Source organism: Maylandia zebra, linkage group LG5 (assembly GCF_041146795.1).
Source record: "Maylandia zebra isolate NMK-2024a linkage group LG5, Mzebra_GT3a, whole genome shotgun sequence".
In the NCBI taxonomy this organism is placed as follows: Eukaryota; Metazoa; Chordata; class Actinopteri; order Cichliformes; family Cichlidae; genus Maylandia; species Maylandia zebra.
The window spans coordinates 26,017,365-26,154,451 of NC_135171.1; the positions used below are offsets into that span (position 1 = coordinate 26,017,365).

A 137,087-nucleotide genomic window follows, 5' to 3' on the forward strand; every position below is an offset into this window, starting at 1 on the left:
CCACTCTAGCCTCATTTTCGTCCGCGTTTTGATACTGGTGCAAATTTGACTCATTTCTTACAACAACTCCAGTGTCTACATTTTATATTTTAAAGGCGTATTGCTTTATGGGTAAGACATATGGGTAAGTTTACATCTTACCCATATGTCTTCCTTTTATAACCTTACCAATTTCTTTGTATTTGCTACAAAGTTTGGTCACAGCTGACTGGGAACAACAACATGTTTTACCACAGAGTTACAGAGTTACATGTTCCCTTTCATTATTTCAGCTGACAGCCCTTTTGTTGGAGCCTCGCTCCTTTTCAATCAGCAACAGCTGGTTAAGCAATGCAGATCCTCCCTTTTAACTACACACCTTGTTGGATATTTAGATATCTGCAATTATATGTTTTATAAGTGGGAATAACAAAACGCTTCTATATTTTTATCGATAAAATTAAAAATGGGCCATTAATTTTAAACCATTTGGTTCGTTCAAGGTATGTTTAATGAAGACAGTGTGTTCGACTACCAAACAAAACTTGTTTTGCAATCTATCTATGATTTGTTTATTTGTTACAAACTGCAAGATCATTTTTCTTGCCGTGGGTTTTAAAGCCAAATTGCTTTGAAGCTATTTTGGTGACAAGTTGCTCCAACATGTTACCAAGATGCCTTTCCTTCCTCTAAAGTCATCACCTACTTTTAGCTTTGACTATATTGAACAGTACAGCTGCACAGAAACAAGATGCTAACACTTGTTAGCAGCCTGCACTTGTTATGAGTCATGCCACATTAAAGCTGGTGGAATGCAAGACTTACCGTTAGACTACACAAGGTGATTCTGATAGTTTGAGGCGAAATTCCTGGTGATAAATATTCAACTAGCACTAGTTTGGTTTCTGCAAAGCTACACTGCTTTATAAAAAGATGGAAGGTTCAGAATTTAAGAATCAAAGACGTGATATCAATAACAGCTTAATTAATTTACCAGTTATGTCATTTGGGGTTTCTTGTAAGGACATATATAATGTGGCACTAATTAAGGCATACTCCCTTCAAACCATAACTTTAAAAGTAAGTTTTAGATATTTCTGTCATTCTTATTTATTGCTTGGCTGTACTGTACATCCCCAAAACTGCATGTTAAGCTCACCTGCTTTTCCCATGCTTGGCTCTTTCCACAAAACAGTCATCTGATTTTTTTTTCTCTTTGTAATAGTCCACTTAAATAGGACAACTGCTTTTATGCATCCTGGGATTTATTTTGTAACACTACAGACAAACTCTTAAGACTTGACAGGAAATTCCTCATTGGTCACAAGGATGAAACAACTTTTCAGACCACCTTTAGAAAACTATTATGCAAAAAGAATACCTGAACTCACTACATTAGATGTCATACTAAAGGTATCTGCAGAGCAAAACATGTGAGCTCATTGGCATCTTCCCACCTTATCAAGAAACTGATAAGGTCTGCCTTTTTTCAATGGAAACACTTAACAGTGACAATAATCAGGCTGGGGTTCCTACTAATCTGCTGCACAAAATGAAACATCAATAAAACTCAAAGTCTCGTTTCGAGTCTAAACATCAGCAAGATGAGAAACGACATGTTTTCAAATTCTGTGAAGGAGGAAAAACATTCTGCTTGTGGCCTCATGTGACTCACGCCGGGCCTCTCCCTCCTCTGGCAGTTCCAGTTCTTATTCCAGTTTATGCTGATCCCAAAAAGCACACACGCTAACAACTTGTATATCCTGTTTTGTGACATCATGTTATGCAACATAATTTTGTGATTAGGGCGAGGAGATAAAGATTATGAACGATCTTATCTTCCAAAGGTAGTTTAACTTAATTTTTCCTCCTCATGCTAACTCATTAAATATGTAATATATGTTCCATTCACTGTTCATGTTGTTGCTGTAATAAAACAATATAAAAACGCTTAAATACACCATTGCAAATATGTTCTGCCACAGTTCATTTTAAAATCTACTAATGTGCTTCTGCCCTGTTTCTGCTCAAAAGCAGCAATGTGATGACATGCTTCCTGGAGAACTAATAACACCGGTTTCAAAGACACCAGTCCTCCTTAAATAGTGTAAAACGTAGTGTTGGATTCCAGTGGTCAAAGTTTGTCGGTCTCGTAAGTGTCAAGAGGGTTGAAAAATATCTTGAAACCAGTGTACAAACTATTTTTGGATGAGGCAGAGCCACTTCTATTAGTGCTAACAGAGTCCTATAGAAGAGATAAGAAGCCATTATCTGTGGAGTCTTGCTGGTCAGATTTGCCTCCTCGAGAGCTTTTGCTGGGGTTTGGAGTGGTTGAATACTTTGGGGGGTATCTGATGAACAGACGGTCCTCCTCCTTTTTAATCCATCTTAGAAGCTTAGTGATAGCAGTAATGGCACAGGCCTTTGTCACCAGGGGGCTGAAGCAGGTGTACAGCTCAAATTTACTTGTGACCTTGAGTAAAGAAGAAAACAATCAAGAGAAGACTGTGAAATACATTTAGGAATAAGAAATAGAGCTATTACATTTCTTGCTATGTTAGATGAGAAGATCAATGATGCTTCAGTTAGGAGCTGGTTATCTTAGCTAAGGAAAATACCTGGAAGCAAGCTAACAGCTTTTTTTCAACGCCTTCTGAAAAAAGCTTCCCAATGAATGGACTATTAAGCCCCAGTTCCAAGGCTTTGTGCTAAGCTAAGCTGCCACTTACTGGCAACTGTCTTTCTTTTTTCTTTCTTTTTAAAGGTATCCCGTTCAACTGCTCTTTAATGCAATTATCTAATCAGCCAATCACATGTCAACAGTTCAATGCATTTAGGCATGTAGAGATGGTTGCATTTTCTGCTGAAATGATTTGAGTGACGCAAAGTGTGAGCATTTCAGAAACTGCTGATCCCCCCCCCCCGAATGATCTGAACATTGAAGCAGATGGGCTTCTGGCTTCTGTGAGCGAAACACAGGCTCAACTGAGGACTGTGCCATGAAAAATTAAGGAAGTTCTGAAAGCAAGAGAGGGTCCAACCAGGTACTAGCCAGGTGTACCTAATAAAGTGGTCGTTGACTGTTTTGAGTGTAGTGTCGATCTTTTGGAAGAATCATTTCAAAGTTGGACAAACACAGTAAGAAAGAATACAACCACAAACTAATGTACGTACCCAGGCTAGCAGAGTTTCCCTCTCAGCAACATGGTAGATAAGCTTAAGGGGTCGTGAGGTGCTGTGGATGCGGCCGTGCATATAACGATAAAGATCCAGCAGTCTCATTTTCTCCTCTTCACTGCTGTATGGTGCCTCCATCTCTGGGCTACATACAGAAAAGCATCATAGGACACAAGTTACACACAAAAAACACACAAAACATGTTCAATAACACTGTAGTGGAAAGAGAAACACACAATGCTTGATTTGTAAACTATTAAAACTCCATTTCTAACACAGACAGGACAATGTTGCCTAAAAGCCTAAAAATATCTTAGTGGGCACTTTTGTACTTCTCACACATGATTATTATCATTAGCAGCAAAAGGTTTTTAAACTTCTACACAGCTAGAAGATAATAAAATGTTATGCAAGACAAATATCACTAACTAACATGCAGCGCAAACACTCGGCATGTTTGCATTTTTAAACTCTAGTTTAGGCTCATATCAGCCTTATGCAACTGCAAGGACAGCAAGCATACACAAACAAACACACACCTGGTGAACTGAGTGAGCTGGCGGTAGTTGTCTGGCACATCAAAGGGCTTGTACATGAAGTGTCTGAGGTCTGAGACGCCCACCTGGCTCACACTGTACGTCTGAGCTTTGGCAATGAGGCTCAGGGAGTTCTGAGCCATCATAGCCTCCTCTATCTTTCTCTTGCACTCAGCTACAGAGTAAAAAGCCTCTTTGTCTGTCGAGAGCAGCAGCAAACAAACAGTGCATTCTGGAGGGTCCAGGTAAGAAATGTATGCATAAAAGTAACAGTCAGGATTAAAGAGCGGGAGGCAAATGGGGGTCCAGATCTCGCCAGCCTGAAAGGCAGAGGAAGCTCCAATGAGGTTAAGCAGAAGGTGAACATCAGCAGGCTCCAGCCGCGAGTCCTCAATGACTGTCTTTTCTTGGACGATGGTTAGAAGCTGGTTCTTGGCGATGAGGATGGAGAAAACGAGATTGGGTGTGATAGCTTTCTGCAGGATCTGGCTGAGAGAGTCCCTGAGAGAGGAGGCTAGAGGCAAGCAGTGCACTGCCGATAGCAGGAAGCTGGGGTCAGAATCCACCAAGTTGAGGAGACCATCCAGGATCTTTTCTGAGCCCGCTAGGAGTCTCCTCAGGTCGTAGTTTTTCTTGTGTTCAAAGATGCGGGATATACTGGCCTGAGTGAGCATGCTGATGATCTGATAGTAGACATAGAGGAGCTCTCCCCGCAGCTGCTGCTCAGACTGATGACTGCTGGAGACGCACACCAGAACTAGGGGCCCTTTCTGCAGGAACACTACGGTGTGCTCGTCTGAGGGAAGGGGGAAAAAACATGAGCAAATGTCAGAAAAAAAACAACACAAAAAAACAATCAATGAAAACTAAAACTGCTCCTAAGGATACCACCGATCCCCTAAACTCACTGTTCTCAAAATAAAACAATACAGGGAATGCACTGCTTATTATATTTCAGATACTGTTCTCTATGGTCCAGGAGCTTTTTGACAAGCTGGCAACAATTTTGCCCTGTACAGTGAGTCAGAGCCACACTTGCTCTTGTTGGTGTGTTTAAAAAAAGTCAGATTTCCTTTTAACGTAGTGAATATGAACATGAAAGTGGCTGGAAAAAACCATCATAGATAAAAATCTCTCAAATTTGCATTTTGGCCGACGCCCAACATTCTTACCTGAGTAGACTGAGCGAATGATATTATCTCCACTTTGGACAAAAGACACCAGCGCCATCATCACTCCCATTGTTGATGAAAGAGCCTCTTCGCTGCCATATCGGGAATAAATGGGCTTACCGGCTTCGCTTAGCACAAAAACATGTTTCCTGTGCTGCCGCCAGCTGTCAGCTGTAACATCCTCATCGCGATGAGATGTAAATGACGAAGATTCCAGTGTGCCTGCCTCCAACAGCGGGGACGACCTCCCCTTCACACCTATACCTTGTTCTTCAAGCTTGGCCTTGGCCAGCATTGTTACAACAAATTCCCCAGAGTCGTTCTGGTCATTGTCAGTGGCATCATCTTCAGTTGTTCCATCAGTTGGCTGCGTGGACGCGTTGTTTTGGCACTCGGTTTCTGTCTCTTCGGGCTCTAGCTTCATCACTTGGTCAGAAGGAGGCTTCTCATCCAAACCGAGATGCTCTGCCGAAACATCTGGTGGGTGCGAATTCAAAGGCTCGATTCTGCTAACAGCGGCGCTCCCATTACTCTCTACTGAATCAGGAAACATGTGATTCTCCAAAAGGGAGAAGGAGGCTGCCAATGAGTCAGCTACAATGAAAACAAAAACCAACGTGTGATGTAAGTGATGAAGATTAAAATTAGACAAGCTTCAAAGAGTGATTACGTAGCTTATTTACCAGGTTGATTACTCTCTAAAGGGCTATCACCAATCTTCACTGCCGCCGCCTCTCCTTCTTGATGATTGGCTGTTTCCATGATACCATCCCAGTCTCTGGAAAGAATAAAGACAGAGAGGAATAAGCTGCTTTATAAATCATGCATTGTAGTTTTTGCAGATAAAAATCAGAGATCCCATGCATCTCCAGTCTGTTATGAATAGAAGCACTCATACTGGACCAGTGGTCAGGTCACATGATTACAGAGGAGAGTTACTCCAACTCCAAGTTACTAACACTGTGGAATTTAAACCTGATTACAGCTAGCAGTCTGTCTAATGTTACACTACATATCAACACGGAGAAACGGGACTAAGTGGCTGGTAGATTAAGAGCGCTAACGTCCGCATGATAACAACTTATCTACACATGCACGATAAATTTCAGACGTCCTGTAATGCTTACCTTTCTAATAAGTAACTAATAAATGAACGCTGACTGTAGTTACACGGCTAACACTGGGTGCTAGCAAGCGACACATACAGATCAATTTCATGGCCTTGGCTTAACAGTGCTCATGCAGCCAACCGTGGCTATCTAAAATTAGCCAGATAAACAGAGAAAGAGTGAAACTTACGGTTTTGTACCGTTGACGACTTGGACTGAATGCCTAATGTCAACACTGACTTTTATCAGCAGCCCCACTGCAAACAAGCTGTCAAGAATGAGAAGCAGAAAACAAATTTTCCCCTTACCGAAGCCGACATCCGGAATCTCTGATGACAACTTCAGCTGACCAATCAGCGCGCTCGCTGGCGTCGGTTAGTCCCGCCCCTCCCCACTCTCTGGTTGTGGGCTCGTAACAGAAACTTGAAGAGACAAATCTCAGATAAACGTGCAGCACATGTATGGGTGCTGCTGTAGCAGATATAATACAGCGAAACGCTTTCTGTGACAAAGAAAGAACGGAGAACTTAAACCCCCCCAATGTGAATTAAAACAAAAATGTTTTTACGTCTATATTGACCAATAAAATGTTTTTTTCTGGATTAAACTAATACTTAAATCCAGTATTTTCCATTTTCCGTATTACACTGGTGGCTAATACTAAAGCTAGCATGTACTCCCGTCCCCAACTTGAACCTTCTGACATCTGTCGTTCCTATAGCACACCTCATTACCGTCTTGCTGTCCTCATACATGCCTTTAACCAGGGTCCCTCCTGACCGCCTTCTCATACAGTTCCTCTCCTGGCAACCAATCATCTTCTTCAAATACACAAACACACAGTGCAGGTAACTCTGACCTTCTCTATACTTCTCCGTCAACACTCACTGCTCACTGATAGTCACCTCTCTTTAAACGAGCTTCAACGACTCTTTCCCATATCTTCATGGCACACATGAATCGGATTGACGGTTTAGCTGAGGTTTAAAAAAAAAGGGGGGGGGGGGGGGCATAACACAACCTGGACAAATGATGTCGAAATATATATTTTTATCCACGCATATTTGTTTAACTTCACTGTGTTGGTGCTGAAAGGCTCTGTTGTGTACGTGATGAAGTAGTCGTCCTGCGTACCACGTCACGTCCGATTGCCTCTCCTCTCCGTACGTAAACATCATAACGGTAGAAATGGGGAATATGACATCTCCAAACCAGAGTGCTGATTTATAAATCACTAAAACAGACACCGCAGCCCAGTCACTTAATTTGACACCAGTTGAATAAACGGACGCCATGGAGGAGCCGTGGGACTTTGAGTTTCTGTCCCGCATTGCTGACAGCTGCCTGTCGTTTCTCTCTGAGTTTGTAGACGACTGGCTCGCCAACGACATGAGAGTGTCCATATTCAAAATACTCCTCAGCTGGTTAATTTTTAGTCTAATCGCCATTCACTTCGCGTGGAAAGTCTATGGGAATACAGTGAACGATATGTATTACAGACAAGGTGAGTTTTTCCTCCTGCTTACCGGTGCGCTGCCTGCTAAGTGAGCGCTAACACGCTAGCTTGATCTGTGTGTGTTGATTTTCAGGGACCGGACAGAACGGAGGCACACCTGATACAGCTGCACACACGAGTGGATGGTAGGTGGCCGATTTCGGGGTCAGGTTTGCATTGCACAAGTGATTAATAAGAAATCGTGTTCATTATCACCGCACCATCACCAGTCACTTTATTAGGTAAACCTTGCTAGCACCCAGTTTGACACTCTTTTTGCCTTCAGCGTTGCCTTAATTTTCCATGGCTTAGATTCAACAAGTTGCAAGTTGAGATAATAGCATCGCACATTTGCTGCAGCTGTGTTTTGGCTGTACAGCCATTAGATGATGAGTACACTGTGATCACAAAGAGATGAACATGGTCAGCAACAATACTCGGGTAGGCTGTGATCCTCAGGCCCAGAACTTGACAAGAAAATATGCCCACACGTTTACAGCACCAACATGAGTGAGCCCATGTGAATTGTAGCCTCAGTTTCTGTGCTGTACTAAACTAAAGGGAGTGTCACGTGGTGTGGTCTTCTGCTGCTGTGGCCCATCACCTTCAATGCCCTACATGTTGTGCATTCAGAGATGCTCTTCTGCATAGCCCAATTCTGATGGTTGGGTATTCGAGGCACTGCCATCTTCCTTTCAGCTCGAAGCAGTCTGGCAATTCTCTGACCTCTTTTTGGGCACTTTGGTCCAAAATGCTATAGCTTACTTGACATTTTCTCCTTTTCGGACCAGTGTCTCAAAATCCTAGACATGCTTGTGTGAAAAAATCCCAGTAGATCAGCAGTTTCTTAAATACTCAGACCAGCTCGTCTAGCACTTGTGCCATGCAGTAAGTTGCTGCCACAGTTGACTGGACAGAGGTACCTAACAAAGTGACTGGCAAGTGCATGTTTCACCACACTTAAATGGTTTATTAGATTTTGTTATCTTTGCAGGGAAGGTAAAGCAGGGGATGGTCCAAAGATTCATCGGGATTAATGGGAGCTTGATCGCTGGACTTTACCCAAGTGAAAGCTGTCCCACAGAGACACAAAATGCACACCAGTTTTTGGTTTTTTTATTCATTAACAAAGCATTACCTTCCATGGATTAAAGATGGTGTTGAGACAGCTTCACCTTCTGCGAATCACTCAAACAGTGTTAGAGTGATGGCCACTATTCATACAATGTTTAATTTGACCTCTTGATACTGCTCACTAAGCAGGACCTTATTGTGCATAAAGAACTAAAAGGACGTGTTTAACTGGTCACTTGGTGATACGTGATCAAGACTGTACTTGAATGGTGCATGAAAGGAAAACAAATCATCATTTTCCAAGTAATGACACAGGATCACATGTATAGTTTTTGCAATATATATACATATATAATACGCTGATTTGAGTATTGCATTGACTTGTGTATGTGAATATTTATGATCCAAATAATTTGCAGTGAACTGTGTGATTTTGTTTTTGATTTTTTTTTAATCTTTGCTGTATTATAAACGGTCATCTATGGTCATTTTAAAATCAGACACAATAAAAGCAGATCATGTTTTATATCTTCAGTCTTTATTTTAACAGGCATTTTGCATTTAGTTCATTTGAAATCTACATTAAGTAATATTTTGGCAAACAGTCAAAACATTAAAAAATAAATAAATAAATGAAGCACAAAAACTTGAGGGGTATTGAAACAATACATTTTTCACCAAGGCCACTTTTAATGTTATTCTGTTTACCTCTGGAAAGATTAGCTGAAGTATACAAGAGAGGACTTTTAATTGTCACTGAGATTGTTGATTGTAACGACAATGTGATGTGTAATCTTTTCTCATATGTGCAGTAGTTACCAAGGGGGAAGATGCCGTATCTGAGCTACACTCAACAGAACCCCAATAGCTTACCATGAAGCTTAATGGCACAATGTGTAAAGCAAGCTGCCTTTTGCAAGAAAAAGCCAAAGGTGCCAGATTACGTCAGTTTGTTTCTTTATGATAATATTTGTCTGTTAATGGTTCAAAATCGAGCTTATTACAAACTAAAAACTAGAGCTGGGTGCCTTTTTTGTTTTTTTGTTTTTAGTTAATTAAAATAAAAATACAAACTCGATTTTTTTGAGAAAAAAATAAACCGACACAATTTTTGGAACCTGGAAAAAAAACTGAAATAAATTAAAAATCTACAGGAAATATCTTCGGTTTTAAAATTAATTACTTTAGTTTTTACCACAACTTGCCTGATGAGGCTTTGATGAACATATTAGGACGTGTAAAAGACTTTGAGTTAAGTCAAAAAGTTATTGTTTTTATTTTAATACCATTACTAAATCATGCCTTAATAATTAAAGAAATGACTTCAAACTAATACTGAAACTGGTCAAAACTAAACATATTCAAACTGTAACTAAAATGAGTAAAACCACTCAGGCAACTATAATAAATTAAAAATAACAACAAAAAAAATAAAGAAAAAAATAAAAAAATAGAACAACTGTAACCAAACATCCAAAAACATCTAATTAAAACTACTGAAGGATGGTGGAGATTTTTAAACTGTACAAGTGTTTTTATTACTATTATAATGGCAGTGTGTATTTCCAGAAATTTAAATTATGTACTCAGTCCTTGTAAGATGTGGGAGGGAGCTGGAGTACCCACAGAGAACCCAAGAAGACACTGGGAGAACCAACAGACTCCATAAAGAAACCCGGGAGCTTTTTTTGTTGTGAGACGTCAGTACTAACCCCCACCCTCACACTTCTTCATTTACTGTTTGCGTTGTAATGCTTTTACATATATATGTCTGTTTTTTTCCAATTACATCTTTATTTACCAATACCAACAATCCTTCATTTAGATTCATAAATATGGTGCAAAAATGTCTTCATAGTTTCCTTTAATTTTTTTGTGTTTTGGGATTATCTGATGATAATAGGAATAGCTGGAATCAGTAGCATGTGCACATCCATTACATTCGTGCAAGTTAGGCCGGGTACGAGTAATTGCTGCCCACCAGAAAGACGAGAAAAAAACGTGTAAGAATCATTGTTGATAAGGAAGTTGTCGATGTCCAGGCCCTGAGCTTTCGCTTCATCGTACAAACCACCATCAGTAATCGCCCCTGCTGCCTCAGTGGGTCCATCCTGACCATCAGTGCCCCCACTCAGAAAGACTGGCCCTTTAGGCGAAAGCCCTAAGCTTCTCAGTTCCAGCCCCACTCGCATAGCCAGCTCCTGGTTCCGACCACCTCGGCCTTTGCCTGTTAGCTCCACAGTGGGTTCGCCTCCAGCTAACAGACATGTGGCACCCCATCCCTCTGTACGCCCTTTTTCTAAAACCTGCATTGTACGGCAGAGGTCCCAGCTCTCCACACCAACTTCAGGGCCCAGCTTCAGCACCTCAGTGGCAATGTCAGGAGGAGGTTCCTCTCGAGAACAGGCAAAGCGGGCCAGCAGGCCGTAGAGTCTAGACACAGACCGCACATCTCCACACACACTTGGCGAAAGGACTACAGGGAGGAAGCCCAGCTCTCGAGCACGGAGACCAGCGTGTTTAAGGGCAACACCGTTGGAGCCAATCACAGCATTGAGAACATGTCCCGATGTATCAGATTCCTCCTTATTCTCTTTCCACCTAGAATTCGGTTTGTCAAGGACTTCCTTTACTGATGTCGGAAGCAAGTTTAACAGCTTGTAACGCTCAAGGATTGACAAAACTTCCTCAGGCCACACCCGACTCATCACTGTGGGGCCACTAGCTATCATGTCAATAGGATCCCCGATCACATCAGATAGTATCAGTGCAACAACCTGTGAAGACGTTATAAGAGTGATATTTGACATACAAATTACAATACTGAGAATTTTAAACTCTGTTTAAAAGAAGGCTAAAAAAACTGTCTGTTACCTGTGCAGGGTGAGCATGATGTGCAAGCCCTCCACCCTTTAACAACGAAAGGGCACGACGTATGGTGTTCAGCTCCTGAATAGTCGCACCAGCACCTGCAAGTCTGCAGGTAACATCTAGCTTTTCTTGCAAGGTGATTGGCGGGATGGGTGCAGGTAGCAATGCAGAGCCCCCACCTAAACAATGATGAAAACCAGCATGCGTTACAGATATCTTGGAGTCGTTTATGACCAGGATATGTCCACCAGTGTGTATATTAAACAAATATTTTCACTGCTTTTTTGCATTTGTGGAATTTCTCTAAAATTAGAAACTTCTAATTTTAGAAATTGTTATTTTATTTATTTATAAATTTCTTCTAGGCTGTACTACTGTAGTTCATTATTATCGTGAACTAAATTCCCTGAAAAGCCTTTAGCCAATCTAAAATGCTGCAGAGTACTGACAGGGTCTAGAAAGACAAAGCATATTTCTCCCATATCGTCTTCTCTTCAGTGGCTCCCTGTTAAGTCCAGAATCAATTTTTAAAATCCTTCTCTTCACATACAAAGTCTTGGATCATCAGGCACAATCTTATCTTAAATACCTCAGGGTACTGTAACACCACAATAGAGCGCTATACTCTCAGACAGCGGGTTGACTTGTGGTTCCTAGTATTTTAAAAGTTGAATGGAAGGCAAAACCTTCAGCTTTTCAGACACCCTCTCTACTTTTAACATTAGGCTTAAAATTTCTTCTGACTGTTGGGGCTTTCTTTGTATTATTGAAGGGTCTTCATTTTACACTATAAAGTGTCTTGAGGTGACTGTTGTTGTGAATTGGTGCTATATAAACAAAACTGAATTTAAATTAATATTTTTAATGATATCTGTGAAACGATTATTGTTTTATTATTTTTAACAATAACCAAGAAGTGCCATTCGTACCTGAAATCAGTACAATAAGCAAGTCTTTCTCTGTCAGCTCACTGGCTAAATGCTTGATCTCCTCAGCTGCCTTCTGGGCATCCGGATCAGGCAAGTTGTGTTTAGCTCCCTCTATTACTTTGATGCGGCTGTTTTCTTTCAGCAGCAGATGGCTGTGATGGAAAAATAAATATTATTAACTTTACTGAGTTAACACTTTAAGTTGCTTTTACCTCTAAATGCATTTGCTTACTCTTTCCCATGCTGCTGTAATGTCTGCTGAATCCCATGTGGCACACTTATGACTCCTTTCACTAAATGATCACCCACAATCCTCTCTACCTCAGCGGCCATTCCCAGCACAGCTTTTCCAAAGCCCACCAAGTGCAGGTTGTGTTTGAGCGTGAATGTGCGACCATCAATAACAACAGAGTCCTCCTTGCGCTCAATACTTTGACAGACCACAGTATCTGGCTGCACGGCTTCCACTGCAGCTGCAAACACTTCACGTGCCCGCGTGTCCATTGACATTTTGCAGAACGTGGGTTTTCTCCTCGCCACAAGATGCAGAAAAGGCTGAGACCGGAACAATGAAAGAACACGGGCCATTGATAATTCAGTGGATCTGAGCAGAAATGTCCTAAGGGATATAGAAGAATTGAACAGATTTTTAAAGAGAGCACAATTTAAACAAACCATAAATAACCTGCAAAGGAAAAGGAAATAGTCATGTAGAAGTCATGAAGCAATTATAATTAGAGCTTTTTCTTAAATTTACTTTGTGTGCCTCAAATTCACCTTTTTTAAGAGCTTGTTTTGTGTTGTTCAGTCATCACACTTCTTGTAAGTCTTGTTTATGGTCAAGTCTGATGACTGCAGGAATACAGAGGAATACGTTTTGCTTAAATGTTCTGAAAACAAAAAGAACACCTTTTTATTCTTATACTAGCTAAAGCTATACTTACATAAATGCATTTAGGTTTGTGTTTCAGTAGAGTCACGAGGCTGCCTACCCGAGAAGGTTGCAAATGTCATATGAAGCTGGTGTTTCCCTGTGGAAGCCTGCTGCGTTTGGACTCCAGCTCAGAGGTTAGGCAGTGTGGCAACAATCTGGCCAGACACTGGCTGGAGTTGTGTACCTTTGGTGTAATGATTGACTTCAGAGGATAACATGCCACATGAAAGTGCTGACACTGCAGCTGCGCATTAAGTCGTTTTTGTTGTAATTTGATTTTTTTCTGCCACAGATTGCATTAAACTCAGTGATACCCATACTTTGTTCATTGCTGTTAAACAAAGCAGCCTCTTGTGTAGCCACACCCGTCTTTAAGCCCTGTAGACATAATTTTAATTTATTTATTTAGTAGGGACAATGCAGTTTAACATAGTTCTGATGTGGAGCATGAAACTGATGTGGTGCAAATAGAGTTTATAGCTATTGCTAAATTCCAACCCTTGTTGGGCTTCTTCATTCACGATGCAAAAACAAAAATTACAACATTCAGTTACAGAAAACCATAATACACCATGAATACAAAACTACAAGAAATACACAGTAAAATAAAGTAAAATATAGTATAAAAAACAGAGAGAGATAGGTTGTGCATCTGGTTTTTAGGTAGTTTGCTTGTTTTCTTTTTCTTCTTTTTTTTTACAAATGAAAGCTGAGCCACTGGGATTGTGGTATTTTAATGTGATTAGATGTACATGCTAGAAATCCAGACAATAATGACAATGTTATATGATGAGATTTTAGATTTGTTAAATTTGTAAAAAAAAAACAAACAAACAAACAAAGAAACAAATCAAAGAAACAAAATAAAACCCCTCAGAAACACTTACAGGTCGTTTTGTTAGGCACACCTCTGTAATACCACATTCTACCTCTTTCTTGCCTTCAGAACGACCTTAATTCTTCATGGCACAAATTCAAAAAGGTGCTGGAAACACCCTGGTGCACCACAGTTGCTGCTGATTTGTCAGCTTCACATGCATATCTCCTATATCACCACATCCACAAATTGCTCTACTAAGATCTGGCAACTGTGGAGGCCATTTGAATTCAATGAAATTATTGACATGTTCAAGAAACTAGTCTGACAAGATCTGAGCTTTATGACATGGTGAGTTATCCTGCTGGAAGCAGCCATCAAAAGATGGGCAATTTTTGGTCATAAAGGGATGGAGTGTCTCAACATTGCAGCAAAAATCAAGACTTGTGAGATCTGGAAACGTTCATGACAATTTTGGTGAGCCTGTATGAATTGTAGCGTGAGTTTTCTGTTCTTAGCCGATAGGAGTGGCACACACTGTGGGCTTCTGTTGCTGTAGCCCATCTGCCTATTCTGCTCACCTGGTTATAACCAGTGTTCTTTATGTAGTGTGACCATTCTCCCTGGAGTGTTTTTTTTTCTACAGATGGTTGATGGTTGGGAAAGTCCCAGAAGTCAGTTTCTGAAATACTCATACGAGCTCGTCTTGGCACCAGCGACCATGCCACCTAACTATATTTGCCTTAACAAGTAGCAAAACAGGTGTACCTAACAAAGTGACCGGTGTGGATAACTTAAATATCATGCTACTTTTTATCTCAGTAAATCAAACGCCTATTGGCAAATTATTTTTAATTTACCCCTGCATGAAATGCATTGGCATTTAGTAAAGCAAAATTCTTCCTCTACAACCAAACTTTAGAGATTTCCATTAAAAAATATCCAAAAAAAAAAAAAAAAAAAAAAGCACAAGCGGCAAACAGAACATTTCACTTAATTAATCGTACCATGGACTTGTCTTTCTGTGAGGACAAAACTGTCGTTGGTACTTTCTTCTTCACTTCTGCGTCCATCCTGCAAATCTAGAGGCTGCCAGATAACTGGACCCAACTGATAAACACACAAGGCTAACGGTGACAGCCAGAAAGTGCTAATGCGAATGCAAGAAGGCTTTGCTTTTTAAAAACAGACATTCTAAAACAAACTCGACTACAGTAGAGCTTTTTAAAAAAAGACAATAAGCTTTTAACTCCTAAACTGCATTTGGTAAGCAAACTGTGTAAATAACGACGCTGTTGCTGGTACAATGCAGCTATCGCGATAACATCTTGCAATATCGCGTGGTTTCCTAGGCCCGAGTTTGTCAGGTGACGAATATATATGCGCGTCACTGACGTGGCGAAAGCGGCGCTTTTCCCTCCTCCTCCTCTCCGCCGAGGACAGAGAAGTATCCCAGGCGGGATTTGTCGCTGTGTTTGAAAGATCCTTCTTTTAGGAAAAAAGACCCCTTTCACATCTCCGCAGCTCATATATTTGTAAAGATTACACAAGTGACACTAGTGATTCGATTTAAATCAAAACGAGGGCGCGCTTACCCTCAGACACAGACAGGCCATCATGAAGCTAACGGACAATGTGCTGCGGAGCTTCAGGGTTGCTAAAGTGTTTCGCGAAAACACAGACAAAATTAATTGCTTCGACTTCAGCTCGAATGGTGAAACGATTATTTCCAGCAGCGACGATGACTCGCTAGTCTTGTATGACTGCCAGGAGGGAAAGTAAGAGCGAGTTCTCCGTATTTTTTTTTTTTTTGTTACTTTGCTGTTTTTTGACGTTAGCTATTTGCTATGCTAACTAGCGAGGCCTGTGCTGCACTGCGTTAATGCTCAGCGTAAAATTGTCCGAGTGCAAGCAACATCAAATTAACAATAAATCTGTTAGATTTAGTGTCTGCAGTTATGCACTATATTAGCAAATAAATATATAGTCACATTGCTCGAACCAAACCCTTAACGTTGAAAGGACTGTTCTCAGTATGTGTGTGTTTTTGATGGGTTTGTGTTGATGATCTCTGGTAGGATTTGCAGGGTCCGCTTATGTAAATATAATCACCGATAAATGTAAAAGCTCATGACTGAATGACAGAGAAATCCTTCATTGCTAGGAACCGTGTGCCCTTTTGCTGCGTTGTCTTTCTTTTTGTTGGTGGTGTTTTTTGGGAGGGTTTCGTGCAGCAGCTGCTTCATCCCATATTTCCCCTACGGGAGACAGTAAAGTTATTTTGTCTTAAACTGATGCATTACATAAACACTTAAGATAAAGAGCACAATGCTCAGTTTTAATGAAATGTTTTTGGTGTGTTTCTTCACTGACAAAGGGGTTATTTTAAAAGTCCATATGGTTGTTTGTTTGCAGACCCAAGAGGACTCTCTACAGTAAAAAGTATGGCGTGGATCTGATCAGGTACACACATGCTGCAAACACTGTGGTCTACAGTTCCAACAAAATCGATGGTATGTTGATGCACAAGTGTTTTTTTTTTTTTTGTTGGTTTTTTTTTTGTAGTTTTTGCTTGGTAGTGTAGTAGGCTTGAGGTTTTTTTTTATGTAATAAGATGTCTCACATGGTCAAAATAATAACAACAGCAGTGTAGGAGTAAACAAGGAGGCATGTTTGTTGTGCATTTAACATTGAAGTTATCACATTTAAGGTAAGATGATATGTGTTTCGATGGTTGGCGTGGACGGGCTGCTGCATGCCAGTTGATGACTGCTGGACTGACTGCTCACTTTGGTCTGAGGTAGTTGTTTGTACAGTTTGAGGGTCTGTGATTCTGCCCAATACAGGAGCTAACTGTACAAGTGACTGCCTTGCCCAAGGTTGAGTCTCCTCATCAGATCGACCTGTAATAAACTTCACGCGTGGAAGACAACATGTTTTGGGTTTTGCTCTTGCTGTCTTGTTTAATGTATAACTTGGCTGTGGGCTTCTCCTCCTTTTTTGATTATGTTTGTCTTTTTCTCCAAGACACTATTCGGTACTTGTCCCTTCATGACAACAAATACATCCGCTACTTTCCGGGGCATAACAAAAGGTGAGAACTGGATTTTATTTTGGTTTGAATTGCAGTGTTACATTCAAGGTTACCCTGTTGTAATTTTTTTTTCTTTTTTGTTTGTTTTGTGACCAGAGTGACATCTCTCTCCATGTCTCCTGTGGATGACACATTTATTTCTGGCTCATTAGATAAAACAATCAGACTGTGGGATCTGCGATCACCCAACTGTCAGGTGAGTATATTTGGTTGTAGTTAGGTGAGCTCCAAATGTTGTTATACCTGTATGCAACCTATTGTTTAATATTGGAGAAGAGCTGTATAACTGACACCGGCTTTATCATGTCACCTTGAAATTTCAGGGTCTGATGCACCTGCAGGGAAAGCCAGTTTGCTCATTTGACCCAGAGGGTCTGATTTTTGCTGCTGGAATAAATTCAGAAATGGTTAAACTTTATGATTTGCGGTCGTTTGATAAGGTAAGAGGCATTAATTCATTAGAGACTTTTTTTTTTTTTTTTTTTGTTTCGTTTTTTATTGGGGGGAAAAGTACTGAGTGGTCACCTATCGTCCACAGGGTCCATTTGCAACCTTTAAGCTTCAGTATGATCGAACATGTGAGTGGACAGGACTGAAGTTTAGCAATGATGGAAAGCTCATTCTTCTCTCTACTAATGGTGGAGCTCTGCGCATCTTAGATGCTTTTAAGGGTGCTGTGCTTCACTCCTTTGGGGTAAGAGACAAGTTATTACAACACAAAAAATTACTGGATAAAATAAAGCTCAAGTGTTTAAATATGAAAAATAAAAACCAATCCAGTAAAATGGATTCAACATGTATAACTGAATATACTGTTCATGTACACTCAGGGTTACAACAACAGTAAAGGTGTAACACTGGAGGCTTCATTCACTCCTGATTCTCAGTTTGTTATGATAGGTAAGTTAAGATGACCGCTTCTGTCTTGCCTTAATGTTTAGAATAAAATCTTTTATTGCATATATTTGTTAGTTTGATTTATATGTAAGTAGCATGTAAATAAGCAAATTAACAGATGTACAGAAACGTACCCCTGAAGTCTGTTAACGATACATGGCGCACATTCTGCATTTTGAAGACCAGATTTACTAACAGGTTGCACCAGTGCAAACTTGATTTTTTTTTTCTTTTCTTATTGTCAGTACTTTTAGTATTAACGTTTTTTTAACCTTATTGCATATGTATTTGTAGAATTAGTAGAATACTGAATTGCGTAAACCAATCGAATAATGTTTTCGACATGCAGTTTACCACTCATTGCCTTGAATACTTAACACCATAATAAAAGCTTGTTTGTTTTTGTTTTTATGCAGCTGGAATTATTATTACAAATAGATGGGGCAACTTATTTTTAATAGAGAGACACCTGTGTACAAAAAACATATATAACACATTTTATTTAATAGTGCCTTTATTACTGTAGTAATCCACTCTTTTATAACTGGGGAAAAAATCCTTGATGTCATAATGACACTATCGCAATATCAGCACACACCCAAAGCTGACTCTGCATTCTATTTACCTTGAAAGTCAGATGTCATAGCTGGGAGTGATTTCACTCTCGAGATTCTAGGAAAAGTGAGGAAAAGCAGGTTTTGTGCCCTGGCAAGGTAGAGCCATTCATGCATGACAAGCAGCACTGCACAGTGCGTGGTGTATTTCCACTTAAAAATACCACCACAGCACTTTCATGGATGGTGTCCAGTCGGTGGTTTGCAGATAGCTTATTTAGCGAGTCACAAATACACAACAGTGACAGTTAAGATCACAAGTTTTACATTTTTACTTCTTGCATTCACTGTTGCTGAGTCAGGTTGGTGATTGATCTGCTTGCTCTGACATTGAGTTTAATCATAAAAAAATTTAAAAAGTAATTATTGTCAACTTTAGAGGACACAGGTATCGTGGGGATCACAGGAAAGACAAGAGTTTATTGTTTCAAACAGGACCTTAGAATTTTTCTTATATGAAGAAATAAGATTAGGAAAATATTCCAGCCAAAGTTTTCTTAGGTGGAGCCTGTGAACCTCGAGGTTAGTGGATTTCCACAGCCGTTCTACCTTACGACAGTTTCTTTTGGATTTACGAATTGATTCATTTATCCATGAAGTGAGTTTTGTTAGTGGTATGAAGGCAGGTTTTATTGGTGCTGCTATTTTAAGAATAACTGAGCAATGATTATTAAAACATGTAGCAACATCAGGGCAATCCCTCAGCAAAGATGGATTAAACAAATGAGAGAACTTCTGAGCAACATCCTGAGTAATAACTGGCTTTACGATTCTACATTTAACTGGTGTTGGGTCCAAAGGAAAACTAAGGTTTAAAAAATGCACAGCAATAAACAATCAAATGAATATCATTAACACATAAATTACTGATATTAAGGCCAAGAGAGAAAACAACATCCAAGGTGTGACCTTTTGTATGTGGGGGACCAGAGACATGTTGAATGAAATTAAGTATTAGTAATGGATAGAGTTAGAACACACTTGGACTTAAAACATTAATATATAATATACAGCATCATGAGTTTGTGTGTGTCTGATATCAATTGCTAATGAGGATCATCATGAAAGATTAATTGATCAGGAAAGAAATAATTACCTGTGATATTTACAATCAACAGACTTCAAGGTGGTGGTTGTGGGGCACACGTATAAACACTAACACCATAACCAAAAGTGTAGGTTCTATACTGATCTCACTCAGGACTAGCAGAACAGAAATGAGATTTGATTTTGCACTAAAATCCACCTTAAATGAAATTAAGACAATTGTTAAAACAGTGTGAGATCATAGGAGACAGGCTGAACATTTATCACATTTCTGCACACCTGTTTCAGGCTCCGAGGACGGAAAGATCCACGTGTGGAACGCCGAGAGTGGAATGAAGGTGGCTTTGTTAGACGGGAAGCACACGGGCCCGATTACCTGCCTGCAGTTCAATCCGAAGTTCATGACGTTTGCAAGCGCATGCTCTAACATGGTCAGTGGAAGCAGCAATGTGGGCTTAGTTGAAAAGACAACAGCCCAGAGAATGTAGCTCTGCTTGGTCTTAATTTTTATGCTGGGGTTGAACTGTGGGATAGTTACCAGTATCCATTTATTTAAAAGAAATAAAAAAATAAATAAAAGCCTGTTTATTCTTTTGTACTGCTGGCATGCAAACGGCTTCATATTGATGAAATGTAACCAGAATTGTTCATATTTAATCTTTCAGGCATTCTGGCTCCCCACCATTGATGAATGATGACGGGAAGCAGAGTAACCAGCAGGGGTCATCGCAGTCAGCTCCGTATGGACCTGTGTGAAAAATGAGATGAAATTTGTAAATAATGACTTTACAGAAATGATCAGTTGTGCATTCTTTTTTTTATAAATGTTTTTCTATTTAACATTAAAGAGTTTCTAAGAAGTTTGTTTTTGGTTTTTGTGTCTGTGATTTTGAAATGAGTTGGATTTTTAGAATGGGAGGGTTCCTCAATCACTGCCTACTTTATTAGGTAGTACCAGGTTGGAGCCCCTTATTGCCTTCAGAGCAACCTTAACTCTTTATTGCATCAATTCAACAAGGTGCTGAAAACAGTATCAGTAGAGATTTGGGTTCATATTACAAAGACGGCGTCACACAGTTGGAGCACATTTGTCTGCACCACATCCTAAAGGTGTGGAGGCCAGTTTAAACCAGTTTGAGATGATCTGAGCTTTGTGACACAGTGTGTTCTAATCATGGAGGCAGCTATCATAAGATGTGGTCACAAAGGGGTTGGCATTGTGTAGCAGCAATACTTAATCGGGCTGTGGTGGAGGGGCACTACCAGGAGCCTTAAGCACCAGGAAACATTTCGTAGTCTTTACACAGATGGCTGTAGGCCATCTGCTTCAAGGTTTGAAGGTGATGTGTTCAGACATGCTCTTCTGCATACCTTGGTTGTATTGAGTTACTGTTGGCCGTCCTGCCAGCTGAAATCATTCTGGTCCTTCACCTCAAGTATCTATGAGGCCTATTGTCGTTTTTGTTTGTTTTGTATTAGAGATGGCTGTGTGGGAAAACCAGCCTGTCTGCCACCAACAACAACAAAACTACAATCAGTCTCTTAAAATCACGTTTCTTATGCATTCTGATGCTCACTGTAATCTGCATCAGGTCGTCCTCACCAAGTCTATGTGCCTAAATGCATTGACTGGCTCATTAGAAAGTTTTGTAAATGATCATTTGAGCAGGTGTACCAGTCATGGCTGGATGAGTGTATTAAGATATATATTTACAAAAGTATGACTTTAAACTCAGTTAACGAGGGTTTTCTTTGACGTGTTTGTCCAGAAGGACAGTTCAAATAGACACAAGGAAAATTAGTTGAATTTGATCGTTTTCAATCACAATATATTTTATGAGGTGTTTTATGATGTTTGCACACCGTACTGACAGAATTTGAGCTAGTGCGGGGCTGGGTTTTTATTTTTGTTTCAACTTTGAATTGAGATTGACTTTCAGGTGTAACGTGATGTAGCACAAACAGCTGGAGATATTTTTAGCCTCGACTTGTCAGATTTAAAATATGTTTCTCAGACTAGGAGAGTGCTGTTGGCGTGACCAGGTATTTAGAGCTACAAAAACATCTTTCACAATCTGAGACATTAATGGGCAGTTTTTCACACCGTAACTCAAATTGTTTATAATATTTTGTTGTTTTTGTGTTAAATTCTACTAATAGGTATAGCATTGGTATGGTTCAGTCCCACATGTGTTAATGGTAAAACAACAGCATCCTACACAGTCCTGCGTTGTGACCGATAATTTGCCCGCAGCAGTAAATATTTACCTTTTTCTTTGTAAAGATAACTTCTTCAGTCATTCAGAAGTTGGTAATCAGGTCTGGAGGTCATGCTCTCTTGCTCCACTGCTTGGTCTTGGTGTGTGGTGGGCTGTTCACAGGCCGTAGCTACTCAGTGGGAGCTAAATTTAGGAGAGGTGATCAGGTTCTCTCTCTCTCTGTGCACATGATACTGTCCTAGTTACTTGAGCAATGTCCCTTCTCATACTGTCGCACACTTTCAACAAACCCAGACGCACAGTGATCCTCTTCTTCAGGAGCTCTGTCCTCGTACTCATCGATCAAGCGAAGGACGCGTACACGCCGGACTTTGGTTGGACTTGAATAATTTCGGCCTGGCCCTGTGGAGCTTTCACTTCTGTCTCCTGCTTCTGTGTCTTCATCCTACAGCCAGCCCCTGGCGGGAGAAAAACACAGCTGACCCGCCATGTTTCTTGCACTTGTGGTGACACCAGAATTGAGGCAGTTCTTGGCCAGGGCAAGAGGTGGAACAGTGCGCCTCATCAAGGTGCGCATCCAAGACGGTGAGTGACCAAGGACAGTGTAGAATGGAGATGCCGAAAATAAAAACCTCAAGAGGACCGACATTTTATCATTTTAAACCAAGCATCGTGTTTGTTTTTGTGTCTCTTTGAACACACCAAAACTCTTCTTCTGTCTCCTTTGAAACTGAGCTACAGACGCAACTAAGATTTCTTCTTCTTTCATAAACAAATTGTTAGTTCTATTTAATGTTTAAAAATGTAAATCGCAGTATTCTGAAGCCTGAGGTGATGCTTTTAGCTGCTCTGGTTTGTCTGAAAACCAGCTAAACTGAGATGAAGCACAGGATGATTTTAGTTGGAGAAAGTCATGGAAAGAAAAATGTAAGCAGTTGATCATTTGTCTTATTGCTAGAGGGCTAGATCATTGACGTCCGTTTGTGACCACTAATCATAAGTTATCTCCCTGATCATATATGAACAGCTACACTTTGTTTCCTGTAAAGGACTCCCTTTTTTTTTCTTAGAGGCCAGGAGGGTCGACGAGCCTGAAAACATTTGAGCAGGACTTTTAGAATTACCCTGAAATCGGCAGTAAATGTGTTCCTAACAACCTTCTGGGTTTTTCATAGCTGATGATGGTTTCTCAGATCTTCAAGTCATCTGTGGATGAAAGCAAAAAACAAAGTTGGGAATTGCAACACTCCGTGTCTGACGTCTAGGAAAAGCAGACTGTTGGCAGCTGTTGTGTGACAGCAGTCACTCAGCGTGTCAGCTGAGCAGCTTGTGGAAACAGTCAGTTTGGCAATAGGTGTCCGGGTGGCTGATTATGGAGGCAGACAGAAATGTTCATGATGTGTTTACGCCTTGTTTTTGGTATCTGATCAATGCCACGCTGTAATTTGATTCAAGGTGAATGCATTCTGGGCCTTTTTTTTCAGGGGGGGGGGGGCTATCTTTGTGGACTGTGCCTATCACGTTGAATATTTGGAAGGACACAGATGGACAGACTCAGCAGAAGGGCGTCAGGCCTGTTTTACTTCCCGACTAAAGCGTTTGGATGACTCCGTGTGCTATTTTGGAGTGACGTGACACGGTTGCACACTGCTGCAGTAACCATGTCACTGGTCTCCTCTCGTGTTTGTTCCAATGTCAAAAAGAGAAACACGATCATTCAAGCTGATTTCATCACTGCTGCCTCAGGAGGGCACACGGTCGTGTCCTCTGTAGTAGTGGTGGAGTCTAACCAGTGACTAGAAAAGACGAGGCCCTCCACCTACGAGTGGATAGTTTAAATGCAGTTTTATACTAATATGGATCTGGGGAGATGGGAGAGACTGGCTGATGGAAAATATGTGCGTGCAGAGCTGGAATGCTTTACAGCTCAGAATAGCAGCATGCCCCCAGAGACAGTCAGGAAATCCCCCTGCACCCCTGAGAAACATCAGACTTTGGGTTAATGTGTGCGTTTCAGAGTGTTTGTCACTGCTACGGACAGATTTAACCCGCTATCGTTGTGTCAGTCAGAAATGAAGCCAGAGATATTTTTAGCACGCCGTTGCTCTTCTCGTTCTTTCTCCATAGCAGTTGGGGCTCTCAGAATCACAATAGTCATGTGGCTTTATATAGGATGAAGTTATTTAGTCCGCATTATTCCCACATCCAAGTTTTGTATCGGAAATTGCTGCTTTTCTGTAATATGACCATTCTAACCATCTTAGGAAGGAAATAATGAGCGTGTTTCTCACGGTTTTCTCTTTCTGATGATAGTGGATGGCTTCAGAGAGCACATTTCTGAAATTTTACAGACCAAACCATTAATCTTTTCAGTTTAAGTTCTGTCTTTCTTCACATGCTTTAGTTGTTTATAAAAAAAAAAAAGCGCTCTAGCTCTTTGAAAATGAGAGAGACGTGATTGGAAATGTAAGAAGCTATTCATCTCTAAGAAATTTTATAGCAATTGTTACACAGACCTGAAAATGAGTTGTGTTTCAGAAATGTTGGAAAGTAGCGAAAGAGTACACATTTGGTCAGATGTAACGTTTCTCATGTACTATAAATAGAGAGGCACCTTCTGCTGTAGCATGCTGCTGAATAATTAGCCAGCAACAAGTGAGGTCAACTTCACCCTCTTGCTTTATAATCACAAACAAGAATCCTTCGTGTAAATTTACTGTGAGTGTGGACTACAGCGTCTGAATGTGCTGTGTGAAGGCCGTGCTGAGGTATGTGATGAGTAGTGGTCGGATTTTCAGAGCAGCTGGTGCTGGGGGCCTACAGAGAGCCAGAGAAGAGCTGGGACCAGGATTATGATCGCTTTCTGCTTCCTCTCCTCGATGACCAGGAGCCCTGCTACATCCTGTACCGCCTAGACTCCCAGAATGCACTGGGCTACGAGTGGGTCTTTATTTCGTGGTCTCCAGACCAGTCTCCAGTAAGAAATACCAGTTTTCTTTATTCTGTGCCAAAAAAATAAGCCACGTGAACACAGAGTTGCTGAGCTTTTATGAGAGGATGTATTGCTCCGGGTAGAGGGTAGTGACAGACTGAAGCAGAGGTCACAACATCCTTTTAACTTAAATTTTGATATTGATCCGATACCATGCATCAATTCTATCATGCTAGTATCAATACCAGCACTGGTATCAATACTGTTGATATTTGGATCTATTCCGCCACCTCTAAAAATGAACCCCAATGACCTGAATAATTCCATATAGACATTTGAAGCATACTATTAGGCCTTTATTAAACATGAAACACAGCTAAGTTTAATAAAGTGAAACACAATTTTAAAAAACTTTATTTACAAAAAAAGATGCCTAATTTGTGAAAGGCTATCTCAGTGCTAGGAGATCCTAGCAATAAATGAATAGATCCTCATCTCCATTAAACTAACTCTGCACTGTCTGTGATCATTCTTGCTTATTTATGTGGGCCCACCACTTTAACATAAACTCCACACTTTCAGATTTTAAAGCTGGCACATTCATTTCCCTCTCTGACGGCTGCAGGTGAAACAAAAGATGTTATATGCTGCCACGCGGGCCACAGTGAAGAAGGAGTTTGGCGGTGGCCACATCAAATACGAGCTATTTGGCACAACCGAAGTGAGGACCAGCTAAATTTATACCTTTCCGATGACATGTTTTGGCAGCTTCCTGTAAAAGACTTGCTTGTTGTGCTTTCAACACTAGGAGGACATCTGCTTGCTGGGCTACCAGCACCACGTGTCATCCTGCTCAGCTCCTGCCCCGCTCACATTAGCTGAGCAGGAGCTCCAGAGGATCAAAATTACAGAGGTAAAAGGTCAACAAGCTTTCAGGCGTACTGTCGTTATTGCAACACAGCTTTGCATGTGAGCTGCTTCTTCTGAAACATGAGCTACAGACTGGTTGTTTCATACATTGAACTTATAACTGTTGTGGTTGTCTTTTCAGGGCCGGGTTAAACAGGTATGTGGATGAACTCTGCTGTAATACTGAATGAATGTGATCCAGTGGTCATACCAACTTATCCTTTTTGCAAAAGTCCTGCAGCCACAGAAAGTGTTGCTATTGAACATATTGAACACTTTGAGAATTTTGTTTTCCAGAAGCTTGAAAACACAGATGCCCCTCTGCTTGCTGCCCTCTGCAGGTGACGACAGAGATCAGCGTTGAGAGTAAGCACCAGACTCTTCAGGGCCTCGCGTTTCCCTTACAGGATGCAGCCAAAAGAGCCCTACAGCAGCTCGCCCAAAAACGCATCAACTACGTGCAGCTGGTGAGCCAACTTTAGCTCATATTTCAGAGTTCCTTAAAAACTAATATGAGGAGTGGTCTTTTAGCGTGCATTTGTCCGCTGTGTTTCAGAGGCTGGATGTAGAGAAGGAGACAATTGAGCTGGTCCACTCTAACCCGACAGAAACTCGAGATTTGCCCTGCAGAGTTCCCAGAGACACTCCCAGATACCACTTCTTCCTTTACAAACACTCCCATGAAGGGGACTACCTGGAATCTGTCGGTATGATACTGATCCTTGCACTCTGATAATCCTCCTGCATTTTGTTTCTGTGGAAAGACAGCTGTACACTCACTGGCACTGACACCACATTTATTGTGGATATTTATTGAAAGCTTTTGATATTACGATTTAAAACAAAGCTACACTGTGTACAAAGACTGTGAGCAGTGCGACCAAATACCGATTCTATTTGTGGAGGCTATACACTTTAATGAATCTTAAATGTGTATTTATTAACTCTCATAATGTTTCCCTGTCTCCAGTGTTCATATATTCCATGCCAGGCTACAGCTGCAGCATTAAGGAGCGGATGCTGTACTCCAGCTGCAAGAGCAGACTATTAGAGGAAGTGGAGAAAGATTACCATTTGGAAATCGCTAAAAAGGTATAACAGATGGATAGATATGGGTCTGGTGGGTTGGTATATTAGATAACATTGTTTCATAATGGGTTGTAGCTACTGCTAAGATCATGTCATCGTGATCATTGTTTTTGAGTCTGGTGGTTTTAGATGCAGCGTGTTTACTTCATTTTAAATCTTACTGGTACACATACATGCAGGATTTAGGATTTATTCAGCTGAATTATCTCATAACTGTTAAAAAATAAAGTATACTGAAGCAGTAATTTTCTTTAAGATGACAAGACTTTACCACCTCTGGGGCCTCTGAAGTCCTGACTACAGTATTGATGGAATTTCTAAGACTTCAAGCTGAAATATCTTTAATGAACTTCTGAATACAGCCCGTTTTTGGGGGGTGGGGCTATTTTTTGCAGTTGGAGATCGACGATGGAGATGAACTGACGGCCGACTTTCTGTACGATGAGGTCCATCCTAAGCAGCACACCCACAAACAGGCTTTTGCTAAGCCCCGAGGCCCTGCAGGAAAAAGGGGACACAAGCGGCTTATTAAGGGGACAGAAGAGGCCGTGCAGGACAGCTAGTTCTGTCTGCAGATCCTGGACTTCCCCTCTCTTCCTCCAGACCCATTAACACCTCATTAGGACACAGTGATGCCTTTCCTCTACCGTCTGTGCGTTGAAACAATTGTGATACACAGAAAATTTGTTTTTAGTGGAAATGTTCTGATGAATTATCTTGACTGTGCCTCTCTGGATCAGTTTACTACAGACAAAGAGCATTCAGAAAGATAGATAGTGATTTTATTTTTATTTTTAAAGCAAATCTGTTCTTGAATAATATGAAATAACTCTGCCGTTTACAATATGATACAAAAGGACTGAATTAGAAATGCATGGGGAAATGTTTCAGACGTCATCTTGCCTCCAGTACAAGTTTTGTATCAACCGTGTTTGTAAGAACAGTCATAATTAAAAAGAGGAAAAAAAAAGTGACATGAAAAGAAATTCAAAATAAAATTTTGTTTATACTGTGCTATTGTTTACACTTCAGGGTATTTCCACTCAGCACTTTTCATTGAAGAGAAGTCAAGCTCCGGCTTTTGAAAGACCTCACTGTGTCGCGTTAACTAGATAAAAATCAGTTCAGCCTGAGCGCTGGCCTGTGGATTCATACCATACAAATCTGCATCCAAGGCCCGCCGTGAACAGTTTCTTCATAATCCTCTTCCGCTGTGTCTTCCACACGATTCCACAAAACACAATGTTACTTTATCCCATTTACTACATTGTTTATATTGTTACATTGTTACTCCTGAGTGGAATGGCTATTCTAATATAGGTCAAGTTTTCTAGTAACAGAATTTACCCTAATGAGTAGATGTAGTGCCTTTGATCATACTTTCACTACTATGAGCATCAGCATGACTTACAAGCAAAGGGTGCTGCTGTTTAACAGGTGCGTGTGTGTAATGCTTATTTAGGGCAATCTTGCAAATAATTAACTACAGCTGAGGAAAATGTCATTAGTTTTTGTAGCAATAAAAAAACTTTGAGACTAAAGATACTTAAAGGAACGCTGACTTGCCGCACTCCAAACTGTTCACGCATTTTAGACAAATTCCCAAAAGCCAGCGTCGTGGTGTCGCAGGAGGAAACAGTCCAGCAGACGTTAAGGTTCTTCAGCCTGGATTGAAGCAGTGGGCGGACTGACCGACCAACCTCTCACTGCCATCCAACTTACCTACACCAAAGCACTGCTAATGTCTTTTAAACATTGCATCAGCATAGTCATGGACATGATTTAGTTTTAATGAAGCCAGCCTTGTGTTTTCTCCAGTGTAACACATTATCACATTTATTTGGAGAAAGAAAGAAAAATCCACAAAAATAATGCCACAGCTTTGGTCAGTTAAATCTACTAAATCAAACAGTTAAAAAAAAAGCAAACAATTTCTCTAGTCAGTGCCTGCCAGCAGTTCTTTTCAGGACTGTTTCTCTGAACAAATGTGGATGCTCAAGGTTTTTTTTTCTCCCAACGCAGCACAGATGAATTTATGTTGCTGATTCCAGGCAAAGCTTTTCTCAGAATCCTTTTGAGCCTTCTTTTCTTCAGTTGAGCGCAGGACAACAGTTATTCATTGTTTCCGAGACATCTCTCAACTACTAAATCATTGCAAGTTCTGGGTATGCGGCGCGTTTTCTAGTGGTGGAAGTATAATCAAGTACATTTACTCAAACAATGGACTGCAGTACAAAGTTTAGGTATTTCAACTTTTAGCCCACCACATCCCAGAGGGGGAATACAGTGCTGTTATTTGATTGCACTTACGTGGCAGTCGTAGTTCTTTTAAAAATAAAGATTTTCACCAAAAAAACATGTAAAGAACTTGTGAAGTTTTATGTTTTTTGTGAAAAGATGTTTTACAATTAGAGCTGACAGGATTATGCGATGAATAAATCAATCAATAACTGTGAAAATTTAAGAAATGAGGGAAGTTATCCGTTTTCTTTTCAGAATGCAAGACTAGACAATCATGTTTAATGGAACTGAATGTGGAAGAAAAAGGAGCTCAACTTTAACAAACTACACTGAAAAATCTGGCTTTTACACACCTGCATGAGTCATGTATGCTCCTGAGATCCTTCATCGTCATATGGAGGCATTAAATGCAGGCTTTTCGCACCTTACACTTCATTCTGCTCAATAAAGCCTTTTAAACTTAGTTAAATGGTGCTGACTTAATTACGAGGACATACTTTCAAAAATAATGATGCTTAGGTTTTTTTCTTTTTTTATAACCCAAATAGCTGGGATATATTGAAAATGCAAACCAAACCAGAGCTGGGGTTTCATGAGGATAGGATACTATAAAGGTCACTGGGATATTTTCCACATCAAGCACATTTCAGTGCTTGTGCATTGTGACAATGTGTGTAGTCAGATAACATTTTTATGGCCTGATATTACTTCATATTAAGGACCTGAGCTTTGCTCAAACAGGAAAATTATATTCCATACGCACATATGCGATTGGCTAGGGCGTTGGTTTTGGAGCTATTGCTGATAAGCATGTTTGTCCTGGAATGTGAAAATTTACAGCTGGATTTACAGCTGGAAATTTACAGCTGGAAATTCTTAAAATGAATACATTTGTGAACAGGTGGCAATGCAAATTTATGGCAATACTGCACAGCACAGAAAACGAGTACACAGAGCTGATTTATTAGGCAGTGTAGCCCTACTATCAGATTTATTGATGCTTACTGGCAGACTATTAATTTTATTGCAGTATAAAAAGGGTAATATATGACAAACGTGCCAAACAAAGGCTGGGGCATTAAGAAACACATGCATGTGTTTTGTCTTTATTTTTTAAAAAACATTGGAAAGAAAATAAGTAATTTCTGTTTAAAATAAACAAATAAAAGAGATTTTTAGTAGGCGTAGGTGCGGTGTTACAGAAGATGTGCAATAATATTCTCGGATAGGCCGAAACAACACGTGAACCCATCTGACTTCGAGAAGCTTGAAGATAAAGAGGACTGTAACTTTGAAATATTTTATTATCAACTTAGTGTAGTGCAACTGAAGAGAAGCATAAAAAGACGTATGAATCCCTTCTGCTTTTTCTTTTAGGACTTAATCCAAAAACAGGCAAACACATAAACTATGCGCACTAGTGTCTCGGCATTAATGAGCGCAAAAGTGCAAGTAAATGGGGAAGTGCAATCCACAAATGCTGCCCTCAAGTCTACACTAAAGCGGATGTTGATGGTTAGAACATGATTTAGCAAGTATTTTGACAGCTGAAGTGTAATTTTAAGTTCTTTAAAGCTAAAACCACATTTTCTGTTTTTAGACTTTCAGATGTTTCTTTACTTGAGATTTCTTTTGTCTTCCACGGTAGTAACAGGAATTTTTGCACACGCACAACCCCCTCCCCAACAACGGCATTTTAACACTGAAAAAAACAATTAGTCCACGGATCAAGAAAATAACTGCACTCCACGTACACAGGAAGCTCGCGCGCGCGCGCGCACGCACGCACTCTCTCTCGCACACACACAGCCTTTCTCTTTATCTTCATGCTTCCGGCTTTCTAGAAACTTGTGCCGTGACTGCAGTGGCCTTTTCAAAAGCAACAACTATAAAATTACACTGCAATTAAAAAAGAAAAAAGAATCTCAATTAGAACATCTGCACTTCTTCATCTTGACATTTTCACTAAAACTGTTTGCCTGCTTCATAAAACCACACACACACACACACACACACACACACACACACACACACACACACACACACACACACAGCTGTTCCCTCTTACATTTTAGCACCGCGTTATGACCTTCTCAAACCTGCTCACACAAACTTATGAAATTATCTGCTGCAATTTTTTTTTAAAAAGAGAGAGAAAAGCAACAGAAGGAATGACTGCTTTTCGAACGTCTGTCTAACAAACCTGCCTGTTTTTATCATGCAGAAGGGGATTGCTATAAATTACAGACCATTTATAAACAGGCGTTCAAACAAAGTGATTTATGAGGAATGTAATTTCTTTAAATCTAGTTTCTTGTGTCTGTGTGCTTTAATGAACTGCATGTGACTGCCTTAACCTGCCTGCTGCTGGTTTCTTTTTACTATAGCAATGATTACATCTGTAGACTTTCTGTTTCCATGATACGTATGTAAAATATGATTGCAGTAGCATAAAAAAAATTATGCTACTGCAATCATATTTGAAAAATGTAGATGTGTTTTTTTGCCTAAGGCCTCAAAAGGTATTTGTTCAACCTCACCCAGCAGGGACAGATAAAGTCCACAGAACTTCTTAGAAAGAAGCTCATTTCAGGATTTCTGAGAAGACGCTATTCAGGATCAGCGCGCTCTCCTGGGTATGGTTATGATTATGACGCAGCATATTTCACATATTACTCTGCTTCCAAACTACCACATATGTCTGAGCGATGGCTCTTAGTATTATTGGAATAAATATTTTAAAAAGCCGGACAGGATATGCCACAGATTTTACAACAATACGCAAAAACCCAGCGTCAGAAATAATCCTTAACAGCCCTTATTTGGCCATATTCTCGTAAATGAAACAAGATATCAACACCTACATGCATTGGAGTGTAAGCTGCAGGCCGATGCAGGGATCTCTTAGATACATTCCCGGGAAAATAAATACCAGGAGAGATCAAATAAGCAGAAATGTAACTGCAAATGAACTATAGTTTAATCTAGGGCTGCATGTGTGCAAACAAGACACAAAAGAGCAATAAAAGTGAAGATTATCAGAAGTCACAAACTGAAGCACAATCAGCTTTTCTCTGTCTCTACGGCAGTCTTAACCCGGTTTATATATATTTTTTAGTTTATTGTCACAATAACAACTTGTTTTCTCGAGCGTAATTACTCTAAAGCTCCTAGAAAACCTCTCGCCGTGTTTTTCCACCAGGATCGAGGGAAATCTATATTACTGGAAATAGCCAGTGAGCATTCCTATTATCTTTAATGTCGAGGCGGTGAATTCCCAGAATGAAGCCTCTGTCAGGGCCGCCCGGCGGGGCGGAGTCAAGCTCTGCAATTATTCCTGGAAAGCGACTAGGCAGAAGCTGCCGCGCGGTTCCTGGGAGCGGAGCGCAGGTTCAGCGAAGGCGGGGAGCCGCCGGGTGAAACGAGGGGAGAGATGCCAGAGAAAAACAGCACGGTTCGGGGCGGTTGTCCTGGGAATTAACCGAAACACAAAAAACCCCACACACATATATGTGCGAACCCGGTTTGTCCGTCGAAGGAGCGCTAATAGAGGAGCTGTAGCCCTGCCGCGAAGCGAAACAACCGGCGGCGGTTGGAGCGGAGTGGGAGTTGGTGCGGCCGGCGTGACGTCAGAGCCGCCGGTGCTGCGAGTTCTCAGAATAGACTTCTAGGAAACGGTAAATTTTAAAAGCCAAGCCTTTACACTCTGTCCTTCACACATCGGGATCTCATTCTGGCGACAACACACTCCAACGCAGTGCTGCGGAGAGCTGAGCTTTACAGTAGAGCCGCTTTTAGGTCGTTTCTATTATATTTTATTGTTGTTCTCCTCTCTGCTGATCAGTGTTAAGGACAGGAGCAGAGCCTGTTTGCGTGCACGGAGCTCTTCGGGTTACAATCGAGCTATTCATACATGAAACCCATGTCACCGCGGATTGTTTGTTAGCCAGATTTTTATTTTTTTCCCCTCCTTTTTCTTTAGATACATTTTAGTCTCTGTATGTTTTGATTGTTTTCTGAAGTCCGATTGGATTTAAGCCCAGAGAAGTGAAGAAATAGAATGATTCTTTGTGTACCCGGGTGAGTTGACTTTTCTTTGTGTCTCTGCTTTCTCTTTGCTCGTCATTGTAAAGAAACCCAGCCGGGAAATTTCAGTTACACACACATATATATACACTTATATATATATAAATATATAAGTGTAAAATTGCCTTAATTGGCCTTAATTATTATTATTGTTGTTCAGGTGAAAACAAGACAAATGCAAGCCTGTTGCAAGATCTAACGTAACCTTTAAAAAATACTAGTTATTAGTAGTTCATTGTTTAGGTCAGTAGTAAAAATAGGATAAAATGCGATAAAGTCAGTTTTTTGAAAAATAAATAAATCAGCCAAAAAATATTAAAATTCCAGGGTTAAAAACAAGGAAGCTGTGATAAATCCTCCTGCTGTGTTTGTTTATGTCTGCTAACTAGTATCTTCCATCTGATTTCCAGTCCTGGAGCTCTTCTGCCCACTACCCCGTCCACTGAATCCCCGCGGGGTATGCGGGCAGGAACTGCAACTCCCACCCCCTGCTTCCAAAGCACCAGTCCACGATGGGACCCCACAAAAGATCTGAGGGCCATTGCCAGCAACTTCTGCTACCTAGAAAATTCAGGTGTGGTTTAAAACATGCTTCACATCTTTCTCATTCCAAAAAAAAAAGGAGAAAAAAAAAGCATTCCTAAAAATCCTCGATGTGTTCCAGGTATTGTTTGGTACATTTCATTATCTGCTCTGAGAGAATTGTTGATTGTTCATCGCTAAGTAAACATCAGGCTTCATGCAGGACAACACGATCTGTTCACGGTGACTAATATTTAGGAATTTGTGTGTGTAGGATGGTACTGGGGAGCTGTGACTGCAGCCCAGGCCCACGCTGCTCTTCAGGAGGCATCTGAAGGAGCCTTTTTGGTACGGGACAGCAGTCACCCTCTGTACATGCTGACCCTGTCGGTCAGAACCGCGCGTGGCCCCACAAGCATACGGATCCAGTACAGCTGCGCCCAGTTTCTGCTCGACTCCAGCTCCCCGGCCAGACCCAGCCTGTCATCCTTCCCCAGCGTTCCCAGTCTGGTGCAGCACTACATGGGACCAGAGAGAAAGGCAGAGGAGGGAAGAGTGGAGGAGGAGCCTCCTTCAAAAGCCTCTCAGCAGGGCATCCAGCAGACCACAGTGGTACTAAAACTCAAGCAGGCTCTGTACAAGCCCCAAAGCCTCCCCTCTCTTCAGCACCTCACACGTCTCGTCATTAACAGACAAACTGACTGTCCCGATCAGCTACCACTCCCAAGGCCCCTGCTGCGTTACTTACAGGACTATCCCTTCAAGGTCTGAGGGGGCGGAGGAGGAGGAGAAAGAGGAGAGGAGGTTCACTGAATCACTATTAATGGCTGAATCTCAGCTTAAGGGAAAAAAAAACAAAAAAAACAACACTTTTAAGCGGGTCCTTTGTGTCCGTAAAAGACATTGCTGCTTCAGCAGTTGGAGGCCAGTTGCAAAAATACTGGACACAGGGTGTTTTTGGTGACAAAATGTGTACAAATTCAGTTAATCCTGCTGTGTCTGGTTTCAGACTTAAATTGTTGAGGACTGGATGTCGAAGCACCCCAGGAAAAAGGAAAACAACAACAACAACAAAAACTTGTGAGAAACATGAAGTACTGTACTCTGTTTTATGATGGATGTGGAAAACTGTCCATATCTTCTCCCCTCCTTCATCAGTTCAAGATGTATATAGTTTCCTGAGAAGTACACTGATTACACTGAGACATCTTTTATGCCATTTTATTTTTGTTTTCTCAGTACAGCATCTTTTTGTACCTTTTACATGTGTACGTTTTTGTATTAAAACCACCAGCTGGACTCTTGGCGTGTCATGCTTTTACATTTGTATCCACTTGTTATTCATCTGTGTTGTTTGAAATGCCAAACGTTTCTGTTGTGTTAAGGCTTGCGATCGCCATCACCAACCCCCGCATGACGACTGCTCTTGTGACACTTGTTAGGAAATATTTTCCCTTAAATCACCTTTGAAACACAAAGACTTAGTGGCCTTTAAACTCTAAGTATGCGAGAGAAGCAGATTGTGTGAGGAAGTAAAGGCCGTGCTGCGTGAGCTTTTGCTCAACAATGCACGCCGCTTGCATCTGAGTCAGCGAGAGGACAAGCTGAGGGGAGGACCGTTCGTCAGTGGATTCACAGAACTACTGAATGCTTCCTGGGAGGAGGGTGAGCTTCTGAGAGGGAGGGTTCCGAGAAAAGCTTCGGTAATTACCTTCAGCTTTGGAGCCTGCGTTTTTTTTGTGCCTTCGTGCACACATTTTTTATTGTGACGCAGGATGTGATCACGACTGTTACTAGATTAAAAGTGCAGCGGTGACATGAAAACAATGTGCGCTTGTGCAAATTATGAATGCTGGGTGTTATCAGATCAGTGTGAGCGCGTGCTTGGTGGTTCAGTGGGGGTAGGGGAGCTGAGGCAGCGGCGACCTGAGCTAAAGCCAGCGTAATAGGATCTTAATTTCTCAGTCCAGATCCTGCTTGTGGTCCTTGTTTGACTTCTTCCTTCTGAAGGATGCAGAATCGAGGCCTAGGAAACACAAAAAACGAGCCGGCGTCACTGATGCCCAAACCCCAGACCCCTTAATCAAATCACAGCGATGGCCCTGAAAGTGGGCTCACGCAGAGTGATTTCATATGAAAACTGATATTGATGTAAAGCAGTTTTATTGAACAGACCTGCCGGTGATGTCATGCCGTGCCTCCTTAAACTGCAGCCCGTCCACGTTCCCCTCCACCCACTGTCGAATGAGTGGGGGGTGTCTGGGGTCCACCTCCAAGTAAGCACGACTGTTTCTCACCAGGAAATAAAACAAAAAACCCACAGAAATGGGGTAAAAATTAATCATCAACAGGACTCGATTTTGAAAAGTAACCCTGAGATGAGAGCAGCACATGCCTGGAAGTGCATTCACTGGAAGTCTTTTAGAAAGCTTAACACATTAAAGAGGCAACACGATACATGTGTTTTTCAGAACATGCTGTTCTTGTGACAAGGCGCTTTTGCCTTTAGGAATTGAACACAGGTGTGTCCGTCTGTGTGTGAGAGTTGGCTTTTTTTTGGTTTTTACCCATAACTGGACAGAATCTGGGGAGCCAGGGTCAAAATCTGCTTGATCACTTTCAGGCCGTCTTCGCCTCCGTCTAAAGCTGCCGGGTCTTCAAATCTGGGGAGCAGCACACAGCAAAAGCACACACTGTAAAATAGATACAAACATCACATATTTTAAAATGTTTTCTAATGAAATCTGATAAGCTTATTTATTAGATTTACATTTTACATGCAAATTACAGCTAAAAGTAAAGGATGAGTGCACATTTCCTTCACTATGATCATTTCTTCTAATTTAAAGATCCCAACATTGATTAAATGGTCAGCTACTCATAAATAACATATACTAAACAGTATGTTAATATTGTTATATTGGTTTCATTGTATTTATTAAACAGCTTTAACAAATACAATGTTTAACAAATTGTAACAATTGTACAATTTTTTATAAATACAACTGTATTTATAAGCAACCTAAAACAGTAAATTCTGCTTGGTTTTATATGCCCAGAGATTATCTTTCATAAATCTTTTACAGTTTCATATATTTCCACCTTCTCCTATAAACCCAACAGATGAATGCTTAATGACATTGTAATTACTCACAATTATTTAAACAATACAACCTTAATAGCTCACTCTAAAGATTTGTACATTCTGCATTTAATAACAACTTTTACGAATCCAACTGAATAAAGCTTTTTTTAATGTTAAACATAGACAGGTTTAATATATATAAAATGAGAATTTAGTCACCTTAAAATTTCAGGTTCAAGGGACGCCATGTCTTCTGAAAACAGGTACGGAGGGTTACTGACCAAAGTTGTAACTGGCCTAATGAGACTGAGCAGAGTTTCTGCATCTGATAAAAAACAAAACAAAACAAAAGAATCTTTTTATCAGCAGAGGGATCAGCTTTGTTATTTAGAAAAAAACATGCAAAACTTTCACTGACCCTTCATGACATCGATGTGATGAATCTCTAATCTATCCTCAAGTCCCAATCTGCAGACGAAAATCCTTTTTCAGATTTTATGAAATCTTTATAACAATGTAATGTAATCTTTATAATAATGTAATGTAATCTTTATAATAAAAATAAATCAATGCTAAAGGACATTTACAACATAGTTTTCATGGGTTGTGCTGCAATTACCTTAGTGCGTTCTCTCTTGTTAAATCCACTGCATCCTGGCTCTGATCCAGGGCGACGCCTTTAAGCTGGAAAACAAAACACAAGAACTAACTTTACGCAGAAGTTTTCTCTCTGTTTTCCTGTATTTGTATGCACGGGAAAATTGGGACATTTTTACTTCTTTATAATCTGATAACAGAAGAGAGTCTAAAATATGCAAACACAATATCACAGTATAACTGGAGTGCATGTTTGATCAGCTGAGATGAGAAGATGTACATGTGATGTGAGGATAGCAGCTTATCAACTGGAAATCTATAACTAATGATTTATCATATCAGTTATCCTATTGATTTTTTTCCCTGCTAATCAATGTGGCTCGGCTACAGGGAGGGGTGGAGCGGGGGGTTCAGTGTGTTGTGTCAGGGGAGGTTGACCCACACAGCTGTTCTCCATCACCGGGTCATGCCTTCCCTATTTCAGGGGGATGCCGGGACCGGACGAGAGAGCGGTGTGTGCTGCGCAGAGCGAGGCAGCTGGAAAGCTGCACTTTAACTCTGTAAATAAAAAACACTCAACAAACTGTAACACTGTGGTTGTCTGGTCCTTCGCCATTACAGTCTATTAATAGTAAATAAATAAGTCATCACTAAAAAATGAAACATAACATATGGTCATCACAAGCCTCAAAAAAACACTCAATTAGCTCAGCCTAAAGAATCCACTGTCAAATGTTCTTTAGAATAACTAAATGACACATAAAAAGCTGCAGCCTTTGTATCAATACTCACTGTTAGGTTAAGGCAATTTATCTATTTACACTTAAGCTGACAATAGTAGTGAGCAACACTTTCCAATGGCTATGGGTCAAAAAGCTCAAACAGCAGTTTGAGTGTATAAGGCCATGACATTCACCTGTGTCAGTACCTGACTTTCCCGAGGTGAGCATGGTGTTCCATTCCTCCAGAGGAATTTATTTAACTCAGAGAATTAATGCCAGGATTGAAACTGTTCTCATAACACACGACTGCCCACCAACTTACGTCGGTGTTTTTCGTAATTTGTAATTTTTCTCTAACTGATGCATCACGTTCAGCATCTAAACAAGCTGACATTTGCTTGTTATATGGGATTAGTTTCAAAAATGCTTGGTGCTACAGGAAATGTCACAACTTCCTGAAGAGAACATGAAAGTCTGTACACAACGTTACTGATTGCAAAGAGGATCCTGATCAAAACCACAGATGTTCAAAACACAACCTCATCTGACAGATGTTGATGAGGAAGAAAAAACGTCTGGGTCTTGAGATTTTGCAGACACACGACCACTAACCGCCAGACATTCAGTTTGTAGCTCATTTGGACGCATGACCGTCATGGTGACAGTGTAGGATCAAGCGAATAAGGTCCCGGTCACACAGGCTTAAAGACCTGTCAGTGACCATCTGGCAACCTCCGGGTCATGGAGGAATAATGAGTTTACCCTGACCGATTGCAAGTGGTTGCTGAAGGCTGATGGCAGTCGCTGTTAAAGCTGCAGCCACTCATGCCTAAAGACCGGACTCTTTATGGCGTTATTTTTGTGCCACTATTCTGAGCGCACATAAAAATTTTTTTTGCAGGTGCAAGTGTTGCATTTTGAGGAGAAATTTATTTTGAGTGAAGAAAAGCTACATTTGAGTGAACAAAATTCATTGCTGCGTGCAAAAACTGTGTTTGCTGTTATCCCCACACACACAATAGCAGCCCCTCTCGCTCAGTTTTTGCATTTGAGCTCGCTCGCTATGTGTGCTCTCAACATTTCTGCCCGTGCGCATTCAACTCTTTCTGTACGCCATGTGCCACAAAACCAGCCAATCACAGACTTGGATGCAAAAAAATCTGATTGGCTATTTTGGTCTCCAATCAGCTTGAAATGACGAAATGCAATATCCCAGAATCCATTTCGTCCAAACTCAAACGAGGCAGTGGCGGAGTTTGAAATATCACTCTTTCTGGGTTACAAAATAAACTTTTAAGATATTTTCATACGATAATGGTTCTGTGTAAACTTCAAAAACCTGCTCGATTTATCAAGACATCACATATTTGCAAAAGTGCTCTAATGTTTTCGGAGATGCCTGTTACCCACCAGCTGACCGCATAGCTGGACTGGCTATTGCGCATACCGGACATTTGCCCGGTGGGCCGATGGTGATCTTTCATTTTTATGTTTGCTTGTTTGTTTTTGTAATGGTATAAACAATGAAAGGTGGTGGATTAGCCAATTGGCTAATCAACTCTGGGCTGGACCAATTACATTATTATTAATTAATAAGGATATTAATTATCCTTATTGAGGTGAAAAGGAACGCGATTAGTCCCGTACTTCAGCTAGAATGAAAAAAGACACAAAGCTGGAGTTATTCTGTGTTTTTGCTGTACAACTGCCTGTTCTTCTCTCATTCTCTCCCCTCCCTCTCTTGTTGCTACTTCAATCATGAAACTGATCAATGATCAGCTGATGTCTCTCTTGTTTGTTTATCGCCCACTTTGCACCAGAAACAGGAAACCAGCGGATGTTGCGCTAAACAACAGCAGCACGTTTAAGCTTGATAAGCTGTTGTTAGAATTTATTTAATATTACTTTCTAGTATCAGCTGATGTTTGCCAGAGCCACAGCTGTAAAAGCTGCTGGTCATGATGTCGGTTTGGATATGTGGTGAGAGGGAAACATGAAGGTGATACAAATCATACATATATACCAACAAGACAGTGTACATCACTGTGACAGCAGCGTTTGTTTTCATTCAAAAGCTTTATGGTTTTTCCTACAATACCTGGTGGTGTAGTCGGCCGATTTTTTGTCAGTTCAGCCTTATACTATGTTTAACCCGAGTTCCCACCCGGTCAGCTGGTGGGTAACAGGCATCTCCGAAAACATTAGAGCACTTATGCAAATATGTGATGTTTTGATAAATCGAGCAGATATTTGACGTTTACACAGCACCATTCTCGCATGAAAATATCTTAAAAGTTTATTTTGTGACCCAGAAAGAGTGATATTTCAAACTCCACCACTCTGTGTTCCTCTGCCACTGCCTCGTTTGAGTTTTGGACAAAATGGATTCTGGGATATTGCATTTCGTCATTTCGATCTGATTGGAGACCAAAGTAGCCGATCAGATTTTTTTGCATCCAAGTCTGTGATTGGCTGGTTTTGTGGCACAAATATAACGGCATACAGAAAGAGTTGAACGCACACGGGCAGAAATGTTGAGGGTTGCTATTGTGTGTGTGTGGATAATAGCAAACCCTGAAATACAGTTTTTGCACGCAGCAATGAGTTTTGTTCACTCAAATTTAGCTTTTCTTCGCTCAAAATAAATTTCTCCTCAAAATGCAACACTTGCACCTACAATTCTTTTTTTCACGTGCGCTCAGAATAGTGGCACAAAAATAAAGCCATAGACTCTGACCCCTGACAACCACCTGTTGCTAGGGAAAAACATGTATTCTCTGACTGGTTGGCACAAAACTCGTTGTGATTGCTTTGTGTTACAGCATATTGCTGTGATCATAGTTTGAATGGAAGTGACAGACCTGTCTACAAACTAGTGCGAATAATTCGATGATAAAAAATTCTCGACACAAATTCTTTGACTCGATGCTTCGTTTAACACTTGGCTCTGAAGCATGTGTTAAACATTGTAAACGCAAGTGTTTCCCCCTCATTTGCGACTAAAAACAGTCCTACAATAGAGATATTTCATCACAGGATCCCTAAAAATAACTATAATAATAGTAGTAATGATAATAGATTTTAATATTATTTTCTGACATTGTCTTCTAACGCTATATTTTGCTACAGTGGGGCAAAAAAGTATTTAGTCAGCCACCAATTGTGCAAATTCCCCCACTTAAAATGATGACAGAGGTCAGTAATTTGCACCAGAGGTACACTTCAACTGTGAGAGACAGAATGTGAAAAAAAAATCCATGAATTCACATGGTAGGATTTGTAAAGAATTTATTCGTAAATCAGGGTGGAAATAAGTATTTGGTCACCTCAAACAAGGAAAATCTCTGGCTCTCACAGACCTGTAACGTCTTCTGTAAGAAGCTTTTCTGTCCCCCACTCGTTACCTGTATGAATGGCACCTGTTTGAACTCATCATCTGTATAAAAGACACCTGTCCACAGCCTCAAACAGTCAGACTCCAAACTCCGCCATGGCCAAGACCAAAGAGCTTTCGAAGGACACCAGGAAAAGTATTGTAGACCTGCACCAGACTGGGAAGAGTGAATCTACAATAGGCAAGCAGCTTGGTGTGAAAAAATCAACTGTGGGAGCAATCATCAGAAAATGGAAGACATACAAGACCACTGATAATCTCCCTCGATCTGGGGCTCCACGCAAGATCTCATCCCGTGGGGTCAAAATGATCATGAGAACGGTGAGCAAAGATCCCAGAACCACACGGGGGGACCTGGTGAATGACCTGCAGAGAGCTGGGACCAAAGTAACAAAGGTCACCATCAGTAACACACTACAACGGCAGGGAATCAAATCCCGCAGTGCCAGACGTGTTCCGCTGCTGAAGCCAGTGCATGTCCAGGCCCGTCTGAAGTTTGCCAGAGAGCACATGGATGATACAGCAGAGGATTGGGAGAATGTCATGTGGTCAGATGAAACCAAAGTAGAACTTTTTGGTATAAACTCAACTCGTCGTGTTTGGAGGAAGAAGAATACTGAGTTGCATCCCAAGAACACCATACCTACTGTGAAGCATGGGGGTGGAAACATCATGCTATGGGGCTGTTTTTCTGCCAAGGGGACAGGACGACTGATCCGTGTTAAGGACAGAATGAATGGGGCCATGTATCGTGAGATTTTGAGCCAAAACCTCCTTCCATCAGTGAGAACTTTGAAGATGAAACGAGGCTGGGTCTTCCAACATGACAATGATCCAAAACACACCGCCCGGGCAACAAAGGAGTGGCTCCGTAAGAAGCATTTGAAAGTCCTGGAGTGGCCTAGCCAGTCTCCAGACCTCAACCCCATAGAAAATCTGTGGCGGGAGTTGAAAGTCCGTGTTGCTCGGCGACAGCCCCAAAACATCACTGCTCTCGAGAAGATCTGCATGGAGGAATGGGCCAAAATACCAGCTACTGTGTGTGCAAACCTGGTAAAGACCTATAGTAAACGTTTGACCTCTGTTATTGCCAACAAAGGTTATGTTACAAAGTATTGAGTTGTATTTTTGTTATTGACCAAATACTTATTTTCCACCCTGATTTACGAATAAATTCTTTACAAATCCTACCATGTGGATTCATGGATTTTTTTTTCACATTCTGTCTCTCACAGTTGAAGTGTACCTCTGGTGCAAATTACTGACCTCTGTCATCATTTTAAGTGGGGGAACTTGCACAATCGGTGGCTGACTAAATACTTTTTGCCCCACTGTAACTCCTCTACTGAAGAGTGAAAACTGCCCAGCGTTGTTGTATGTTTTTCGTTGCTGCGGCAGAAAGAAGATGGAGAGGCAATTAACAACACAAATAAGTGATGCAGACTCAAAACAAACTTTAACTGAAATATAGCAAAAGTGCAAACTGTTCTGATAATGCAGGGGCGATGTTGTGACTTCTCTAAATAACATCAAAAATGTTAGCTAAAGTAGCCTAAGTCACTCGAAATTATTAGCTAATTGTAGCTTTCGGAGCCATTAGTCTGCTGGTATATCGCTAGCTGCCAGCAAAAGGGGCTGATGTAGTTTATTATTTTAGTTTGTTATAGATGTCTATTCCTGTTCTGTGCTTCATTGTTTGTCTACAGTACAGCTCCAGATCCAACTGAGAGCATGTCAAAAGGAAATCTGTGTCCAGTAGCAGCCTTTATTCAGTCTGAATATTGTTCTAAACATGGATCAGTTTATGCCTTTTATTGGTTTTAAATTCTGTTTCACTGTTACATTCAACCTTTGGTTGACAGCATAGTCTCAGAGAGGAGCAGAGAGGGAGAGGAAGGGAGAAAAGGAGAGAAAGAGAGAAAAAAATAAACAGGCAAGAGTGAACATGTATATTTCAAAGGGAGTGTAGCTTCTGTTTTGCCCATTTTCTTTCATGACGAAATGTTTCTCCTTGTGTCTAGGATGGTTCTTTCCAGGTATTCCAGATTCCTCCAACAGAATAAACATGTGCAGTTAGTGGGGTTAGGTTAACTGTGAGTGTGAATGGTTGTGTGTAGGGCTGCTCAATTAATCGAATTTTAATCACGATTACGATCTGGGCTTTCAACGATCATTAAAAATGACTGAGCCGATTATTAGCCCCTCCCTCGTGCTTTACTCTCGCGCTGCTCCATGTGGCAAATCCAGCGCACCTCTCTGCATTTCAAATATGCATCACAAAAATTAAGAGGACCCAAGGGAAGCTCGGAAAGCTAAGCAGAAGTTATTTGGAGTGTAGACATAGTGTGTAAACTTTGCTACAGTGTCGTAGCTGCACCACAGAGCAACACTGCAAAGTTCACGAAACATAGATGTTTACATTTTTCATTTATTTTTTATATTGCAAACATTTGCACTGTTATCAGTATTTGCACACTATTTTATATTATTTTTTAAAGTCATTATTCAATACATTGTTATTGTTAACCCTTTAAATCCCTGTAGAACCGGAACCACGTAAGCTAGCGCAATAATTTGTTTTGCATATGAAACCGGAGGAGTTGTACTTACATCTTATGCCATCAGCTTAAGTGACGGAAGTGACGTCATTTTCGCGGAAAATGTAGTTTTTTACTTGTAGGCCTTAAAAGCCTATACTGGTGTTTTTATAAGTCATGTTAACTTTTCTGAATAGTTTCTGGGATGCTTAGAACTCGAATTGCTCAGCTGGAAATAGTTTATTTTGATGCACGTGCTGTTTTCTTTGCAAATTTGCATCATAGGATTGTTTTTCGTTTTTCCTGTAGTATATAAAAATTGCTGTATCTCCAAAATAAAACTATGAAGACACTTAAAATAAATTTTCTGTGGTGGGAAACTATTTTTTTGCAACTTTTTTGTATTTAAAGTTTTGAGGGATAAACCTCTTAAATTTCCCCAAGTAGAAATATATGTAAACAAAACAAAAGCGATTGTCAATTTCTTTTGTAGTTTATTGCACTTTTTTGCAATTAATGTAGTTACTATGGACTTAATGCATACATATTATTAAAATATGGGCTATAACAGTTGTATTGATGTATAGCAACTTGAAATGCTCCCAAAAATGGCACTACAGCATGTAAAAAAAAAGTAATATAAGCTCTGGCGGACTTGGTTCTATGGTAGGTCTTAAAGGGTTAAATAAATATCGTCAAATAATCGAGATCTCAATTTCAGTGAAAATAATCGTGATTATCATTTTTGCCATAATCGAGCAGCCCTAGTTGTGTGTCAGTGTTAGCCCTGTGACAGTCTGGCAATGTCCTAAATAATACCTGCAATAATATCAAATATTGCGTTAGTTAAATTACAAAAATATTTAAAAATATAAAAATGAAATCTTTTTTCAAAAGCCAACAAAAGTGCACACAGGCCATAAAACTCCGATCCACTGACCTAAGGGTTGTTAGGTGGAACACTGAATTATTATTAATATAAATTATTAAAATCTACACTATCATAACGTCTGGATTTAGCAGCACAAAAACTTGCCTCTTGTTAATGTCCGAAATCTTTCCAAGAAAATAAAGTAAAGGTACATTTTTATGCCTTAGTCTGGACTTCATATATGTCTTATTTTATTTAATTTGAGAATGTAATTTTAATATTACACGTGCACACCGTCAAAGGGTTTATTTGGTTTGTTTTTTTGTTTGTTTTTTGACAAATGTATGCAGTTAAAATATAAACATTGCAATTTCTAAAATGGAAACTAATGAGGTGAGGTGTTCCGGGCATGTCCCACCAGGAGGAGGCCCCGGGGCAGACCCAGGACACGCTGGAGAGATTATATCTCTCAGCTGGCCTGGGAATGCCTTGGTGTCCCCCCGGACAAGCTGGAGGAGGTGGCTGGGGAGAACGAGGTCTGGGCTTCTCTGCTTGGGTGGCTGTCCCCGTGACCCGGCCCCGGATAAGCAGAAGAAAATGGATGGATGGAAACAGTTAATTTTGAAAGGTCTGTGTTTATTCTCTTTTAAATATTTATTATCGTTCATTGATATGACAGAAGTGTTTCTTATACGATTACTTATTTCCAGTCTGAATCACACTATTTCAATTTTTTTACCGCTCAGCTCGTAGTTAGCGAGTATTTGCAGACAAACATTAAAAACTTTGACGGCTGCCAGCTCCACCCCTCACGACACATCAACTCCTGTCAGTTGCACACGTGGTATAAATGTAAAAATGTATACTTCAGGTGACCTACTTCTCGAGTTATCGCATTCACAAGATTTGCAGAAAACCTGACCTCAATGAAATTCAATTTCAATCAGTGAGGGTAGAAATGAGAACCAGTCATAGGAATACACATTTTTCCCTAGCAACCAGTGGTTATATCACGACCAATGAGAAACCTCAATATACTGCATATATTTCACTGTTGTAATGAAAAATTTGACTCATTGTCAGTGTATTAAGACCCAAAGTGAGGGGTAATACATTAATAAGTTAAACAGCCTTTTTCCTGTGGGGTCCCTTATTGTAATTCCACTCGTCTGAAATCTTACGAGAAGCACAAAATTCTACCTGAGGCAGACTCTTCAGCAGGCTAAGAGAAATGGCACCAGACCCACATCCCACTTCCAGGCACGTAGGCTCCGTCTCAGCAGGCACTCCCATCTCAGTCTTCATCTGCAGATCATTGAGCACCAGCTCGACCAACTCCTGCATCAGCAAAGACGAAATAAAAATCACATTTCGGCTTATTCGTGATCATTTGCTGGGTCTTCACTGCAAGCATGCACTGCCTCGTCTTTTCTTTTACCTCCGTTTCAGGTCGTGGTATGAACACAGGAGGCCTCATCTTCAGCGTCAGGTCCCTGAAGTCCCACTCTTCAATCACGTACTGCACGGGCATCCTAACCCAAACATGCAACATTGTAAATATTTTAATTGAAAATCACTGAAATGCATATAGAGAGATCTATGCACAAACTCACCTGGAGAGACGTGTGGTGCAGAGCTTCCATATCTGCTCTGTTTGTTCTCGGCTGAGAAACTCTGTTAATCTCTCCTGCTCAAGACTTTCTATCTGGATAAAGAAACGCTATGTGAACTTGATCCACGTTTACTGCATGTCAGTGCAAGTGCTGAGGCAATGTAGATTTTGCAAATTACAGTTTTAGCTCCGAGGAGATGAGCAATGATGTACTGGCTGGACTGCTCAGGCTCCGTCACACCTCTCTCCTCAAAGCGCCTCTTCCATAACTTCACCGCCTGAAGTGGTGTAATCCTGCCTGCGGGTAAGGCTGGAGCGCTGCATGTACGGACAGCTTGGGACTTCCAAAGTACCTAAAAGCATGACATTTAGGATTTATTTTTATAGCGAGCATTATCGCCTTTATTTTGATAGTGAAGCAGTGTGGAGTAGAAAGGAAAGAAGGGAGAAAGGACGAGGGAAGGCACACAGTAAAGGGCTGAGGGTTGAACTCAAACCCAGGCTGCTGAGTTCTGAACCATATGGCACATGTTCACCAGCTCAACCAGGGAGCCAAACTGGCACCTGTCGCATTTAAGTTCAAATAAAATTTCCAAGTATCAACTGCAGTTTTTTAACACTGATGTTAGACTCCCATTAAGCATTTCCTCGGGGGAATTTCCAGCAACTTTGGAAATCATCACGATTTATTTTAGATCAAACCTCAGACACCACTCACGATTACTCATAACACGTGTCTAGCTGACAAGTCATAAATAATTTTCACTTCCTCCCTATAACCAAGGGGTTAAGAGGGAATCTGTAAGTCAAGTTAACTTACATTAGTTTAATGTAATCCAGTAAGAGAGAAGTGTTATTATTAGTTACTGTATGTGTATGGACAATAATCATTTTGTTTATTTATTTGAGTTATTCAAGCTTATATAGTATTTATTTAGTACAGGTATATGTGCCATGATAGATCGAAAGATACTTTACTGATCCTAAAGGGGAAATTACTATGTGATAGTAGCAGCATAAAGAACTATAACCTACAATAAAATTGCTTGAAAGTACCACGGGCCCATAATAAAGGCCTTATAATGTGAAGTAGTGCAAAATTTTATATGCAACAGCGATTTTAAAAAATGAAGCAAAAGAAAGACAAATAAATACAAAATAAGGCTGGGATTGTGCAAAAAAAAAATTATACTGGGATATAGAAGTGCAAACGGCTTCAATAAATAACAAGTACAATTTCAAATCCAACAGACAGCAAGCAGCAGGAAGGTTTGATACTGATAAGTCTGAGGAATACGGACAGGTGTGTTCGCCTGTCAACAAGCAGGAGAGCTTTTGTAAAGCTTTATCGAGAACTGCAGGAATGTTTTCCTGAAGGCTTGACTCAGTCTGAGCTCTGCTGCCTCTGTGTGTGCCTGCCACTTTATTTTGTTAAAAAGAAGATAACAGAAAACAGATTTGGTCCAGTTGCGTCAATGGAAATCAACTGATAAACAGATCAAGAAACTCATTTGACCTGGTCTGTGCTTACAGGTGCGCCAGTTTGTAATGTGAGTAATATTTCCAGTTAGGAAGGCAACAGGAACAGGTTTGGACTGTTGGTTTTTAAAGCCGTGACACTGTCATGTTTTTGTTTGTTCAACACTTTGGACGCAACGTGTCGACTTCCCGGAAAAAAAAAAATAAAAAAAATAACTTGACCAGTTACCTTTGGTCCACTACTCCTGCACCCAAAACATCTGTAGTAGCTTGTACTCAGCGACCTTCTCCACATGGTTAACAGTATTAAGTCTTTACATCGTTATTCATTGGGTTTCCGGAGTCTATGCGCTCTCGGGCTGAACTCGCTGCATGGCGGCAGTAGTCTGTTAGATCAGCATGCTACACTTTACGGTCCTGTATGAAATTCAAACATTTTTCTGTGTCGGAACAACAAGCTAACTGGCAGGGCTCGTACTGTGTCCTGCACGCGGCACAGAGAGCGACTGCGGCGCAGTCTGCGCAGCGCTGACGCCACTGAACGACGTTGCCTTCACGGACTGTAAAACATATAAAGCTACACCGTCACATACGTTAAGTCTGTAAAGTAAGATGGTAAAATAGCATCTATAAATGTAAAAGTCATTAGCAAGTAATAAAAGTAATATTACATTTGGTAAATACTATTATTCGAAACCTTTAAATTGTCTAAAAGGGAAATTTTCCTTAGTGTTGCGCAATTGTTCAGGGCCCAATACTTTAAAGCGTTTTTATACGACAACAGAGTTCGTGTTACTTTTATATTAATTTTAAAACATTATTGGTGCTACATACGCCACGACTTCCTCTGTCTTATTGTTGCCTTTACAGTTTTTGCGACGTCAATTTTTATTCTAAAGCTAAGTTACTGGGTGTCCCTGAAGGCGATATTATTGTTGTTCTTCCCTGTCTGGTTTTTGCATGCGTTGATGTGTCGAGTTATTGAATAGTTTGATGCCTGGGTGACCATAACCTCTGCTTAATACATTAATAACAGATTTTATAGGGCGTCTCTTAACTTTAGACCTGCGTTTAAGTACCTAAGGACGTCGCTAAGTTGTCTTTAAACGTTAAAGCTATATGCTAGCTCATGCTGCTGTAAATAAACTGGGAAGATCCACAGTAGACACACAGGAGATACCTTGTTAACGCAATTTGGGGCAAGTTAATAGGACTCAGCAGGGTTTACACACCTCTGGATTAGTTCTCCATGAGGATAAAATCTATGATGGGCATGCCCACTCGGATAGAGTGTATATTTTTCAGCGAATTTCATCCTACTCTGGGTCCCAAGATAACATATCAGGTAAGTCTGCAGATGGTCTGGTAAAGTAGTTTTATGTTATGTTATTTATTTTATAGCTACTGTCGTTATGATTATCTTTATAAATGCCCCAATTGCGAGCTTGTTCATGACTGAGTGTGTTTTAAACGTGCGAGGCAGGTTTTTAATCCTTCATAGTCATTTGGCATTGACATGTACTCTGCATAATCCTTCTGAGCTCATGTATCGTATTGGGCATAGTTTGTCATACTGTGTCCTCTCCTAACAGGTTCCAGAAGAGTACATCTCACGGGAGCTCTTTGACACCGTTCAGGTTTATATTATCACCAAGCCAGAGCTACAAAACAAATTAATAACAGTGTATGTAGTCTTATTCTGCTCGTCTGTCTCCCTGCCTTGTTTGAAGTCCTTAGTATTTAAATAATAGTGTATTAACTTAATCAACCAATCTCTTCTTTTTTTTTAATCTTAGCACTGCAATGGGAAAAAAGTTAATTGGCTGCCCAGTGTGCATCGAACATAAGAAATATAGCCGAAATGCCCTCCTGTTTAACCTCGGCCTTGTTTGCGATGCCCGAACCAATACTTGCAGCCTCGAGCCTATTGTTAAGAAGCTATCTGGATACCTTACAACTCTGGAGGTAAAGAGTATCACATTTTCACATGTTCACGTGATCGCTTTCTTCGGGATGATTCCTTAGAGATTTTCTGTCTTGTTGTGTTGCAGCTGGAGAGCGGCTTTATATCCAAAGAGGAGAGCAAACAGAAGCTTTTACCCATTATGTCAACTTTGTTAGAGGATCTTAATGCCACGGGAGCCTGCACCCTACCCATTGGTATTATTTGGCATCTTACTGGCTATAAGTTTTATCTGTGGCAAGGAGCAATATATCTTTTTAATATATAGCTGTGGTCAGACGTTTACACACATTCATCATGGGCATGAATGTCATGGTAATTTTGTACTGTTTCATTGAACTGTTCTTTTTTCCAGGGTGGAATTATTTTAAATCTTTAATGACTTAAAAAGACAAGAATTTGGCACACAAGTTAGAACTTATTTTGGATGTTCTCTAATCCACACAGGGCCAGAAGTATATACATAACTTAAATATACACACTCACTTAAATCTTTTAATAAGTGGTGCTGAAGTTTCTACAATGTCTTTTAACTCTCCGAGACTAACTTCTTGTTAGTGATCATGATTTACATGATTTTTCTGGTACGTTTTCTTTTCCAGCATAAAAATGCTTGTTTGACATCACCCATTAGATTGCCAATACTCAGAACAATGGGTGTAGGAAGGGAAATTATAGATTTCCCTTCCGCAAGTTTGACTGCAGATTCCAAGATAATCTGTTTAAACAACTACATGTAAGTACAATGTATTCTGATGTGTCAACACTGCTGAAGTCTGGAAGATTGTCACCATCACATAAGAGGAAATTGGTTAGGATTTTCAGGAACAGAACAGGAACCACCAAAGCTCAAAGCAGCCATAAACAGGTGCCAACTAAGAAAGAAGCCCCTACTCCATAGTTGACAGCTGCCCACACAGATAAGCCAAATGCTTTCTGGAGAAAGGTTTTATGGACAGATGAGACAAAGACTGAGCTGCAGTACTGTAAAAAAGTAATTGCTCCCTTCCTGATTTGTCACATTTACATGTTTTAGATCCTCAAATAAATTTTAACTGTAGACAAAGACTAAAGACCTGAGTAAATACAAAATGTACACAGCGTTTACAACTGAATCCTGTACAGTCTGTGGGTTTTAGGCTGTGGAGGTCCAAAGTTCAAATGTTCTTCGTCCTCCTACCGTCTACTTTTATAGCTAGGTTAACGTAAATATGATGTTGTGTAATTAAAAATCAGTACATACAGACGCTGCAGAGACTTAAAGCTGTTATCTGGGTAAAGTTAATTACTCCATCAAATATGTCTTGATGCATGCTCAATCATCCAGGTCAGTAAATCCCAAAAGGTTGATTCTACTCATCTGGATGTAGCGTTTTCAATGGAAGAAACGTTTCGTCACTCATCCAAGTGATTGCTTCAGTCTCAGCTGACCACAGGTCTTTGATCAATGGGCATTTATCAGTGGTTGTTGATCAATGGTCATGACAATTTGCATATTAATGATCAAGGAACTGACCTCACAGCGCATTGTTCATTCAGTGGGCTGGTTTCAGTAATTGTGCAAATGTACTGTTTATAAGGTTGGAGAAACCGGCAGTCAGCTGAGACTGAAGAAGTCACTTAGATGAGTGACGAAACGTTTCTCCCATTGAAAAGGCTACATCCAGATGAACAGAATCAACCTTTTGGTACTCCATCAAATACATATTAATATTAGACAATAACTAGAGTAAATACAACATGCATTTTTAAAGTACATTACGGATGCATGCTGTATGTTCATTCCACCCTAGAAAAAGAAAAGCTCAGAGAAATCTTTAAAAGCCCAAAATTGTAATGATCCATGTACTTAGTAATAATGTGACATGTGCTCTGTTACTGTGCTGCAGATCATACTGAAAGTATCATAAACGATAGAGCTGCAGCTGCTCTACTAGACAAATCATGTGATTACGGCATTTCTAAATGAACTAAAGCATCTAGAATAGAATAGAATAGAATAGAATAGAATGGCCCATTATGTTCATTGCACACGTACAACTAAATTGTGGGTCCTCCACACCAACTGTGCCGGAATAGAATATAAATAGTAAGACAGCAGGAATAAATAACAAGCAGGAGAAATATATAAAGGGCAAGATAAAAGCTGATGAGGGTTACTCAGGCCATGACTCTGGTTGGTTGGTGGGTGGGAGGGTAGGGGTGGGGTAGTGTTTGTCAACACTCCGAATGACCCAGGGGAAGAAACTGTTTGTCTGGAGGCGTGGGGCCTGATTTACTGGAGGTTTCGACCAGAGGGCAACGGGTCAAACAGGGATGGCGGGACACGAGGGGTCACCTGTGATGGCCCTGGATATCCTGAGGAAAGAGGATCTCCAGGAGTGGCAGAGAGCAGCCAGTTATGTTTGGGGCAGTATTAATTACCCTCTGCACAGCCTTCCTGGTTTTAGTAGTTGCCCCTGCGTGGCAGACATCCAGGCAGTAGGAGAGCACACTCTTCACTGAGGAGAGCTTTGTTATGCATTATGTTCGCTAACAACAGGTTTTCCAATATCTCTGATAAGCCCTTATCAGCCAACCAACATGCTGGCTGGGTTATGGCCCAAAGTGAAATTATGTGGTTGTTTGGATTGATTAGGTAAAGTCAAGACAAAGCAGTGCCACTATGCAAGCGGCTTTGCTCTGACTGTTACTCTTTTTAGAAATTCAGAGATGGGAAATGCAGGCTGATGTTTCTGAGTCAAAAATTTTATTTAAGAATTTACCAGCTACACATAGGCAGTATTCACATGTTGGTTGGCAGCAACAGTGTTTTGTTTTTTTTAAACTGCTCTTACTCTTGTTTGTTGTATCCTTTTTAAGATGAGTCTAACACCATTCATCTAAAGCTGATTCAGCTGCGAAAAGACCCCCCAATAGTTCAGGAGTACGACGTGCCAGTCTTTACCCAGTGCAAAGACCATTTTATCAAGTCTCAGTGGGATCTCACCACTCAACAGGTAGGCTTTCAATGACAACAACCTCTGGCTGCGGCTCTTGAGAGGTATTTGATAGCACTCTAAGAAGTGCTTGGAAGAAAGATCAGTGTTTAAACACTTATCAGCTGTGCTGGAAGTGATATAAGCACGTTTTTATATCCTTTGTTTTATGATTTGCAAGAAGGCATTAGTGCAAGACAAGATGCCCTTTATTGGTACAATACTGTTTTATTGCTTTTATGAGTTAACATGTTTACAGCATTTAGTTACACAGTAATGCAAAAAGCACTACGTGCCTCTAACCCTTATCTATTTGCTGCTAACTGCAGATTCTTCCCTACATCGATGGATTTAGACACATCCAGAAAATTTCTGCTGAAGCAGACGTTGAGCTGAATCTTGTTCGTATTGCAGTGCAGAATCTCCTGTAAGTATTTTTCAGTAAATACAGTTGTACTCTTTAGTAACCTCACACACGTACTGCTTCATCCCAAAACTTTGTTTTATGTTGTTGTTTTGATTAACTGATAAACCAAGTGTGAACGCCTCTGTAAATGCAGAAGTTTTAATAGTTTGCTGTGGACCATTCAGGTGGGAGCTAACACAATCCCACAATCTTCCCGGGACTTCTTGTAGGTTAACATCCCAGCAGATTCACTTCAAGGTCAGGTCGTACAGTACTCAGCGAAACCTTTAACACAAACACACACACACACACACACACACACACACACACACACACACACACACACTGACAAGAGCTCAGTTAGCATGTTAAAGTTGATGGCAGCACAATTAGAAAAGACTGAAGAAGTATGGCTTGTTTGGAAGGACTGCTTCTCTGTAAAAGGAGCATGGTGGCACAGTGTAGGTTTGCAAAGTTGGATCTGAACAAACCACAAGACTTCTGAAACAATGTCCTTTGGAAAGATGAGACCAAAAGTGTTGACATTTAACCAGAATGCACAGCGCTGTTTGACAAAACCCAAACACGGCATATCAGCACAAACACCTCGCACCAGCTGTCAAGCACAGTGGTAGAGGGGTGATGTTTTGAACTTTGCAGCCACAGAACCCGGTGACCTTGCAGTCATTGAGTCAACCATGAACTCCTGTGTATCCCAAAATATTCCAAAGTCAAATGTGAGGCCATCGGTCCCAAAGCTACTGTAAGGCTTGGCCAAAACTGGGTTATCTGACAGGACAATGATCCAAAGCACAGCAGCAAATCTGCAACAGAATGACTGAAAAATAAAAGAGTCAGGATGTTGCAATCACCAGTCAAAGTCCAAACCTCAACCTGATTGAAGTGCTGTTGTGGGACCTTCAGAGAGCTGTGCATAAATAAATGCCCACAAACCTCAGTGAATGGAAACATTATAACACAATGACGCGAGAGACTGATAAAGTCATAGAGACAACGATAAGCTGAAGTTATTGCAGCTAAAGGTGGTTTTTCAAGCTACCGAATGAGGGGGGTGTACTTGCATTTTCACTCTGTAGTCAAAATACACTTCAAAAAGATGTATTTACTTCTCTTTTTAACTTCACAGGTACTATGGTGTTGTGACTCTGGTGTCAATTTTCCAGGTATTAAACTAATTTCACATCACACATATATGAGTGTAGTGGAACAGTTTATCAGGGACCATTAGGGCCGATGTTAGTTTTAATTGAGAAGTTGTAATTTTTTTTTCATATAATTCCTTCTGTGTTCTGGAAATGTTTTGTTTTTTTCTGTTTTTGTGAAAGTGAATTTTCTTGTGCAGAAAAACTTTTTTGGGGGGGGAGCAGTACAGGTTGTAAAGCCGTAAAGCAAGCATCGGTTCTGAAGGCCATTCTGATAAAAGGGTTCATTTATTTCAAAAGAAAGCCAATTTATATATTGCACATTGCTCTCTATGCACCACTTTGAATACAGAATATTAGGGCAGGTTTTTTTAAGTGAGGGAAGGCTAACTGTGCAAGGCCTTTTATTTAAAACTTTAATTTTAATCTTTTCCTCTTTTTTTTTTTAACAAATACATTAAATTATTGTCTCTAGTCTTCTGATATTCTGCTGTAAAAAGCAAGCTATTAAAAAGTGGCTAATACTTCCTGATGACTTGTTCTGGTTGCCTTCATGGGTCTTTCTCTAGTACTCTAATGTGTACTGCACCACCCCAAAAGTCCAGAGCCTCATAGATGACAAGTCCATTCAGGAGGAGTGCCTTAACTACGTCACTAAGCAGGGTTAGTTGGGGTCATGACCATTAAAACACGTGTTAATCTTTATTTATTTTGTGACGTTAACTGTGCAGCTTTGCCCTGTCACTTTCAGGTCAGAAACGTGCGAGTCTGAGAGATGTGTTCCAGCTGTATTGTGGGCTAAGTCCGGGAACAACAGTCCGAGACCTTTGCTCACGCTACTCACAGCAGCTTCAAAGGGTCGACGAGAGGTTAGCGTCGCTCAAATGATCAGTTCCTGAAAAGACTTAGCGCTCCTGAAAATTCAGGTCAAAGTGGCACTGGCTCATACTGTATGTGTGTCATGTCACTCGTTTCTCCTAAGGAGGCTGATCCAGTTTGGACTAATGAAGTGTCTTATTCGACGGCTGCAGAAGTATCCCGTGAAGGTGATCCGCGACGAGAGAAGCAGGCCTCCTCGACTCTATACCGGTTGTCATAGTTACGATGAGATCTGCTGCAAAACAGGCAGGGTTTGAAGCCTTCTTTGATTGTTGGACAAAACTTAAGAACTGATGGTGTGAAACAAGTGTGCTTACAATGTCCTAATTTTACAGGGATTACTTACCAGGAGCTTGATGAACGTTTGGAAAACGATCCTAATATTGTCGTGTGCTGGAAGTGATGGGGCAGAAGGGTACAGCAGTGCCTAAGCAGCCAAAGATGCCTTGAACTAGAGAAGGAGGTTTCTTCAATTAACAGAGAAAATAATGAGTAGCGTTTTGCAGTTTTCTTAGCTTAGTTTTGTTCAAAAAAGAAAAAAAACTTGAAAGATTGGATATCACACTCATTATGTGGCTATACAATCCATTCATTAAATGGAAAAAAGGCTAAAAATATCTATTTATGTGGGTTTCATACTTCATACATATTTTGCTATCTTTATTGCTTTGACTCTACTTATAACCCCAAATTCATGTCATTTCTACCGCACAAATAACATTCCAACATAAAAACAGATTGCACTGCCACATATCCTTTAGCTGATTCTACTCATTCCTGGAGGGTTGAAGATCCGTTTGCAGTTAGTTAATGCAATGTTATTAGCATTTGTATTTGAATTTGTACTTTATTTATATGCTGCATTTTTGCTCTAACAGAAGCACTGAAAGCGTTTCTTACTGCAAGATACATCCACCCATTCACACACAGATAAGGGCAGTTTCGGTTCATTTTTTTACCCAAGGATATTTAAATATGTCTGACCTTCAGATTAGTAGGTGATGAAACATATTATTTATAACTGTTTACAAAATAGTAAAAACTTTTTAATGTAACTTAGCGGCAGTAAAATTCATCATGGGAGTGAAGCCCTGGAACAAGCAGGTACAGTCTTATGTTATCACACTGTGAAGAAAATATTTGAAATAAAATGCTTTGAAATTACACCCGCCATTAATACGTTTTTAATAATAATTTCATGTACTTTTATTTAGAAGGATGACTTGAATTTCATGTTTGCAAGTACTTTTTTCACTACCATATACACTCACCTTAAGAAGCACACCGGTTCAGCTGCTAATAAGATAACACAAATGTCTAATTAGCTAATCACGTGGCAGCAACTCAATACAGACTTGTACTGGGATTTTCCTACACAACCATCACTAGTGTTTACAGAGAATGGCCCAAAAAAAGAGAAAATATTCAGTGAGCGGTACTTCTCTGTGCATAAAGGCCTTTACTAATCCCAGAGGTAAGAAGAAAATGGTCAGACAGCTTTGAGCTGATAAGAGGGCTACAGTAACTCAAATAACCAGTCGTTACAACCAAGGTATTCAGAGGAGCGTTAATGAAAGCACAACATGCCAAATCTTAAAGTAGATGGCCTACAGCAGCAGAAAACAAAGCATCGGGTGCCACTCCTATCAGCTAAGAACAAGAACCTGAGGTTGCAATTCACACAGGCTCGCCAATTTTGGACAACAAGACTGGAAAAATGTTGCCTGGTCTGATCTCAATTTCTGCTGCAACAGTCCAAAAGTGGGTCCAAACCAGTACTAACAGGGTCTATCTAATTGGTGATTTAACAACTTTCTGATATGTACGAACTAGAGTACATTATACGTAAAATAATTTGTTTTGACCAACAACATGAATGATTTAATCCAAATAGTATGGTCTGATTGATTTTTGCCATGAGGACATTGTAGACAGGTGCAGCTGCTACACATTTTTATTTTATTGAATAAAATTCAGCCCTGAAGGACAGACCGTTTTAGTAAAGACTAACTTCATCCAAGGACTGTGAGGAAAAAAGCAGGAAAGTCATCATCATGAGTCACCTGCAGGTTAGGCTGTCTCTCTTTTGCTGCATACTCTGGAGTATGAGCAACAGGGGAAACTTTGAGTCACCAAAAAGAAAATCACTGGAGTATGATGAAGACATCCATTAAAAAGGAACTAGCTACTCTAAAAACTTTGAAACCAGTTGTAACAGGGTGAAGCTGGTAATCAGGTTAATTTACAATAAGCTGGTTATCATAGTTTTGTATTTTACTTTTTATTCTTTTTTTTGTTTATGTGTTCAGCATTTTCTTGTTATCCATTCATTTTAGTTTTATTATTACCATCCTGGTTGAGTTTGAACATTGAACCTTGGGCTATTGTGAGAGTGTAATGGTTCATTTAATGGATAAAATCCTCCTCAGCCTATGAGCAGACTATCTTCTGCAGGTCTAGTATCTTGATATTACTAGGACCCTCTTTAGGAATATTTTGTTTATGTTGCTTTAGTTATAATTTACTTAGTTTAATTAATATGATGTCTGCACAAGGAAAAAAAAAGTTTTCTGGCGCTTTGCTGATGATGTCATATTTCACAACAACTCACCTTGGATTATTTTTATTGACATAACTGATTTTTTTTTAAGGTTTTGCCAGAAATGTACAACTGTATTATGTTGTGTATTTGTTTGAGGTTCTGCTGCCCCTCTATGGCGGGAAAAAAAACCTGCACCGTTCCCTTGGTTTTCCGTAACCATGACAACTACCGGAAACACTTCGTGTTGCTAACTTCGAACCGTTAACGGTACGAACAAGTCTACTCAAGCTCCAGTTAGACAAGTCATTTATTTCTTTATTGCGTAATATCTTTTCTCAACGTAATGGATACATCAGTGATTCTTCCCGTTGAAGCGGAAGGCTTTATCCAGAGTCTGGAAACTTTCTCCCTCAAGGAAGTGGGCTCAGAGAGGTGAGACGAAACAACTAACTCTGCACCTGAGTTAAATTAGCTTGTAAACACGATGGAACGTACAAAAAAGGGAAAAAAGAAAGAAAAACAATGTGATAAATAAATAGAGACTATATTAGATTATTTCTCATTAGCCAGTACAGATTGTAAATGCTAAATAAGGGAGCTTAATGTGCTTTGTTATACAAATAAAATAAAATAAAAAATCAACCCAAAGCACTCAGTGGTGCAAATTAAACAGCTGAAATTGAGCAAAACGTCAGATTCAGATGTAGTTATAATATTGCTATCATATATAACTAAATAACGCTGATTGCATTTTTGCCGCGAACCCATGCAGACTGTAGGTTTGAGCATTGGAGGGGGCCCTCAGCCAAGAAATTCACATTTCAAACACTTACTTATTTCTGGTGATGCTTTTGTCCATCAGTTTTTGTCAATGAGAAGTAACCATCACAATACAACTCTGACCTTCTGATATTCATATTGAATATGAAAGTGCAGCAGCCAGAGCTCGCCCCCCCCTTCTCTTTAATTCAACCAAATATATCATTCCTTTGTGAAATAAACACATCAATATATATACCAATTATTTGGGTAATAAAAACATCAAGAGCTAAAAAAATTTTTTTATAATGTGCAGGAAACCATCTGCTACACTTAGGTCCATAAATATTTGGACAGAGACACTTTTTTTTTTCTAATTTTGGTTCTGTACATTAACACAATGAATTTTAAATTAAATAGCTCAGATGAAGTTGAAGTGACTTTCAGCTTTAATTCAGTGGGTTGAACAAAAAGATTGGCTAAAAATGTTAGAAACTAAAGCATTTTAATCCCTTCATTTCAAGGGCTCAAAAGTAATTGGTCAAATTAAATAACTGAAAATAAAATGTTAATTTCTAATATTGAAAAACCCTTTGCTGGCAATGACAGCCTGAAGTCTTGAACTCATGGACACCCCCCGATGCTGGGATTTCGCCTTTTTAATGCTCCGCCAGACCTTTACTGCAGCGGCTTTACTTTTAATGCAATATTTTCCTTACGGGAGACTTGGATATTAATACACCTACCTCCTGGAGAATGTTGTTCACTTGTTTGGTTGTTGTGAAACGTTTTCTCTTCACCATAGAAAGTGTTCTGCTATCACCCAGGACTGCCGTTTTCTATGGATGGCCAGGTCTTTTTTTGTTGCTGAGTTCACTAGTGCTTTCTTTCTTTCTCAGGACCTAACTGTAGACTTTGCCACTTCTAAACTCGTAACAATTTCTCAGATGTTTTTTTTTTCCCTCTGTTTTTGCAGCTTAAGGATCACTTGTTTCACCTGCATGGAGAGCAAAATCTTCCAAATGCAAGCACAACACCTCAAATCAACTCTAAATCTTTATCTCCTTAATTGATAATGACATAATGAGGGAATTGACCAAACCTGCCCATGAAATTGCCTTTGAGTCAATTGTCCAATTAGTTTTGGTCCCTTTAAAAAGAGGGTGGCACATGTTTCAAGGGGCTGAAACTCCATAATATAGCTGTAATTGGAATATGTTTCAGTAAACAAGTAAAAACACAAAACTTGTGTCAGTATCCAAATATATATGGACCTAACTGTACTTTGGGATTCAATGTAATACATTAAAATACATTATTAATACCCTTTACAGGTTCAATAGACACACAGGAATGTCTCTTCTGTCCTAGTTTTCTGCTTCGTTTCAGACACAAGTAAAGTTGCCTTAGTTTCCCAGTCTGACTTCCTTCTTTTTCCTCTTTTGGCTTTTTCATGATTATCAGCCTGCCTGTGTATGGCACCATAACAGAGGTCATGCAGCTGCTGCCTGACATCGTAGCACTGTCTAGCTGTGTGAATATGTGTGTACGTTGACTGCGTCTCCCCAAAATCTGCACATATAAAGAAACTTATCAGTGTGGTCAAGTATAAAAGAGAAATGCATTCAGGACTCTACAGCTCATGACGTGTTTCTATTTTCTCCACTTCCTCTTTGCGTCATTTTGAAAGAGATAGAGATTTTTTGTCAGATCTTTGTTCATCAACTTCTGTTGGTTACTTTTAGTTTCTTTCCCTTTATTTGTGATGACAAATCTGGTCCTTTTTTGAGGCTTATCAGTCATTTGCATGTTGTGGTGAATCCCCTGAGGTTCTGGCCATGTAGTCGTCTTGTGATGTTTATATTGAGAAATATGTACATCTGCATCCTGTGAATGTTCAACCACATAAACCTAATATGTCTCTGATAGATTTTGTTATTAACCCACATTATTACCGTCTTCACTTGCATGATTAGCTCTTTTTTTTTCTCCTGAAAATAGCTTTTAATCTATGTGATCTATTGGTTTTTGACTGGTTGTCAAAAAGGAAACATCTGCCAAAGAACACTGTTAGTTTTGACTCCTTGAAATCAGTGTATGTTTCAAGTTCTTGAAATATAGATTAAAATCTACACAAACTAAAACTGACACTCTAATTTGCGTAATTTGACGCACTTTACTCAAGCATTGTTTGAAATTGAATGCACTGAAGCAGAGAGCCTGATAATATGTGTCTTTTAAATACTTAAGAGAGAGATGATCTGGTCCAGACAGATAAGATTCTCTGTAAAGAATATTCAAATCAGAAGTTATACTTCATTATAATAAAGGCCCTGGGCCTTGACTAAAAGGAACTGAGAGTTAAATCAGACTTATTTTAGAGCTAACTGGGATTTTTGTTGTGTGTTAGCTTTTGCATTCTTGTATTTTTACTTAGTTTTTGTTCCTGCTTTGGTTTATTCTTTCTTCTCCTGTGTCTTGGTCAGATTGTCCGTCTTCATTTGATTCCCTGGTTTCCCATCTCATGACTTGGTTTTCCCTCTATGTCTTTAGTTTTGGGGTTTCCTGCCAGTTTTTTGCAGCACCCTTTGTTCACATTTTATGAGTCAATAAAGCTACTTTTGCATACAGAGATTCTGTGTCCTGCTTTTGGATTCGCTCCTCTTTACATCCTGATAAAATCTGGAGGTAGCTTCCTCATGTTTGAATTTCTCTCTGGGGACAGAAATTGGACTCCCTGCTGCCACTCCATAAGTATACCCTAATTCTGTGCATTTCGGTGTGATAGTCGATGATTTACACACTTAGCTGCTGTAACTGATTGCATTCAATTGCTAACTTGACCCCATTCAGTCGCAGACTGTCTACAGACTGATTCCATCTTATGTCAACATATAGAGCAGATTTTGGTGACAGTGTTGGTATGTTGACAATCTCAGCATCAAAACATAACTTTATCTTATTGAATAACACTAATGTAATATTATGAGTATTGTGACAATATCATGTCATTGGTTGTCTGGTGATTCCGACCTTTAGAAGTGATGCTTTTTTATTGTCTTTGTGTGCTAGCAGATGGTTCAAGCAGCATGATTATATTGAGAAACTTAACATGCAGGCAATACTGAATGCCTCTGCCATGCACGATGAGTTTGTCAAGGACCTCCTGGTTTCATTTGGAAAGGTGACTGCCACAACTGCATATAAACAATAATAAAATGTCAGCTTTTACGCAAGCCCTTTTACAATTTTCTAAGAAGTGCTTAGAGGGGAGTGATTCCTTTCCCTTTCCAGATACACATCCTGGTCCATGAGATGATCCTTATTGAGGTGTGGAAGAAAAAAGTGTTTCCCATCTTATGCCAGCTGGAGGATTTCAATCCAGAGAAGACTTTTCATCTTTACATGGTGGTGAGTGTTAAATGAGATGTTAAATGAGCAGCTCACATTGCTCATGTTTCATGTGTTCTGTTATGACTCCTTTTTAGATCCATCATGAAGCCACCATCATAAATCTACTTGAAACCATAATGTTTCACAAGGTCAGTAAGAACTCAAATAATCCCTACATATCTTAAAACATTTCACACACCAAGAAAGCACGGACTGTCATTCTCTGAGAACATAAACTGTAGGGATGGGTACCGGTGTCCGGTGCCATGATGGCACCGGTTCTGACATAAACGGTAGTAACCAGACCGAAAAGCAGCGCACATTTCGGTGCTTTATTTCGGTGCTTTTTTTTCCTGAGCTGTGATACACTTCTAGCCAATCATTTTACGTTTCCGAGGATAGTAGGCGGGTCCAGGTACGTACGTTCTTTTAGAGCAGAGCTACAGATTAAAAATGTCCAAGGCGAAGCGGTCAAAAGTCTGGCTGTACTTCACAGCAAAATATGCAAACTCAGCAGCCTGCAACAAGTGCTTTAAGCTGATACTGTGATACTGTCAAAGGAGGTAACACCTCAAATCCGATGAAACACCTGGCGACGCATAGCGTTTTTTTTAAAAGCCCAGAAATGCGCCATATGATAGCTTGCTGCGAGACCTCACACCAAGCGCATCTACTGTGCATGGGTTGCCTGTTATCGGACCCGGAGTTAGCGGGTCACGAAGAGTAGAGTCCTGGCCCCTAGCCCTGCCAGTGTATCAGAAATGATGAGGATGATGATGGCAGCAGCAGCCGTTCTTCTCTGGGCGAGTAGCTTAATGTTGTTCGTGTGTAATTTACGTTGAGTAGGCTAACCACGTTATTACATTAATGCATGTAAGGTGAACTAGCAAACATCATCATAGCTACATGCGGCTGTCTTCTTGTTTGATGGCAGATACTCCCTTCACCCTGGCCAAAAAGGCTAAAATGACCAAAGAAAAAGTGGAAAACAGCTAAACATGAGAGGTTTTGGACAAAGTTTGTGTTTTTTCCATTGATTAAGCACTGCTTCCAGCCAAGAGTGATACCATATATGCCCCATAGCTGCAGAAAAGGCTAACACCGTTATCTTTTTACAAAAAACCAGCTGAACATGAGAGGTTTTTGGACAAAGTTTGTGTTCTCCATTCTTTAAGCACCGGTTTGAGCACCGTTTGAGCACCGGCACCGTTTCAAAAGTACCGATTTGGCACCGGTATCAGATAAAACCTAAACGATACCCATCCCTAATAAATTGTAAATTAAGCATTATGGCAAGTGTTCAAGCGGTTGTGTCTTGTTATGCAGGATTCATGTGATGCAGCAGATGACTCTCTTCTTGACTTGGTGGATTACTGCCATCGAAAACTCACCCTGCTGGCGAGTGAAGCGATTAAGGATGTTGCTGTGACATATGACCAACACAAACAGACATCCTCTCTAGAGGTGAGAATGTATGTTTTGTTTTTGGTTTGACACATTCGCCGAAGTCTGTCGCAAACTTTTGAACGCTTTGTTTTGTTTCTTGAAGGAGCTGCAGGTGCAGAGTGCAGCTTTGGAGTTTGAAATCTCTCTGAAAGCCGTGTCAGTGCTGCGCTACATTACAGACCACGCAGACAGGTATGGCGCCCTGGAATTCACTTGGTTATGTTCTAGTGGAAGTATACTCAGTATTACACTGAGAAACACGCTGCAGCTGACCAAAGGAAAGTGTTTCTTTGCAGCATCAGCATTATCAGTCGAATGCTGTGCACCCATAACCTTCCTTGTGTACTGGTTCAGCTGATTGACCACTGCCCCTGGAGTCGCTGCAGAGAAGGTATCACCTCAAACATGAGATTGGTGTTGATCTACTAATCTATATCACTGGTAAAAAAAAACAAACAAAAAAAAACAAAACTTTAAAGGCTTCTAAAAGCTACCCAAGCCAGGAAGCTTACCTTTCACACCTGCTAAAGTTTCTTACTATTCAATAACCTACTCATTGTCTCCCACTGTAGGTAACGTGCAAAAGCACATTGATGGCAAGTGGCAGACGATACCTGTAGAGGATCATTTAAAAATGAACAAACTGGACGGTCAGGTCTGGCTTTCCCTTTACAATCTGCTGCTAAAAGAAGAATTCCAGAGAAAATACAACTTCAACAGTTTCAACAAGAGCCAACTTCTGAAGGTATACAGTGGATGATTGTTTTATTATAACTTTAGATGCACTGATCATGCAGAGTTGTTGTCATTCATTGCCTGTGCTGATATTAAATTGGATCAACTCGTCCGTCCAAATGGCTGCTGGATAGTAGCTGTAATCTGGTGTTTGGCAAGTGTGTGAGTGCCGGGTTATTGTCCTCCAGCATCATATCTCATCTCCTCCCTTGTTAGAGCACACATTCAGTTTCCAAGGGTTGTTTTGACCAAGATGTTTCCTCCTATTATGAGCTTTCTCATCCTCTTCCTGCTCCATTAATTACATAACCAGCCAGCCATGTGCATCCTCCTGTAATCACATTTTATTCTTATGCAGTCTGTGTAAACTGATGATTCATACATTGTTATTCTTGCTTCACTGTATTTGTTGTCATTCATGTGCCACAGCTCAGAGGTTTCTTGACTGATGTCTTGATTGATCAGCTGCCAAATCTGGTGGATCTGCAGCGTTTCCTGGCTCATCTTGCTGTTTCAGATCCAGCCCCTCCAAAAAAAGAGCTGATTTTGGAGCAGGTGCAGTCACACTCACAAATGTTCACTTATCCCTGTACCTAAACAATGTGCCTGTTCGTTTACACTCGGCTCTACTCTATTTATAGATCCCAGAAATGTGGAACCGCATTATCAGTGAGAATTCTAGAAAGTGGAAGGCAATAGCAAAGTATCAAGTCAAAGAAACATTCAGCCCATCTGAAAGTGACTTGAGACAACAGGCCCAGAGGTAACACTGAAAACACAGGTCTGACTGATTAGAGAAGGAACAGAGAAACGACTCAGGCGCTCTGAATAATCAGCGCTTGTTTTAACTAGGCTGGCCCAGACGTACAACTTGGATGTAATGGAGAGTTTACTTCCTGAGAAACCAAAATGTGGATCCTGTGGGAGAGAGGCCACAAAGAGATGTTCTCGCTGCCGAGGAGAGTGGTACTGTCACAGGTACTGACAGACTCTGAGCTGAGCCTGAAGGCAAAGCTCAGGGCTGTTTTAACACATGCATGAAAGTCCTGCACCTTCCTAGGACTCTGTCAGCACTACATGCAAAACACCAGGACACGACCACATGGTTATTACACATAATGCACCACACACAATAATCATAAATGCTAGCAATGAAGTTGGCCACTTCCATAGGTTACGTTGTAGGCTACAAAGATTCCCTGCAGAAGTGCACATGTGAGAGTCACTAACAGTATTAAAGATGGCCTTAACCACCATGAGCTCATTGGTTTTGGACTTTGCAGCTTTAGTTTTAGTTTTTGGTCACCACCGTTTTCATTTTTTGAAGCCAGGTTAGAAGCCAGTTACCTTATATAGATTAGAGGGTGGAGTCCTAATTTACTTTTTGCGTTTTTTTCGTTTACTTTTTGTTTTTGAAGCCAGCCTCGAAAAGCTAAAAAAAGTGTTTGTGTGAATGGGTGAATGTGGCAAGTTGTATAAAATACTTTGAGTTGTCAGGTAGAGTAGAAAAGCACCATATAAAAACCAGTCCATTTACCACTGGTAGCGAATGCGTGTCATGTGTGCTGCCTCCTGCATGCTCACGTAAACCACACAAAGTACTTCCAGTACTGCAAAGGTGTCTGAAGGGGAATAATTCCTGCAGATTACCACAAGTAAGACAAAACAAATGTGCTGCTTCTCTTTTCAAAATATCAAAAGGTCACGTGTGAGAGCGGCTCAGTACTTTCCCCCTCTCACTCATCGCTCCTAAGGTTTTGATAAAGTTGACGTAAGCCTCGCCGGGGCACTGAGAAAGAAATTTAAACACATTTGAGAAACAAATGGAGTACACAGAGGTGTGTTTCTTCAGTATTGGATGCAAAATGCATATTTTTGTTTAGAATGTGCTAAATGTCTGCGTTATTATCTTGCTGATGTATGTTTTCAGAGAGTGTCAAGTGAAGCACTGGCCAAAACACAAGAAAGCCTGCCAGCTCATGACCGAGACCACCGAGAAGATCATCAGCTGAGGGAGACCAAACGGCTCTTTCTGTGGCTGATGACAGAAAGAGAACAGTGTGTTTCCTTAGTAGCCCGACACATTTATACATAGACTCTTTTTTCTTTTATCATTAAAACTGTTGAAGAATTTAGGACGTTGTAATCAAACTGCAATAAAGTTTTAAACCTGCATGCATCTGTGTTTGCCTGTTTCATCAAAGTGCCAGGGAAGCGCTGCATCTTCTCTTTCACCAACAGCACCGTTTTGACCTTTGTATGCAATGCAGAGAAGGTACGAAGCAAAATACCACAATAACCCATTTTCCTATTGCTTTTAGGTAGAGCCACCCAGTTTGAAGCTCAGGTCTGTGATGCGTTCAGATAGTGGCTTTAGGAGTGGGGAGGGGGACTTTGCACGCCCACTCAGCTGTGCTCGGGACTCAGAAGCACCCCCTGTTTGAAAACATTCCGGATGTCGGTGCAGCTCAGTCTCATCTCACTCTCTTTTTCATGATGGGCCGCTTCCTCCTGCGCCGCAGTCCGACTTGAACAGATGGGTAACATCTTGAAAGACGTGCTCCGGCTCTGCCGTGAAAAGGAGGGCCCGGGGTTTCGTTCGCTGTAAGCGGCTGGTGATGAGAAATTATTTCCAGAGATGTCGCCGAGACTGCACACCTCCGTTATTTGGAAACCTTAAGACATTTCAGCGGAAAGTTTTTTTTTCTTTTCGACCTCGGATGGAAGAACTTTTGAGACAAAGCGGTAGCCACGGGGCTGTTTTCTCCCGTGTTTTGGTGAGTTAGACTTAAAATCACTGGATTTTGTTTCACTTCGCTGTTTATGAGTGACTAGTTTAATATGCAGCTGTTGGGAATTAGGTTTTGAATGATCTCCCCGCGTGTGTTTTTTTTTCATGGACACGGAGCTGATATATTTCTACTACTAAACTGAACTACATTTGACGGCACATGTCATTCTTTAGCTTTTTGTATTATTGTTAGGCTTAATTCTACATGACAGTGGTTTGAGGGGGAAAATTACTAAAGTAGAAAGCAATAGTACTACTTAGTGCAAGTCTACAAATCTTCGTTGTATTTTATTAAAGTTTTAAGGTATTTGTACTCAGGGGCGTTTCCATGATTTTCTTTTTAAACAAACAAGAAAAGAGGGTGGTCCCCCAGGATTTCAAAATAAACACCAAATTAAACCACTTGAAAAATGATTGGAAGTTACGTGAGTGTGAATTATTTTGTGGACGCGCATCCTCCCTGAATGGAGATGTGGCTGACCGTCAACAGACCACAGTACCGAAACAACTACAAAGTGACAGAGCTAATAAAAAGTAGTTTGATTACAGTTACAGATATGTTTTTCCACACTGAAAGGTAGTAGGAAAGAGCAATGCCACATACAGTAGGAGAAATAATTATTTGATCCCCTGCTGAATTTGTAAGTTTGCTCCCTTACGAAGAAATGAAAAGTCTAGTCTAGTCAAGTCTTTTCACCGTAGCTTCATTTTAATGGAGAAAGACTGAAGGTCAACCAAAAATCCCCCCAAAATAAACCCCAAAAAAGTGATTTGCATGTTATTCAGTGAAATAAGTATTTGATCCCCAAATAACACATCATTTAGTACTTGTTGAAGAAACCCTTGTTGGCAAACACAGTAAGTGTGTAAGACGTTTCTTGTACTTGGTCACCAGGTTTTCTTCCCACACACACATATCTCAGGAGGGATTTTGGCCCACTCCTCTTTACAGAAACTCTCCAAATCCTTTAGGTTTCCTGGCTGCTGTTTGCCCCCTCAGTGCAGTGAAATCGTCCTGTACCCCAAAGCATAATGTTTCCACCTCCATGCTATCTCTTCCTCCAGACACAGCAGGTCGACTTGATGCCAAAGAGCTCCATTAAGGTTTCATCTGACCGCAGCACTTTCTCCCAAACCTTCTCTGAATCACTTGGGTGTTCTTGGGCAAACTTCAAATGTACATGTGCCTTCTTGAGCAGGGGGACTTTGTGGGTGTTGCAAGATTTCAGTCCATTACAGTGTAGAGTGTTGCTGATGGTGTTCTCAGCAACTTTGGTCCCTACTGCCATCAGATTATTAACAAGCTCCTCCCATGTAGTTTTGGGCTGATCGAGCACCTTTCTCATGATCATCCTCACATGAGGTAAGATCTTGCATGGCGATCCAGACCGAAAGTTCTCACCTTCTTGTCAAGCTTCTTGCTTGTTGCTGATGTTCTTTTAGCCCTTTCCAGACCAAAGAGCCTTGGACAGCTCTTTGGTCTTGCCTATGGTGATAGTGAGTTTCGAATAAAAGAAGAAACTGATTATCTGGAGACAAGTGAACTTTATACATGTAATGACATTAAGAGTATGTTTAACTGATTGGTTGAGCGATTAATTGTCACGTGGACACACAGCCAATCCATGGAAGTCAGAGTGTGTTGTAGAAGATTACATATTTACCTTACTCAATGAGTTTCATGACTTGATACAATGTGGGGTTTTTCTGGATTTGTGATTGGTATTCTGTCTCTCTCCTTCAACATGAAACTACCATAAAAATTAGATACTGTTCATTTCTTTTCAAGCGAGCAAACTTACAAATTCATCAGTTAATCAATCAAATAATCAGTCAATGAATTGTTTCTCCCACTGTATACTCTTTTATTTATGCTGCTTTATGTTTATATTTCACTGCTTGTAAACTTTTATTCTTCTGAATTTGCAGACTTGAGATTTGCATAAAAAACTGTCCGTTTTTAAGTTATAATGCACTATTAATGGTGTAATGGTGCCAAACAGTCAGAATGCACCTTGACAATATATAACATCATTATGCTCTTTATGTGTTTAACCTAACTGTCCTACTAAGAGTACTACTAAGTACATTCATATTTGGTACCTTAGTACATTAAGCTGAATTAACACTAACTTCATGATTTCAGGTTGCACTCTGATTATACAGAGTCTGTGTTTTTTGTCAGTTAGTGATAAAAATGGAGGAAACCCGGCCCTGAGTGACACAATGTCTTGGGAGGAGTTCATCGAGCTCCGTGACCTCAGGTCGACCAAAGAGCAGATAGAGCTGACGGGGACGCGCGCTCCGTGCTCACCTCCGCGCCTAGAGAGAACCAACGCCCTGAGGATCAGCCCGGGAAGGGTCCCAGACCTACTGAGTCGTGTGGGCATTATCAGAGTCCTGAGCAGCAGCCAGGACCCACAGCTCACAGAGGAGAAAGGAGAGGGCCACGACTTCCAACCCTGTAGCCACGCTCAGCCCACGTGGTGCGACCTGTGTGGAGACTTTATCTGGGGCCTTTACAAGCAGAGCCTGCGGTGTGTCAGTGAGTTGGCTTACATATGCTTTTTGTGCATCTGGGTGTGTGCATGTGTCAATGCTTTGGTGCATTTGCATGAAATGAGCGTACTGACAGAAAGAGGAAATTTACTAACACAGAGGAAGAGGCAACCACCAGTGTACCTGCAAGCCCAGATTACAGTCATTCCAGCCTGATGGCTTAAACAAGGCTTCATACTAAATAAACATAAATGCTCTCTATGTTAACATTCTGGAAAAAATAAAGAGAATTGTTGCCTGTACAATTTTTATAATTATTCACATCTACCCAGTATCTAACCTGCATACACTTAAGGGTTTGGTTATTGTCTAGGCTGAGGTTCAGCTACACTCATATGTGCATTTGCAAAAGTTTCATTAACTGAAACCCACCTAAATAAAGAGCAGTGGTTTGTACAAAGCATTTAGTGTGGGGAAATAGGGGTCCCTTACTGTAACCTGAACAGGAAACATTGTCACAGTCTTTGCAAAGAGACATAAGCTTTCCAGCTGACTATATGTTTTCACAGCTGCATTCAGCTGATTGGAATTGCTATTTATATTTCTTCAAGTATTTGCAATTTATTTTATATACGTGACTATACGGTCTGGTACTTACATAATGCTTTTCTACACTATTGAAGCACTGCTGCATTCACCCATACACTCGTTTGTATGCATAAGCACTTTTAATCTAAGATTCACACTCCAGTGAATGCAGCCGGGCAATTTAGGGTTCAGTATCTTACCTAAGGATATTCCAACATGCAGACCAGAGGAGGCAGGGAATCAAAACAACATTGTTGTTTTACTAAAAACAGTGAATAACTGCAGGTAAAACTGTAGTAACCTTTACCCTCCAGCAGAGGAGAGGCAATCACACTTACACAACATTATGACTTTCATTTTGCACATTCTCATGTATGGCAACATGAGTCTAAACTCTAGGACTTTCTTCATTTACAGATTGTAAATTCACATGTCACTACCGATGCCGTGCCCTGATTCAACTGGACTGCAGCTGGGAACGAGGCTCCTTGGCTGACCCCACATGTGTCGTGGAGTACACCATAGAAACGGACACAAACGTGGTAAGGAGCTGTGCATTAGGAAGCTGACAGCTGACACGGCGCCCCTTTATTACTTTACTACCACCTTTGTTCTTAATCAGCTGCGTTGCTAGTTGGTTTCACTTGCTTTTTTATGCTAGCGTCAATGTCGCAAACTTTACACCGCATAACATACATCATTTCTTAAGACCTCTGCACTCTGCATGTTATGCAATGCACTGCCTGTTTTGGATTGCATGTTACTGTACTAGATAGGAAAGAAATCAGGAACAATAACAATAAATGCACACAGTTCACACCTCTTTACTAACTGCACACGATCAACTGAAAGTTGCACCACTCTTTCAGATTTAGTTGTATTTACTCTTAGCATTGAAACTCCAGACAGGACAAACATTTCAAATATAACATTGCTCAGGGGAAGTAAAGTCTTTCAAAGGGGAAGCTTGTCTGCAGAGGAACAGAAAATGTTACCTTGAACACTTTTTGTAAAATGTGGCTTAGTTTAGTCAGTCACAAAAGTGAAATGTCAGTTTTTAAAGTACTTAAGCCTGTTGTAAAACCTATGTGCGAATATGAAACATTCAAGAAAAAAAAAACAGAGCACACTACAGCAACAAATTTTCATAAGAATCATTGTCTATTGGGCATAGCATAAAGTACAAATACAGACAGGTATTGTCCAATCTACAGCATTAGTTTTATGTCTTAGTTCAGAAAAAGAAAGCTTTCATAGCAGTAGTAGTAATAGTAGTTCTGTCTGAAGTTTTTTTTAAATACAAAACTGGTGTTTTTCCTTCCCACTGTCACCATGTTCTTGCTCATAAGGGGGGTCGTTTGATTTTGGGGGTTTCTTTGTATTATTGCAGGGTCTTTACCTTCCATAATAAAGGCCTCGAGGCAACTGTTGTTGTGATTTAGTGCTACATAAATAAAATAAAATTGAATTGAATAGTACTTTATGGATTCCTGTGAAAAAAAGTACAGCCCATGATTCAGTAGCTTGTGGAACCACCTTCAGCAGAAATAACTTGCGCAATTATTTTCTGTATGACTTTATCAGTCTCTCACATACACATGTGGGAGAATTTTGGGTCCACTCTTCTGCGATGTTTCTCACTGTTGAGGTTTGTTAGTTTATGCACAGTTGTCTGAAGATCAGACCACAGCATTTCAGTAGGTTGAAGTCAAGCGTTTGATTGGGCCATCTTGACTCTTTTTCAGCCATTCTGTTTTAGATTTGCTGTTGTGATACGGATGATGGATGGCCTCACGTTTGACTCTAGATTATTTAGGTGTGCATGGTTGACTCAGTGACTGCCCAGGTATTGTGGCTGCTGTACAAGCACAAATCATTACTCCTCCACAACCATGCTTGACAGCTGGTATGAGGTGTTTCTGCTGATATGCGTTGTTCTATTTTCGCCAGGCATGCATTGTGGCCAAACATTTCCACGTTGATCTCATCTGTCCAAAGACCTTTTTTCAAATTGTACTGTCATGAATTTTAGCATTTGACATGCTAACTGAGGCCTGTAGAGTCTGAGGTTGGAATACTTTTTATTTTGCTGAGCATTGCTCTGTCTCTGGGTGGAATTTGCTGGAGAGATTGTAGGATTATGTTAACACACACCTGAATGCTTCAGACCAGCAAACTACCAAAACATCTGCTTTTATAGAGGTCCTCAATCTTGCTGATGATCAGTTATTAAGTTCATTTGATTAGCAACACCTGCCTGCTTTTTATCCTCTTAATTTCTATACCAGCAATAAGAATGTACTTAACTTTTAAAATCTCTGAAAACTTTCCTTCTTACATAAACTGTAAGCTCAGAACAAGCAGCTAAACTATTTTTAGATTTTCCTATCATATAAGTATGAAATACCAGGAATTAGTTAACGGGTTCAGAGAAAATCTTTTATTCTGTTTTTAATGGGGTTTTTCAAGGCCAGTTAGGCTGCTGTATTCAATAGTAGAAGAAATCCCATCACAATCTTTTTTTTTTGTACCATGGTAGTATAATCCATTAAGTGGGAACTTAGTACAGTAGATATCCAGCAGAGCAGGTATCTTTTCATCATGTTAGCTGTTATTATTCACTTTATTAAGCGCCTGTTACTTATCAAAAGAATATAACTACAAACATAAACTTGAGCAAGCCGACACCAAGGCATGGCTAAAAAAACATGTTGGTATTTGAGCTTTTGTGTGCACACTTGCAGTCCTTGTATAATAGCAAAATGACTAGCTGCCAGGAAAATAACAGTCAAATTCAGAGCATTAAAAACCAAAAACAAATCACAGATATCTACTGACATTTTTGCAATACTACCCTCTGCAAACTATCATTCAAATGTTTCACTCTTAGCTCAGTAAGAGTGGGCTGCTCAGGTTAATATTTTGAACTGTTAGTTAATATTTGAATAATAAAGATGACACCGAGTCATACCTGTGCTATAGACATGCACAACCAGTACATAAATGTATGTTTATTGCAGTCATATTGACTGCTTGAGATGCCTGTACACCAGTGTGCCACCACTAACTTCAGATGCACCACAAATATTTTTGTTTTTGAATCAGTCCTGGTCGGCTCAATCTAAGAGCAGTATGGAGGTTTTCTGGGTTTAGCACCGGAAAACTCATTAGTTCACATTAGCAGGTTTCAGTGTATTTCCTTTTAATACATATCTGATCATATTTACCCTCTCCTTATTGATCTCTAAATGCACAAAGATGAAAAGAGATGTTCAAAAATACTTGAATCACTATGCTGCTTGCTCTTGAATTGAGGTTCTTCTCAGTGTTATTTCCATATAACATGTTAATACCTTATAACATAACATATTGTCTGTGGAAACTATGGATGTTTTAGGTGAACAGAGGCAAGACTTTCATAAGACTTTGTCAGAAATTGTAAAGGCTGGACAAAAAAAACCAAACTAAACAACTGGTGTCCTGCAGTTTGAATGACGGTTATTTTGTAGCAATTTTGTCAACGTGTCTGATTTTAGTTATTTGGTAGCTAGATTTAGCCACAGAATATACAAACTTTTACATAAGTCTTTTCATCTTTAGTCATTTCACAGTAACACCTCCCCTGCTGGTTTGGGAGGTTTTTCCATTGCTGCACACAGGAACTGAAAATCTGGGCTGCAGCTGGAGCAGTTTTTTTTCTCTCTTTTAATTAGTAATCTAACACAGAGCTGCATTTTTCCCTAATTACTTAATGTGTGACCAGAAACTGTTTTGACACTAAAAGCTGATCTTGCTTTTAGTCTAGCTTTACAGATTTTACAATAAGATTAAACAAACCCCCCCCCCCCCAACAAAAAAATTGCATTTGGTCCTGATTCGCTACAGTATGGCACATACGTTATCTGTCTGTATCAACAGCTATACTTTTTCATTCATTTAGGGGTTTTATTTTTTCAGACTGATATGCGTTTTTGAGAGAAAATGTCATTGCAACATTTCAGTGCTCGCTGTAATATATTTAGATTGCTTGTATTTTCTGAACAGCCATCAAAAAAATAAAACATATTATATCTATATTAATTAAAATCAGGGGAGGGGAAGAAAATACCCAGAATAAGCAACTGATGAATAATGTGAAACGCATTTTGGTGAAACTGACTGTGAAACAGTAGTATCATTATTAAAACAGGAACTGCCTTCCAGTCCGTGTCAGCTGGGTAGGCTCCAGCACCCCCGTGACCCTAAGTTGGACGAGTGGTTAAGAAGGTGGATGAAGTGATTTAAGGATCATGCTTTTTCATGTGACTTTTAATGTGCTCATCATGTGGATTGTTTCATAGCTTGTACAACTGTATAGTTTTATGTTAAGGGAGGTTTGGGGTAAGTCTGTGTTCGAAATGAGATGGATTTGCAGGAAGTGGATACTCATGACAGAGTCTATTTATGCTTTTAGTGGGGGATGGGTAGTAGAAACAGGAAAGATTCTTATGGTGACTTCTTACATTTCCTTTGTGTTCAGGCACATGTCTTTTAGCTAACTGCTATACTTCCAGCCTTCTTGACATAATTACACCCCAAAAGCTGAAATAATTCTTTAGAAGTCACCAACTCATATCTTGGTATAATACAACAAATCGTCAAATTGAGCTACCAAGTTGAAACACGGGTATGTCTCAAGCCCTGTAAGCTTTTATCTATATCAGATGTTATGATGTGTTTCCTAGCAACCAGGCCTAAATGACCCATATTTAGCATTTGTGCACTTACAGTTGTGGTCAGAAGTTTACAGACTCATCGTGGGCATGAATGTGATGGTAGTTTTGGTCTTTTAATGATTTCTTTGAACAATTCTTTTTTCCAGGGTGGAACAATTGGACAGCATTCATCTTTAATTCCTTTAAAAAAACAAGAATTGGGTGCAGAAGTCTGAATTTTGGATTTTCTCTAATCCACATGGGCTCAGAAGTACATATACAACTAAGCCAGTATTTCATTAAATGTTCCTTAGCACCTTAATGCAAAGCTTTTGGTTTCCATCAACAAGCTTCTGGCATGATTCTGTCTGACCACTCTTCTTGGTCGACTTCATTTAATTGGTTGGTTTCCTGGCACAGACGTGTTTTCAAGCAAATTTTCAAAGGGGTTGAGGTCGGTGCTTTAAAAAGGCCATTCCAGAAGCTTAATGCTAGCCTGCTTTTTCCATTGAAAAACAAGCTGTGATGTAGCTTTGGGATTATTGTCCTGCTAGAACAACTAATTCTGCACAAGTTTCAACGGTACAGCTGCTGATTTAATTTAGGTAGTCCTCCTTCTCCATTATTCTATCCACTTTGTGCAATATACCAGTACCACTTGCAGCAAAACAGCCACAGAACATGATGCTACTGCCACCGTGCTTGACCGTTTTTGTTTACTCCTTCAAACATAAGTCTTATTGAGGGCAACATTTCAATCTTTTTCTCATCTGACCATATGACTTTTCTCCAGAATGCATTTGGCTTGTCAGTGTGGGCAACTGCAAATTTCAGTCGAGCTTGAAGGTATTAGTTTTGGAGCAGGGGCTTCTTTATTGGTAAGCATCTTCTTAGTGTTCAAGCAGTTTCCAGGGCAGGCTTCAGGCTTCAGGCTTCCTGGGTTGTTTATGAACATCCAAACTATATTTCCTTTCATCTGAGGGTGAAAGTTTGGTTCTTCTTCCCGATCTTGGTAAAGTGGTGACACTAATTACAGTACAAGTCATTTAGAAATGCTTTCATGAAACCTTCACAACTTATTGAAATCTACAATTTGCCTTCCCAGACTTCTTTATTATTTTGTGTCAAGCAAATCTTTTTCATGTTGGCAAAAACCCCCCAGAATAATTCAAACCCGTTCTCCCAATTCTTGTTTTTTTAAAGTAACTAAAGGTGTATCCCCACCCTGGGGGAAAAAAGGACAGTTCAAAGAAGTCATTAAAAGTCTGTGAAATTCAAAGCCATGATGAGAGTATTTTTCACAAGAACCACCTTTTAATTTTACATTTAATGGGTATATGTCTAATAAGTGTACTAGTACACCTGTTATTTTAGACCTTGTGCAGCTGACATGGTCCCTTAATCGTGAATAAATGTAAACACATTTTGCTGTATACAAACTTGTAATCAGCCCCATATTTATTTTGTATTTATATAAACAAAATCTACCAGAGGTGGTCTTTACTTTTCTCATTGGGAATATCAGTTTGCTGTAGGGCTGTAGCATAATGAATTGCATTGTGGGAGTTGTAGGCTCCAGTGTTATGGGATGGCATTTTTCTAAGAAAGTAAAATAATCAATACAGCACCATTTAAATGTTCTATTGATCAACACTGAATAACGAGACATAAAAACATAATAAAGCTACATAACTGTTAGATACGTTAGGTTGGCATGGTAAATACAGTTTTAATATTTGTATTTAGTGCAAAAGTTAAAAAATGCTAGCAGCGAGCCCCAGCATCACATGACTGGGTCAGCGGTCCGTGGGGACACAGAAGGTCCACCAGCAGCACCCCCACCCTGGGAAAAAAGGGCAGAAAGACGGGTGAAACAGGGTTTTGAGGAGAGGAGAGGGCTTTGGTATTTCCCGTGCTGTCCAATCACTGCCGGCTGAAGCGGTTTGTGTATTTCCAAACTCAGCGGACCTGGGTGGGGCCTCTTCGGGGGAAGGAAGCGGGGCATCTAGGGCGGGGACCTGCACACATCCTGTTTCACACAGAGTTTGTACGGCGGAAACGTGGCTGGTAGGCTGAGTTTGAGGAGAAGATTCGTGAGATCTTGTTGATAGTCGTCGACATTTTTTAGCGGTATTTTGTCCTGCGCGAGATTATTTAATATTATCGTTAAAAGCTAGCACTGTTGCCGGTTAGGACTTTTTGTAAGGCATAGTTCAGTCAGTAAATTCCAATTAAGCTCAATCGAGAGCGATTCGGGGTAACAGCGTAGTAAAGTTAAAGGTTCCCGACTCTCTTATTGGATATATGCCGGTAGTCAGCATGACCACCGCGGCTAGCAGCTCGGATAAAACTCCCTCCTTTGAGATGACCTGGGGCAGCTCCACCAGCAGCGGCTACTGCAGCGACTCGGACTCTGACTCCGAGTTCGAGCAGTACTTCACCGCCCGGACATCTTTCTTCCCCAAAATCCGAAAAGATACTGTCAGTCCCGCAGTTAAGCAGGTGAGAAATTTTACAAGTTTAAAAACACATAGGTTTCATAAAAATCATTAGCTTTAAAATAAAGGGGAAGTGAAACTGTGGGTGTTTCGCAGCAGGACTGTATTCTCGCGTTATTTCCCCATTTCTGCTTATTAGCTGTCAGTGTTGGGTCTGTTATTGAGTTGTGTTTGTGTTCTTTTACTTCTGGGATGAGTTGCTGGGCGTCCTACTTTGTAGATGCTGCTGGGAATGAGTTGTTTTGCTCAAAGGAACCCCAGCAGACTAGATGGTTGGCAAGCCTGCAAGGCTCAAGGGTGGAGTTCCTCTAGTTCTAAGTAAACAGGTTAAAGACTTGTGTGAACTTTTTAAAATGCAAATGAGCACTCGTTACGTCTAGATTACACACACATACCGGTATATATGTGTCTTGTTGTAACAAGCACAGACCCACAGATGAACCTGTAACGCACTCAAGTTTCCAGCCAAACACCCACCATTCATTGACTCTCAGGTTGTTCACATTAATTTCTCAGTCACACATGAGTCATGGAGTGTTTTGGATTTCTTCATTTTCTTATCTTTTAGTCATACGCACACCCACATGGGTATCGGGTTTCTTTCCTGTGAGATGTGGGTACAGTTTACTGTAGAAATATTTGACTCTCCCTTTGCCAGCCGGCAGAGGCACAGTTGTGCATAATTTTCTCCCACCACTTATTGACTTTATTGATTTGTTTAACAGCAGCATATTAACTCTACGGCCCATGGATCTCCCTAGACATTTGCAGCTATGGATCTTTCTGGATGTCTAATTAACAATCTTTCTTAGGCAGTGTGTGGTTCAGCAGATAATTAAGCAAAAGGTAGCCTATAAGAATTCGCATTTGTTTTTTAATCTCACATTTACTGGCAGTCCTGCATCTACAATATTGGCTACTACTCCTGAGAAAACCCCTACCATGAATAATTATAGTGTAAATTGGAAGACACAAGAAAACCTGATTTTTAATCTGGCAGCCCTGCATCTGCTGGGGGGGCAAATGTGCATGACTGAAACATGACTGGGAGTTTGCGGTTGCTGAGGCAGCTGACTTCACAGGATGTGCCTGCAAAACAGAGGAGGGCATTGTCTCTCCCGCTTGTGAGAGCCTGTGAGGGGTGGCTATTTTTACATGAACACCAAGTTGAGGAATGCAGCGCAGAGCCGTTGGCCACAGTCATCATTGCAAACAGCTGCAAGTTGCAAACCCCCTCCCTTTTCCTCCCTCTTCCTCCTCCCTCCCTTCTCCCATCAGCCCTCCTACATGGAGGCATCAGAGCCGCTGAACTGGATTGGACAGAGCTGACATCATTGTGTTCGCCTCTTTTGCTGCGTTGTCCGGAAGTTGAAAGTCTGATGCAACTGGTGTTCGCTGTTAGAAATGCCGAACATCAGTTAAAACCAGCTTTTACTCTCGTGTTTCAGCAGTATTGCTGAAGAAAAAAAACACGGAAGACTTGTTTAAATCAAATTTGACTGACATTACAACTTTTTTTCCCTCCCTTGTTAAAACACCCTAAAAATGAACACTGGGCTTTTTCAACACTAATGCAGGGTTTTTCCTGCATATAATTTTTTTTTCCACGTTGACCAAAAAGATTTTGGCCAACCACCAAAGGGAAACCAACAGAACTGTGATTTTTAAACCAGTTGTTTTTAAATGGGGTTTAATTCACTTGAGCTTAAGATGCATTTTAATTATCAAATGTCCAGAAAAAAATAAAAAGGCAGAAAATGTCTTAGATTTTTCTTGAGTAAGTGGCCACGGGGACATGGTCTTGTGTAGTCACCCTCTCAAAGGCTCATTTTGAGCGGGAAAATCCCTGTAATGCTGTAAGACACAATCATATAAAGGGCCTTTCCTCTGCTAATCAGTGTTTTGTCCTGCTCTCTGGCTTGTCCCTGCTTTTTTTTGAGGTGAGCACTGACACCTGGTGGTTAAAGACTGTAACTCTTCTGTTCCTTCCAGGATGAACAGATTGAATTGAGTAAGCAGGAGCTGACAGTGGTGGACATTCAGCAGAAAGTGAAGGAGTACAATGCTCAGATCAACAGCAATCTGTTCATGAACATGGTGAGCTGTGATTCTTCACAACAAATCCCTGCTTTTCCCTCCAAAGCATTTTTATCTTTTAGTTTAATATTTGTTTTTTTCCCTTTAACAGAACAAGGATGGGTCCTACACCGGCTTCATAAAGGTGCAGTTCAAGCTGGCCCGACCCGTGTCTGTTCCCACCCCAAAGAAAGGAGGCAACGACACAGGCGGGAGGCGGGCCAGCGGAGTGAAGCGGCGCACCTCTTTCTACCTGCCGAAGGACGCGTCCAAGCATTTGCACATAAGTTCTCGAACTTCGGCTCGTGAGGTCATCGAGGCTTTGTTGAAGAAGTTCACCGTTGTGGACAATCCCGCCAAGTTTGCTCTATTTGAGCGCAGCGAGCGTCACGACCAAGGTATTCTGCTTTAACATTAAATCGTGATTTCGTTTCTTTTTTTATTTAATGTGTTTGGTGATCGCTAAATGGTTTCTTTCTCCTCCAGTTTATATCCGTAAGCTGTCTGATACCGAGCGTCCCCTTCGTCTGCGTCTGTGCGCTGGACCGAATGAGAAAGTCCTCAGTTTTGTGCTGAAAGAGAACGAAACTGGCGAAGTCAATGTGAGTAAAACATAAACAGCTCTACATCCAACACGTATGGATCGTTCACCTTCAGATATACCAATTTAACTTCTCTCTCGCTCTCGGTTGCAGTGGCATGCCTTCTCCATGCCCGAGTTAAAGAACTTCCTGCGGATTCTGCAGCGTGAAGAGGAGGAACATATCAAGCAGATCGTGCAGCGCTACGCGTTGGCTCGCACTAAAATGCAGGAGGCTCTGGCTGGCTCAACGCCCGGCTGAGATGCCTACGCTCAGAGGGGCTTTAGCGTGCACCTTTCGGCTGGACGATCGCCAGAAGTTGACCGGCCATCGATGCATTCAAAGATCCCAGAGAATCCAACTCCAAACGCCTCTTGGTGAACGAGAGTGTGAGACAGGGCGCGAGACTATGAGAGAGAGAGAGCGCTAGCGCGAATGTGCATGTGAGATGATGTGAGAGATGAGACGTGCCTTACACCTGGAGAGTCTGATGTGCCTGAGAGAATGAGTTGAGAGAATTGACGACTGGCAGATGAGACAGTAATGTCTTTAGCTTTTGGTTACTGTAGGATTATCCTGCACCTCAGCTGTGTTATTTTTCCAGAAAACCAAAATTGGTAATATTTCAAATAATGCATTTAATCCCCTTTGCCTTCACTCAACAACCCACCATAATAATGATGCTTCTCACCCTCGGGTTAAACACATACTTGCTGTAAGGTATTTGGATTTTCACTTGACCTAAGCTCCGAGTCTGCCATGTCCTCTCTTACACCCCTGATGGGTGCAACTCTGAATTTCACTGACAATTTGTGAGTGTGACTGATGTATGGACATTTGTATGGAACTATGAATGTCTGCGAAAACAGTGCCCAAGTCACCCTGGTTGACTGGAACCTTGAATGAATATTTCTTTGGATGTGTTTAACTGGAAGTTTCCTGTCATTCCTTTATATCTTTGTTTTGTTCTGTCCTTTAAAACAAAATGTTTGTCTTCTGTCACTCTGTTCACTTTCACTGTATGGAAGTCTATGCACAAATTTACTTGTTGTAGCAATCTTAAGAATGTCGTGACTAATGTGCACTGCGTTTAGTAAAGAATTACCAAAAAATCTATTACGTTTTTGTATTTTTTTTTCTTTTTTTTACAGGTGCAGTGCTGTGAAAAAGCATTTGCCCCCTCTCAAATTTTCATTATTTATTAATTTTTTTTATTGCGTATTTGTCACATTTAATGTTTTAGATCATAAGCTCATTTCAATATTAGACAAAGGCTTATCCAGGGCTGGGTTGTGGGGCCAGCAGCAAACCGAGAGCCAACTCACCCAGGAGCAATCCAAGACAGATACCCGAACCACCTTAACACTTTTCAATACAAAATGCCCCCACCCTTTTTTTAATGATGACTATATTTATTAAGGCTAAAACAAAACAAAACAACACAAACAGCTATCGAAACCAATCTGGTCCTATGTGGGGAAAAAGTAATTGGTTGTGTCACCCATGGCAGCAAAAACGGCAGTGAACTGTTTGCGATAAAAGGCATTGAGGAATTTGGCCCGATCTTTGCAGTATTGTTTTGGGACACATTGGAGTGTTTTCAAGCGTGAATGGTCTGTTTAAGGTCACACCAAAGCATCTCATCTGTCCTCTGAAAAGTCTTGGGAATCTATAGGATCTTTTTTTGTTCGCCCGTGGCATAGATATGCTCTTGGGACTAATTTTGATACACTGGCCACTCCTGGGAAGGTTAACCACTGTCCCAAAGCTTTAAAATGGCTTTATAGCCCTTTCCTGACTGATAGACGTCAATGATTATTTTGTTGCTGTTCTGGACAGATCTTTAAACTGCTTCCCTTTGTTAAACAAGTCTTATTTAAGTTATGTTTTGATTCGACAGGTCTGAAAGTAATCAGGGTTAGGTCAGGGTTTTGTTTTTGTTTTTTTAACGAAATGGGGGTAAATACTTTCTCACAGTACAGTGTGCATACTATACATTTTTAAATTCAGATATAGGTATGAACACCCACTTTAAACATAAAAAAGATTCATTTAACGCACCTTTGAATAAATTCTTTAGTTAAATATTGGTGACGTTTTTTCTTTAATAGTCGGTCAGATCAGCTGATCTCCATCGTCGGTCGGACAGCAACGGCCAGCGCTAGCTAAACATAGCTAGTAGTAAAAGTTATGACAGGACATGTCAGGTTTAGTGTACCATAAGGTAAGATGTTTGTCAGAATCCCGTGTATAAAGCAGCAGTGTGTTTGCAGACTCGTCTATTGTTTAACCTGCGTCTGTAGTCGGAAGCTAACAGTCTGTTAGCTTACCTCACCTAACTGTGCAGGTACCGTTAGCCGGTAGTCATTAGCCACATGTAGGTCACCACACATCAAACGGGCGCCGTTGCAAAATATTAGACGATGTACAATATATTGTGAAGCCGTGGGTGTGTTTTTAAGTAACTTGTAAGGTGTCAAGCGTTTTGAGTGACACTTAATGCGTTTAGGTTCGGCTTTTTTGTGGCCCGTTGGTTAGCTTACGGTGAAGCTACCGTAGTGTAAAGTAACGATATAAAACAGACGGAACTTTTTTTTATAGAAGTGAAGAAGCCCCTTGAAATAAATCATACCTAGTAAGTCTAGTTGCCTTGTCTTTCAAGCTCTCAAGATTATACTTAGATGTTTCTGAGTTTAGCTTGGCCATTTTCTGCCAACAGAGTCCTCTGTGCACCAAAATAGAGCCAGCAGTCAGTAAGCAAACAACGTCTTAACAGCTGGCAGCTGAGTAAACAGTTCACTCGGACACCAGACAGTGAAATTTACTTATTTATGTACTTTCACTTTTCAGGTTCTGACCTTGGTAAGCAATTGAGCATCTGGCTACCAACCAGACTGAACGCTCTAATCTGAGACTAACTATGCCTTATCTCTGAGAATGGGAGGAAGTGGATCCAAAGCCAAAGGTGTCTGGCCTTTCTCAGGCAGCGGAGGCGAGTCAGGAAATGATGGGAACGAGCAGTCTCTGGCCCGGCTGAAAGGCTCTAAGAATGCAACACCATTTGTTTTTACAAGGAGAAGGTAAATAAATAATACAGTGGATATGCTGTTGAAAGGACGTTTTCTATCCCACCCTTGAGTTTGAAAAAAATCCATTCACACAATACTAACACATACATTTGCTATGCAAATTACACTCGCCCTGAGACAAAATGCAAGCCTAGTTAGCAGTTCCAAAATATTATTTAAATTACAAAAACAGCTCTTGAGGAATACTGCCAAAATGGCATTTTGCTTTTGTCCTAAGTTCTTAATAAGCAAATTGCATGCCAAATATTAAAGGTCATCTTTAATTAATTTTTTGTTTTGATTTTGTTGACATGTCTTAAACTGTCATATCCCACTAAGTCATTTCTTATCCTGATAACAATATAAATCAATATAGTGCATTTATTGTAAATTCTGTGAAAGGTTTATATAATCACCACGCGGAATCACCCGCTCCAAACACTGAGTTAAACTGGCGCCGATTTCTTTTGTACATTTAACTTAAATAATCAAAAGTGAAATAATTATGGGCCTTGTGTGGAGTTACCCATAGTGACACATACTAGATGACCCTACGCATTCCCCATGACTCAAGTGCTTCCCCAAAGCCTCTGACTATCATTACTGCTCCTGTATGGTTGTATCCTGTTTAGAGATGGACCGATCCGATATTACGTATCGGTATCGGTCCGATACTGACCTAAATTACTGGATCGGATATCGGAGAAAAATAAAAAATGTAATCCGATCCATTAAATATCACGAAAGCACCTCACAAAACTTGCAACGCGCCGTAACTCACCTCAGAACGTTAGCACTCGGAGCAGTATGCATCACGTGATAGAGCAGCTGTGGCATGCGGGACCTGTCGGTGGTCTGGATAGCATTTGGAGCTTCGCTAGCAACCCGGCATTTCATCTCCGACAAAGTTATCCCCGAGAGAAGTAAAGCAAGTGTGTAAGTCCATCTCTGAATGTTTGTAAAGCATTCCTGCGTTAAGCTTAACAAGCGACTGCCTCTCCTGCTGCTACTTCAATCATGAAACTGCTTAATGATCAGCTGATCGGCTTTTCTGTCGCGAGTCCGTCTCTCTGGTTTGTTTTTGGCCCACTTTGCACCAGAAAGAGGAAACCAGCGGCTGAACAACAGCAGAACGTTTAAGCTTGATAAGCTGTTGTTAGAATTTATTTAATATTACTTTCTACTCGAGGATCTTTTTCTACGTAGCTGACGCTGGTAACTGTGCAGGGGCGGATCTAGCAAAGTTTAGCCAGGGGGCCGATAGGGCATGAACAGGGAAAAGGGGGCACAAAGACATACTTTTCTTTCTTATTCTCATTTAAAATGTCTAGCTTTTAATAAATAATTATCCAAATCTTACACCCAAAGTTTTAATCTGATGTAAAAGGAATAGAAGTCAATTACTGTATATAGTAACTATTAAGTCTAATATATACCCTAGTAAGCTATAGTACTTTTTCCTTTGGGAAGGTACTATCTGTGCAGTCTGCAATTTTGTTGAAGAAAGATGTTGAATCTATTTAATATTTCTTGAAAAATAATTGATTTCTGTGCATTTTTTTTTCACACTGCATCAAATTAAGGTTGATTACGTCGATTAAGCATCATGAGGTGGAGCGTGAGGGGTGGTTCCCTATTTTTTATTTATTTATTTTTGTTGTTGCTGGGAGTTGGAACCCTATTAGTTAGGTTGCTTAATATTTACGCTAAGTACTCTTTAAAATACCAGAATAGGGAGGATGGTGTAGGTTTAAGTTTATTAGATTGATCAGTATTGCTGAACTATGAAAAAAAATTTTTTGCATACAGGTATAACAGAATAGCTTTAGTGTAGTTGTTGTTTTAAACTTGAGTATGAACTTATACAAAATGCAGCAAGATATTTAAAAAACAGTTTTGTTGATTAAAAAACACTATATCGGATTCATATCTGTATCGGCAGATATCCAAATTTATGATATCGGTATCGGTATCGGACATAAAAAAGTGGTATCGTGCCATCTCTAATCCTGTTGTCAGGATAATAGCCTGTCTGAAAATATCGACTGCAGATTGTTCAGTTTTGGATGAAGTGCAATGTTAAGCTCATACACCGATGTGTTGTTCGAATTGTTCACATATCTGTTGTTGCAGCATAATATGTTACGTCGTGGATTTCCTCCAATACTTTGGCTCGACACTTGTAATATAAATGAGATAAACAGACTTGTGCTAAGTGCTTTTGGTTGGGGATTGTATACCTTAAGTCGAGTGTTTTGACCAATGCACAAAATCTATTTCTAGATATAAGTTGAAATGACTGCCATTATCTTTGTGAGTCTTTATTATGTGGTGTACCACAGGCAAGAACTTGTTCCAACATTTCAGTCTGAGGTTTATTAACACTTGATGGCTCTCTTTTGTTTCCCATTTGTAAATTCTCTTTGTGCTGTGTAGAAAAGTTTTGTTGTGTGTTGCCTGTGGTGGGCACCGGTGGTCCACATCAGACTTTTCATTACCAAACCATGTCCATTTTACAGATTTAACCCCCACATTTAGGAATGAGCTCTGCAATTTGTTTTGGCTGGTCCTTCTGGGATGTCATGGTGACTATTGCAAACCATCATTTAAGGCAGCGAAAAAATTCTGTAGTAAAAGCAATAAACAATAGTGTATAATATGAAAATGATAAACGTTTTAATATTGTCATCTCACATATTTCATTGTATCACAGAGCCCTAAATCAAAGAATAGTAATTATGCACTGCAATATTTGCAGCTCTGTTACCGAAACCTATTTAGCATAACACAACAGTGCCATGACAAAGAGGAAGGGACATAACTGAGTCATGTGCTAACACTAGGGGTGTGTTTTCCGATCTATTTTGATTAGATCGAGTGTGTCATTTTAACTGCAACCCTTTTACCCGTATTAGCAAAGTAGAAAAAAATAATTTGAAAGCTTCCTTTCATTCTTTTATTTATATACAGTGGTCTGAAAAAGTGTTTGTCCACTTCCTGATTTTCTATTTTGTGTGTTTGACACACCTAAAACTTTCAGATCATCAAGCAAATGTAAATATTAGACAAAAATAACACAAGTAAGCACAAAATGCACTTTCTAAATAAAGTTTTAATTATTAAGGGGGGAAAAATCCAAACCTGCATGGGCCTGTGTGAAAAAGTGATTACTCCCTAAATCTAATCACTTGTTGGGCCACCCTTAGCAGCAACAGACTGCAATCAAGCATTTGTGATGCCTGGCAAAAAGTCTTTTACAGCGCAGTGGAGAAATTATGGCCCACTCATCTTTGCAGAAATCACCCACATTGGAGGGTTTTCAAGCATGAACCACCTTTTTATGGTCATACCACAGCATCTCAATCGGATTCAGGTCACACCACTTCAAATCACTCAAACTATATTTACTTGCATGGAGTTAGCATGCATATAACAGAAACACGTTACAAACCTAAAAAAATATTAAACCACATTTCTGTGGTTCTTGTCACATTCATTCAAGTTACCATATTCTTTTTATATCATCTAATCCTAGATGATTTTCTTTGCTCACAAGGGTTTAATCTATTGACTTTGTAATAGTTTGAATAACTGTATGAGAGGTTTATTTGAGAGGAAGATTTGAAAATAAATACTAAAATGACTTTAAACTGAAAAGTTGGGCAAAGCAGATTCTGAAAGTTGCTTAAATTAATATAAGTTGGGTCTTATATGAAGTTGAATGAATAGTCACTATCTTTAATAAATTCTTGAGTGTTAAATTAAATTATTTTTTTGTACTTGATGACAAAGTACACAGCAACTAAAATAGCTCAAAAAGTGGATCTTTGATGCCTGGGCAGATCTGATCAGCTGATGGTTTACTATTTGTTATTTTTAAATACATACCAGAAAACTATAAAATAAAGGATGATATTAAAAAAGAAATTACATTTTTATATAATTTTTAAAGCCTGTTTTGTCCTCCATTTGTAGAATGACCCTTATCTACTCACCCATTCAAATGCCTAGTACTACCTAGTAGCATATTTTTTTTTGTGCCAGAGTGGCATTTGTGCATTTACAGTTTTATAGGCCACACTTTACTTTATTACTGAAATATTGTCCCACTTTAAACTGTCCACAGTAAGGTTTCTAGATTATTCTTGATTTCAAAGCCAATAATTTTATTCCTAGTGGGGTTAAGCATTAATGTCAAAATAATCCAGTAAATAATTTTTGTCACATTTAAAAACCCAGACAAACCAAAAAGGCACATTAATAAATACATGAGGCTCAAACGTTGGAGGGGAGTGAGAAATTTGGGTGGGAGGGGGGTTTGTTGTTGTTGTTGTTGTTGTTTTTTTTGTTTTTTTTAAACTTGACAACCGTTTTAGATGCGACTATCAGCAAGCAAGTAACGCCTACACCTCCTCTATGTTAATCCTGACACAATTGTCCACCTTCTGTGTTGGCAGTTCTTTGTATTATGATGAGGACGGTGACCTCGCCCATGAATTCTACGAGGAGACGGTCGTGACAAAAAATGGCAGAAAGAAGTCCAAGTTGAAGAGGATCCAGAAAAATCTAATTCCACAGGTGAGCTAGGAACACGCTTTTGCAGTGGCAGGGCGATATAGGGTCAGTGCCATCACTCCTCCTCCTTTTTCTTTTTCCTTTTTCCAGGGAATTGTGAAGCTCGACCACCCGTGTATTCATGTCGATTTCCCCATCGTCCTCTGTGAGGTGTGACACGTTGCACAGTGACCGGTCTACAATGACGTGCAGCCACAGATCCTCTTTGCTGAGCATCATTCAAGTCTCGAGAGCTGCAGTCAAGAACTGCCGAATGGGGCTTGCAGAGGAAAAAGGAAAATTCAAACTGTCACATGAAAAATGATATATTGAATTAAATGTTATACATTTGAATTCAACAAGTCTTTATTTTGACATTCACAAAAATAGTGATGGTACAAGTTGTGTTTCCACTACCCAGCTGATATGTATGCAGACTTGGAGAATACTTCGGATGAATTCGTGTTTCTCCTGTTGAGTTTTTTTTTGTTTGTTTTTTTTAATTTTGCAGGGCAAAACATCTGTGACGTGAAAAGGGTTTAATGGTTCATGCCTTCTGTGAGATGTAGACTCTGTATGTGTCTTTGTACATGTGCTAGTTTTGGGTTCATGTGTGAACTACAAATGCAAGATGTATTTGCAGGGTGGGAATGATGAGGGATTGTGGAATTTGTATATATTTATGTTCTGTATTGTCACGTCTGAGTTAGTCTGTTATTGGCGCTCAGACCTGCACTAGTGAACATAATGTACTGTAAATAACATCAGATTTCTTAGTTGAAAATACTTGAATAAATGGTTTATTGAGCAAAATCACTCAAATCTTCTTTTTTTTGTGTTATTTTTCATATTGGCTGAAGCTTTCTGGTGCAGTTCATCTTGTTTATTGTTACTGCACTGGGATGTTTGACCTTACAGTGCAGAATAAAAAGTTAGACACCGGAAGACCGTGTTCTCATTTATCATATTAGGAAGTGAAGTTCTTCCCCTTACATCTGAGTTTAGGTCCTGGATTTACACTAGTGTGCAAAAAGTCTTTAGTCACCCTTCCTTTCTTTGTATTTTGCTGGGAAAATGGGAAATCGGTGCAGTGATTTATTGAAATTTGCAGACGTAGATGGAAACACAACATACGAGGTCAAAAACAGTTTTTCCACAGTTTTAACAAGCTTGAAAATCAAGATTTGTTACAACTACTTTTATTTTTCCACACGGCCTAAACTTTTGCATTCAAGCTTTATTCTTCAGGAATAGTTCTCCAGGTTTATTGAAGGACTTTCAGAGTTTTGGTTTTTGGCTCCCTTTTGTTCTCTGTTGATATGATCCCACACTGCTTCATTAATGTTGAGGTCCAATCCATGGTTGAGACTTCCACTGTATGTTTTACTTTCCAGGTGTTATGGCAGGTCATTGTCATCCTGAGAAATGAAGCCTTTGTCAATCAAATGCTTTCCATATTATTTTGCATGGTGGATCAAAATCATATGTATTCACTTCCATCAGTTTTGACGAAGATCCCCAACACAACTGGCTTAAATGAAGCAAAAAATCACGACAAAGCCTCTACTGTATCTTATAGATGAAGTTGAATGACCTACAGAAAAACCTGGAGAGCTGTTCCTCTAGACCACGTGAAAAAAAAATACAGAAATGTCTGGTCCATTGATGTAAAATATGAAGAAATGAGGCCTGACAACAATTTTTTTCACACTACACTACAAGGAAGATTTTGTTACTTTAGTATTCTGGTAGCCAGTCATGATTCTTACATGGCTTACATGAGTGTAATGTGGTAACTTGAGACTTGTTGGCGTCTGTGAAATAGGAAACATCTTGTGTTTTGTACTACAGTAAAAACATTATTTTTTTGGTGTCTGTGGACACAGAACCGGTCGTGCTTCTCTTTTCTAAGAAAACAAGTAAAACTAAAATGTCAAGCTATTTCTGTGAACTTTAGAAAGCTAACAGCAATTTTTATTTTTAGCTGAAGAGGAAGTAGACAAGATTGAATTGATTTTATACATGTTCGCAAGAAATCCTTTAAGTTGCTAACTATTCAGAAAATATTAAGTGAAGTGCAGATTGCATTCAACCAAATGGTGACTTTTGAATGTGGGGTCAGTGATCCCTGTACTTGTGAAACAGCTGTAAGCGTAACCCTGGCATCTCCAGATTCTGGCTTATATTTAGTTTTCCTCGTCACCTTCTTGAATTTCTGTCTGGCCGTGCTTTGAGGCTGCCGGTGAAAATCAAACTTCTTTTTTTCCCCCCTTAATTTTTTTCTCCCATTTTTATAAAAAAAAAAAAAAAAATCTAAACTCAAGACATCTGCAACATAAAAGCCACATTTCCTCTAGATGGCAGCAAAAAGCTATACCTGCTTTAACTTTTTTAAATCATGCATATTTACTTCTTTGTGTGGAGTTTGCTTTCCCAAATAGATAAGGATGAAATTAAAAGCTCAGCCTCAGATCGTGACAGGTTTTGGTTGTTGTTGCCAGCTGGTGTAGTATCAACTTTTAATGGCGATGTAAACATATTTCACTGCGCTCAGATGACAAATCCCCACAATAAATGGGTAGGGCTTCCTTTGCAGGCATTCTCTGGTGTCTGTAATTGTGTGGAATGCGGTCGGAGCGTTTCGAGGCCAAAGGTCAGCCCCTTTGATGTGTTTCCTCTCCATTGGTCTTTGATGTTTCGCTTAAAGGATGAACGCTTTCCTGTAAAGTCATAAAAAATGCACTAAGTTCATGAATATGACACCAAATAGCAGCGCTCTGATCTGCGTAATGTGCTCTCTGATGTATGCAGTGTGTTTATACGGGGAAAAGTTGTCCATGGGGCTGAGGCTGAGAGAGGCAGTCACTATAAATTATCAGCAGCCTTGAAATACAACTAAACCATACTTTGAATTATGAACAGTAAAATAGATATATTGTTTACATGGGAGTAATTTAACAAGCTGTAGTGCTTTAAAGTAAAACAAAGGCGCTTACTGTAGCCATTTTTGTGCTAGTTCTCACATGGATTCTGTTACATTTGACTGTGTTACAGTGAGATCATATGTAGTCATTACAAATAAGTCGAGGAAACTTGGTGGTAATCTCCTATTTTTTCTAGTAAAGCCACAAAATAAGGTTATAGTTACAAATGATGTAATGTATGCACTCCTCAGAGACTGAAGAAGATGTTTGGCTGTTACAACCATTTATAATTCCTCAGTTCAAATTTACCAAGTCAGAGCATTACCCCAAATGTATCACAATTCATAAAGTGTTTGGGACAAAAAGTGAAGATAGTAGGGTGTGTTGGCAGTTTCCCTGCCATTGTTTTAGCTTCCTGACGATCCCTGACTTCAGCTGATGTAATGTTCAGGAGGCAGAGGTCAAAGGGAAGCCGAGAGTAGACGGAAATGAAGCCATTCCTTTGTTCCTTTCCCTCCCTGTTCATTCACACGGGTCTGTCCGTGGTCCACTTTTTCCTTACTCTGCAGAGCCCTAGAGAGAAGCTGATGACATGGTGAGGTGAGTCAGCAAAGTTCAAAAGCAAAACAAGCGGAATGGATTTTGGCACAGGAAACCAGAGAATTTCCAGGCTCCCCCACCTCTTCCTAGTCATGTGCTCAGGGATCTTTTAGTTAACATGTATCTCCTGGGGAAAATGTTACCTTTTCCAGGAATGCCGTGTTTCAGATCTTATTCATTGAGTACAGACGTAAGCAAAAGCTGTACCTGTTATTAGAAAATCACCTTCAAGTACAGCGCACATATGGATTCCCCAATTTTTCCAAATCATCCCAGGTTGTTAAATTTAGGTAATTACGTGTTGGTACATGGCCTTTACTATCTCCTCTCCACTGCCATATCTACTGTGCTTGGCAACATGACAGTATGTGGTACTCGGTTCCTCTGTTAAGCCCTCGCCAGTGGCTGTCATCACATGCTCCAGGCAGCAGTGAAATCTGTGTGCCAGATGCCTCTTGCCCACTTTCTGAAGTGTGTTCAAGACATTCAAGTCTGCATGAGTGGAAGGAAACTTTAAAATACTTAAGTACCAGCAACCAAAAGACTTGAGATAATAATTTTTCACTAGTCAAATAAAAAGAAGCTTTGAAAAATACACCACTGGTAAATTTAAAAAATATATTCATCAGACCAGTGAGATATATATATCTCAAAGGTAAATGTTATACCTGTAAACTGAACTGCACATGAAAGATGATGCACTGTGTAGCCTAAACAACCAAACTGTAAATTTATTAAAACATACTGTTGACATAAAAAAAATCACGTTTTCAGAAGAGTCTGTGGAGTCCATTGAAAGATTAAGTAAGGCTAAGTAGCAGCCAGGTGCTACTAATCAAATGCACTTGATTAACTGATTATCAGCAAGCATGAGAACCTCTATAAAAGCAGAAACGTGGACAGTTTGCTGCCACAGTCATCCTAAAATCAAATCCCTCAGCAAATTAATTCTATTGGTCAGACTGTGCAATCCTCAGAGAAATTTCAAAAAAAAAATTCAGATTGCATCTTAGACTCTACAGGTCTCGGTTAGCATGCTACATGTTAAAGTTTACGGCGCTACAATTAGAAAAAGACTGAACAAGTATGACTTGTTTAGAAGGATTCAAATCACAAGTCTTGCACATGCTGTGTCCTTTGTGTCCTTTGGGCATATGAGATCAAAGTGAAGATGTCTGGCCATAATGAGTGCTGTTTGACAAAAACCAAAGCATACCAGCAGGTCACCATAGCATTTCAAAGAGGAAAGATCATTTGGAAGAACCAAACATGATTTATTGAGATAGAGAAATTAATTTATTTGGCAGTTAGACTTCAATGACCCATCATGGCAGGATGGATTCCCAGAGGTGACAGGATTTAGGACAGGACTCCCCAGAGCCTGAGGTGGAGATGGGGAGGAGGTATGAATGCATGAATGAGAATCTGAAAGGGAGAATGATGGAGAGCACAGATTTAAAACATGCAGATTGGAAGCTGATTGGGTCAAAGAAGGCGGGCTGGAAGATGATTGGAATCGAGTAATGATAACAGAAATGAGTTTGGCAATGTGAGAAAGTGGTTATGAAGTACAGACCAGAAGCGGCCAAACACTCAGAAAAGGAGGCAGATGAATGATTACAGATATTCCGTACTGAACTTATGGACGACCTTCATATGAGCACAAACACCTCATACCAACTGTCAGCACGGTGGTGCCGGGGTGATAATTGGGGCTTGTTTTGCAGGCATAGGACACTTTGCAGTCGTTGAGTCAACCATGAACTACTCTGTATACCAAAGTACTCTAGAGTCAAATGTGAGTCCAACAGCTAAAATTTGGCTGAAACTGGGTCATGCAACAGGATGATGATCCCACGCACAGCAGGAACTCTACCAGAATGCCTGAAAAAGAAAAGAATCAAGGTGTTGCAATAGTCAAAACCCAGCTGTTTATCCGCCTGAAATGCTGTGGCTGGACCTCAAGAGAGTTGTGCAAAAATGAATCTCTGGAAACATCAACAAACAGAAGGAACATTGTAGAGCAGAGTGGGTCGAAATTCCTCCACGGAGATTAGAGAGACTGATAAAGTCAAACAGAAAACAAACACTTCACGTTACTGCTGCTACAGGTGGCTCTACAGGCTACTGGATTCTTTGGTGTACTTAGCACATTTCCAGTCTTACTGAGTGCTCAAAGAGATTTAGATATATCATGATATCATTCTCTTGGTACATTTTACTGTGTACAGTATAGAGCAGTTATGACTGAACAGCTTTGGGGTGTTTCTACAGTATTACCACCTTAAGCAAAAGATTTGAATATTTAAATAATAATTTAAATTTAATTTTGTTTAAGCTATTAAAGTGATCTCAATGAATAACTGAATGTAGGAAGTTTTACAGTGGGACAAGTCTCACAAAAAGAAAAGAAAAGAAATATCAACACTAAAGGTCGGCAGGTATGAGTCAAAGGGGTTTTCCTGCCCCTGTTTTTAGGTCTGTCTGCTTTTAGGTTCGTGGGAAGTGTAAAGGCTATGAAAAAATTACTATTTCCTCCAAGATGATACTTTACCAACAAGCATCTTACCATGCTGGAACAATGTTGGCCTATACTTTTGTTATTGTTGTCAAGTTCACCTAGTGAGCACATCTGCTCAGATAACATCCATACTGTGGGTTGGCGCAGAGGTCCTGTTTGTAACCTATAACTGAGAATATTTTCTGAGCCTTATTTACGATAGAAATTAAGTTTGTTGTGTTATAGACAGTAACACAACACACAATAATATGCAATTTTAGGCCTTTTAAGGTGGAAAATGCACTTAAAAAAACTAAATAAAAATCGCCTCCATCAGATTTCTCAATATCCTTAACACGATTGTCATGCAGCTGAAAGGTGAGTTGTAAGCATGGTCTTATATTTAGGGATGTGGTACAGTGCCCTGCTGTGACCTTTTGTAGATATTGGCATCCCTGGTTACAGTGTATCTGTTTCACGGAGAGTGGAGGCGAACTTTCTCGGACCGACCCATTCAGGCGCTGAGCCGGGACACGAGGGTTAGCCTTGAGGAAAAAGAAAAACAGGACGCAATCAAAGCACGTCTCGCTAAGCTGATACTCGAAGCAGTTTGAAGTAGTCACGTGAAGAAACGAATTAGAGCCGCTGACAGATTTTTTTAAAGGATGTCCATTTCCTTTCTCCGGCCCCCCCTTTTTCCTCAGACCGAATGGAACATCCCATCCCGAGAGTGGTTTGGCACTCGGGACTGAACGAGTTGCAACTGACAACATCGCAGGGGGTAAGTTGACTTCTGTGAGTTTTACATACCGCAAGGAGCCGGAGAGCCGAGGTTATAAGACACAGCACAGCTGCATGTGCTCCTGTAAAGTTACCCCGTCGTCTTTTTCTTTATACTGAATTTTCTTTTCCTATTTGTTTTTAAAGCAACGCCAAAACGCGGAGTGAAGTTGTAGGCTTCTGTCTTCGGGGGAATGCTTCCCCAGCCTGCCAGTAAAGGTAAGTGTATCCATCTGTAGGGAAGCTGAAGTTGATTAACTTTACCTTTTTATCGTTGCTAATAAAAGAGCTGCAAACAGTAATTAAATTGAAGGCAATTTATGTTAACAGCTTGCTAGAGGTAGAATCCAGTTTAAAGAAGCCTATTTTTTGGATAAAAATTGTATTACCATTTTTCTTTTATTTTCTTTTATTTATTTTCTTGTTTTTAAGAAAATATTAATAGTCTGCAGACATTTATGTAAATTAATCTGCAGTGGCAATGTCACAAAAGAGAAGCTTGTGCTTCATGTCCATGTAATTATAAAGTTGGTTTTGAATAAATAAAATGGAAACATGTTTAAGGTTTGTTTAAGAGAAAACACCTTATTAAATGTGCATTCAGGAAACTAACATGTCATTCCCTCCTGTGGATTGTAGAGCAGAGTGTGGCAGTCCTTTTTGTCCATCCACATCTGAAGACATGTTGCACGGGACTTTGTCAGCTTGGAAAGCTCTGCTGCTGATTGTCCCGCTGTGGGATTGCCTCTTTGCTCTGGGACTGCAGCCCACGAGATGGCCACTGTATTCCCGAAAGCCTCTGCTCCTTGCTTGGAACGCCCCGATTGAAGATTGTGCCCCGCGGCATAGAATTCATTTCCAGCTGGACCAGTTCCAGATTGTGGCTACACCCAATGAGGGCTTTGTTAATCAGAATCTGACCATCTTCTACAAGGAGCGCTTGGGCTTGTACCCCTATTTTGAACAAGATGAAACACCGGTGAATGGGGGACTTCCGCAGGTGGCCAGTCGCACACGGCACCTGGAGAAAATGCCAGAAGATGTTAAGAAGTACATACGTTCAGAATGGGCCACTGGTTTAGCTGTTATCGACTGGGAGGATTGGCGTCCCCTCTGGATACGTAACTGGGAAGCCAAAGACATTTATCGCAGACATTCTGAGGAATTGGTGCGCCAGAAGAACCCAACCTGGCTTCCTGATCAGGTGAAAAAAGTGGCCCAGCAGGAGTTTGAGTTGTCTGCCAGGCTGTTCATGTTAGACACACTGAAGCAAGCTAAGAACCTGAGGCCCAACCAGCTGTGGGGTTTCTACCTGTTTCCTGACTGCTACAACCACAACTACGTGCGCACTCTGGAGAGCTACACGGGCCGCTGTCCTGATGTGGAGGTGTCTCGCAATGACCAGCTGAAATGGTTGTGGACTGAGAGCACAGCCCTCTTCCCTTCCATCTACATGAGCAGCTTGCTGCGCTCATCAGCCGCCGGACGCCAGTTTGTGCGGAACCGTGTGAAAGAGGGGATGCGTTTGGCCTCATCGGGCGATGGCTTGGCACGTCCTGTCTTTGTGTACACGCGGCCCACGTACATGAACTCCCTGGAGCAGCTGACCGAGGTGACAGTCTAACTTTGGAAACAGTGCCAGTGTTGAATTTGGTTCCTCTTCCTGGAACTTTTTTCCTGCTTTTTCCTTTAAGACACTAATGAAGTTTCGAACCAGCCATGTTACTGACTATATTCCGAAACATTTCTTCTATCTTTTTCCTGCTAATTCTTAGTAAAAGCCTGACATATAGAACCGTCACTGAGCACTAATGTTAATGCATGCTGTGTAGATTCATCTCTTATCTGCTGCTACAGTCCCTTCCTGTGCTGCTGGCATTCAGACACCCCAATACCTTTCATTTGTGCAGAGTAGGCAGGATGGGTGTTGGTCAAGTTAAAAGTCACTCTAAACACCCTTATTTGCTTATAGGAGAATGAGAACAGAAGAGCTGGGCCTCTACTTCACATACAGTAGCCTATGAACCTCTGACACTTACTTAGCTGACTGTTTTCCTTTTGTTTGACCTGTAATTTTTTGCAGACTGACCTTGTGTCCACGATCGGGGAGAGTGTGGCCCTGGGAGCAGCTGGAATAATCATGTGGGGAGATATTGCTTATGCACACAACAAAGTAAGCGTCCACACATCAATTGCGAAACGAACACATCAATCACTCAGATATGGTGTATGCATTTTTTTGGAACAGATGTTATCATCTTAACTTTTGAGCTGCTCTTCTCGTCTGTGACATGCGAAGGCATTTCATACTAGGAGATATTTCTCAAAGTTCAGGGTTTACGGTTAATGTCTTTGGCCACATGATCAGGTGCTGATTAAACACATATACGCTGACTGGGGCTTTGACTTCGATTCCATTTTGGGGCATTAAATCCAAAATCTTGAAATCATCATTAAAAAAAAGGGATGTTCTGCAGCAGTTGACCTGTTTATTTATTTTTTCAAAGTTTAGTTTTCAAACGTATTGGACAAGGATACATTTGAAAAGGTTTAAATCATGTCATAATATAACAACAGACACGCAAAACTAGACTTTTGTAACGATTTGAAGTGCAAAAGGCCCAAGCATAAAGAGACTTCAACAAGACAATTTAATTTCCGCACAGTGAGCTAACAAAACTTTTTCTGTAATTTTACATGTTTATTTCTTTCAATTTAAGCCCAAACAACACTTCTATATTATGCAAAAAAAAATCTTAGATCTTTGTTGGAAAAAACACTTGTTTTCCTTATATTAAAATATCTCAGGGATTAAATGTGTAAGTAAAGTTCTTTACACACCGATATAGAGGAGCTTCATTGGTCCAGCCCACTTAGGATCAAAGTGGACTGTTCAATGTAAAATCATTTTGACATCCGTGGATTAGAGTGACTGTTAATCTAGCAGTCCCCAGCACCACTGGATGTAACTGAGTACATTTACTCAGGTACTTTATTCAGAATAAATGTATTTGTACTTTAAGTATTTCCACACAGCGTCCTGCTTTTACTCCATTACGCTTAACCAGCTTGGATAAATAATCTCTTTCATGCCTCCAAGCTATAAAAACGCATATTCCAGACTATTGATGCTCAGATCACACCTATTTTATACTCTTTACACTGGCTCCCAATAGATTTAGGATTCTGGCATTTGCATACAGAGCACTTTAGTTATCCCAGCTGCTCGCTGTCTTCATTCACAACTCAGAATCTGTTGTTCTGCGTACGTGACTAAAGACTAGGTAGAAGAGAGCCGTTCACTCTGTGGCACTACATGTATAATTATTATTGTTATTACTCTTTTATTATAAAATACCCATTTTATGGGCTATTATGACACTTAATTTTCCTATTTATTGTACTCTTTGTTGTGTAACAGCGCTTTGTGACATCTTTCTGTGAAATGCGCTTCATAAATAAACTTGTGCACACAACCAAAGTAAGCATGCACACAACGATTGTGAAATTAAACACATCACTTGGATACGTCGCATTTATTTTTAACCACAGACGATATCATCTAAACTTCTGAGAGCATGCTGATTAATAAACAGCCTTTACTCACTTACAAAGTGTATTTATAGCAATTTGTACTCCATACCAGAGCTTTAGTTACTTCATATTTTTCAGATTAATTGCACAGTACTTGAAGATTTCATGTATCCACTTATTTTTTCCCATAGACCACCTGCTCTGATCTGGATAAATATCTGCGGGGCACACTGAGTCAGTACCTCCTGAACGTTTCCACGGCAGCAGAACTGTGCAGCCAGACCCTTTGCGGCTCTCACGGGCGATGTCTGCGCAGAAACTCAAACAGCGACGTTTACTTGCATCTGAATCCCCTCACCCACGACATCGTCGAGAAGAACGGCAAGCTGACGGTCACCGGTGAGCTCGGCAAAGCAGACGGGTTAAGTTTTGAAGCAGACTTTCAGTGTCAGTGTTACAGCGGGTATCAGGGGGAGCTCTGCGATCAAACAGACCCGCTACACCAAAAAGGGACGGCGACTCGAGCCACAGCAGTGGCTCTGCAGTGTTTGATCTTACTGATTGTCTGCCTGCTCATCTGTTAATACCTATTATGTAACTGTAAAAGTCTAAAAGGAGCACAAGAGGAGAGGTGAAGGGAAGATAGGTGTGTGTGGTTTTTTTCTGTTGCTGTATATCGTAAGAACCGCTGTGGAAATTCCAAGGTAGTGTTTGTTTCTAACTTTTAATCATTTAAAAAAAGAAAAAAACTTGCTGGAAATGACCCTGTTTACATTGTCCTCTCACTCGCCGCTTGCCAAGGTGTCCATGCTTCTTGTAGAGAGGATGCTTCTGTGGTAAATGCTGCGAATGAGTAAATGTATGTGGTGAAAGTGGAAAACGATTCACTTAAATCTGATAACAGCACAATATATTTGAAGTGCCTAATTTCTTTTAAATCTTCTTTAAATTGGCCTCTTTCTGACATCTGATGTGTTTATAGAGGCATTCGCAGTGTTATTATTTATTTGAATGTATTTTTTATACGATATTATTGTCCAAAACATGACTACTACTTTTTTAAAAGGGTGACACATCTCCACTCTACGAGCCTCATGTTTCAGTGGCCTTTTGACTCCAGAAGCACAGTGTTTCTCATATTGATGTCTCTCATACAAAAATGGCATTTGTCGGTGTAAATAAACTTCTTTGTTGAGGTTGTTGTGTTTTAATTTAAGGCTGCCTAAGCGACACTGGGCGAGGGGCCATGGTCACAACTGACACAGGAGGGAGAACTCAGGTGTATTAGTGGTTCAGGATTTGCGCAGGCAGTTTGTGCGGAAAAGCCATTCAGGCTCAGACAAATATAGCATCTCCAATCAGCCTAAGATGAATGTGTTTGGACTGTGGGAGGAAATTGGAAAGCTCCAGCTAACGTGCAAGTTCAAACCCAGAACCTTCCGGTTGTGAGGCCATGGTGCTAACCGCTGTGCCAGCCAGTTTTGGATAAATAAACTGCTTTATCGTGCTTTGTGTGTATTTTTAGTAAAGTAAGTGTGACGCTTTTCTTTTTTTTGTAACTACATAAGGAGATAATATAGCTGAGATATGGTTTTGGGAGTAATACAGGCATGATTTTGTTGTCAGCAGTTGAGAGTGAAGCCTCTGCGGGAAGCCTCTGTGGCCAGGGGAGTCCGAGCCAGCTAGTTCTCAGGGATTGACTCATTTTGCCAGCAGCACCCTCATACCCCCTTCCCCATGTAATTGTAGGTTTTCGTTAACCACTGGTTATTTTTATATGCTTTTAAGAGTTGAGCAAAGCACGCATTTAAATTGCAAGGTGGAAGAGTTCATTAAGGCTTCGCTTGGTGGTTTTTCAGAAAACGTCAAGCTTTCTTAAGTCCCCCAATAAACTGTTGATTGTCATATTTATATTCTTTTTAAATTCAAACAATCTGAAAACTGTTTTCAAGCTGTACAGTGTGATGGGAGGAAGTGCTAACTTGCCTGTGACTTTAAATCTGTGTTCTCCATAGAATGATTTGCATGTCTCTTGTTATTGGTTGTTGGAGGTCCTGTGGACACTTCTAATTGGTTCAGCGTTTGTTACTTCCCATTTTTCCTGAATATGTGTTTCAGATCATGAGACTTGTGGGTATTTCACAAGGCCACACGCTCCAATCCTTCTCTACTTATAAAGTCGGTGAGTCAGTGTTTGCAAGCTTAATGTTAGTTAATTTCACACATTATTTTGACACTAGAGCCTGTTATTTCTAGCCAAGTTTACTGCATTACACAACATCTGTAATGATCAGAAAGCTTTTGGCGTGTTAAAGGTGTTTGAAAAGTAATAAAGAAACAAGTAGTGAATAGACACATTTAAAATTCCTGGCTCGTAAACAGTAGAAACTCTTAAAACTCTTATTGATTTGATTTGCCTTACAACTGGAAAAGCTTTGTTTAAACAAATAGCAACATTTTGCAATATGCTCTTAAAATTTCATAATACTGCTGGGTAACATAAACACTGTTTCCTTCCTGCCAGGGATGAGGTCCTTGAAGCCTGCGGTGCTGCAGCACTTAATTCTGATCAGCCTCGTCTCAGGGCTGCACTATCCAAATTCACCTTTTTCCAAAGTACCTTTCCTGACTGTGTGGAACGCCCCAACTGCCAAATGCCTCTCTCAGTATGGCGTTAACCTTGACCTGGGGATGTTTAACATTGTCCACAACCAGAATCAAACCTTTATGGGTCAGAACATAACCATCTTTTATGATGATAAGCTTGGTCTGTATCCAAGGTATTCCCCCCAGGGAGAGGCTATTAATGGCGGGGTTCCACAAAACAGCAGCCTTGACAAACATCTCAAAGTTGCCAGGGAGAATGTAAACGCCTATATCCCTGACAGGGGTTTCCCAGGCCTGGGTGTGGTGGATTGGGAAAGTTGGAGACCTGAATGGGAGAGAAACTGGGACACTAAGAAGATATACCAGGATGGGTCAAAAGCACTAGTGAGGTCTAAGCATCCAGACTGGAGCCCCAAACAAGTAGATGACGCAGCACGCATGGAGTTTAGCAAAGCTGCGAGGAATTTCATGGAGGAAACTCTGAAACTGGGGCAGGCGGCAAGACCTGATGGTTTGTGGGGCTATTATGGTTTTCCAAACTGCTACAACTACTACAGCAACAAAAGCACAGGCTACACAGGGGAGTGTCCAGCTGTGGAGTTAAAGAGAAATAACAGGCTTCTATGGCTGTGGAGCACCTCCTCTGCTCTGTATCCCGACATCTATCTCAGCATCCAGATGCAAAGTCTCAGCAGAGAAGTGCTCCTCTACTGCCACCACCGCATCCTGGAGGCAATGAGAGTAGCGGATCAGGTGACTCCGTTCGCACCGCCCGTGTACGCCTATGCTCGCATCGTCTACACATACACGCTGGAATTTCTCTCTCAGGCAAGAATCAGACGTTTCAACTCAAACATTCTGTGTCTGTCGTGACTGGGGCTGCGTGTTTTGCTCACCTCTCTGTTTCTGTCTAACAGGAGCACCTGGTCTACACTATCGGAGAGAGTGCCGCTTTAGGCTCTGCTGGTGTAGTTCTTTGGGGTGACCACGCTCTTTCTAAAACTCAGGTACAATAACTGACTTGTCCATTTGATGTAATTGGCTGTAATAGTGAAAGTGAGGATGTTACATTTCTCACTGATGCCTACAAGGGTCTTTGTTTTATAAGTTACGCTTTTAAAAAATTTTGAAAGTTACACACAGGAAACTGTATTGCACAAAAATTACTGAAATGAAAAAGAAAAAACGTACTTTAAAACTTCCTTATTTCATATTCAAGCTCTTTAGTTTTAAGGTCTGTTTGGAATCGCTCCACTGTATATTTCATTTGTTACCTCTCCGCAACAAGGCCTCTCAATCCTGCTGAACACACACAGTACTGGTAAAAAAGACAGTACACCCTTTTTCAACCATAAGGATTTAAGTTTCAGGACATATTCAAATCATCCCGCTCTTAGCAGGTCTTAAAGTTAAGTGAATACAACCTCAGATGGAAAACAAGATATGATATATTGCACCAGGTCATTATTTATTTAACAAAAACGAATCCAAAATGCAGAAGCAGTGTGTGGAAAAATACAAAATATCCTTACTGCTACCTAAGAAATTGAGATGGAGAATAAACTTACACTTGATTAGCTGATCATCAGCAGTGTTGGGAAGGTTACTTTTAAAATATATTCCACTACAGATTACAGATTACATGCCCCAAAATGTATTTTGTAATATATTCTGAATACTTTGGATTACTTGATATATCATCATGCTTTTTTTTTTTTTTTACAACTACATGAATGTATTGCTGTGTGATTTATTACTATTACTGAAGACTACTCGCCATACCAATACCAACTAGATTTTTAAATCTTAATATAAAATGAGTAACAGTAGGGTGGACATTAGGGTAAGGCTGCACTTTTTGCAGCGATCTCGTATAGAAAACTATTCCACGCGTATATAAAACAGGTCTGCGTCTCCGAACCGTATTAAAGGGACCTCTGGCTAATACGTTAAGTTTTGGGCTCATAGACGAAAACTCGCTTGACTTTGTTGTCTGGGTCAACTTTGCTAGCGAGAGACAGAGAGAGGCGCTGAAAGGCTGCTCCAACGGAACTTATTGTTTCGGAGGAAAACACGAACACGGTGTACAATCGAGTCTTAATAATATCTTATTTACAACTGGGCTCGTCAGGCACTCTTTTTGGCTGTAGTGGTTATTATTATATTTACATGCTTCCAGCTCCCATTTCTGCTCAATGACAACTCGTACTTTTCGACTATCCTTTTTCTCCCTCCTCGCGCTCACAGATACATAACGAGTATGGCAGTCCATTCTCCCTGCAGCACGGACTACACTGCCCATGAGGCTACATTCTTTAGGGCGATGCCTGTAACACTCTATTGCCTTCATATTAAATCATTTTTGTGAATAATTTTTGTAAAATAATTCTTCACGTCATTATGTGGGCCGCAAATAGAGGTGACATGGGCCGCCAGATTGACAGACAGGCATAAGAGCCTCTAAATAGGCTACGCGTGTTGTTTAGGTTTCCTCCGGTGTGGAATTACCAAAAATAGAGAGAGCATAGCCTAATATGTGAAACAGGAAAAGACCGCCGTGTAATCCATTTATTTCAACAAAGTAACTGTATTCTGAATACCACCCTTGTAACTGTAATGGAATACAGTCACTCATATTTTGTATTTAAAATACGTAACGGCGGTACATGTATTCCGTTACTCCCCAACACTGATCATCAGCAAGCGTGAGCACCTGTGTGAAAGCAGAAGTTTTACCAATTTAATGGTCTGGAGCAAGACCCAGAGGTCAGACTGTGCAATGCTGATAAGAGAAATCGCAATAAAAAAACCCTGAGCTTCATTTCAGACTTCACGGGCTTCCATCAGCTTATTAAATGTTCAAGTTCATGACTGTGCAATTAGAAAAAGACTGAACAAGTATGGTTGTTTGAAAGGGTTGCTAGGAGTACCTGTTCTCTCTCTGAAAGAATGTTTCGGCATGTTCGGCATGTGCCCGCAAACCACGTTGAACTGAAGCAACATTGTAAAGAAGAGTGGGCCAAAATTCCTCCAGAACCATGTGAGAGACTGCTAAAGTCATACAAACAAAGCTGTTTCGGCATGTTCTGGAACAACGTCCTTGACGGATTGTTAAAACCACACACTGCATATCAGCACAAATACCTCACACCAGCTGTCAGGCACAGTGGTAGAGGGGTGATTCGACACCTTGCAGTCACTGAGTCGATCACGAACTCCTCTTCACACCAAAATATTCTAGCATTTAAAACTTAGTTGAAACTGGGTCATGCAACAGGGCAATGATTCCCAGCGAGGCAGCAATCTCCTACAGAGTGGCTGAAAAAGAAGAGAATGAAGGTGTTGCAATGAGAATTAAGAGAGCTGTAAACAAGTGCCCGCAAACCACATTGAACTGAAGCAACATTGTAAAGAAGAGTGGGCCAAAATTCCTCCAGAAGCATGTGAGAGGCTGCTAAAGTCATACAGAAAGCTATTACTTCAAGCTACTGCTGTTAAAAGTGGTTCTCCAAGCAGCTGAATCGTGGGGTGCACTTAGCTTTTCACACGTGTCTTCTGCATTTCGCTTTAGTTTTTGTTAAATAAACAACATGGTGCAATATGTCACATGTTGTTTTTCATCCAAGGTTGTAGTTACGTGATTTTAAGACCTGCTAATGTCTAGATAATGCTTTTATCCTATCCTGATATTTAGAAACCTCAGAAATGTCAGAGGGCGTACTTTCTTTTTTAATGTGACAAATATGTGGTTTCATTTTATAAAAGGAGCTCTCTGCACAGCTGGACACTGATATTTGGCAAACATTACTCAGATGGGAGTAAATGAAGCATTTACTGGAGATTTTTTTTTTCAGCTGCAGATTAAAGTGGTTTAAACAACAGGTCTTTTGTATATGGGACTGAGTCAAAAGAAGCCAGAGCGCTTGTTTATGTGTTCATGAGCATCACCGGGTAAAAAACAAGGTGGCACATTGTGTTTTTAACAGTCTATTGATGATGATGCTAGAGTGGCGCTTTTCTCAGCACCTTTTGCTTTGACCACTGATAATATCTTTAACAGTCTTAATGTATTTTTTTCATGCTGAGTAAAACAGGACATGTTACCTGCTCTGAAATACGTCTTTGTTCATTTTGTAATAACTTTAGACTAAATAACATATTCATGCTGTTACCTGAGCATGCATATAGCTTAAAGATTCTGTTATGTAAAGTTGCATTAAAGCTTTTATTGGGCATTCTTCTGCACATCCCTGGTTTATCATATCCTGTTTCTTTCCTGCTTTCAGGCTACCTGTGCTGCCGTCAAGTCCTACATCGATAACACTCTGGGTCCTTACCTGGTAAACGTGACATCAGCGGCTACGCTTTGCAGTCAGACCATGTGTTCCTCTCATGGACGGTGTCAGAGGAAGGATCCACAGTCGAAGGCCTACCTCCACCTTGACCCTGCCTCGTGGAAGGTGGTGTCCAAGAGGAAACCAAATGGATGGAGGAAATACAGAGTTTTAGGACATTTGCAGCCACGTCATGTAAAGCTAATGGAGTCTGAGTTTCAGTGCAGGTGTTATGCTGGATGGAGGGGTCAGAGCTGCTCTGAGCCTGTTCAGCTATAAGACTTAGGCACTTTTGAAACTAGTAGCTAATTAATGGCTTCTTAGCAGTGAATGTATCAAGATACACTAAGACACTTTATTAGGTACACCTGGTTAGTACCTGGCTGGACCCTCTTCTGCCCTAATTCTTTGTGGCATAGATTCAACAAAGTGCAGGAAACATTCCTCAGACATTTTGGTCCACACTGACACGATAACATCACGCCGTTGCTGCCAATTTGTCAGCTGCACATTCATGGTGCAAGCCTCTGATATCACCACATCCTAATGGTGCTCTTTTGGATTGAGATCTGGTGACTGTGGAGGCCGTTTGAGTGCACTGTCATGTTCAAAAAACTAATTTGAGACGATTTGAGCTTTGGGATATGAAAGCATCTATCAGAATATGAATACACTGTTGTCATAAAGGGATAGCTATGTTTAGCAACAATACTCAGGTAGGCTACGGTGCCCAAAATGTGCTAAGAGAAAATCCCTCACACCACTATTTCATCACCACCAGCATGAGCCGTTCATACAAGGCAGGATGGATCCATGTTTACATGTTGTTTACACTGACTGTACCATCCCAGTTTCACAGCAGAAACTGAGCCTTGGCAGACCAGGCAAAACTTTTATAATCTTCTATTGTCCAACTCTGGTGACCTTATTCGAATGGTACCCTTAGTTTCCTATTCTTAGCTGAGAGGAAGAGCACCCGGTGTGGGCTTCTGCTGCTGCTTCTGTTTCAAAATTTGACGCGTCATGTGTTCAGAGATGTTCTTCTGCATACCTTGTGCTAATGAGTTGACCTCTGACCTCCAGTATCAACAAGAAATTTTCCCCCAGAGTAACTGCTGCTCACGGGATATTTCCTCTTTTTCAGATCATTCTCTGCAAACCTTAGAGATAATTGTGTGGGAAAATCCCAGAAGATCAGCAGTTTCTGAAACGCTCAGGCTAACCTATCTGGCACCAACAACCATGCCATGTTCGAAGTCACATAAAATCACCTTTCTTCCACATTCCGATGCTCAGTTTGAGTAGCAGGTCGTCTCGACCGTGTCTGCATTCCTAACGAGGCATTATCCCATGCATCAATAAGCTGTTAGACAGATGTACCTAATAAAATGTCCGGTGATTGTATATTATTATTTGAGTGACAGAAATCAGCTTTAAACTTTGATGCACTACAGTTTTTACAGAGGGTTTCCTCTACTGCAGTATTTTGTTTTATTACTTTGAACTTTTCTTACTTTGTCCATAATAAGGTTGGGCACAGAGTCTGAATTCAGTGCTCGCTTTCTGTTCTTTAATGGTATTTTAAGGCGTGTTACTAGGGGTAAAAAAAAAACTCAGCTTATCAGTGAAGGAGCGCTGGTGTCCAGCAGCTGAACAATGCAGTATTTGTATACTCAGAGACATTCTGATTTCATTTAGGGAAAAGGTTTGATTGCAACTCCGTCCTGTATTCACGTTAAACAAAGAAGCAAGAAACAACTGTCAAGACTGAGCAACAATTTAAAGTTGAAATATTTAAATACATTATTATGAGTTCTTTGGGGGTAAAAACAGTTACAAATTAGTGCTCAGAGAACACTATTATAATCTCTTTAAACATTTGTGCAAGGACCAATTAATGCATGAAACCTGCAGGTGTTCTCCTGGATTTTAAACGTCAGAACTGGATGATCATGGCTGCTGTAGCACCATCTCTCTTTTCCTTGATAGTTTATTTCCATAATAAAGTCATATATATTTGATACTTTACATTAGCGTCTCTTGAAATATCATTTCTGCACGTTAAACCTGATCTCACCAGCATTCCCAATGTTGGTGGAACTACTACATGTTGATAGTGCATGACACAAGACCATGGACCTGCTCACCTAAATAGTCAAAAGAAGGAACACTAGAGTCCTACTCAGACAGCTGCAGGGCAGGGCTGCGGCTGCAAGAATGCAATAAAATACAAGTTGAAGCAGCTCATCGCAGTTTTCTACCAGGAATATGAGATCAGACCCCAACTGCTGATTAAAATCAATCAACTGGAACCAAGAACTACTCACAGAATATGTTTGGTTCTTCCAAAAGGTTAAAATAATGTGCAGAAAAACTGAAAATCCATCTCACAATATAAAACTTATTTTGTGACGAGTATAGAACACATCAACATTAATAATGTTAAAAAGTACATCGGGGCTCTTTGTTTTGTAGTTAACATTTATGCTTTCTCTAAACTTTTCTATGTAAAATTTATACATTTATACCTTTACACCAGCAGGTGGTGGTGCTGGACAACTTACTAACAGCAAAAGGGCATCAGACATCAAGGTCAAAGCTCTGAGTGCTAGTAATAACCGAAAAAGTCAAATAAAAGCAGAAGTAAAGCCCGGTTTGGCTGTGTATGTCAGGTTCTGATAAGTTTACATCTGTGCTGTGCAACAGCTGGGGTGCCCACTATGAACTGAACCCGCTATAACACAGAAGCAAAGGGAGCAAAGAGGTGACCTTGATTGATTTAAGAGTGGCGTGTACAATTCTGCCTTATCTGATAGAAACGGCTGCCGCAAACTGGTGTCACTGATGGTAATTTCCCTCCTCTGTCCCCCGAGGCTCAGTATACCAGAAGAATAGACTCCTACAAGGCCCCACTGTTTCCCATTTCCGGCTTTATCATAACTGGCTGGATTGTGAGGAAATGAGAAGAAGATGGGTGCTTATTTTGAAGGCGCTGGTGAGTCTGTGCTTTTTGAACATCATTTTGGCCTTCATAGGTCATTTTGCAGTTGTTTTCTAAAGAAGACAGCTGCCTCGACTGGTTTTCAGCGACCAAGGACAAAATTGAATCTATCTCCTTAAACGCTGTGTTTACCTGTAGTTACCTTATAATGACAGTCTATAATAACTGGTGGTGACAGTGAGAAGGAAAAACTCCCTTTTAACAGAAAGAAACCTAATGATTACATGAATAAACCTAAATGCAAGTTTGAAGTCCGGCCTTAAAAGTAAAGATCATTGTATCAAAGTCATTTAAGTATAAGAAAGAAAAATCTGATTCAAAATAAAGTCTTGAATTTTAGGCAGACTTTTACACAGTGTTACCATCCCTCCATTTTTCTGATTAAACCATAGTTGTGCTGGTTCTGATCCCCAAAACCCTTCTTTGCTAAAGTTATACAGGTCATAAGTCCTTCACTTTATAAACAGCCTTTTCAAATCCTTTAAAACAAAACAAAACAAAGACCCTTTAAGTATCTGTACATTCACGGAGGCCGTTCTGATCACTTTATCTGCTTCGAGCGGTCGTTTCCTCTTCCTACACCCTCCATCAGGTCTCTCAGGCCCTCTATTTCTCTATCCTCTCATCTCTGCATTTCTTCATTTTGGCGTCTCGCTCTGTCACCCTTTCATGGTCACGTCTCCCCTTCCCCTGCTGCTCGGTCTAGAGATCGTCTCGCTTGCGCTCGGTTTAATAACTGTTTTGTCACGCTCGGTCTCTGTGTCCTTCAGAGGAGTCGACTCTCTGATCAGGTTTCTTAAAGATCTGATGCGCACTTGTTTACATGATTTATGTGTGTATATGCCACCCCGGCCTCGGCATTGTGCACTCATCGGGCTGTTAAATGCTGAATAGTCACCGTGAGAATGTGAAGAGAAGAATGATGCCACATTAATGTGTGCGTGATAAATCTGCGTGCTTAACAAACAGCTGAAGTCAGGGGAAACACGGATTCTGGTGCTGTGTATAGGGGGAGGGGAAAGTGCTATGTTAGAGAGCAGAGGGAGGAGTTTGGGTTTGATGGAAGGGTCAACAGAGAACAAATAGCACTGATTTCTTTGAACCCTAATTATAACTAAGAAGTAATCATAGCCATGACGAAGGTTTGTTTTTCTGCAGAAATATGAGCATTTAATTTTTCCTACCATTAAGCAAATGGCTTTCCAGTCTAAACTTGGCTACAGAATAAAAGCTTCTTTTTTTTTTTTTTAATTTTTGAACCAACATTGTTACCCAACATTGTTACATTGTTACCCTATTTAAATATATAAATGCTAGTTTGTTTCATTTGAAAGACTTGGTACCAAATATGCAGTGACTTTTTGGACTCTGAGCAGTTTTTTAAAATTGTTTTTTTTAAAGATTTGTAATACATTAATTTGTGATCTTGTCAACAGAGCTGCTTTTTATGTCAGAGATTTTATAAAAATCAAGTGTTGACAAGCAGCACATGAACTTTTATATCCTTTAGGCAAACAGCACCTCTCATGTGATGCACGGCTCTATTTCAAAGTAAAAGGAGCTCATAATGAGCGAGCAGGCTGTAAAACCTGATGGAGAGCTGTCTTTGAATCACCTTTTATAACAACTCTTTGTAACTAAATGTAATCAGAGCAGTGAATCGGAGACATAAAATGAAAGGCTGAAAAAGCAGCACGCCGGGGAGGTCACCGCGTCCTATCTCGAAGGAGATGCAGTTTTGATATCTTTCCACTCCGAGCTTGCTCGTCCACTGGCGGACTCACAACCAGGCCACGTCACGCAATAGCGATGATTGATGCATTCGCACGTGAACTAGTGTAAAGATAATACAAGGATGTACAGCAACTTGATGTGTTTTATGTGCACATTTGCACATAAAACACACCAATGTGATATGAAATGTGTTTCTGCGTTATTGCCGTTGAAGATTTGCTTTCTGTGCTGTACACCTCCTGACGAGAGGTGACCTGACAGACTGCCACGTGACTTGTCGTGCGACGGGCAACACTGTGCTCAACCTCAGTCCCTGCCCCGCAAGACCCCATCAGAGCTCAGAGAATATCATTCAAAAGCAAGAGGAAACTCACATTCACACACTTACTATACAAAGGTGGCTCCTGCCAAAGTCACACAATAACTGTGTGTGTCCGGGGGCCACTCAGGTGGAAAATTACACTGCCCAATCAATCGCTAATACAAAGTATTTCCTCCGGCAGGGGCCAATCAAACGCTCACAATATGCCTTCTCCTTGAGACAACGGCCAATCAGTTGCTCACAATGCTTGCCACTGTCATGTTGATGCTGATAAAATGTAATTATTCTCTGCTTTTCACACACACATATTGATGACACAGGGCAGTGATGAATGTGACAATAAATAAATGTAAGCTAATAAGAAAATAAGTGAGGAAATGGAGGAAGAGAAAGCATTTTTTCAGCACCGATGGCCTTTCAGTTTGTAATTAATTCAAATATGATTTTTTTTCTGCAAGCATATAATCCATTTCAGCATTTTCACATTCATTTTTATAGGATTTGATCTTGGCTCATTTGAATAAACATTTTGCTCCATATTAGTCTGGGTAATGAAGTGGATCTCAGAAGAAAAATGCTTTTGTTATGAGAGTGGCACAAAGGAGTGTCACACTGGTCAGCTCAGCAGGGAAATTGCTGATTGGATAGCAGATTCCATCTAATGCAGAATACTAACGACTAATACCCCCCCGCCGTTCTTTTTGACAAAGTTTGATTGTCAAGAATGATGAAAATGTGGTTGTTTAAGCAGGAAGTGGGGATTCAAAACTCTGTTCTTTAGTCACAGAGTTTTTATTTATTAATGGAATTTGCTAAAATCTTTTATGGCATCCGCAAGATAAACATGTAGAGTTGTGTTCAGAAGTTTACATATACTCATCATGGGTATGTATTCTTTTGGATTTTCTATAATGAACACAGGATCAAATGTATATATAAGGTCCCACTAATATTTGGTTAAATGGCTCTTAGCTTCTTGCACGTCCACCAGGCTTTGGTAGCAATCAACAAGCTTCTGGAATAATTGCAGCTGGATATTTGACCACTCTCCTTGGTAGAAATATTAGAGTTCATTTAAACTGGTTGGTTTACTGATCCAGACTCAACTTTCAAGCACAGTCAACACATTTTCAATAGGGTTGAGGTCAGAGCTGTGGGAAAGTCATTCCAGAAGCTTAATGTTAGCCTGTTTTATCTACTCCAAAACCAGTTTTGATGTGGCTTTGCGATCATTGTTCAACCATGTTTCAACCGTGTAGCTGTTCAGCTGAGGTGAAGTTGAAGAACTTGGAGTTAGTTCTCCTTCTTAATTATTCCATCCACTTTGTGCAATGTACCAGTGCCAATGGCAGCAAATCAGCTTCAGAGCAGGATGCTACCGCCAAATATCTCAATTTTTGTCTCATCTGACAACAAAACTTGTCCATGTGGGCAACTGCAAATTTCAGTCGATTTTGAAGGTGTAAATTTTGAACAGGGACTTTCTTTGTGGCGTCTTCTTAGTCCATGATGATGTAAAACTCACATCACTGTGGACAGTGACACTGGTATTCGAGAAATTTCCAGTTCATGGCAGGCTTCAGCCTTGGTGGTGAGGGTGACACTTTGGGTCTTCTTAAGGGAAGAAGGGAAGGGAAGGGCCATGGGAAAGTTGCAACACATCCAAATGACTTGTACATACAATAGTTTGAACGGATGATTTTGGAATCTGCAGTAGTTTAGAAATGGCTTCAAGAGACCTTCACAAATGTAAACCTACAATTCTACTTCCTTGGATTTTCCCATTGTTCCCAGTTGTCAATCACGATCACAAATGAGATGCTAATAGGGCTTGGTCTTGTCAAGTGAAAAAACATCATAGAACCTACCTGTATGTAAACTTTTGACATTGTGTAGATTCATACTTGTGCACCCAATTCTTGTTTTTTTTACAGTCTTTAAAGACGTATTTGGTGCAATCATTCTACCCTGAAAAAAGAAACAGTTTAAGGAGATCATGAAAAGTCCAAACTCACTGTACAACAACATTCATGCCCATGATGAGTGTATATAAACTCATAATGTATGTAGAAACGTACATGGAAGTCATCATACTTTTGGCTACTCGTGCTACGAGTCTGTTTTTCATGGCTTGTCAGAGACCTCTGAAATTCCCTGATAGAGATCAATATTTCACACTTTTTTGTTTGAAACACCCCGACGACCCATCATCACCAATCAAGTTCATGATGTCAGTGGTGTATTTGCCTCGAAAACCCCACTGCCCTCATTTAAGAATCACTTCCCCTTTTTTCTGCTGTTATATTAAAATGTACAGTCACACAAATCCATGTCTGTAATCCTGTTTCAAGATTGGTTTGGAAAAACCTGGCTGCACTGAACTGACCTTTAACAACTACTGCAAGCCAGACTCTCTCACCCCACATCAGTGGTGTGTCGCAGTGGTGGATAAATGGAAACACAGCTGTCTAGGTTCCAAACTGATTTTCGAAAGAGGTAGAGAGATTTTCCATTTTCTTTGGAGGAAGCTCCTCAGGTGTCCACATACTTTTGCCCCTGATATAGAGGCCCTAAGTAAAACTAACTAAAACATCAGTCTTGCCTACACATTTGTGGAAGCGTTGAATTTTCTTTAGGAAGACTCTGGATAAACTAAAACAAGGGCGAAAAACTCACCTCTTTCTGTTTCTCCCATATTCACAAGGAGTGCAGAGTTTTATCCCAAATACTCTTCTTGATGCAGTGCTCCCTGGGATTTAATAGGATCCTGATCTTGAGTTGGGAACCTTTCGAGTTTTAGGTGAATGCATTAATCATTACACTTTTTAAACACAGCAGTCTCTCTTGTTTCATGTTTCTATTATTTGCTGAAATTGTCAAATGCATCTTCTAATTCAGACCTTCCCAAAGTGTGGGGCCCGCCCCCTAGAGGGGGCGCAGGGCCATTGCAGGGGGGGGCGCGGTGTGAAAAGGGGGAAAAAAACAAAATGCTTGGACACTGCTAGCACGGGGCGCCCACAGAAACGCAAAGCAGGAGATGAAGCATCGCTGAATATGTTTCCAAACCAACTTCATTCTAAGCCAAAGACTAGAAAATATGGTGAAGCATATCTGCCCTTTGGTTTCACCTGCACAAGTGCCAGGTAGGTCTCCCCTGCAGAATTGGTTTTCCCTTTGTTGGGAGCAGCCCTGGGCTGTTTAAATCACGGACAAACAGGATCCCACAGTTGTTTGTTTTTAAACCCATTTTGCACAGAGAGGCATTTTTTGAAAAATGTATTGATAGCAATATTGAATATAATTACACATGAAAAAAAAAACAACTACACCTAAAATAATTACACCCAGACGCCTCTGCCTTTCTAAATAGAGGGACAGTAACTGCGTCCCTATGTAAGCGTGTAAAACCTGAAGATAGTCAGATTAACAGTATTTTGTCTCTATCTGCCATTCTGCACTTCATCTCATGTAAACAATAACGTGGGGCACAGCGTGACGTGAAAAAAGGCACATACCTTTGACGTTGAGTGATGAACTCTGTATCCCTTGTCCACAGGTAAACGCAAAAAAGGAGTTTTAAAAAATCTCCGTTTTCGGTGATTCGAAACGCCGTTTACGCCTGGACGAAACAGCTGCGTTTTCAAAAATACCCATGTAGGTGTGGACGTAGCGTAAAAGAGTTAGTATTTTATTTTATTACTACCTGTAATTTATTGCAGATTACTTGTATTTGCTTAATTGTTTACTAAATGTTTGAGGTGTGAAATAAACCGCAATGGAGCAAAATATGGGTGCGTGTGGTTGGAGGATGTGTTTGCGCGAACATTTTTCTTGTAAAACAAAGGGGGGCCTAGCAAAATAAGTTTGGGAACCACTGTTCTAATTGATTTACTGATTTCAGTTTGCATGCTGTGCTTCTGATTTTTTAATTCTTCTTGATGTTTCAGGGAATAGCATCTGAAAGCAAACACGAAAAAAGTGATATTTTTTTCCCACGTACGTTCATGAATAAGGTCAAAAAAGTGCATAACAGTCATTTCCTGCCTCTCGAAAGTGCTCTGCTCTCTTGATGATCTCTGAACCTAAAGTGTGTTTTAATGGGATTCATGACTCCCATTTCGCTTTCATCTTAATCGACTGTTTGTTCCTTATGCTTTGATTTACTTTTTCTCTTTATTCTATAACCTTTTATCATAAACAAAAGAGTGTGGAGCCCGTGCACACACTTCAAAGGCAGGGAAGCACTCATACAAACACACATGGATTCAAGATTAGTCTACAGAAATCAGGGTTTGTTGGGTCTCAACAGAAATGTCATGGTGAGTCGTAACCTTTACTGGAGCACGTTATCTGCTCTGATAGCGTGGCCAGACCGGGACGGGGACCTACGCGATGCGATTGGATTTGAAAGGTCCCCATCCCAGTCATGCCCACCGGCTATCTTGCCTCCACAGTTCAGCAACACCAGCATAACGGCATGCCGCAAAGTTTCAAGGATCTGATCTGTCCTGCTGCATCTACATCTCCCTGCCCCTAATTAATCAGCTGAGGCCGGAGAATAGGAGCTGGGTCATTCTGTGTTTGAGCGGAGAGGATGTATGACGTGAGGAAGCGTGACACAGAAAGGGATAGCAGTGAAAGAAATCAGTTCGACATTTCTCAGCTGCTCTTTTTTTTTTTTTGCTTAAATGTGGGAGTGGGATATGAGAAGCTGTTGAGAGAAAAGATGGATGGGATAGGTGTTATTAAATGCAGATCTGTTTAGAGAAGTGCTGACATGTGTATCTGTCACTTTGGGTCATGAGTTATGAAAGTGACAATGCCACCTCTTTGCTTAAACCAGAGAGATCCGAGGATGTCCTTGATGTCAGCTTGGATAGACAAATGGATATCTACATTTCATAAACCACGCTACATTTTTAAAAAGGAAGCCATAGGGGTGATGATCTGTCTTTTTTTTTTTTGTCACATTCATTATTAAAACAGCTACAGAGAGTAAAATGTGGTGACATAATTAGCGGGATTGTTGCAAAGCAAAGATCTGAGTCCAGCTCAGGTCATACTGCAGTTTAAAGACAACTGCACCTTCAAATATTTAAGCTGCCATTCACAATTTAATTAAAACTGCTCCTGCCTGCCCCCCCCCCCCCCCCCACACACACACACACACCTTATAGCCTGACGGTGAGGTGCAGAAGGTTTCAGGCGTGTGTAAGAGTTTCAAAATAAGAGCTCTCAATGTGATGCAGAAGATTAGTTAGTTGACCACAACCACGTCCAAAAAAATAAAAAATAAAAGCCTTGGTTTAAAGATGCTTTAGTCACACATTTTCAAACAACAACAACAACAACAACAAAAAGCCTCCAGTTGTATGCATAAAGGCACTGGGATCTCTATTCAAGACCAGTAAACTACAGAAAATGACAAATCTCCCCTCAAAAAAGAAAAGAAAATGGCCATAGTTACTTCTATAAACTTAAAAACATGATAAGAGTAAATATAACGTGTAACAATAGTTAGGTTTTCAAATTAAAAACCCTGGACTACCTGAAGAGGAATCTATTCTATCAAAATAAAACTCTCCAGTTATTATCAGATGTTTTAAAGAAGCTTTAATGCCATGAGCATTTCAAAATAAACTTGTTAAAAATCATTTGAAAAAAAATACGGATCCTGAAAAGTCAGACTTTCAAAGTAAAAGCCATCATTGAGTTACAGGAACTTATCAGCATTCTTTAAGGTGCCAGTTCTTTTCAAAATAAAAGTCTTTCATTAAAAAAATTTATTTATTTACTATATGAGTATTGCCTAGTATCTTCACTCAACTTTTTTTTTTTTTTTTTTTTTTTTTTTTTTTTTAAAAAGCTGACCTTTTTAGCAGGAAACAACAGAATCCAGCAGTAGCGACAGTCCCAACACAGTTTCTCCAGAATTTGCACAGTCTTGTTTAAGCGAGTGTTTTGTTCTAGCTTTTGACATATTTCACCTTTAGCTTATTGTCTCAGAGCAATTCACCTTTCAGCCAGGGGAAACTCAAAACACACACAGACTTCAACGTAAATACATGAAACCTCTCACTAGGTTTCAAGGCTAAGTGTCCCAGGATGTTGTCAATGTTTTGTTTTTGCAATCATTTCCCACACTAATGGACAACATCGAAATTATTTGATATATTGATGGTAATAAATTAATGAGAAGCCTCAATATATTAGAATTTGGCCTAATAGATTTCAGGATACCAGGTGTGACTATAGCTACATACAACTTATACATACATACATACAGACTTTTTTTTCTTTATTTTTTTTTTTCAAACCAAACCTGGCATAAATTTGGCCAGTCTTCCCTTGTTGTGTGTTGTCTCCTAGTGCCCCTCTGGACAGCTTCCAGTACTGCTGCTTATTTTAGATCCGTGCCTCTTCTGAACATCTGGACATTTCCAATGAGCTCGTGATTGCCTTCAATTTGGGGAAGAAGAGAAAATTACAGGGAGTCAGATCCAACACAACAACATTCAAGTCGTTTACACAGAATGTTCTCCCTTAAATGTAGTAAAATTTTGCATTGATAGTCCAAGTTTTGGGAGGATTCACTGTGAATCCTCCCAAACCCTTGAATATCAGTAAAAAACAACAAGCATGCCCCCAGTACTACCCTGACCTGACGCTCCTCATTTGAGGTTGGACACTGGAGGCAGATTTTACTGAAAACTGCAGTACAACTCGAACTCATAGTTAGAAATCCAGCTCTCATCACCAGTGATGACAGTCAACATGAAAGCTGAGTCACTTTGACACAAAAGAGTTATTCTTTCCATCCTCTCAGCTCGAAGCAGTCTGGCCATTCTCTCCTCTGACCTCTGGCATCAACAAAGCATTTTCACTCAGAGAACCGCCGCTCTCTGGATATTCACTCTTTTTGGGATCATTCTCTACAAACCCTAGACTTGGTTATGCAGGAAAATCCCAGCAGAATAGCAGTTTCTGAAATACTTAAACAAGCCTGTCTGGCACCAACAACCGTTGCACATTCAAAATCAACGTTCTTCCCCACTCGGTTTGAACTTCAGCAGGTCGGCTTGACCATGTCTACATTTCTAAAGGGCTTGAGCTACTGTGACGTGATTGGCTGGCTAGATATTTGCATTAACAAGCAGTGAAACAGCTGTGCCAGATGAAGTACTAAGTGAGAATATATTATTGAGTATGCTAAAACAAGGCCACGTGTTTTCATCAACACTTTGGCAGAAAACCTTGTCCATGCCACCATCAAATTATGAGGGGATATAACAGCTTCTCCCACTGGTTGTTTCTATTAGAAACTTGTGAACAGTTTGATAGAGTTTCATGGCGGTGAAAGAATCAGTCACCCTGTTAGTCCCGGTCTTTTGTACTCAGCTCCACCCTGAAGTGAAAAGCTCAAGGTGAAAGCAGACCGTAAAATTAGTTGATCCTTTAAAAGCTGTCTTCTGTTGCTGACTTGGTGAGACAGATTCTGCACAATATAGATTATATCCTCTAAAAATCTAATTGTACACAACTACATGTGAGACTTTCCTTTGACTAAAGAGCTTCTGACTTTTACTTACTTTTGGTTTTGAACAGCCTCTTTTGGGAAGGCCAGAATTTTAGAGCGGCACAGTTTATGTATATCTAAGCATATTCCATTTAAATAATCTCTTATTTTTAAATCAGCTTTTAGGAAAGAGTCATTAATACAAGATTATCTTCTTCTTTGGCGCTCATGCCTGATTTGCCAGGATTCCATATTTCACCTCTGACTGTGGCCATAAGTGTTGGCCTGCTGTCCACCACGGGTGAAAGCGTTGACACTCTGAGATAAAGTATGGCTCAGGTTAGTGTCACAGCAGGGGGCAGTAGTGAATAGTGTTTCTGCTGGGAGTCTGTACCAAGATGCCTCTTCTTTTTTTTCCCAGTATTTCTGGGCGAGGTCATAAGTCTGTTGTTTTTTTGATGTTGTTTTTTTGCTGGTGAGTGCCGAGTGTCTTCTATTGGCAGAAAATCTGGTGTAATAAGTGGTATTGTGTGCTCGATATGTAGATGACAAAAAACTGACTGATAGGACATAGTATTCAGCATAAATTGATTTTTTTTTAAAGACACGGGTAAAGAAAGGGGAAATTTACACTACAAAGACGTGTGAAGTGTTAATTTTGAGAACTGTTCTTTTCAAACAGTTTGCTCCATGTTGTATTAGTTCCACATTTATTTTTCATGAATTATGCTGAAGATGAGGATTATACCATCAGGTGGTCTTTTTTCTCTTTCCATGGTCTTCTACCCCCCCAGTTTGCTTGAATTGCAGCTTTCATTGGTTCAGTGGAGCAGTGTGGCTCCACAGGGTGACATTCGCCTGGCGCGCTGTTGTTCTTGGGCGTTGCTAAACGGCAGCTCCTGGGCTGCTCAGCCAGTGTCGAAATTCTTCAATTCTGCACCTGTTTCCTAGACAACTGACATTTAAAGGGGCGGCTCTGGTTATTGACTGTTTGCCCTTGACCCGCACTCGGCTTTAGCTTAAAAAACTGTTTGTTTCAACCTGTGACTGTTTGAGTTTTTCTCTGTAAAGTTGTTGTCAAATCACGGCCGACTGCAGCAGATGTGGCTGAAAGCTGCATTTGAACTATTTGGGTGGAGCAACTTGGGGGGGGATTACACACACGAGCACTGACTTTGCCTTGTCTCCAGCGCTTTAATTCAAAAACAGCTTTCCACTGAGAATGCTTTTGAGTCATAGTTTAAGCTTAATGTGGGAAATCAGCCTAAATGAGCAGTGAAATGAGCAAACTCCAAACGCTATGCTGCCAAAATCAGTTGGCGGCAAAGCACTTGTGTAGGTGTAGCTGTGGATTCACATGAGTGACTGAAAAACAGGTTTATGTAGACACTGGCACCCTACAGTGCAACTGCCACACCACCAAATTAAAATTAAACCACCTAAGATGAGTGTAGAGGAGAATGTTTTCCTCCCTCCTTCTCCTCTGATCTCTGGTGGAGTCCTCCTTGAATGCTCTTTTATGTTATCAACAGAGAGCCTGATGTCTCAATCTGGCAACTCATCTCTTGTTTCCCAGTGATGGTTAGGGTGAAATTATTCACTAGCAGGTAAAACCAGCAAAAATAATGGGATTCCTCACCTCGAAATAGCAGAACAGATTTTGTGTCTGAAACCAGATATTTTAAGAGCTGCATGGAAATGAACAACTAAAGGAAATAGATACAAATTTCACTTATGCTGGAAAAAATGGTAAAGTATGTAAATTTGTAATTCATTGCATGCAGCGGGGTAGTAGCTCTAAGCAGAACATTAATGGGTCCACTCAAAGGAGACCGCTTTTATAAGGGACTGGTCCAAAATAGGAAAAGATAAAGTGCTTTTAAAGATGGAGTTTTTGTTATCCAACAGATTTTGACTTGCCTAAAATATGCCAGTCACAGCTCTCGCATACTCAACACATTCACAACAAGATTCACTTCAAATTTCATTGTCAAGGAAATCAAAATTAAGTTACCATTACCACTACTAGAACCATTAAACACAACAAACACATAACGAGATTATATAAATCTGTTAAAATAAGTCTGGATAAGAGGTTAAGGAGATGGGTGGAAGCAGATTGTTGTAGTTCAGTCCATAATTTGTTGTACAAAGACACAATTAAGTATCTTTCCTTCTGTATGCCACCAGACTGGATTGTAAATCAAACAATCGATGTGATTAAAGTGCAGACTCTCAGCAGACTTTTAATTTAAGTGGTTTAACAAAAAATCTTTTTTTGAAATAGCTGTTTGGAATTGCAGCAATTTTTGGACACAGACTCAAAAAACAGGGTGCAATTGACAAAACTTGCATCTTTGTCCAACAAATTTTGGATTTATGGTAAGTGTACGTGTATCAGAGGACACCGAAGTTGCCTAGTGTAACAGTGTAAAGTGTCCTGGATGGTGCAGGATTACACACACACACACACACACACACACACACACACACACACACACACACACACACACACACACACACACACACACACAGAATGCATAAAACTGTACAAGATCAACATGACCCTAAGAATCAGGAACTCAATGAGAATGTGGTGAACAGCACTAGAGACCAACTTTAAGCCAATCGCACAAGTCAACATCAAGTGTGGGATTTACCAAGGAGATGCTCTGTCCCCACTGCTGTTCTTCATAGGCTTGAACCCACTCATTGAGGTCATTGACTGATTACGGATACAGACTATGGAATGGAGCAATCTTCAGCCACCTCCTCTACCTGCATGACATCAAGCGGTCCTGATGTTGCTGTCATGCGGTATCGCTACGTTTGTCACTACGGCCGTCTTTCTCTGCTTGTCCACCACTAGTATGTCCGGTTGGTTAGCCATCATAGTTTTATCTGTCTGTATCTGAAAGTCCCACAGGATCTTAGCTCGGTCATTCTCGGTCTAACCTCTCATATTTACATTAAACAACATAAAATATAACACTACAAACCTTAAAATAGCCCATTAGACTTAAACAATAATCAACTAAATAATGTATGACAGTAGGCTTTTTGAAATTTTTTTGGTAGTGTACTATTTTGACTTAAAGCCGATCTTCTCCATTACCAGCTGTAACACACTGCTGCCTTGCAAATCTGTGAGCCAGTTTAAGAAGGCTGAACTGTGACCCACGATTCTGACAGAGTGATCACATCAAAACAAGAAGTGGGTTCTTGTATTTTTCAGTTGTTAATCAGCGATCAATGTAGAAATATCTGAAGCCTTTAATTCTGTTTAATTAGAATTACATAATTCCCATTATTCTTTTCTTTTTCACATTATCAAACCAATTTCAAGGCCTTAGTTATGGTTGTACAGAGAACAAAGAGAAGAGATTGTTTCTTTTTAATTCTAGTCTTTTTTTTTCTATAGAAAGTTGGATTTAAAGACTTATTAAATAGTTTGGATGGTTACAATAGATCAGACCCAATTTCAGTTCTGCACTTGTAACATCCTGTGAAATGTCTGCAGGTGAAGATATTTTTAGCATTTGAAAAGTCAGCTGTATTTCAGACTTTGATCAGATGATTCAGTTACATTTGCTGTACCATGTTAACCCTGAATATTACCCTACCGTGCTTGAGGGATTTCTCTCTTTGTAGTCATTAAACTCTATTGACAGCATACTGAATGAACACTGATAAATATTTGAGCTAACTGGTTTTAGAAGCAGCTTTTGTGACATATTCAGTCTTTTTTGGGGGGAGTTCACAGTCAGGACATCACAGCTCAAGACGCTCAAAATAAACAGAAAAAGCCAATTTATTGAGTCGCTTCTTAGCTGCTACAATGCTTATTCATAAATTTCTAATTGCAGCAGGCAAAAGTTAATTAGACTAGAGGACTTAGACCTGTATGAAAATTAGTGCTGGTGTCATCACAAAGGGGTCTTATAGGTTTAGTCAGTAAATACTGTCTCGGGTCACACTGGTCTGTGAGTTTAGTCGATGTTCTTGACTTCTAAATAGATCAAGCAAATAAATGAAGACTAAAGAAGCAGGTTATATAAGATGCCTCACATCTGTTTACATTCTTCTTCATTTTGTGTCAGAAAAAGATTCATGCAGTTGGTACAGATGTTGTGTTCAAGGTGCAAATCTGTTTGTTTTTTTTTTCACAAAAGTTTCATGTCTCAGAAATAAGGCCATTTAAGGAGCCCCTCATGTCATGTGCTGCTACAATGCTCAAATCTTCTTTTGATGCCATGTGCAATTCCATCAAAGGCCATCAGTGCAGTACAATATTGTCATCTGGATAAAGGACTATGTAAAGTTGAGGGGAGATGGCTGAAAGCAGATGGACAAATGGAGCAGTGGACACACATTCAGTCCAACTTACACCCCCTGACAAAAGCTTTCAAGGTCACTAAGATGAAAAAGCCAAACCAAAATCTTGAAGTCCCACTTTTGCCTTTCCCTCACAAACAGCACCTCCATTCATTTCTTTGTTTTTTCCCCCCCCTTTCTTTCTTTTTCTGTCTCTTTCGCTCTCCTCTCCCTGCATCGTCTCCCTGATCGGGCGGCAGACAGCGTGTAAGTGCTCTAACCCAGAGAAGTCTCCAGGAGCTCTTGTGATTGGCTGTGCTCTGCAGCACTGTTCACAATCGATTAAGGCACGGTGAGCTCCCGTTAACAGCTTTTCTCTGCTGCTCCTGTGGCTTTGATACCGTCACACAGACTCCAACTTCGCCCTTAACCCTTCAACCGCTGTCCTCTCTTTTTCTCTTTGTCTCTTTCACGTTTTCTCTTTAAACTTTTACCTTCATTTTCAAAGCCCCAGACTCCCCCCCCCCCCCCCCCCCCCCCCCAAACTCTATTGGCCCTCAAAGACATTTCTTATAACTCTCACTCCAGGCTTGTGTTATCCCCCCACCCTTGAGTTCTTACTCTTAAGTCACTTAGAGCCTCTTCTACCCTCACTCACCTTGTGCTGTCATCTGAAATTTCACTCACAGTTCTCCGCTCAGGGGAAAAGCTCAAAAGATAGACAGAACTGGAGATAGAAGAAAGATGGAGCTCTTTAAATGTAATAATACAACTGTTGCCAGACCCTACAGATGGTCTTGTTCATAATATTGGCTAACTAAGGATGTCATGATGGGTTTTTCCGAGCCAGAAGTTACCAAGTTTGGATGAGAGGTTGGAGAGCTAAGTTATCAGCTAACACCAGCGAGCTTGGTTAGCAAACAGCATCTTTTTTTCCTGCCATGTTATTCTGTCTTTAAAACTTCTTATTACACAATAATCCCACAGCATATGAAACTCAAATGAAGAACACAGGAAGAGTAAATGTTCAAAATCTCTTTAACCCTGGAGAACCCATGGGGTCAGAGCCGACCCCATTGGTTTTCTAGGGAAACCATGGGGTCAAATTTGACCCCATGGGTTCTCCAGGGTTAATTTAGGCTGATGTTATGCACAGCTCAGCAAATAAACCAGGAAAGGAGAAAGCCACAGGCAAAAAGTTTAAAGATGAGGAGAGAAACTAGAAATAGTGAAAATCTGAGGAATACAAAATTTGCTGGACTGGAGTGACTGATGAGTAACTTGACAATTTGACAGGAAACAAAGGGTAGCAGGAGCAGTAGTGTGTCTAAAAAAATGTGAATATTATGAATATCCTGGTAGGTGGCCGAGCTGACTTTGGACTTGATGAAACACAATGCACAGACCACCACCAAAACCAGCAGGTGACACGAGCACCCAAAATCATCACAGCCGCAGAAACTTCAAACTGGACTTCAAACACTTTGTATTTTGTGCCTCATCTCTTTTTCTCCGGACTTTGGGACTCTGGTTTCCAAATGAAATGCAAAATTTGCTTTCATCTGAAAAGAGGACTTTGAACAATTGAGCAACAGCCCAGAGAAGATGCTTCTAATGTGGTCTGTTTCAGAAGTGGATTGATATTATGAATGCCGCAGCTGTAGCCCCTTTCCTGGAAACACCTGTGCGTGCGTAACAGCTCCTGATGCAAGCACGCTAACCTCAGTCAACTCCCTGGAACAGCCAGCCTATTCAGCAGCGACCTTCTGTGGCTTGTGGAGGGTGCTGATGATTGTCATCTGCACAGCCATCAAGTTAGCACACTTCCCCGTAATTGCAGTTGTGTTTACTGAACTAGGCGAGAGATATGTGGTATTTATACTGGTGATTTACTCTGACTGAAAACTACATATTTAAATAATTTGAGATACTGGTTTTCTGATTTTCTATATAAAAGCTTACCTTTTTTGAATTAAGTTGCAGAGAATTATTTTTCTTTTTTTCCTTGTGCATTAGTATGTACACACTAACAGGAATGACTGGATAATGCAACACGGGTGATACTAACTGTGGTGGGACAGACCATAGCAACAAAAGGTAGAAACAGAAACAAAGGCTACAAGCAAAGCTAACAGCGATAAAACAGGGTGAGCAAAAACGAAACAGCAACTGACAGAAGTAGCTCAAATCCATGAACCATGACAGCACCAGTAGTGCAGACAGTGACATTTCTGGAAAGAAAATGTCCTTTTAAAAACAAAACATTGGTCTGTTTCTAATGTCAAAAAATTTGTAGCTGTCTCATTCCCAACCTCAAATGCATCCAACACCTTTGGGATCAGTTGAGGCAGATTGTGAGCCAGGATCTTTTGGCAAGCATTTGTGGTTCTTGAGGGTAAAAGGGATAAAAAAACAAAACAAAACCCTGCTGCCAGTTTCTAAAACGATGTAGAAAATCCCCTTAAAGTGCAAAGTTTGAAGAAAAAAAATTGCGCAACAACAGTCTCTGGATGAGATGTTTAGAAATCAGATATGGATACAGTGCTTTCGTATCCACAGGCTTCTGGCCAAAATAAAATTTCACATTATGTTTAAAATCATTTGTTTAGTACTTCTCTAAATGTGGTTTTAACAGTTCTTTTTTGTGTTACACACACAAAAGAAATCACCAGTGCCACTTCAGCTCAGTGGGTGAGCAGGGAACCACATGCTACACAGTATCACCAAAAGTGTTCACTTACCCATCCAAATCATTGAATTCACTCACTTCCACAGCCACAGGTGTATAAAATCAACCACCTACACATGCAGACTGCTTCTACAAACCTTTGTGAAATAATGGGACATTCATAGGAGCTCAGTGATTTCATGCATGTTACTGTGATAGGACGCCACCTGTCCATTTGTGAAATTTCCTCGTTACTAAATATTCCACAGTCAACTGTTAATGTCATTATAACAAACTGGAAGCGACTGGGAATGAAATCTACAGAGTGGGTCACAACTCTAAAGTGGCCTTCATGGAATGGGTTTCCATGGCCGAGAAGATTCCAAGTCTTACATCACCAAGCGCCAAAGTGATTTGTGTGCTGTCCCGTATCCAGTGGACTCTAAATCAGTGCAGAAGTGTTCTCTGGAGTGATGAATCACACTTCATTGACTGGCAATCTGAAGGACGATTCTGGGTTTGGCAGAAACTCGTCTGCCTGCATGCGAAGGAAACAGTGTACATGGCACGGGCTCAACCGGTGGGCCTTTGCTGCATATCTTAATAATAATGGATTGGATTTATATAGCGCTTTTCAAGGCACCCAAAGCGCTTTACAATGCCACTATTCATTCACTCTCACATTCACACACTGGTGGAGGCAGCTACAGTTGTAGCCACAGCTGTCCTGGGGCAGACTGACAGAAGCGAGGCTCCCATATCGCGCCATCGGCCCCTCTGGCCAACACCAGTAGGCAAGTAGGGTAAAGTGTCTTGCCCAAGGACACAACGACCAGGACAGAGAGCCCAGGGATTGAACCGGCGACCTTCCGGTTACAGATGCGATTCCCAACCCCCTGAGCCACGGGCGCTTTCCTGTCCATATTCACTGCCCTACTATCCAATGCAGGAAAAAAATGCTAAAGAAATGATATTTTAAAAAAATCACCAAAATAACAAGTAGGTAAGCAAGAACTTACATTTTATATAAATACTAATTCCCCTCTTCACTCGTTTTTGCTTTTAAACACAAAAGCTGACTTTGTGACCTTCTCTGTATTTCTTCAGTCTGAATTGAATGTTTTGGTCTAATTCGATTTAATAACATGATACATATCTAACCGCCTTTGCTTTCTGTATCCCTCTGCCTGCAATTAAGTCATTACTTTGTTGCAGCTTTTGTGCTGGAGCATGTTATCTCCGCCTACTTGAGACGAATGAGAAATTAGTATGTTTAAGTACAGGCAGGAATGCAGTTCATCCAAAACTGTGACCAAAATGTGAATTTCCAGCTTTTTGTGACTGTTCATCGAGCAATGGAGGACAGCACTGCCTGAAGAAAATTACGTTTTTATTGTAGAAAAGCAATGAACCATTCTCTATGAAACATAAAAGATGTGCAGCGAGAGAGGCCAGTGGCTCAATCTGCCCAGACAGGGTGTTCTTTTCTTCTGCTGTTTTTTTTTTTCATTTTTCTCTATTGTGGCTCACAGAGAAAGCTTTAAGGAGCATTTAGCCCGTCTACTTGGTGCAAACATGGCCTACAGCTGCTAACGTCTGCTGTCTGGTATAGGGGAGCGTATAGTATGGTCCGCAATTATTATTATTGTGATGCACATCTGTTCAGTCATACATATCATTGACACATTTTTTAGCTCAAGCTTAATTGTTTTAAAGAATAAAAATATCCCATGCTTCCCAAACAAATAAACTAAAGATGATGATTAAAAAGGTGGCACCTTCACAGCACCACAAAGTTGCTGGAAAAAAACTAGAACCACCAAACGCCAATATATCCACCAGAGAATAGCAAATGGTTTATTTCTTTTCGACTGAAAACACCGCAACTTCTGCTAGTAACATTATTAGGGATGTAATAGTACACACTGATCATGATTTACTATGTATTTTGGTTTTGAGTTGCTTTTTTATAACTTACTGTAGCCCTTGATGTCCACCAATCACAGAAGAAGCCTCGGGTTGAGAATTCAAGCCTGTACTTGTTTATAAAAGGTTGGGATGATCTGCTAGCTAAAATGTACACAAGAAGGAACTTTGCGCCGTTACTTTCAGCATGTGTTTTAAGTCTTTACCCCTCAAAAGTCAAAGGAGCTTGCAAAGAAAAGCGTCTGGACTTCTTTAAGTTACTTGAAGACGTTTCACCTCTCATCCGAGAAGCTTCTTCAGTTCTAAGGTCAAATGGTGGAGAGTCCCAGATATAAACCTAGTGGGAGTATCCCCCCACAGAGGGACAAAAGGACCCCCTGATGATCCTCGAATCCCCTGAGCCAAGGTGTGAAACTGTTAAGTCTGTGTTTTGGCGTTTTGTCTTTCGGGTGAACCAGTTTCTGTCTGAGCGTGTTGCTGGGTCTAAAATACACCGGGATGTCGTGCTTGGAGAAAACTCTCCTGAGTTTTTCTGATACACCGGCTACATAGGGGATGACAATGTTGTTGCGTCTGTCTTTCTTATCCTCCCTCGCTGGTGTCTGATCTTCTTTTCTGTGCCTCTTTGCTGACTTTAAGAACGCCCATTTAGGATAGCCGCACGTTTTGAGTGCTTCCTTTACATGTGTGTGTTCCTTCTTTTTTCCTTCAGGCTTAGAGGGAACATGTTCTGCCCGGTGGTGTAGGGTCCTAATTACTCCAAGTTTGTGTTCCAGAGGGTGATGGGAGTCGAACAGGAGGTACTGGTCCGTGTGTGTGGGCTTCCGGTAGGGCTGCTCGATTATGGCAAAAATGATAATCACGATTATTTTCACTGAAATTGAGATCACGATTATTTGACGATATTTATTTAACCCTTTAAGACCTACTATAGAACCAAGTCCACCAGAGCTTATATTATTTTTATTTATTTTTTTTACATGCTGTAGTGCCATTTGTGGGAGCATTTCAAGTTGCTATACATCAATACAACTGTTATAGCCCATATTTTAATAATATGTATGCATTAAGTGCATAGTAATTACATAAATTGCAAAAAAGTGCAATAAACTACAAAAAAAATTGAAAATCGCTTTTGTTTTGTTTACATATATTTCTACTTGGAGAAGTTTAAGAGGTTTATCCCTCAAAACTTTAAATACAATAAAGTTGCAAAAAATAGTTTCCCACCACAGGAAATTTATTTTGAGTGTCTTCATAGTTTTATTTTGGAGATACAGCAATTTTTATATACTGCAGGAAAAACAAAAAACAATCCTATGATGCAAATTTGCAAAGAAAACAGCATGTGCATCATTTCACTGTGGGAAGTGTTACGAACAGCTGATAGGAACGGCAAAGCGTGTTTCTGGAATATTATGTTTTTGTTCCTGCAAGCGCTTTTTATGCAGTTTTTGCAAAGCTATATGTGGAACGAAACCGAGGACAAGCTGATGGCATCAGATGTAAGTACAACTCCTCCGGTTTCATATGCAAAACAAATTATTGCGCTAGCTTACACGGTTCAGGTTCTACAGGGATTTAAAAATAGTTACGCAAAACGGAGCGTGCTGCCCTGACCGGCTTTAAAGGGTTAACAATGACTTTAAAAAAAATAATATAAAATAGTGTGCAACACCACTGAAGTTTTTTTTTTTTTTTTTTAACTCTTTTCAACCAACGGCAGTCACTCTCCAAATAACTTCTGCTTAGCTTTCCGAGCTTCCCTCGGGTCCTCTTAATCAGCGGTCTCCACCCTTTTTTGCGCCACGGACCGGTTTATGCCCGACAATATTTTCACGGACCGGCCTTTAAGGTGTCGCGGATAAATGAGGGAGGGGCTAATAATCGGCTCAGTCATTTTTAATGATCGTTGAAAGCCCAGATCGTAATCGTGATTAAAATTCGATTAATTGAGCAGCCCTAGCTTCCGGTAAACTTCGATGTTGAGGTTGCCATTCTCTTCAATGTGCACAGCGCAGTCCAGGAAAGGCAAACAGTTGTCTTTTGTGTCTTCCCTGGTGAACTTGATGTTTTTATCCACAGCGTTAATGTGCGCAGTGAAGGATTCCACTTCTTGTGTCTTGATTTTGACCCAGGTGTCGTCCACATATCTGTACCAGTGGCTGGGTACTCTTCCTTTGAAAGAGCCAAGAGCCTTCCTTTCCACTTCCTCCATGTAAAGGTTGGCTACAATAGGTGACACGGGGGAGCCCATGGCACAGCCATGTTTTTGTCTGTAAAAGCCTTCGTTGTATTTGAAATATGTAGTGGTGAGGCAGAGGTCTAACAGTGTGCAAATCCGATCGGGTGTGAAGTTGGTCCTGTCCTCCAAGGAGCTGTCTTCTTGTAGTCGTTTTCTGACAGTCTCCACGGCCTCCGTGGTGGGTATGCAAGTGAAGAGAGAGACTACATCAAAGGACACCATGGTTTCATCTGGATCCAGGGTAAGTTTCTGGACCTTGTCGGTGAAGTCGGTGGAGTTCTTGATGTGGTGTGGGGTGTTCCCCACGAGAGGAGCAAGGATGGTAGCAAGGTGTTTTGCAATGTTATAAGTGGCTGAGTTTATGCTACTGACTATGGGTATGAAAGGGAATCAAGGAAACTAGCGGATTATAGGAACCATCTCCGTTTCAACCTAAGATGTAGACAAAGCAGAGTTGTTCCTAAGAGCCTGCGCCTTGGATCCACTGTCAGGGGATACAGAGCAGACTTGATTCTACACAGAGCACAAAATCACCTTTTAAGTGAAAGGATAAGACAGGTCCATTTCACTATAGATGCCCTCCAGATCAAGATCAGCCAGACCCTGTAGGAACTGGAAACCCTTCTACCCTCTCCAATCTTAGAAGAGGTTTACAAGTTTGTGGACAAGGCTCAGCGGGCCCAACACTCTAAAGGAAAAGAAAGACAACGCAGGAAATTTCACACCTTGCTTTGAAAAACACACACTCCTCATCCTGAACCTACACAACCCAGAGAAGAAAACACACCTGAAGTCAGTCAGGAGAAATGGGTTAAGAACTTTTCAGACAGGATTCTCACTGAACCTGAAAAGAGAGTATTAGCCAAAGGACTCAATTTTGCCATTTCTCCACAACAGTTGCCCATAGTGGACCTCATCACAGCCACAGAATCTGCCATACGGATTAATAAATTATCACAGACAGAAGCAGAGCAAATCAGGATGAAAGTCTCAGCCACGCTCTCCAGTGCCAAAGTCCCTCCATCCAACCTCACAATACAGGAAAAGAAGGCCGTCGCTTCCCTGAGCAAAGACCACAACATCACTGTTTTACCAGCTGATAAGGGAAGATGCACCGTGGTCCTAAACACTACAGATTACCATACAAAGATCACTACTCTCCTCAGTGACAACAATACCTACGAAGCCCTAAAGCGAGACCCCACAAGCAGCTACAAAAAGAAAGTTATAGCTTGCCTTCAAGACTTTGAAAAGGACAAAATTATTGACCGCCTTACATATCACCGCCTTTACCCAGAGTTAGCAGTCCCTTTTAGCAAGGGACTGCGAACTTTGCTATTGCTACATGTTTTTTTGCCCATACCAGTTCTGTTTACATTTATGTAGTGCTGTTTCAAATGAATAATCAAATTGAACAGAGTCAGCTCCATACCCAATTGCAGTTGAAAAATGTCAGCATATAGCTTTTGTCCGATCCACCTGCCGTTGTCCGTTGTCTGAGGAAACTGTAATATTCTCAACTGAAAGACTTTAATGATGGTGTAGGGACTTAACTACATACATGCGTCAAACCAAAAGAATTATACCAAAAAGCTATGGGACTCTTACACCTCTCAGACATGTTGAAATGCTTGGTTCTCAAAAGAAAGGCATTAATGACCCAATGATCTGACATTTAAGCCTGGCACATGAGGAGGTGAGAAGAGCTTGGTATTATACTCTGATTGATTTTTCACCTTGGTGCTCAACTATAAGTGAGACTTTTCATATAAATACACCCATATCACAAGATCCCTGGAGAGACTGTCAGAAAATGTATGCACAGTCCTCAGTTTAACATTAATATTTCCCATCTTCTTCTCATGTCCATATTTTCTCTTTAGCTTGTATTATGTCAATTTGGATGTCAAGTTGGAACACATCTGATTTCTCTAACTCTTATAGTTAGACATCAGACGTCTTATTGACTCTTTTAAGTACTCCTAAATTAGACAACAGAATATTATCACTGTTTAATTTAGCTATGAATAATGGCTGGCTTACTTTAGGCCTTTAAAGCACTTGAGGATTACCAATATTTTTTGGTCTTTATTGAAAAGAATATTATTTGATTCCCAGCCCATACAGCATTTTACTTTTTCTTTTCTTTGCCACGGAGAGAAGAAACTAAGTCTACTGAACTATGGAAGTTGTTGCCACAAGAATATTATTTCAGTGTGTTGCTTTTTTGGGGGGTTTGCTGAAATTCATGGATTGCTGAGGACAGTTTGCTTTAGGTAGCAAGACAGAAAGGAAGCATTTGAAGGGGATGGATGGCCCTGTCAGCCCGTCCTTATTCCCAAGACATCAAATACTGCCCTTTTGTCAAAGCCGATGGCACCTCACAGATACGCACAAGGTGTCCTTTTGGTGTCTGTGCTGTGAAGCACATGACATCTTTCCGTGAAGTTTATGGGAACAGTGAAGTAAGTTTGTCTCACCTAACATGTCAAATATGGACACTTCTACAGAAACCTTTGGTTCATAGTTAAACTTCACTGTTTTGAAAACACAAAATACTGCTTAAATTACTGCGTTTTCCTAAAACTAACCAAGTATATTTGACAACAACAAGGTGCAGCATATTTTACTCATAAATATGCACAGATTAGTTTGTAATTAGGGGAGAGCGGGGTAAGTTGTCACACTTTTCATACTGACTAACTTTTACTGAGCACCATACATCACAACGTAATAAATGTTTCACCAAATGAAAGAAGGAAGTCTCGGGCACATATGATGTATTCATTACATTTTCATATCTTATCTCATTACGGAGTTGTAGACTGTTGAATGGAGAATGTGCACTTGTGACAATTTGCCCCATCGGCAGGTAAGTTGTCACACTAGATTATCTTAAAATAAGAACACAAATACTTAATTGTGATTATTGATTTTAATTGTTAAATTCAAACCAAAACTGGAAATTTGAACAATTATGCCAAGAGAATTTGGAAAAAACAATTATTTCAATTCAATACACATTTTAATCAAAACATTAAGTAGAAAGAAAACTTTAGTTTGAACTTTAAACTCAAATGTTCTCTGGCTTGCACATAAATCCATCATCCATGAATGGAATGCTGCAAATAACTTGCTTTACTTAACATGTTTATCCTCTGAACAAAACAGATGCCCTATTTCTGATTAATCAGACTCAACTTCAGAGTCACAATTCTGGCACACATAAATTGCCTGGCCTGAGGTGCAAGCATCATGGGCCCATTTGTTGCATTTTACGCATTTTACCCAGGTCTCTTTTGGACGACTGTTTGAAAATGGCTCCACACAGACAAGGCAGAAGCACTCTTCATCATCTGATGATGACTCTTGAATTATTTTTCTTCTTTTAGCTGCGTTGTTCTTCATAGGTCCAGATGTTTTCCCCCCTTGCGTCCCTCTCTTTTGAAACAGCTTTTTGCTAGATTCAGCCTTATTCTTTTCTTTTTCTAGTTGCTGCTTCACTGGTGTGTCGGTTAGAATTGCTGATTTGCGTCGTTTTCTTCCTTTGCCGGATGGTTTTCGGCGGCCAGCTTTTGGATATGGCTGGATGTCCTCTGGAGTTGGTAGTCCACTGTCAGTAATTGCCAGCACTGCAATTACTGACAGTGGACTACCAAGTTATTACAAATACAAATGAATTACAATATCACAATTTTTTGGAGCATTTATTTGTACTGGGGCAAGTTGTCACATGTGACGACTTGCCCCAAAGTTAATGAGACAACTTGCCCCAAACTGACATTTATGCTAATTTTGGCTAAATGTCAGGGTTAGCTCAACATAGCACATCAGCTGAAGTATCAAAAGACACGTTAATGTCTCCTCTATTTTGTGTAAAATAATAATTTGTAACATCTATACCTAACAAAGTTGTACTGAAGAAAATTTAAAGTGATTTATTTTTCCTTTTAGGTCAAAAAAATAAAAAAGATGTGCTCACCTCAGATTAGAGCAGTCTTGACCACATGTGAACAGGAGGTTGACTATAGAAGAAGAAGTCACACAAAGTGGCTATTTCATTTTTGAGATAGAGCCTCTAGTGTTGGAGTTATGAACAGTGTGACAACTTACCCGTGTGACAACTTACCCCGCTCTCCCCTATGTCTTCCAAGAAATTCATGAGTTCTCATAAATTCATAATTAATCCATTAAAAATAGATAGTTGTGGGTTTGCAGTTTGTGGAAGCCACCATGTTCCGCAACAGCTAACAGAGGCTAACGGCAGCACAAGCAGCAGATTTACTGACAACTCACGGTACCACTGTCTGGAAGTGAGCTTTTCTGGTTCATTGACCTGTTTTAGACTCTTTTCACAAGATTTTAGAGTTAGAGTAAATAAAGGTGGATGCAGAGACAGCACTGAAGGCTGAGGTAAACAGTGGAATGACAGCCTACCACAGGCAGGGGGCAGTTCTGGGGCAAATCCAGATGTGGTCTAAACCAGCGGTCCCCAACCCTTTTCCCCGCCACGGACCAGTTTATATCGGACAATATTTTGACGCCTTTAAGGTGTCGCAGATAAATCCAACAAAATAAAACCAGTACCAAAAAAACAAGATTTATTCCAGCCCGTTCTCCCTCCCGAGGCGTAACATCCTGACGATTTGTCACGTCCCGCGGCGTTCCTGAGGAAGCGAAAGGTGACCTTCTGCGTTATGCGTGAAATACAGTAGAATGTCCCGCGGCAATACACGTTCCAGCCCTGACCCCAACCCTATCTGGAACCCTAACTGTAACTTTATCCCTAACCTAAACCAGCACTTTAATGACCTTAAATAGTGTTTTCCAAAGTGATCTAAGTAAAATGAACGAACATGTGTAGATTGATTCCAAACGGTTCTCATGTTTCCTCATTTTTCCGATCTCGTCATTTAGGGATGTGTTGGGTGCCCGCCCGGAAGTGTAATATGTTGACGATTTGTCACCTAGCGTAAAATATTACGCACGGAAAAGACCCAGGAAAACCGAGTTAACGATAAAAACCCTGAAAACCATACATTTCAAATCTGAGCCTCAACTCTCGCGGCCCGGTACCAAACAACTCAAGGACCGGTACACGTCCGTGGCCTGGGGGTTGGGGACTGCTGGTCTAAACAGTAGTAGAAACCACCCAGCCAGCCTTTGCTGTTATGGGAACCAGTCTAAATGTGATGTTTTTTTTATGTCGCACCGCACCAAAAGTGTCATGCACTTGGATTAGGAGGGATAAGAAAACAGAATTTAGTTGACTACATTCTGCAATCCTCTGACATTTAGTGTTAAAAAATTGTACACACTGTAACTGTAAAGGAAGTAAAATAGTGAAAACAAAAGAAATAAAATGGTGAAGAAACAAAATTAGAAAGAAGCAAGTGAGCAAATGAAAAACAGCTGATAAAAAAATCTAAATCAGGGCCTGTACAGCTATCTCCTGGTTAAAAAAAGCTTGTGATTCACTCCTTCACCAGCCCTCTAGCTGTCAAATACAGACTTTGTAGATCTTTAAAAGCTGTCTTTTGATGTTCATGCCCAGCTCATCTAGGCACCGCTGCAAAAGGCCACCTTACACAATATTCGATTCCCGGGGATGAGAGTATGCGGGCCATGTAAACAGAGTGGCACAAATTTTAGTTAACAAGCTTTAGGTACACCTTAACTGCTCATTTTTTAACACAGATAATTAAATATTCCCAAAGCACAAGTTTGTTTTTATGCTTGTTTGCTGGTTTTCTGCCCTTTTTCTAACTCACAGTGCTTCCAGTGATACTCTTTTGATGACTTGACCCCTTTCTATCCCAGCAGAAACTGTGAAACTGAATTTCTGTACTGAGGTTGCATATCGACTCCTGGGCAAGTTCCTTTCACTGAAAAAAACTTGTGCAATCCCCTCAAAAGCTCAAGAAATACAGCATATAAAAGAAGCTTTTATTTTAACACAGTATTTCATGCCATCTATTATTGTATATGCTGTAATTTGGAAACAGCAACTAGCAACCTCACCACAGAATTAAAAAAAGAAGAAGCGCTGATTGAAATGAGCTTGTTTCCTCTGCTGAAGTATTATTGACAGCTCATTAAATATTACACGACCCTTTAAAGTGAGTCTGTTTCTAAAGTCTTGAAAGTCAAATTTCTGTCTCAATCTTTGAGCCAACATGCATAATAAATCCTTAAAATGCTCAGAAAAAGAACATTTAAACTTCTTAATTTTTACAGGAAACTGCAAACTTCACATGATGAAAAGTTTTAGATAAATTGACCTTGTTTGAGTTTTTTTTTTTTTTACTGCCAGCTATATTATTCTACTGCAGAAATGTCGATAAAAGTGTTTCACTTTATTGACTTTTAAAATGTGTACAATATGTTTTTTTTTACCACTCTTTATGTTGTCTGCTGTGTCATTATATGCTTTATACCTTGAATGCATCTTAGAGAGATGCTGACACATTCAATGCCACAATTTGTGCCACGCTTTCTCTTTCTATTATCATCTCATCATCGCAGAGATGAGAAAAGTTTCTTCACTCCCCCGCTGCTGCTCTATGACTCGTATTCATCTGTCACATGCCTTTCACAATGGATACAAACTTGTGCAGGATTATAGCAAAGCAGCGCGTGTAGCGTGTGACAGGTGATGAAGATCTCCAGCAGAGAATAATACTGGACAGTCAACCTGTCAGCGTATGATATGTGCCCAGAGCCCTCTGGGTGTTGTAGTTTGTACTCGTCTCTCTGTTGGTATCACTGCTCACTGCGTTTGATGGCAGGTGCCACATGTAATGGAGAGATGAGGATGTGGCGTCTTCAAAGCAGACATGACCTCCAGGGGCCGTGGTTCAATGTGTTTGTTTGGAGATGGATCTTGTTGGGACTTTGCCGGTGTATGGTCCCCCCCCCCAGAAGTCCTGTCTCCTCAGAGCTGTAATCACAGCAGACTGCATGTCACAGCACCCTGCTCTAATTGGCCTGTCACTCTCAGTGCACTGGGGGGGGGGGGGAAGAGGGGCTGGCCTTTGTAGGGCTGCCATGGCGACTGGGCCATTTAATGAGAACGAGCACGCTGTGACTAATGACATCCCTGAGCCCATCGGATATACTGCAAATGGACAATTTGCTGCATCACTCACACACTCGCACAACAATACACAAAAATAAAGGCACAGAGCTCGGCGTGGTCAGACCTCATTGAATAGAGGACAGTTTCCCCTTCTGCCTTTTTTCACCATGAATCAATAAGTGACAAGTGGACTTCAGTAGTAATGCGAGCTTTTAGCGATTGTTTTATTTAATAAGGCCACTGCTAATATCATGCAGTGATATTAACTACAGCTTAAACACATAAGCTATTGGGTGCGTTATTGCTCAGCAGACCTTAATAGGAGATATGAGGCATATCGTGAATAATAGGACTATGGATCTGATGCGAGGTAGGATAACACAGTCGAGCACGTTTGCAGCGGAGAGAAACACATTAGCTCAACCATCTTCTCTTCCTATCATACTGTTTATTGGTCCATTAGTGACCAAGTGACAGCTTGAAATTTGTGGACATCTATCAAATATATCACTTCCTGAGCTGGATGGGATGGTAACCCAACATGTTTTGGGTTTTTTTGTCTGAAAGTATTAATGTGCTTAAAACAACAACCATTCACAGGGGTTAAGGTCACGGTTCACACAAGTTTATAAGGCTGAAACAATGCGTCTGTCATGGGTGGGTTCGATCTGGTCCACCGGTTGGCTTTAGAAAAGTGAAAAATGGAAAAGATGGCCTTTAATTTGGAGCTTTTTGTATATTTTGGTCAGTTTTACAGCCTTCTTACTGACAAAGACATCACCCACACCCTAGCATACTAACCAAAGTGAGCAAGTACAACAAAACCTACCTAACCCCATCTCTTTTAACAGTGGGAGGAAGGTGGAGAACCCACGCAGACACAGGGAAAACCTGCAAACTCCACACAGAAAGACCAGATGATGGATTCAAACCCATCTTACTGTGAGACAACAGTGTTAACCACCAGGCCAACTTACTGCCCCGCTTTTGAAATGCTATATTAAAAAACTGGGACCAGATCTATGACCACTTACAGTCATTTGCCTTCTTCAAAGCAACTTTCTATTAAAAATTAAAGTCTGGCTTATGAACTGCCTTTGGTTTTTGTGTAATTTTATGCAATTATTTCTTAGATGTAAATCCAGAGAACTATGCAGCAACACTAGGCCTGGTAATCATAGACTGTATATAAAAGATGTGGCCACCACAATGTTAGCGATTGGTTTGTGAAAACATTGTTAATCTGATTTTCTTTACACATTTTGACTTATTTTTTCAACCCAAGGAGTCGTCCCCTATTTGCCATTAGACAGAATACAGACTCAAAGCCCTTTCACATTACATTTACTTT

At 40.4% G+C, this 137,087-nt stretch overlaps 13 protein-coding genes across 34 annotated transcripts; 10 read left to right on the forward strand and 3 right to left on the reverse strand.

Moving 5' to 3' along the window:
- Positions 1 to 1,226: 1,226 nt before the first annotated feature.
- Positions 1,227 to 7,622, reverse strand: mon1bb (MON1 secretory trafficking family member Bb). 5 transcript variants are annotated; one of them, XM_004548629.5, is made up of 7 exons: positions 7,500 to 7,622; positions 6,282 to 6,395; positions 5,548 to 5,642; positions 4,865 to 5,458; positions 3,696 to 4,488; positions 3,154 to 3,301; positions 1,227 to 2,452 (listed from the first exon to the last, which is right to left on the reverse strand). In XM_004548629.5, exons 3-7 carry the CDS (start codon positions 5,624 to 5,626, stop codon positions 2,225 to 2,227), a joined length of 1,842 nt encoding a protein of 613 aa, XP_004548686.2. In that variant the 5' UTR covers positions 5,627 to 5,642; positions 6,282 to 6,395; positions 7,500 to 7,622; the 3' UTR covers positions 1,227 to 2,224. The 5 variants fall into 5 exon arrangements, with proteins under 5 accessions (XP_004548686.2, XP_004548685.2, XP_004548684.2 ...); XM_004548628.6 differs by lacking the exon at positions 7,500 to 7,622 and adding an exon at positions 6,879 to 7,010; XM_004548627.5 differs by lacking the exon at positions 7,500 to 7,622 and adding an exon at positions 6,700 to 6,959.
- On the forward strand, positions 7,108 to 9,068 carry tcta (T cell leukemia translocation altered). The gene is made up of 3 exons (XM_004548626.4): positions 7,108 to 7,477; positions 7,563 to 7,614; positions 8,463 to 9,068. Exons 1-3 carry the CDS (start codon positions 7,267 to 7,269, stop codon positions 8,503 to 8,505), a joined length of 306 nt encoding a protein of 101 aa, XP_004548683.1. The 5' UTR covers positions 7,108 to 7,266; the 3' UTR covers positions 8,506 to 9,068.
- Positions 9,059 to 15,406, reverse strand: glyctk (glycerate kinase). 7 transcript variants are annotated; one of them, XM_012918499.4, is made up of 7 exons: positions 15,101 to 15,406; positions 13,287 to 13,460; positions 13,120 to 13,194; positions 12,575 to 12,961; positions 12,343 to 12,494; positions 11,417 to 11,592; positions 9,059 to 11,319 (listed from the first exon to the last, which is right to left on the reverse strand). In XM_012918499.4, the coding sequence occupies exons 4-7, from the start codon at positions 12,928 to 12,930 to the stop codon at positions 10,429 to 10,431; spliced, it is 1,575 nt and encodes a 524-aa protein (XP_012773953.1). In that variant the 5' UTR covers positions 12,931 to 12,961; positions 13,120 to 13,194; positions 13,287 to 13,460; positions 15,101 to 15,406; the 3' UTR covers positions 9,059 to 10,428. The 7 variants fall into 7 exon arrangements, with proteins under 7 accessions (XP_012773953.1, XP_012773954.1, XP_012773950.1 ...); XM_012918500.4 differs by having other exon boundaries at positions 13,120 to 13,232; positions 13,335 to 13,654; XM_012918496.4 differs by having other exon boundaries at positions 13,287 to 13,654.
- A 100-nt stretch (positions 15,407 to 15,506) lies between these two features.
- On the forward strand, positions 15,507 to 20,605 carry wdr82 (WD repeat domain 82). Its single transcript, XM_012918515.4, has 9 exons — positions 15,507 to 15,871; positions 16,509 to 16,606; positions 17,121 to 17,187; positions 17,284 to 17,383; positions 17,511 to 17,627; positions 17,726 to 17,881; positions 18,018 to 18,087; positions 20,034 to 20,176; positions 20,411 to 20,605. The coding sequence occupies exons 1-9, from the start codon at positions 15,711 to 15,713 to the stop codon at positions 20,438 to 20,440; spliced, it is 942 nt and encodes a 313-aa protein (XP_012773969.1). The 5' UTR covers positions 15,507 to 15,710; the 3' UTR covers positions 20,441 to 20,605.
- A 1,605-nt stretch (positions 20,606 to 22,210) lies between these two features.
- On the forward strand, positions 22,211 to 27,908 carry twf2 (twinfilin actin binding protein 2). The gene is made up of 9 exons (XM_012918514.5): positions 22,211 to 22,549; positions 24,763 to 24,941; positions 25,522 to 25,617; positions 25,705 to 25,809; positions 25,948 to 25,962; positions 26,147 to 26,272; positions 26,362 to 26,512; positions 26,776 to 26,897; positions 27,290 to 27,908. The coding sequence occupies exons 1-9, from the start codon at positions 22,453 to 22,455 to the stop codon at positions 27,455 to 27,457; spliced, it is 1,059 nt and encodes a 352-aa protein (XP_012773968.1). The 5' UTR covers positions 22,211 to 22,452; the 3' UTR covers positions 27,458 to 27,908.
- Positions 27,909 to 32,483: 4,575 nt separating this feature from the next.
- LOC101481038 (cytokine-inducible SH2-containing protein) lies at positions 32,484 to 35,042 on the forward strand. Of its 2 annotated transcripts, none has more exons than XM_004548647.5 (3): positions 32,484 to 32,812; positions 33,632 to 33,795; positions 34,018 to 35,042. In XM_004548647.5, the coding sequence occupies exons 2-3, from the start codon at positions 33,681 to 33,683 to the stop codon at positions 34,512 to 34,514; spliced, it is 612 nt and encodes a 203-aa protein (XP_004548704.1). In that variant the 5' UTR covers positions 32,484 to 32,812; positions 33,632 to 33,680; the 3' UTR covers positions 34,515 to 35,042. The 2 variants fall into 2 exon arrangements, with proteins under 2 accessions (XP_004548704.1, XP_004548703.1); XM_004548646.4 differs by lacking the exon at positions 32,484 to 32,812 and adding an exon at positions 32,819 to 33,215.
- On the reverse strand, positions 34,949 to 48,553 carry hemk1 (HemK methyltransferase family member 1). Of its 2 annotated transcripts, none has more exons than XM_004548644.5 (11): positions 48,270 to 48,553; positions 46,741 to 46,914; positions 46,563 to 46,654; positions 46,388 to 46,481; positions 46,150 to 46,287; positions 37,448 to 37,512; positions 37,247 to 37,296; positions 37,048 to 37,153; positions 36,311 to 36,406; positions 35,919 to 36,029; positions 34,949 to 35,769 (listed from the first exon to the last, which is right to left on the reverse strand). In XM_004548644.5, exons 1-11 carry the CDS (start codon positions 48,333 to 48,335, stop codon positions 35,697 to 35,699), a joined length of 1,065 nt encoding a protein of 354 aa, XP_004548701.1. In that variant the 5' UTR covers positions 48,336 to 48,553; the 3' UTR covers positions 34,949 to 35,696. The 2 variants fall into 2 exon arrangements, with proteins under 2 accessions (XP_004548701.1, XP_012773935.1); XM_012918481.4 differs by having other exon boundaries at positions 36,311 to 36,436.
- nprl2 (NPR2 like, GATOR1 complex subunit) lies at positions 47,898 to 56,593 on the forward strand. 3 transcript variants are annotated; one of them, XM_004548643.5, is made up of 11 exons: positions 47,898 to 48,111; positions 49,633 to 49,724; positions 49,837 to 50,005; positions 50,092 to 50,200; positions 52,866 to 53,002; positions 53,311 to 53,408; positions 54,535 to 54,571; positions 55,120 to 55,213; positions 55,302 to 55,419; positions 55,533 to 55,675; positions 55,765 to 56,593. In XM_004548643.5, the coding sequence occupies exons 3-11, from the start codon at positions 49,844 to 49,846 to the stop codon at positions 55,830 to 55,832; spliced, it is 966 nt and encodes a 321-aa protein (XP_004548700.1). In that variant the 5' UTR covers positions 47,898 to 48,111; positions 49,633 to 49,724; positions 49,837 to 49,843; the 3' UTR covers positions 55,833 to 56,593. The 3 variants fall into 3 exon arrangements, with proteins under 3 accessions (XP_004548700.1, XP_076740231.1, XP_004548699.1); XM_076884116.1 differs by having other exon boundaries at positions 47,898 to 48,094; XM_004548642.6 differs by lacking the exon at positions 47,898 to 48,111 and adding an exon at positions 48,627 to 49,385.
- A 1,590-nt stretch (positions 56,594 to 58,183) lies between these two features.
- Positions 58,184 to 66,479, forward strand: zmynd10 (zinc finger, MYND-type containing 10). 2 transcript variants are annotated; one of them, XM_023154971.3, is made up of 12 exons: positions 58,184 to 58,403; positions 61,803 to 61,914; positions 62,025 to 62,141; positions 62,219 to 62,272; positions 63,450 to 63,587; positions 63,673 to 63,761; positions 63,866 to 63,960; positions 64,142 to 64,314; positions 64,734 to 64,859; positions 64,946 to 65,067; positions 65,157 to 65,282; positions 66,235 to 66,479. In XM_023154971.3, the coding sequence occupies exons 1-12, from the start codon at positions 58,315 to 58,317 to the stop codon at positions 66,314 to 66,316; spliced, it is 1,323 nt and encodes a 440-aa protein (XP_023010739.1). In that variant the 5' UTR covers positions 58,184 to 58,314; the 3' UTR covers positions 66,317 to 66,479. The 2 variants fall into 2 exon arrangements, with proteins under 2 accessions (XP_023010739.1, XP_004548698.1); XM_004548641.5 differs by having other exon boundaries at positions 58,185 to 58,403; positions 61,806 to 61,914.
- Positions 66,480 to 66,769: 290 nt separating this feature from the next.
- Positions 66,770 to 81,147, forward strand: LOC101479128 (ras association domain-containing protein 1). Of its 4 annotated transcripts, none has more exons than XM_076884117.1 (7): positions 66,770 to 67,081; positions 69,242 to 69,640; positions 70,600 to 70,724; positions 79,367 to 79,471; positions 79,563 to 79,848; positions 79,937 to 80,052; positions 80,146 to 81,147. In XM_076884117.1, exons 2-7 carry the CDS (start codon positions 69,322 to 69,324, stop codon positions 80,290 to 80,292), a joined length of 1,098 nt encoding a protein of 365 aa, XP_076740232.1. In that variant the 5' UTR covers positions 66,770 to 67,081; positions 69,242 to 69,321; the 3' UTR covers positions 80,293 to 81,147. The 4 variants fall into 4 exon arrangements, with proteins under 4 accessions (XP_076740232.1, XP_004548696.1, XP_004548695.1 ...); XM_004548639.6 differs by having other exon boundaries at positions 69,285 to 69,640; XM_004548638.6 differs by having other exon boundaries at positions 66,771 to 67,081; positions 69,281 to 69,640.
- A 146-nt stretch (positions 81,148 to 81,293) lies between these two features.
- tusc2a (tumor suppressor 2, mitochondrial calcium regulator a) lies at positions 81,294 to 88,469 on the forward strand. Of its 2 annotated transcripts, none has more exons than XM_004548648.3 (4): positions 81,294 to 82,255; positions 82,882 to 83,111; positions 87,557 to 87,677; positions 87,765 to 88,469. In XM_004548648.3, exons 2-4 carry the CDS (start codon positions 82,969 to 82,971, stop codon positions 87,828 to 87,830), a joined length of 330 nt encoding a protein of 109 aa, XP_004548705.1. In that variant the 5' UTR covers positions 81,294 to 82,255; positions 82,882 to 82,968; the 3' UTR covers positions 87,831 to 88,469. The 2 variants fall into 2 exon arrangements, with proteins under 2 accessions (XP_004548705.1, XP_004548706.1); XM_004548649.6 differs by lacking the exon at positions 81,294 to 82,255 and adding an exon at positions 82,284 to 82,666.
- Positions 88,470 to 94,351: 5,882 nt separating this feature from the next.
- Positions 94,352 to 99,187, forward strand: hyal2a (hyaluronidase 2a). Of its 2 annotated transcripts, none has more exons than XM_004548651.5 (5): positions 94,352 to 94,458; positions 94,605 to 94,676; positions 95,097 to 96,069; positions 96,541 to 96,630; positions 98,183 to 99,187. In XM_004548651.5, exons 3-5 carry the CDS (start codon positions 95,140 to 95,142, stop codon positions 98,573 to 98,575), a joined length of 1,413 nt encoding a protein of 470 aa, XP_004548708.3. In that variant the 5' UTR covers positions 94,352 to 94,458; positions 94,605 to 94,676; positions 95,097 to 95,139; the 3' UTR covers positions 98,576 to 99,187. The 2 variants fall into 2 exon arrangements, with proteins under 2 accessions (XP_004548708.3, XP_076740233.1); XM_076884118.1 differs by having other exon boundaries at positions 94,452 to 94,509.
- Positions 99,188 to 99,325: 138 nt separating this feature from the next.
- hyal1 (hyaluronidase 1) lies at positions 99,326 to 106,960 on the forward strand. 2 transcript variants are annotated; one of them, XM_004548653.6, is made up of 4 exons: positions 99,326 to 100,173; positions 100,516 to 101,426; positions 101,516 to 101,605; positions 104,885 to 106,960. In XM_004548653.6, exons 1-4 carry the CDS (start codon positions 100,113 to 100,115, stop codon positions 105,209 to 105,211), a joined length of 1,389 nt encoding a protein of 462 aa, XP_004548710.2. In that variant the 5' UTR covers positions 99,326 to 100,112; the 3' UTR covers positions 105,212 to 106,960. The 2 variants fall into 2 exon arrangements, with proteins under 2 accessions (XP_004548710.2, XP_076740234.1); XM_076884119.1 differs by having other exon boundaries at positions 100,146 to 100,169.
- Positions 106,961 to 137,087: the final 30,127 nt, after the last annotated feature.

Excerpts from the sequence above, each read along its gene's own strand:
- mon1bb (XM_004548627.5), bottom strand. The coding sequence starts at position 6,791 with ATGATTGGTTGCCAGGAGAGGAACTGTATGAGAAGGCGGTCAGGAGGG. Across the intron at positions 5,459-5,547 it reads TTTAGAGAGTAATCAACCTG|CTGACTCATTGGCAGCCTCC; the intron begins GTAAATAAGCTA and ends TTTTCATTGTAG. Across the intron at positions 2,453-3,153 it reads GGGAAACTCTGCTAGCCTGG|GTCACAAGTAAATTTGAGCT; the intron begins GTACGTACATTA and ends TCTTTACTCAAG.
- tcta (XM_004548626.4), top strand. The coding sequence starts at position 7,267 with ATGGAGGAGCCGTGGGACTTTGAGTTTCTGTCCCGCATTGCTGACAGC. Across the intron at positions 7,478-7,562 it reads CGATATGTATTACAGACAAG|GGACCGGACAGAACGGAGGC; the intron begins GTGAGTTTTTCC and ends GTTGATTTTCAG. Across the intron at positions 7,615-8,462 it reads GCTGCACACACGAGTGGATG|GGAAGGTAAAGCAGGGGATG; the intron begins GTAGGTGGCCGA and ends TTATCTTTGCAG.
- glyctk (XM_004548636.5), bottom strand. The coding sequence starts at position 12,930 with ATGGCCCGTGTTCTTTCATTGTTCCGGTCTCAGCCTTTTCTGCATCTT. Across the intron at positions 11,593-12,342 it reads GCTTATTGTACTGATTTCAG|GTGGGGGCTCTGCATTGCTA; the intron begins GTACGAATGGCA and ends ATCATTGTTTAG. Across the intron at positions 11,320-11,416 it reads ATCATGCTCACCCTGCACAG|GTTGTTGCACTGATACTATC; the intron begins GTAACAGACAGT and ends ACGTCTTCACAG.
- wdr82 (XM_012918515.4), top strand. The coding sequence starts at position 15,711 with ATGAAGCTAACGGACAATGTGCTGCGGAGCTTCAGGGTTGCTAAAGTG. Across the intron at positions 17,384-17,510 it reads TGCGATCACCCAACTGTCAG|GGTCTGATGCACCTGCAGGG; the intron begins GTGAGTATATTT and ends TTGAAATTTCAG. Across the intron at positions 17,882-18,017 it reads CTGTGCTTCACTCCTTTGGG|GGTTACAACAACAGTAAAGG; the intron begins GTAAGAGACAAG and ends ATGTACACTCAG.
- twf2 (XM_012918514.5), top strand. The coding sequence starts at position 22,453 with ATGTTTCTTGCACTTGTGGTGACACCAGAATTGAGGCAGTTCTTGGCC. Across the intron at positions 22,550-24,762 it reads CAAGGTGCGCATCCAAGACG|AGCAGCTGGTGCTGGGGGCC; the intron begins GTGAGTGACCAA and ends TCGGATTTTCAG. Across the intron at positions 24,942-25,521 it reads GGTCTCCAGACCAGTCTCCA|GTGAAACAAAAGATGTTATA; the intron begins GTAAGAAATACC and ends TGACGGCTGCAG.
- LOC101481038 (XM_004548646.4), top strand. The coding sequence starts at position 33,196 with ATGATTCTTTGTGTACCCGG. Across the intron at positions 33,216-33,631 it reads ATGATTCTTTGTGTACCCGG|TCCTGGAGCTCTTCTGCCCA; the intron begins GTGAGTTGACTT and ends TCTGATTTCCAG. Across the intron at positions 33,796-34,017 it reads CTGCTACCTAGAAAATTCAG|GATGGTACTGGGGAGCTGTG; the intron begins GTGTGGTTTAAA and ends TTGTGTGTGTAG.
- hemk1 (XM_012918481.4), bottom strand. The coding sequence starts at position 48,335 with ATGTGGAGAAGGTCGCTGAGTACAAGCTACTACAGATGTTTTGGGTGC. Across the intron at positions 46,915-48,269 it reads GCAGGAGTAGTGGACCAAAG|GTACTTTGGAAGTCCCAAGC; the intron begins GTAACTGGTCAA and ends TCATGCTTTTAG. Across the intron at positions 46,655-46,740 it reads ATCTCCTCGGAGCTAAAACT|ATAGAAAGTCTTGAGCAGGA; the intron begins GTAATTTGCAAA and ends TTCTTTATCCAG.
- nprl2 (XM_004548642.6), top strand. The coding sequence starts at position 49,290 with ATGAGGATAAAATCTATGATGGGCATGCCCACTCGGATAGAGTGTATA. Across the intron at positions 53,003-53,310 it reads GGGATCTCACCACTCAACAG|ATTCTTCCCTACATCGATGG; the intron begins GTAGGCTTTCAA and ends TGCTAACTGCAG. Across the intron at positions 55,676-55,764 it reads TGAGATCTGCTGCAAAACAG|GGATTACTTACCAGGAGCTT; the intron begins GCAGGGTTTGAA and ends CTAATTTTACAG.
- zmynd10 (XM_023154971.3), top strand. The coding sequence starts at position 58,315 with ATGGATACATCAGTGATTCTTCCCGTTGAAGCGGAAGGCTTTATCCAG. Across the intron at positions 58,404-61,802 it reads AAGGAAGTGGGCTCAGAGAG|CAGATGGTTCAAGCAGCATG; the intron begins GTGAGACGAAAC and ends TTTGTGTGCTAG. Across the intron at positions 61,915-62,024 it reads TCCTGGTTTCATTTGGAAAG|ATACACATCCTGGTCCATGA; the intron begins GTGACTGCCACA and ends TTCCCTTTCCAG.
- LOC101479128 (XM_076884117.1), top strand. The coding sequence starts at position 69,322 with ATGTCTTGGGAGGAGTTCATCGAGCTCCGTGACCTCAGGTCGACCAAA. Across the intron at positions 79,849-79,936 it reads CAGCGAGCGTCACGACCAAG|TTTATATCCGTAAGCTGTCT; the intron begins GTATTCTGCTTT and ends TTTCTCCTCCAG. Across the intron at positions 80,053-80,145 it reads ACGAAACTGGCGAAGTCAAT|TGGCATGCCTTCTCCATGCC; the intron begins GTGAGTAAAACA and ends TCTCGGTTGCAG.
- tusc2a (XM_004548648.3), top strand. The coding sequence starts at position 82,969 with ATGGGAGGAAGTGGATCCAAAGCCAAAGGTGTCTGGCCTTTCTCAGGC. Across the intron at positions 83,112-87,556 it reads TTTGTTTTTACAAGGAGAAG|TTCTTTGTATTATGATGAGG; the intron begins GTAAATAAATAA and ends CTGTGTTGGCAG. Across the intron at positions 87,678-87,764 it reads AGAAAAATCTAATTCCACAG|GGAATTGTGAAGCTCGACCA; the intron begins GTGAGCTAGGAA and ends TCCTTTTTCCAG.
- hyal2a (XM_004548651.5), top strand. The coding sequence starts at position 95,140 with ATGTTGCACGGGACTTTGTCAGCTTGGAAAGCTCTGCTGCTGATTGTC. Across the intron at positions 96,070-96,540 it reads CCCTGGAGCAGCTGACCGAG|ACTGACCTTGTGTCCACGAT; the intron begins GTGACAGTCTAA and ends AATTTTTTGCAG. Across the intron at positions 96,631-98,182 it reads TTGCTTATGCACACAACAAA|ACCACCTGCTCTGATCTGGA; the intron begins GTAAGCGTCCAC and ends TTTTTCCCATAG.
- hyal1 (XM_004548653.6), top strand. The coding sequence starts at position 100,113 with ATGAGACTTGTGGGTATTTCACAAGGCCACACGCTCCAATCCTTCTCT. Across the intron at positions 100,174-100,515 it reads CTTCTCTACTTATAAAGTCG|GGATGAGGTCCTTGAAGCCT; the intron begins GTGAGTCAGTGT and ends CCTTCCTGCCAG. Across the intron at positions 101,606-104,884 it reads ACGCTCTTTCTAAAACTCAG|GCTACCTGTGCTGCCGTCAA; the intron begins GTACAATAACTG and ends TCCTGCTTTCAG.